This window comes from Leptopilina boulardi, unplaced genomic scaffold, assembly GCF_019393585.1.
Source record: "Leptopilina boulardi isolate dan_hultmark-lab unplaced genomic scaffold, ZJU_Lbou_2.1 LbouV2_152, whole genome shotgun sequence".
NCBI classification, from domain to species: Eukaryota; Metazoa; Arthropoda; class Insecta; order Hymenoptera; family Figitidae; genus Leptopilina; species Leptopilina boulardi.
In genome coordinates, this window is record NW_026137699.1 from 158,532 (window position 1) to 302,710 (window position 144,179).

At 29.6% G+C, this 144,179-nt stretch overlaps 2 protein-coding genes across 2 annotated transcripts; both read left to right on the forward strand.

The window, feature by feature from the left end:
- The first annotated feature begins 28,401 nt into the window (after positions 1-28,401).
- LOC127276772 (sodium-coupled monocarboxylate transporter 1) lies at positions 28,402-110,806 on the forward strand. The gene is made up of 9 exons (XM_051297419.1): positions 28,402-28,787; positions 40,601-40,943; positions 53,488-53,713; positions 56,903-56,970; positions 60,649-60,944; positions 76,330-76,548; positions 78,603-78,786; positions 107,648-107,932; positions 108,003-110,806. Exons 2-9 carry the CDS (start codon positions 40,611-40,613, stop codon positions 108,252-108,254), a joined length of 1,863 nt encoding a protein of 620 aa, XP_051153376.1. The 5' UTR covers positions 28,402-28,787; positions 40,601-40,610; the 3' UTR covers positions 108,255-110,806.
- A 9,615-nt stretch (positions 110,807-120,421) lies between these two features.
- On the forward strand, positions 120,422-124,206 carry LOC127276771 (uncharacterized). The gene has a single exon (XM_051297418.1). The coding sequence runs from the start codon at positions 122,087-122,089 to the stop codon at positions 122,753-122,755; it is 669 nt and encodes a 222-aa protein (XP_051153375.1). The 5' UTR covers positions 120,422-122,086; the 3' UTR covers positions 122,756-124,206.
- Positions 124,207-144,179: the final 19,973 nt, after the last annotated feature.

Below are 144,179 nucleotides of genomic sequence, written 5' to 3' on the forward strand. Positions count from 1 at the left end.
GTCGTCCGCCATATTGGATCCGCCATTTTGAATTTTGAAAAACTAACATCGGATTCAGCGACCCCAAAAACCCGCCGAGTAACAAATTTCAAGCATATTTGAGCATTTTTTAAAATTTCGTCCACTAGGTTATGATTTTGTAAAAAATTTTGAATTTGGACGCCTTTTTTGGTACGCCATCTTGAATTTAAAAAAAAAACCTTTTGCACCTTTTCATGTCTGAACATTTAGGACACGATATTTTAGGGTTTTATGCATCTCCTAAAGCGAATAAAAACATGGCCGTAACTTTTTGAATTTTGATTTTTTCAAAATTTTGAATATGGATTCTGAAAGAGCCATATCAAATACATAATGGCGCACTCACACCTTTTTGGCTGCCTGCCTGCCTGCAGGTTACCATGGCGACGCACGAGTGTGAGTGAGTCAGCAAATTTGAATATTCAAATTTTTAAATTTTCTGTCGCACTCACTCTCATGCGTTGCCATGGTAACCTGCAGGCAGCCAAAAAGGTGTGAGAGCGCCTTAAGACAGACTTCCTCTCAAATTTTTAAAACTCTTAGTCGCAGAGAAATATGTCATTGAAAATTGCTCTAAAAAAGTGTCCTTCCCGTCCTTAAAGGGTTAAGAGAATCTGGACCGACGTTGTCTTTATTATGTATAGGTCAGATTAATTTATCAAAAAATCGCGAAGATCTTTATTTGCAAAAAACGCGATTAGGAGGGATAATTGGAGGAAACTTTAATTATTCAAAGCAAGTAAACTCAGTAAAAAGTAATTTAACTAAATTACAAGATACGTTAACTCGTTTTTGGGAAATCAAAGAAGGATACAAGAATGTAATTTGGTCAAGAGAAGAAGTTAAATGTGAAGAATTCTTTCTCAAAACAGTAAGCCGAGTTCAGTCCTGTCAATATAAGATCGCGTTATTATATAATTAAAAAATTTCTGAACTCGCAAATTCTTATTCAAGAGCCTTAAAACGATTAAAAACGCTTTTCTATAAGTTTGAAAAAGATTCTAATTTTGCGAAGGAATACATAAGAGTAATAAACGAATATATTACTCTCGGGCAAAGGACTGACTTTACTGATACTGCAATTCAAAATGAAGGATTTTATTTACCAAATCACGCTGTGATTAAAAATTCGAGTCTATCCACAAAACTACGCATTGTATTTGATGGATCATCCGAAACGACAACGGGTTTATCATTAAATGACGTTCTAATGACAGGACCAACTATTCAAGACAATCTAATTAGTCATTTCATTAGATTTCGTAAATACAAATATGTTGTAACGGCAGATATAGAAAAAATGTATCAAAGAGTCCTCGTTCGTGAACAAGATCGTAAATTTCAAAAAATTCTATGGAATGTTAACCTTTATCGAATCACACTTAGTAAAAACGAAAAGAAATATTCTTTCGGAGATAGTTAAAATTTTCGATCCTCTCAGTCTTTTAGGTCCATTCATTTTATTAGCAAAACAAATAATGCAAGAGCTTTAAAAATTAAAATTAGATTGGGATGAATCGGTACCCACACATACCATGTGGTCTCGATATTGCGATCAGCTCCCAGCATTAAACCACGTTGCCTTTGATAGAAGAATTTTGATTTCAGATAGCGTTAAAATAAAATTACATGGATTTAGCGACGCCAGTGAAAAGGGTTACGGAGCTTGCGTATACTTAAGATCCGTCGATAAATTTGGGAGAAGTCTTGTTAAACTCGTGTACGCAAAATCGCGAGTAGCTCCTTTAAAAACTGTTTCTTTACCGCGACTTGAATTATGCGGCGCGCAATTACTAACTAAAGTTATCGAGGAGGTTAAAAATGACCTCAAATTAAATTTCGATTTAATTACTTACTGGACTGACTCGACAATTACTCTCAACTGGATTAAAACGTCTCCTCATTCATTAAAAACATTTGTTGCGAATCAGGTTTCTGAAATACAAAATCATTCGACCTTATGTATTTCTCAAAAATGATCTTTGGTTTAACGGTCCAAATTGGCTGCAAAATGAAAAAGAAATTTGTCCACAATTTCAGATTGAGAGAATAAACGATCTTCCTGAATTAAGGAAAAACGTTTGTTTATTATTAAATGAAAAAATGTCTGAATTTTTGCTAACATTTTCTAGTTTTTCAACATTAGTAAGGGTTGTCGCATATTGCTTAAGATTTAAATATCGACAGGATAATGAGCCTTTAAGTGTTGATGAATTAGATCGAGCTGAAAGAAGGATAATTAAAATAGTTCAGGCATTTTCCTTTTCAGAAGAAATTCGATTATTATCTCAATCTAAAGAACTCTCTAGAGGAAGTAAAATTCTATCTCTTAACCCATTTTTGGATGACGATAACATTTTGAGAGTGGGTGGGAGATTGAAAAACGCAGAATCGCCATATACAGTTCAACATCCTATTCTTTTACATAAATCTCATTCAATAACTGATCTTATTGTTAGGCATTATCATCTAAAGGGGCATCATTCAAGTTTACAAACGTCCATTCGTAAACGTAGGTATTGACTATTGCGGACCATTTTTCATAAAAGAAAAAAGTTTAGAAATCGAAATAGAGTAAAATGTTACGTAGCCGTATTTGTTTGCCTCGTAATTAAAGCGGTACATCTGGAAGTAGTCAGTGATTTGACTACTGAATGATTCTTAGCCGCGTTAAAAAAAATTTTTAGCACGTAGAGGAAAACCTCTTAACCTTTTTTCTGATAATGGAACAAATTTCGTTGGTGCGAACAATCAACTGAAAGGGATTTTCGCTTTATTCAATTCTAATGAACATCGATCAAAATATTTCAAGTTTTCAAGCGATTTATGTATACGTTGTCATTTTACGCCACCTGCTTAACCTCATTTTGGAGGACTTTGGGAAGCAAGTGTCAAATCTTTTAAGCATCACATCAAGAGAGTGGTAACAGATTCTTTATTTACATTCGAAGAATTTAACACTTTTACTATTGAAATTGAAGCCATTATGAACTCCAGACCTTTAACTCCTATATCAAATGATCCTAATGACCCCCTACTATTGACTCCTGGTCTCTTCCTGATTGGTGAATCGTTAACAAGTATCTCTTCTCATGATGTTTCATCAACTGCTACCAATCGGCTTTCCAATTGGCAACATCTGGAGAAGATTCGACACCATTTTTGGGTCAGGTGGTCCGAAGAGTACTTAAACCAATTAAATATTCGCTCAACATGGATCAAAAGTGATCACTCTATCCAGGAAGGGACGCTTGCCATTATCAAAGATGATAATTTACCACCGATGCAGAGGAGATTAGGTCGAGTAATAAAATTGCATCCTGGAGACATTAAGTGCATTTAAGACAAATAAATCGTGCGCTGTTCTTATCACTTTAATTCGTAACGGCAACTCTATGAACTCTCCAAAATCGATCAAGCGACATTAAGAATAAAGTGTGACGTGAGAGTGTTCATACAAACTGACAATCCAAATATAGTGGACTATTAAATTTGTACTTTAATCAAGGTTATCGTTCAAGCCTAAATACGGTGGTGAATCAGTAGAGAGTAGTGTCAACTTACTACTGGACCAGAGAGTTATTCTAACATCTTCCGAGAAGGGTGGGATTGAGAATCAACCGATCTATCGAGCACAGCATAAAAAAAGTAACGCTTATTAATCGAAACGCTAATCCTTTCATTTCCCTTCCTAAAAAATGGCGGAAAATCAAATCAGCAAACTAAACAAAAGTTCACGACTTTAAAGGCACAATCTACTAACTTCAAACAATTTCTAGAAGAATACCAAACTACCGAGCCAAATATAATTAAATTGAATGTCCGGTTAGAAAAATTTAAGGCTAATTATCATAATTTTGATGAGATAGCTGATCAATAAGAAATTCTCGATGAAGGAGTTGATCATTCAGCAGATCGCTTTGACATCGAAGAAACATATTTAGACCTTTTGACACTTGCAGAACAGGTAAAAATAGCTGCCACTCCTGTTAACGTTGTTCAATCCGCGGTAGTACCAATATTAACGATTAGTTACGAATGTATTGTCGACAACTCTCAATTTAAATCGACAGTTTCTTATTTGACGATTTCTAAGGTAGGTGTGTATCACCATCGAAGAAAATGTGTGGTCCGGAGCAAAACAAACAGGAATGACTCGTAGCTGATATGACTGAGAGCTCGCTCAGAACGAGACAAACGAAGAAAAAAGTTACAATAACATAGATGATACAGACTGAAATCATGATAAATTAACTGACAATCAAAACGAAAGTTCAAATAATGGATACAATCAAATTTCTCAAAACAAAGCATCATGTTCAACTACAAAACGACAGTTAAAAATTAACGACAGTGGTGATGATACGATTGTTAAAAATAATGAAAACGATGGGAAATTAACCGATAAAATAAATGAATTGGGAAAAATGATTAAAACAACGTTCGAGTTAGATTCTAAGATCTAAGAAAGTATGAAAATATGGCTCAAACAACGTGAGTCTGAGGAACTGGTAAAGAAAAACCCTAAATTGATTCAATCATAACTGTTCCTTTAAATTATAAGAATTCGACTTGTTCTCGGGTCATGACGACTATTAAAATTATAGTAAACGAATAGTTCAAAATAACTATGTGGTGACTATATACCTTATAAATGAACACTAATGAACACTATTAATATTTTCTAATATCTTTCTTTTATATTATTTCATTTCACAAACATACATATACACACAGTTTGTAACACTCTTACTAAAAGTATAAGATTGTATTTTTTAACAACTTACGTATTGTATAAATGTGCTCAGAACCTAATTATTGTTTTTCTAAAGATAATCCTGCTTTAATTTATATGCTCTGAAAACTTAATATCTAATATCTAATTTATAACCTCCTTACAATTTTCGGATCATCCTACCTTCTTTCAAAACTAGATCTTTACCTTAGTACCCTCGGTACACCTACCTATCATAAAATTCGGCGCCAGAGAGATTAAGATACTCTGCCGCCCTAATTTTATGTCTGCAATTGTTTCTTCCTTTTCTACCTAATGTTTCCTATCCTTTTCTATTTTTCTAAGGCCCAATTATATAATCTGCGTACCGCCATTTTTCCGGCAGTCAGTTCTCCTCTTTCGTCCTGAGCACAACACTCCACTCTTTAAAATAAATAAATAAATATATTGTACTCGTAAACTAACGTGTTTTCTCCTTTTCACCCTAGTCACTAAAACTATAATAAAGACGCAATAATTAATCCGGCTTTAGGCGAGGAAGTAAATAACTCAAAAGCAAATTCGAGTAATACACGAGTTTCCCTAATTATATTAAAGAAGCGATTAAAATTGAATTTGTCGGGAAAGAAAGCAAAATAGAGTATGATTACAAACGTAATTTACAGACTAAATTCGAACATTTTTACAAATTTCTTACTTCGGAATTACGAACGTCAGAGTTGTTGTATGTTATTGATTCGACAATTTCCCCTCCGGAGGGCCTAACAGAAAAATTAAAAGAAAAACATAAATTTAGAGTACGCGACATACTTATAAATCGCGTCGACAAAGTTTACCACGCGAGAGTTTTGAATATCAAAGATCCTGTTGAAATGATTAATAAAATAAGAGAATTTAAACGATGCGAAATTAATGTTACGAGTCTTTGCGCGCGAAAACAATTATATTCCATTGAATATGACCCGAAACGCGAATCAGCAATAAAATTTTTAGATCGGTTTTCTGACTTGACACCGCTTTTAAACGATGAGAAAAGAGACGCTTTATTCAACGCGATCATGAACCAGGTTCCGGAAATTCAGTCGGTTAAATTCATAACTAAAAGCCAGACTGGCAATGGTTTGAACTTCGACTCACTTAAAAAGTTTATAATACAGGCTGAAGTTAATCGGCTCCAACCCTGTAAAAACAGAAGTATTAGCAGTGGCGTGATTCAGTATTACAAGTAATGAGGTTGAAATACAGAAAACGAGAATTGACGTATTTGAAGGAATGGGGAATGTGGAATTCGGGCAGTTGAAATACGTGAGATTATTAATTAGTAAATAAAAATTAAAAAACGCGTGATTGATCATTAATAGTTATATGTAGTAAGATAGCAAGTTAGCAGAATGTAAAAATACCTGTGTTTAGTGAAAATAGTGATGTTTAAAGGAATAATTAAAAGTTAAAAGTGAAATATGAATGGAAATACGTGAAGTGACGGGTTCTAATACGTGACATGGAAAAAAGTAAATGATCGTACTTCTTTACCGACATCGGGTATACTATGTAATAATAGGTAATAGACTGCATCACTGTAAATGAGGACACCAATGCAATAACCAGACGGACGCTCGGACCGGCCGAGCTGAAGCCAGTCAACGAATGAAAAAGTCGAAAAAATTAAAATTCAAAATTTTGATTTTTGAAATATACTACGTTGTAGAAAATAAAATGGCGCATCTTTTTTTCCTTTAACTTTTTTTTGTAGAATGAATAGTTTTGACAATAATTGCAAAAAACTAAATATTTTCAAACAACAAATTTTATTGAATTTTTAAACACAAATCGTTCCAGTTCCGCCAAATATTAATGAATTTACTTCAATTTTGGTATACCCACGCATTTAGGTCTAAAGAAGACGATAGCATGATGAAAAAGTTAAAAACCGTAAATTATTTAATTATTTATTAATTTAAATAATAACTTACCTGTACTCTCGTTTTCCTATCTTCGCCGACAAAAAGTTTGTGGGGAACTTTTTCGTTGAAAAAACTTCCAGTGAGACATTTGTTCCTCACATATCGAAGAAGTTTTGTGGAAAAATTCAGATCGATTTATTCAAAACTGACGAAGATACAAAATTTTTAATGAAAAACACGCAACGCCAATCAAAATAACTCCACGATCCAACACTGCCAGACGGCATTGTCGATAAGGTCGATGTTCAGCAATATAAACACAAATCAGCCAAAGCGTTGCGTGTTTTTCATTAAAAATTGTGTATCTTCGTCAGTTTTGAATAAATCGATCTGAATTTTTCCACAAAACTTCTTCGATATGTGAGGAACAAATGTCTCACTGGAAGTTTTTTCAACGAAAAAGTTTCCCACAGACTTTTTGTCGGCGAATATAGGAAAACGAGAGTACAGTTTAGTTAATATTTAAATTAATAAATAATTACATAATTTACGGTTTTTAACTTTTTCATCATGCTATCGTCTTTTCTAGACCTAAATGCGTGGGTATACCAAAGTTGAAGTAAATTCATTAATATTTGTCGGAACTGGAACGATTTGTGTTTAAAAATTCAATAAAATTTGTTGATTGAAAATATTTAGTTTTTTGCAATTATTGTCAAAACTATTCATTCTACAAAAAAAAGTTAAAGGAAAAAAAGATGCGCCATTTTATTTTCTACAACGTAGTAAATTTCAAAAATCAAAATTTTGAATTTTAATTTTTTCAACTTTTTCATTCGTTGACTGGCTTCAGCGCGGCCTGTCCGAGCGTCCGTCTGGTTATTGCATTGGTGTCCTCAAATGATGATAACGTTTCAAGAAATTAAATTTATTAATTTAATGAATTAATTTTATAATTAAAGTGAACATGTTTAAATAATTTTATAGAAGAAGCTATTTAAAATTTATTAAAAGCCAATTAATATTCAACAGGTAGGTAAATTATAGTTCAGGGTGTCAAACGATCTCTGAAATTCTTTGGCATTTAATAATCGCCCTATAAAAACGGCACTGAACGTAAAAATGATAAACATTGGTTGTAAAATAGTTTTTTCTCCAAACGCGTACACTTATTCAAAATCGAAAAAATACCAAAGATCCTTATCATATAAATTTCCTAAATCCGAAAGATTGTGCGATTGTAAAATCGCAAAACGCTATTGTAAAATGAAAAGTACGAAAGTAATATAATGAAATCTGCGACATTGTGCTCTCTGCATGCTTCTGCCACCTAACGGCAGCAGGGCGTAATCATGCGTTTTTTAATTTTTATTTACTAATTAAAAATCTCACCTATTTCAATTGCCCGAATTCCTTATTCCCCATTCCTTCAAATACATCAATTCTCGTTTTCCGTATTTCAACGTCATTACTTGTAATACGGAATCGCGCCACTGCTAATACTTCTTTTTTTACAGGGAAGCTTCAATGAAAGACCACCCTGCCTCAAAACCGTCTTACGTAGCCTCGGATCAATTAGTTAACTTGAATAAAAATTGAATAAACGAAAGATGCTTTGATTGCTACGATTATAGACATATGAAGAACGAGTGTCCACTCAAGGGTCAAAATCTAAAAAATTGTTATTAATGCCAAAAATTCACGACACACAAAGCCTACGAATGTCCTCAACCACTGTCTAGACAAAGAAACCACTCTGCAAGAGGTGGAAGAGGTAAACATTTTTATATCCAAATAAGGCTTCCGTTTCCGGTACTGGTATAGTGTACACGCGGTTTTGACGGGATCTTAAAGTTTTATAAATAAAGTAAAGTTAATAAGTGAAGGGAGGGCTGAGTGAATATAAAAGTGGATAAGTGAAGTGTAAGGTTGTTTTTGGATATATTGATGTTGAGTGAAATAGGAGTGAACAGGGCGAAAAAGGTCAGTGTGAAAGCGTGAGTGTTTGGAGGTTAGGCGAAAGTGGGTGGTATTGTGGGGGTGCTTGTCGAGTGAAAGAGGGAGTGTTAGGGTGAGAAGTGCTGAGGATATTTAAGTAAGGGTGGTTGGGTTAGTGTTAAAAAGGTAAGAAAGGTTAAAGTGAAATTGAATAAGGAAATTGTGTGTATGATATATAGATTACGAGTTGCATGTGATTAGAGTAGTGAGTGGATAAAGTAGGAATGGCTTTTGTGGGGAGATCGCCAAATGAAAGACAGAGTGGGCTTGATGGGCGTGATCGGCCGAGTGACAGTGTGATGACGGGGGGAGTAGTCACGGAGCAAGAGGATAGTGGGCCGCAGTTGACAGGGGAACGTTAGAGAGACGAAGAGAAGGAGGAAAAGAGAGAGAGCAGTCAGGGACGGACGATGACAGCGAGGAGGAGTGCTTTGGAACCCCAAAAGCCGGTAGAAGTCAGTCTTTGACTGACTGCGCGGATTTTAGTGCTCGGAGAAGGGTAGGAAGGCGGACAAATGCAGAGAAAGAGATAGATAGGTTGAAGCAGAAAAAGGAAAAGCGGTTTATGGCTTCATGGCAGGATAAAGTAAGAAGGGCAAAAGAGGAAAAAAAGGGGGAAGAGGGAGAGATGACGTTGGACGGGTTGGCACAGCTCATGATTGGTCTCGGAGAAGAAACGAATAAAAAGTTAAAAAGTATGAGCCAAGAATTAAATGAGTTGAGAGAAGAAGGAAATAGAAAGGAGGGGTCAAGGGACAGAAAGTTGGATGAAATAAGAGGAGAGGTGGGAGAAATAAAGAATAGGTGGGAACAGTGGGAAGAGTCATGGAGAGGAGAAAAAGAAAGGATGATGTTGAGACTCGAAACATTAGAGATCAAACACGGAGAGGTAGAATGATAGGAGAAGGAAAGGGAAGTGAGTTATGTGAGGTTAGAGAGAAGATTAGAAAAATTGGAGAAGAAAGAAAGGGATGAAAGGAATAGTGCTGAGCAGATAGTAGGAACGGAAAAAGAAACGGAAATGGAGAGAAAAGTGGCGGTGTTAACGAGGCAGGTTAAGCAATGAGAAAAGGAGAAGAGAAAATGCGGAATAGTTATTAGAGGGTTAAAGGCAGGGAAGGAAGAGGGTAGGGTAAAGGTCGAGAAACTGCTATCAGACATAGGGGCTAAGGTGAATATTAGAAACGTAAGAGGTATAGAGGGAAGAGATAAGGAGAAGCTAATGACGTGGGTGGTACAGTTGAGCAGTGAAGAAGAGAAAAGAGAGGTAATGAGGTTAAAAAGCAAACTAAAGGGTCAAACAGAAAGGATAGACGAAGACAAAACGTGGGAGGAAAGAAAGAAGGAGTGGGTGTTAAGAAGTAAAGCTTGGCAGGAGAGAAGTAGGGGCAATGTTGTGAATTTAAGGAGAGACTGTGTTTGGATAAATGGAGTGAAATGGTGGATGGAAAGGGATGAGTGGATACAGGCAGGGGTAGGTAGGGATGAGGGGTTTGGAGTAATAAGGCAGGAGGAGATAGACAAAGAAAAAGAAGAGTAGGAGGGAGAAGAAGGAGGGGAAACAAAGAGGAAGAAGGAAAAAGATCAATAAAAATAGGATATTAGAATATTGGAGGGTGGAAAAATAAAGATGAAGGATTTTGGAAGACGCTAGAGAAATGGGAAGTTATTTTTCTAATGGAAACGTGGGTAGAAAGTAAGGATTGGAAAAGAATAAAAGGAAAGTTACCAAGAGGATATAAGTGGAAAATGCAAGGGGCAAAAAGGACGTATGATATTGGAAGAAGCGCGGGGGGAATGATCTCTGGGGTGAAGATAGGGATTAACGAGGGTAGGGGAATTGTAGGTATGAATGAAACAGATGGTTGTATGGTGAGAACTTTGAAAATTGGAAGAGAGAAAGTCGACGTGGTGGGGGTATATAGAAGAAGAGGAGAAGATGAAGGATGGGCGAACGTAGAAGAATGGATGGATATAGGTAGGGATAGAATGGTGCTAATTGGAGGGGATCTGATTGAATGGACGGCGGAATTAGGAGGAGGAGAGTGGAATGAGGAAACGAAAAAGTATGAAAGGGTATCTAAACATAAGGAAGTGGATGCAGATGGAAGAAGATTGATTGAGATGTTAGAGGCGAGAGGATGGATGATATGCAATGGTAATACAAAGGGTGACGAGGGAGGGGAGTTCATGTTTGGTAAAAAGGGGGATACGGTGATCGACTATGTATTGGCTGAAGAAAAGATGAGAGAAAGGATAAGAAGAATGGAAGTAGGGAGAGAGACTGGGCAGATCATTTCCCGGTGATAGTGGAAGTAGAAGGGATAAGCAGAAGGAAAAATGTCAGGGAGTGAAAGGGAAAAGAGGAAAAAATAAAAATGGGAAAGTGGGAAGTGGAAAAACTAATAGAGTTTGAAAGGAGAGTGCAGGATGAATGGACGAGTGGTAGTGAGAGTGAAAGTATAGATGAGAGAATTGGGAGAATGAAGAATAATATAGAAAGGTTAAGGAATGAATTGGGACAAGAAGGTAAAGAAAAAACAAAAATAAAGGGATGGTGGGATGAAGATTGTGAACGGAGTAAAGAATGGATGAGAGAGAATATCAAGGAATGGAGAGAAGGACGGATTAATAGATTGGAATATAAGAGACGGCAGAAGGAACACGAACATCTGATTGGAAAGAAAAAAGAGGAAGAGAAGAAGAGGTTAATAGAGGAAGTAAAGAAAGCGGTGAGAGAAGGAAGCGAGAGGGAGGTAATCAATAGAGAAAGGAAGAGAAGAGAGATAATAAATAGAAATATTAGCATGCAAGAATGGACGAGTTACTTTAAAGGCCTAAGTGGGGGGGGCGTAGAATATAGAGTAGTGGGGAAGCAGAGAAGGGAAATTGAGAATGAAGAAGTGAACGAGATAAGTATGGAAGAAGTGGAAGGTGCAATTAAGAGATTAAAAAGGAATAAGGCGGCGGGGCATGACGGGATCGAGGCGGAAAGTATGATTTATGGATGAGATGTGGGTGATTATCAATAAGGTATGGAGAGGAGAAGGATGGCCAGAAGACTGGAAAACGGGGTTGATTGTTCCTTTGGCAAAGAAAGGAGAAGCAAAGAAGGTAGATGAGCATAGAGGGATTACTTTAATGCCGGTAGGGTATAAGATTTATGCAGAAGTGATAAGGAAAGGGTTGGAAGAGAGAGTGGGAGATATCCCACATAATCAAACTGGATTTAGGAAAGGAATGGGAACAATGGACCACATTTACACCTTGAATTACCTGATAAATAGTAATTTAAGTAGGAAAGCGGGTAAATTGGTAGGATTGTTCGTAGATTTTAAGGCTGCTTTCCCATCTGTAAATAGAGGAATACTGTGGAGAACCTTAAAGGAGAGAGGGATAGAGGACGGGCTCGTGGAGAGAATTAAAGAGCTTTACGTCGATGTGAGAGCCAGGTTGAGAGTAGGAGAACAATTAGGGAATTGTATATGGATGGGTAGAGGTCTAATGCAAGGGTGCCTACTTAGCCCACTCTTATTCAGTTTATTAATGGCGGATATGGAAGAAAAAATGAAAAAGAGAGGAAAAGGAGGGGTAGTGCTGGGAAAAGAGAGATTGTATTCGTTAGCATATGCGGATGATGTGGTTTTATTAGCAGAGAGTGAAAGTGGGATGAGGTTGTTAATGAGAGAGTTTAAGTTGTACGCAAAAGAAAAGGATTTGTAAGTGAATGTGGGGAAAACGAAAATGGTGACATTCAGGAATAGAAAGAGTGGGGATGAGGAAGTGTGTAAATTGAATGGGAGTGTGGTTGAGGAAGTAGATGAGTTTTGTTATTTAGGATTTTGGCTAAAGTATAATGGGGGTCATGAGTTGCATGTGAGTAAGAGAATTGAGAAAGCGGGGAGGATAATGGGGCAAGTGTGGGGAATTGGAAAGAGAAGGTTTAAGAATGAATGGAAAAAGAGAATGTGGTTGTTTGATGCGTTAGTATGGGCAGCGTTCTGTTATGGCCTACAGATATGGGGATGGAAGGAGAGAGGAAGAGTAGAAAGTATGAATGAAAGATTTATGAGATGGACAATGGGAGTAAGCGCAAGTTGTCCTGGGTACATGTTGAGAGAGGAAATAGAGAGAGAGAAAATGGTAGTACGGCAGAGAGGGAGGACATGGGGGTTTGAGGAGAGATTGAAACAACGAAAAGGGAATGAATGGGCTCAATTGTGTAGAGAATGTGTTAGAGAGAGAGAGAGAAGAGGAGAGAGAGAGAGAGAGGGAGAGAGAGAGGAGAGAGAGGAGAGAGAGGAGAGAGAGAGAGGAGAGAGAGGAGAGAGAGAGAGAGGAGAGAGAGAGAGAGAGAGAGAGAGAGAGAGAGAGTCTAAGTATAATAGATGGTATAAAATGGTGAAGAATGTGGGACAGCCGAGATATTTAGAGAAACTGAGGAAAGAAGCGAAATGGCAAAGAATGGTGAGATATAGGATGGGGGAGGGTATGAGAGAATGCAGGTATTGGATGGGGAAAGAGGAGAAGCTGTGCAGAGTGTGCGAGTTTGATGTAGAGGACTGGGAACATGTATTAGAGAGGTGTGTAAAAAAAAAGAGTGGGATGAATGAGAATTGGGGTAAAGAGGCTAAGGTGCGATGGATATTGGATGAGAATGGGCAAGGGGAGGAATGGATGAGAAAGTTGGATGAAAGGAGGGGAGAAAAGATGAGAGGAAGAGGAATGAATGAGAGGTGAGAATGAAAATATAAGGGAAGGGCGTAATAGGGGACGAAGCCAGTATGGGCAAAAAGAACTGGAAACGGAAGCCCGGACACTGGCGGATAGACTTAGTTAAGATAGGATAAGGAAAATTGTATTAATATTTAAGGATTGTTTGTAACTAGGTTGAGAAAATTGTATTTGGTTCCTCGAACTTTGCCGTAGGCAAGGAGAGTAAAATAACATTGAATATCTCAAATAATAGAAACGACAGTCATTATCACTCAAAGAATAAACGAGTTTATAAAGCAAAAGGAAACAGAGGCAAACAAAACTTCCATTCTACCAGACAATTACGAGACGACAGTAAACAACCTTACAAAAAGAATAACGATAATTCCTCACAAAAACTATTTGTTTATAAAAACGATTCTTTTCAACTAAGATCACGACCGAAGCGAACTGGTACTAGCGAGATCGCGAAAAGTAACTTAGCAGAACATCAGCACCCCTCGAAACAAGGTAAGATTAAAGGTTATACAAATAAGACAATCTAGTGTCTACTTTCGAATTCGTAATACGACTTTTCGGTGATACGATTTCTTCGCGTGCTAACAAGCAGACATACGTTGCGCTTTCGACCTGCGAGACAGAATATGTCGCAATGAGCCAGGCCTGCCAGGAAATAATAGCGATAAATAAATCTATCATACGAATTTCCGAGAGAAGTATGCTTCCCGCGATCTTGAGATGTGACAATAAAGCCGCGACGATATGTGTGCAAACGAGTGGTGGAAATCGACTGAGGCATATGACTGATGTTTATCAGGATTATGTCAAAGAATGTTCAAAGTACAACCGTGTGATTATTCAATGGGTTTCGACGAAAGATCAGTGGGCAGATATCATGACGAAGCCTCTTGCTTATGAAACTCATATTTTGTTAAGAAATAAAATCTTGAACTGTGAATAAAATTGTAAATAAATTTTTGACTGTTTTATTTACAAAAGCACTTTTAACGAACTAACAATAAGAAGTATACGATAGTCTATAAAATAACGACAGTGTTTTTCTTTGATTATTTAATTTCTGTATTAATATTCTTTTTATAGTTTTTAGAAACTCTAAGGACACGGAGTAAAAGATGGCCGACCGAGTTGGATGCAGAATTTAATACGCTTTAATAGCGCTACAAAAGAAAAATGTTTAAATTAAAATTAACGATGAAAACATCAGTTAAAGTTGAAAAATTGCGAGAAAAATAACAACTTCTGAACATTTTTGTAATTTTTCTCTTATAAATATTAATTTAAACAAAAATATCGAATATGGGCTAAAAAGCACTGTTTCTCAGCTTCAAAATGACAAAAAGTTTTTGAAATCGGTGCAGAAATAAGAAAGTTACAAAGGTTTTTATGCATAAACATACGTAAAAATGGTTTTCTGGCTCTAAAATGAAAATTTAGGGGTGTTTGGAGAATTTTATATACACCATTCTTCTTAGTTTTTTGTGACCTACAACCTCCGATAGGTTTCATAAGAAGTATATTTAAAAAACCCGTGTTCGATCCCCGGTCCCCCCAAATTTATTTTTAAAATTAATTTCGTTTTTTTGAAGTCTCTAAAAAATTATTTAATCAAGTATGAGTACCTAAATTTAAGAAATTATTTCTTTGTATTTTTGAAAATTAAAATTTCTTAAATTTATTTATTTATTAAACTGATTCAAATTTAAAATAATAATAAAATAATAATTTTAAAACACAGATACCTGGGCGAAAATTTAACGAATATTAAATTTAAATCTCCAATCAAGGTTCGACCTGAACCTTCAACGAGTATTTAATTTAAATCTTGAATCAAGGTTCGAGCTGAACCTTTAACGAATATTTAATTTCAAGCTTCTCTCAAGGTTTGCGCTAAACATTTGCTCAAGTGCAGACATCTAAATATTTATAGAAGCTTTACTTAACCTTCATTCTAAATACTGCGAACATTGAAAATAAATATTTAATAAATATTTATTAAATCTTCAGTGCTACGTGGGCGATTTCAGTGCGAGTGTAACTCGTACTTGTCCGATTTTTATGTTATTTATTGTTTTTTGAATTTTTCTCGAAAAATAGTCAGTTTTGGTAAAAACGTGCAAAACATAAAATTTATGTTTTTTTAAGACCTACAGCTTTTATCTAAAACATTTTTTAAAATTTTGCTTTTTTACGAGTGAATCGCAAAAAACCATGATATTATGGTGTTTTTTTATGGTTTTCACCATGATAATCAAAGCGCCAATTTTCACTATCATTTTCGTAATCAGCGTAGAAAAATACATTAGTATACCAAGTTTGATTCAAATCCTTTAGGGGTTCTATTGCGAAGTATCCGTCTATTTTAAGGTGCCACAAAAATATCATTTAATCGGTTGAAAAGGAATAGCTATAAAAAATATTAGTTACGCTGGTTAAAATATACTTCTTAAATGTCGACAAAAGATCAATATTAGAAAACATTGTGCCACTAATTTAAAAATTAAATTTTTTTTGCCTTAAAGTCCCCATCTCGTGAGATTTGCCCATTTACCGAATTTTAAATTATGATGCTAAGGCTTCCGCATGACGCACAATTAATACTCATTTTTAAAACAATATATCAACGATTTTCAATCTGTTTCGTATTTACAGTATTTTTGTACTTGCAAAATTAAGAGGGGGAAACTCGTGTGAAATAAATTTTGTGTAACACCTGCAGGAAAAATGACACTTTACTTTAATATAAACAAAGCACAAAATGGTTGATTTCTGCATATTATAACAGAAGAGTCTAAAGCGCATGCGCATCTACTTTTCTGCACACTTCCCATTACTTTGCTGCATACTATGCAGAAAAGTACAGTTTGCTTTCTCTATCTTCGATCTCCTCAATGAAAAGATTTCTCTTTATAAAAAACATTAAAATCTATAAAATACTCAGAAAATCTTAAGGATACGTTCACATGTCGTTAATATAGTTACTTTCTAGTAAATTTCTAGTTATAACTATCATTTTTCGAAAGTTACTAGAAAGTTACTAAAGTCTAGTTGTCTGCTCGTTGACATGTACCGGCAATCTACCGGCTTTTATAGAACCGAATTTTATAAATATTAATACTTTACCATTTTGAATTAAATATTAACAGGTGTAATATTAAAAAACAGTGGTTATTTATTGATGTGTAAAAGTGACAATCTGGAATAATCGAGCGCATATTGTGTACGTCAAGTTTTAAAATGTGCCATTAGACAACATAACCTTGGATTTTTGATATTTTAAAATGAGCGATCTCGAAATTAATAACAATGATCCCGAATACTCTACTCCTCCGGAAATTGCAGCTGCCGCAGAAGAAGCGAAATCGAATATTTTACCGAAAAAATCTCGTGAAAAATACGAATTAGCATACAGGAATTTCATGGATTGGAGGTCTGATAAAAAACTACAAAATTTTTCAGAAAACGTTCTTCTCGCTTACATGAAACATTTATCCGAAACAAAAAAGCCATCAACTGTATGGTCTATTTATTCAATGTTGCGAAGCACTTTAAGTGTTAAAAATAATATAAAAATTAATGGATACATAAACCTGATCGCGTTTTTAAAAGGAAATGCGAAGGGTTTTCAACCAAAGAAGTCTAGCGTCTTCACATCGGAAGAAATTAAAAAATTTTTTTTGGAAGCTCCAAATGAGAAATTTTTAGCCATAAAGGTAATTTAAATTAGTATTTACTTTTAATCAATTTACATATTGTTTATAATATATTCAAAATTTGACACCTAACCTAAAACACAATTACACTTAAATATATCACTTTATTAGGACTACACTTTATATACATATAAAAGAAAATTTTCGATTCAGGTTGCGATGATTTTTGGCGTATACGGTGCTTGCCGTTTGGAAGAGCTCACAAACTTAAAAGAAGAAGATATTGAAGAACAAGGTGATTTGTTATTAGTTAAAATTCCAAAGACAAAAACCGAAGTCTCACGGTCCTTCGTTATTGGCAACGAATATTTAAATTTAATTAAAATATACCGATCTCTTCGACCACCCAAAGCATCGACAAATCGATTTTTCCTGTATTATAAAGATGAAAAGTGCACCTCTCAAGCAATAGGCAGAAATTCATTCGCAAAAATGCCTCAAATTATTGCGGAATATTTAAACATTTCAAATGCAGACACCTACACGGGGCACTGCTTTCGTCGCACATCAGCGACGTTACTTGCCAATTCTGGTGAAATATTATTATAAAGAATAAAAATTTGATACATTATTAATCATAATATTTATTTGTGTGTATATATATTGTATACATATATATTTAACAGGTGCTACGATGTCCGATATGAAGCGGCATGGAGCCTGGAAGTCGCCTACTGTAGTTGAAGGCTATATAGCTGATTGTGTCGGACAGAAAACCAAAACTATGCGAAAAATAGCCTCAGAAATTGATTTGCCGAGTACTAGTTCTCATTCAAACTTACAATTTCAGAAATCAGGTAAAAATAAAATAATAACAAAATTAATAATATTTTTAGAAGCACATTAATGTATATATTTCATATATAATAATTCAGGTCTCATGAGGTCAAATTCTACCATCCAAGGGGCTAGAAAATCTCAAACTGTGGAACCACAGAAGAAAATTACCGAAGAAATAGAATTTGACAGTAATTCAACGAGTAATTCCAATTATAGTTTTTCATTTCCCGAATTCAATGAGTTAGAAATGAACAATCCTGTTAATGAAACTACTCGAATAAGTAATTCTTCAAGTAGTATGAACACAAGTATGTCAAAAGAAAATTCTGTAAACAAGGTATTGTCTGGTCAAGACATACATTTTCATTTATCCGGCTGTTCTAATTTCAATATTAACATTCATACGCATAAAACATAATTTAATTTATTTAATCAATTATATAACATAAATTCATTAAATTAATTCATTAATGAATAAAATTCATCATTAAATTAATAAATATATAATGTTGATAAGAATATAAAAATTGTTACTAATATAATAGAGAATACTGTTACTAATTTAATGTTTAAATACTAACTTTATGTTTAATTACGAATATAATAAAAAAAATTTATGAAATAAATTTTTTGCATTTTATAACAATACCTACAAAAATGGCGGTTTTATAGCAGGTGTTACACAAAGCACTGTGAGCACCTCGTGCGGAAACTAGCATTTTCCGAAGAGTTTGATTGCTGCTCTCGCTTCGCTCGAGCAGCAACATTCAAACTCGTCGGAAAACTGCTTCTTTCCGCTCTTGGTGCACAATGTACTATCTTACAATTTTTTTTAGCTTTAAAAATAAGTTTAATATCAGTAGAATATGATCCTACATTACTAAACTATTATTAGATGTATGAATGTCTACAGTATACATATGTTTAGCTCTTCAAATGCTACCAAAATACAGTTAAAGATGAGCACAAGTTCTCTCTATTCTTTCCGTTTCTTGTCAACATAATTTTATGAATATAAACATAATAGACAGTTTTTTTGTTTTTTCAATATTATTTTTATGTTCTAACTCAATCTAATGTTTTAATTGTTTTGATGCACTGTATACTGTGCATTAATGTAAACAAAGCAGGTCCTACTATTTCTTTTTCCTAGTATACAAGTTTCATAAAAATATATTATAAATAATTTAGACAAATGTAAAATATTGTTATTTGAATAAATATAATTTAAAAGACTAAATATATTAATCTGAAACTTACTTTTAAACAAGTCAACGGAAAATAGCAATAAAGTTTCCTCCCCGTGAAGACTGCGTATCAAAATGTAAAAACGCCGCGCGGAGCATATTTTCTTAAACATTGTGTAACTTTTTTATTTTTAATCCGATTTAAACAAAACCTTCCAAAAAACTTCTTCACATATTAATAAACAAATGTCTCACTGGAAGTTTTATCAACTCGAAAGTTCCCCGCATACTTTTTCTCGTCAAAGTTGAGTAAACGTATTTACTGACAGGTCTCTATTTACATTAACAAATAATTTTGCAATAATTTTTTTAAAATGTTTTTACCATTTTATCGTCTTTGGTAGACCTTGATACGTAAGTATGTCAATTTTTATTTATATTTATATTTTCTCATTTTTCGACCGCTTGACTGGCTTGAAATTCTCTCTTCAAGCGCAGATCGAGTTATTGCCGGCGGGAGCTCAATCGAGCTCCATTTTCATTTATGAACGGTCAACAAATTCAGACAATCACGTTCTCACACGAAGCTAATTTACGAACACAAGCATATCCACTTTTTCTATTGGCTGTTACCCCAGAAAGGACTCTAAACGACATTACGTAACAGATAACAGGTATAAAGAGTTAATGACAAGCTTCTTTTTTTTAAATTTAAAAAAAAAAATTTTTTTGTAAATTGTCTATAAAATAAAAATTAATTTTTTCTTCAAAATGGTATTTTAAAGATAAAAATTTAGTTTTTGATTTTGGTTGAGATTTTAGACCAGTAGACTGCAGCGCAAAACCAAAGATCTAACTTCAAAGGCCTGTAACGCCGCAATTTTGTAATATTTTTAATTAAAAAAATTATTATACATAGCTTACCTATATTGTACTCTTTAAGGTATATGCTTTCCTTCAATTCAATAAATTTTACTACTTTTTTTTTAAAAAATCTTGAAAAAACGTGCATTTACATGAGTTTCCCCTCTTAAAAAATTTTTTATTTTAAATTGATTTTTAAATTGTTTGGAACTAAAAATGTAGGGGAGAGTTGCCAGTTGTGATACACCGCCAGTTGTGAGACAGTCGATTTTTTTTAACGCGTAATATTAAAAAGCCGATTGCTTTATATAAAACATTTCTTTTTATATGAGTCAACTTTTGCGTGTACACTGAAGCGGATATATATATTGCTTGTATTAAATGCAAACACCGTCTTGTGAGAATCGACTAAAATCCATTTTTTCAATATAAGCAAATTACTTTTTTTCTAAGTTAATTAATTAGTAAAGGTAAATGTTATGCATTTTCACTTAGTACTTTCCTTATACTTTGTGATGCAATATTGCATTTTTCAAAATCTACGGTTGAAAAGAATTTTTTTTCGTTTTTAAAAATAGCGCCAATTTCTGGTTGTGAGACACAACATGTTACCAGTTGTGAGACGGTGGCGCCATCCATCTGGGTTAGCCTATACTTTTTTTATATAGCTTAAAACGCTCAGTTCAGTTTAGTTCGTTGTGTTCTTTTGACAACACAGTATATATTTAAATATTGTTTTAATTTCTTTTCCCGTATTTTTGGGCATGTCAAATAAAAGAAAGTCAACCGAATTAGAAAAAGTCAATTTTAATGCTCTTATGCATATTTAATATAAATAAATAAAAAAATAATAATATTATTTTGTATACAATGATATATATCATTAATATATTTAACTATTGATAATAAACATAACATTTTAAGCAAAAGTTTTTAAATTTTAACAACTTTTTATAAGTGTCTCACAACTGGACAATTTTTTTTTGACAAAAAATATGTGCTCAAAAAGTTGATCATAAAATTTTTTGAGTTCTTCTAAATATTATACTTCCTCTGAATAAAAGTTGCGTATTTACTTTACTTTTCGAATGGTGTTTTTTTCAATTTCGTTTACCCATTTACAATTTATAAGTCAAAAACAAAACCCGTCTCATAACTGGCAACTCTCCCCTACCATATGAATAACATATATGATGTATTCCACGCCAATGTGAAAGTCCATCTGCAATTGCATCTCCGATTTTTTTGAGATTTTTTTCTTTTAGTACTAATAACTTTATTTATTTGTGAAATATTTCATTTTTTATTAACATTAATTAATTAATTAATTAATATCTCGAAAATAACAAAAAAGGACATCTCAATATTTTTTGTGGTGAAAATACACATTTTTAGCTTTCAAAAAAAATAAATAAAAAAGACCGAACTTAAAAAAAAATTCGAAAAAAGTTTAATTTTCAAAGAAAAATGTCAAAATTTGAATTTTAAAAAAATTTTTTTGTACCATTTGAAAGAGCTGGAAAAAACCTTTCGAAAACATAGGACAAATTTTTTTTCTTCTTTCTGTTTAAAAGTTACAAGTTTTAAAAAATTTACTGTTTAAATTTTTCAAAAAAATTTAACCCGCCTTTTAAGTTGATATTTCGTACTTGACCAGAAATAAGTAAAGAATATTCATATTGCAAATGTCAAAATGTGTTATGATTGAAAATTAGTCAAAAGTTCAATCTTTTGTCGATAATAATTTATTTGACCGCAATTTATGAAGTCAACACTCTTAAAAGTCGACATTTTATTAGAATGCTTTTATATGAAATTGATTTGTCATTTTCGAGAAAGGACATAGAACCATTTAGTAACTTAATGAAACTGTCTAAAAACTTAATGAAAACTTTTAGAATCTTCATAGAACGTTCTAGTAAATTTATAAAAACTTATAGAAATTCCGTAGAATTTTCTAGAAATTTCTTGAAACTTTTGAAAAACTTTGTGGAACATTATATTCACAATACCTTGTATACTATCTTCATGGAATTATCTAGATACTTTATGGAACCTTCTAGAAACCTTTATAAAACTTTTTAGGGTTTTCATGGAAATTTCTAGAAACTTAATGGAACTTTCTAGGAACTTAATGAAATAATCTAGAATCTTTATGGAACTTTCTATTTATGAAACCATATAGAGTCTTTATGAAACTTTCTTAAAACTTAACTGAACTTTCTAGAAACTTTCTAGAATTTTCAAGAAACTTAATGAAACTTTTTAGAGTTTTCATAAAACTTTCTAGAAACTTAATGAAATTTCGTAGAAACTTCATGAAGCCTTCTAGAATTTTTGTGGAATTTTCTAGAAACGTCGTAGAATTTAAAAAAGAAACTTAATGAAATTTTTTAATGTCTTCATGGAACTTCATAGAAACTTAATGAAACCTTCTAGAATTTTTACAGAACTTTCTAGACAATTCATGGAACTTTTCATTCATGAAACCTTTTAGAGTCTTTATGAAACTTTCTAGAACGTTTTATGAAGCCTTTTAGAAATTTCATAAAACCTTTCACAATGTGCATGGATCTTTATAGTAACTTCATGAAAACTTCTAAAATATTCACGGAACATTCTAGAAACTTCATGGAACCTTCTAAAAACCTCTTGGAACTCCCATTCCTGAAACCTTCTAAAGTCTAATTTTAATAAACATTTTAATTTTTTTACTCTTTTTTAGAAACTTCCTAAAAACTTCATGGAACTTTTCAGAAACTTCATAAAACCTTCTAGGAACGTAATGGTACTTTCTTGAAACTTCATAGAACCTTATACCTAGAAAGTTCGTAGAACTTTTGAAGAAACTGAATGAATAACCTTTTAGAATCTTTATGGAACTTTCTATGTATAAACTTCGTAGAACTTTTTGGAAACATAATGGAAAAATCTAGGAAATCTTCATCAAAATTTTTAAAACTTTATGAAAATATCTAGAAAATTCAGGAAAGCATCTAAAAATTTCAAGAAATCTTCTGAAATCTTCATAGATCCTTTTAGAAACTTGATGAAACTTTCTAGAAACCTAAAGAAATATTTAGAAAATATATTTCACCTTTTAGAAACTTTATAGAATTTTCTAAATATTTCATGGAATCTCCTAAGATCTTTGTTTATGAAGTAGAATATTTGCTAAAAAAATATTTACCTAAATATACACATTTTGAAAACCAACAAATCTAAACAACTTTTCTTTATGAACCAAAAAGTAATAAATAAAAAATTAAAATCACAAACAAATTTTTTTAATTAGAATGCTTTTATTATGGCGTAGAAAAGTAGAACTATAAAAATTTTAATAAAAGAATAAATGTCCGATAAAATATTTTAATTTATTGCAAATATTCATTATGGCAGATTAAATCAAATTGAAACATGACAGTTTTAAATAGTTTGTCGAATTGATTAAAGGTCCAAGAAGAAGTAATTCGTAAAAACATTCAAAGTTGTCTAAAATATGACAGAATTTTTATATAACCGAACATTCAATTGACAGAACTTCTATTTGATCGAATTTTCATTTCTCAGAATTTTCATATGCTCGATTTTTTGTTAAATAGAATAGCCATTTAGACTAAATAAAAGTTCTGCAATGCTAAAAATTCATTAAATTAAAATTCTGCTAAATTATAATTCTAAGAAATGAAACTTCCGCTAAAAGTAAATTCTTCCTATTAAAATTCTACCTAATAAAAATTCGATTAAATGAATATTCTGTTTAATGAACATTCAAAAAGATGAAAATTCTGACACATAAAAATTCGATGAATTGTAAGTTCTGTTAAATGAATATTTGGTTAAGTAATAATTCTATACTGTGAAAAAACGATGAAATAGAAATTCTGTGAAATAATAATTCTAAAAAATTAAACTTCGGATAAAAGTAAATTCTTTATATTAAAATTCTGTCTAATAAGAATTCGTCTAAATGGCTATTCTATTTAACAAAAAATCGAGCATATGAAAATTCGATCAAATATAAGTTCTGTCAGTTGAATGTTCGGTTATATAAGAATTCTGTAATATAGAAAATCGGATAAATATAAATTCTGTGAAATAATAATTCGGTCAAATAAAAATTCGGTTAAAAGAAAATTCTATCTAATCTATTTAAAATCTATCTAAATAATTTATTCTAACAAATGGAAATTCAAAAAAATTAATTTTAGAACTTATTCATGTGCACCGTTTAACTGACATTCTATTTATAGTGAACCTTTTATTCGGTTAATATTATCTAATTAGTTGACATTCTATAACCAATCAGGCAAGGTTGCAGAAGATTTGACTTATGTGAATTCTCTTGAAATATTAAAAGTTAACCTTCATTTTCTATAATTAAAATTAATCATTACAATCGGTACATTTAATTTTAAAATAATTATTACAAACAAAATATTTATCCTTCCTTCTAAATAAAAAAAATTATGAGAGAAAAAATATTATTCAACACGTTCTTCATGACAGAAAATTTAATAAACATAATGTTCATTTTTGTACATAAAAAATTAATCAAACTTCAAAATTTTCATTAATTATTTATACTACAAAGTAACATTTTTTTATTCTGAGAAACAATCCTTGAAGATTCTTTGGAAAAATAAGTTTTAAGAAAATTCGACCGTATATATTGCTTTCATTCATTTACTGACTGAAAACGTTGCTTGACAAAGATAACTGACGCACACACCACTTTTATTTCTGTGTGTCGGTAAATCTGTACGCGGACAGATCGTGTCTGTTTTACGCTCTTGCGAGACGAAGATGACAAATAAGAATTCGACCAATGGAATAGACGCCACGGCGACAATCAACCAATGGGATAGGCGTTACTATAGATCGAGAGTTTATCGTTTAGAGATTTCTTATATAGGATAGGAGGATAGGATTAGTATTTTGGCTCTGATTTTAACGTCAAACTCAGCGGCAGCCTGACGTGGAATGATCAATATAATTATACCTTACTATAACGAATATAATATACCTTAAAAATTAGAATCATAGGTTAGAAGGACGTCAATGTAGGTTCAAAGTAAGACTAAAATAAGAACAAAGCACGGCCGTACTGAAAATCCCCACATAGGCTCCTATACAGGAAGCCATATGGTTTCCTATACAAAATCGTATACGTAATTGGAACAGGAATTTGAATAGGAAATTAAGTAGGAATTATCATATGAATGAACATTATATCTTAATATCATGCGCAGTAGTTTTCTTCAACTTTTTCGGCTGCGCAATAAATTTTTTCATCTCTGTAGTCTATCATGAACCTCTACTATTGAAAGATATATATCTTAGAGTTGAAAAAAAAATTTATATTATAGGAATTGAAATAGAAATATACATAGGAATGTACATTCCTGTGTGGATGTAGATTCATATAATTCCGACTTAATTTCCTATTCAAATTCCTGTTCCAATTACGTATACGATTTTGTATAGGAAACCATATGGCTTCCTATATAGGGACCCATGTGGTTTCCCATATGGGAGCCTATGTGGGAATTTTCAGTGGGGGGTGAAGGTAGATAAAAAATAAAAGTAATTAATTTTAATTAGTCAATTTTGGTCAAAGTAGGTTCATTGTATTTCAAAATAATTTATATTCAGTTTCAGGTTGTTTTATAAAATTATTAGTAATATAATATCTCACATCCCCGTGGATTGCTATACCTATAACGCATAAATCACACTCACAATTTTTATCATTATTAGGATTGATTATTTTAAAATTTATATAGTCCGATAAATTTAGAGCATGCATTTTTAATTTTACGAATTTTAACCGGTTCAATATTCTAATACTGTTTACATCTGCGCGTTGATCCCTTAAGGCATTTGCTTACCTCGGATGTAATTTTTTCAATTAGAGTAAGAGAGAGAGAGAGAGAAAGAGACAATTTAAATTGAATTCAAATTTTTGTTCTCTTACTCTAAGTGTGTTGCCTGTGCAGACAGTCTAGGTGTGAAAATGCCTTTAATCTGCCATGGTATAATTACTTCAGTTGACGGTAACTTTTTAAAAATCAATTTTTTCAATAAAACAGCTTATTGTATTTTATATTATTGTCACTATTCTAATTTTAATAATAAAAATAATAATGATTTTATTATTTTATTTTTTACATATAATAACCTCCGTATTCATTCATTCTGTCTGTCCACACTTGAAGTTAGACGTTTTGCTTCCTCATGAGGAAGCTTTGCATTCGTGACGATTTTCAATGTTTAAAAACAAAGTTATATGGACTAATTCTCATCTAGAATTAATATATTTGAAGTTCTGAGCAAATGTCCAGATGTATGTGTGTGTATGTCACAAAATATTGTATACAAATTATCTCAGAAACGTTTTGACGGAGTGTACTGAAATTTTATATATGCTTATTGCAGTCATTAATTCCTAAAATCTGACACTTGGATTTCCAAATATATTCACAAGATTTTTTTTTCAATTTTTTCAAAATTTGAACATTTTTTTCAAAAAATTTTTTTTATTGTAAATTTAATTTTGTTTTGTAAAAAAAACTTATTTCTTGCATTAAAACGAAGCGATTAACCTATATAAAGTTCATATTTGACTGAAATCTATAGATTAAATCATTTTTTTGATGTTTTGAAAAAAACCCTTTTTTTGTATTTTTTGAAATAACTTTTTCTTATATAGAAATTTCAATTAATTCAATTAATTCTTGTCAAAATTGTATTCCTGGCATGAAAACGAATCGATTGATGTATATACAGTTTACATTTTACCAATAATTATAAAATTAATCGCTATTTTAGTTGTAATCCTTGTTTTAATTTTGAATATGTATAAGTATATTATGATGAGGAAGCTAAATGGTCATGAAATGAACACCTAGTTTATTAATTTTCAATCAATTAAATTTTTTGAAAAAAATATATATATAAAATTTTCTTTTGCAATGAAATATTTATAGAAAATGTAAATCTACAAAAAAACATTTAGAAAAACTAATTTTTTTTGTAATTTTAAAGATTATAAAAAATCATCGAACTTTGACTTTATCAAAAATATTTATTTCTAAAAATATAATATTTATATTTAAAAATTTTTACTAAAAAATTGATTTCTCTCGTTATATACATTCCGTAAATAAGAAAATCCATTCGTCGATAATGCCTTTTATTACAACAATCTCTGCCTTTTCGGTATAAAATATAAGTGACAAAACAGTGAATTTTGTAATCATAATAATTGACACATCATAATCAATTTTTCTCGGTATTTCAAGTGGCGGCGGTTATGTTGGCGATACTAGAATTTGGTTTTAATTTGTTTATCTTATCATCATCACTTTTTCGGTGTAAATTCTTTAATGGGGTTTTCATTGTTGTTATCGTTAACAATTGAACAAATAGTTTTACAAGTTTATTTTTAAAAATTAACTTAACTAAATTGTTTTGCTGTATTAGCTAATTATGAGCTGCCTCAGCAAAAAATCATTATTTATATAACATCAAACTGATTTTTCTCTGTGAATAAAAAAAGGATAATGTGAAAATTAGAAATATATTATTAGTTTATTACTCCACGACGTAGAAACTACACGCGCTCATTAGCGCGCTATATTTCAGCTAGTAATGATAATAATAATTATTATATTTAAACCAAAAAAGTAAAAACCGTGAGACATGTAGTTCAGGGAATTTAAATATTTAACGTTTGTTTTAAGGGAAGTTCTTGAAAATTGACATCGTGAAGTTAAAATGCTGGTGAGAACATGTAATGATTCTGGGAAATTTTCAGAAATTTAACATTTTTAACTTACTGCGTAAATTTGCCGCAAATGGTGGTGCTATCTGGCAAGTATTTTAAAATATTTAATCAAACAATTGATTCAAATATATCAAGAACTTCTTTATCATATTTTACATTTCTATACAAAATATCAATTCCATTCATTCAGTCTTCTACGACAAAAGTGGTTAAAAAATTAAAATTTTGAAGATCACGTGTATTATCGTTTTCCGGCAAATATGAAAATCATAAATGTAATTAGTAATTAGATGTGTTAATTTCCAGTAAGACGATTTGTCATTATAATTACAGTAAATTAATTTCTTTAGTCGTAAGTATAAATGTCATTGTAATTAATAAGAATTGCAATGAAAATCATTATAAACATTTTTTAAGCATGCACTTTTATGCATGTTATACGAAACGAATAAATCAAGTTAAGAATCTTTTAATTTTTTAAAAAATCCCAGAAAATAAACATTAGTTATAATATAAAATTATATATGAATAAAAAATTATTTTCCATTTAACCCATATAATTGGTCGCGTCCTCACAACCATATTGGAGTGTTAATGTTGACAGGAGGACGTCTACCAAAGTGTTAGTGGAAGGGGTATACTTCGTATAAAAGCGTACAGAACAATTAAAACGATCAGTCTTAAAATTCTTCTTAATCCATCGAGAATTTTAAGTTCATTTTTGATATTTTCTGATCACATCGGACACTGAAATTTTCAATAGATTATAAAACTTCTTTATCGTGGATTTTATACTAGACAAAAATTGTCTTCAACTTTTTTTTTTTGTTAAAATCGTGACAACTATTTTTCAAAATAATAATCAAGAAACTTTTTTCAAAAAAATTTCATCAGATTACATTTATGCGTTACGTCAGGAAAACCAGCAAAATTATTCAATTACAATTTCGTACGTTTTTATTAACTTTGATCCACGGCGTGGTTTTGGTTAATTTGTTTTGACTTTTTTTTATTAAAAAGTGCATTTGAATCAATAATTATAAAAAGAAGTCTATCTTTGCGGTGAGTTTTAGAGTTATTAAATTATTTTTAATTTTGATGTTAAATATTGGAACATGAACTATAATATAAAGAAAAATATTTTACAAAAATGTAAATTTTTAATAATATTTATCGTGTATAAATTGTATTCGTTCGAAATAAAAATTTAAATTCCTCTTGCCGTTACTTTTAAAAATAAAAGGAGAAATCTGAAAAAATTTATTTTTTCATTATTCAAATGCTATCCATGCACGTATATTGAACAGTTAATTTATTTGAATTTAATAAGTAAATTATACAATTCTAAGATTTTATTTTGTAAACAAATAAATAATAAATTTAACATAAACTGCACATGTGTCTTATTCTTTCCAGTTAAAAACATAACATCTTATCTAAAAAATCTATAATTTTTTCTAATTTAACAAATTTAATAAAAAATCCTAAATAAAAAAGATATATTTAAAGAAAGATTTTAAACACACTTTAATTTGGAAAAATAATTTTAAGTGAATTTTGCGACATTTGCTACATAAATTTCGATATTGAAATTTTCTTTACTTTTTTTAAAATTAAGTACATATTAAAAATAAAAATTATTCACAAAATAATTTTATATATAAGTGATTTAAGAATTAATGGAATATTTCAATTATTATTATAGTATAATATATATATATATATATATATATAATGGAGAATGGTACATATTAAAATGACATTTATTAATTTTTGTCCTACCAAAAATTGACTACTGGCGCGGTACTGGTATCAGTATTGCGCCAGTAGTAAACTCTGTCAATTTCTGATAGTGTCTTTTAAAGTTATTTTATTACTCTTTATTATCTTTTTTATAATACAATATTTATTTCCATTTCCTTTAAATTAACTATTTTTATCTTTGTCATTTCATTATTTACTTTTTATAGTACATTTATTAGTTGATCAATATATTCTAGATTTATTACTTTATAACTTAACTATTTTTATAATTGTACAAACACGCAAAAGAAATAAAAAGTTGCAACATTATAAAGTATACAGTATAGTATAAATAACAATTTCCAAAATAATTATCTAAACATGAAAAACATAATTTATATAATATGTTCGATTTCTTATATATAAATTTGTTCTATTATGGCAAAAAAAATTTTAAAATTTACAGTTTTGAAAAATATTTATATTATATTATAAAAAATTGTTTTAAAATATATACATGTATTATTATTATTATTATTATTATTATTATTATTATTATATACATTACAGTCATTTGTTCTAATTAGTAGATTATAAAAAGAATTCAAATTTTATTTTTAAGGTTATCTTTCGTTATGTAAGTTTACAATAATTATGTAAAAATTGTTTGTAATAATATGGAAATAATTTTATTGTCACGCTTCGTTTTCGCAGATTGATAGAATGATAAGGAGTGATATAATATAACTTGAAAATTTATTATTTTCATTGTTTCAATTATCTTTGTGTACAGTTGTTTACTATTTATTTTTCATCAAATTTTATAAAAGAAAAGTGTAATTCAATGGGATATACGTTTTAATCATTTCAAATTGTCTGCAATGCGATGGCAATCATTTCGAGTTTGAATAATATACTATATAGTGTATGAAGGGTTATTATTGGTCTGACGCAAATCACATTTTGCATTATTTTGTTGTGAATGAAAGAATCAGGGTTGACAGCTGCTTAAACTGTCAGTCAGATATAATACTACAAAAAATTACAATTTATCTACTTGTTTATAATAAATTATCTAAATAATAATAATAAATAATAATAAATAATAATAGACATCTGCATGTCTATGGCTGTGGGCATTAAATGGTTGAAATATGACTGGTAGTTTATTTTAATTAAATACAATTTTCTGTTACACAAATACAATGTGCCTCTGAAGTATTGTTTTAAACAAATTATATTCATAGCAGAAATATAACATTGTTTGAACTTTTAGATAAAAAATTATTTTTAATTTTTTTTATTTTTGCATGACTGTCTTTTGGAAAGAAAACAATCTTTTTAATTATCATTTATTAGTCTTAGTATTCAAACTTATATAATTTAAAAATTTGTATTGAAATTTTAGAGTCAACTAATCTAGTTTCATCCGCTTTAGGCTGGTAATTATTACAATGAAAACTAGTTTTCGATGTTGCAGTCTTAATGTGTGTGTGTATGTAAATTATTATATGAATGCGTATATATATATTAGATAAACACCTGAAAGGAAAAAGACTGTCATTCATTCTCTTTAATTAGTTATTTCATATCAGGAAAGTTAATTTTCTTATAGCTTTTATAATTTTCGATACTTGGAATTCCCTCACACGCACACTAGTGAACGTTTGCATCAATCATTACACATTATTGTTAGTTATTATAGATATAACGCACGATATAAAAAATATGCAATATATATATATAGTATATATATATACAGTAAGAAAAGCTCCATGGTAGTCACAGCCCATGAGTGCGAGTGAGACAAACTTATGCGTAACGCATGCTTTCCTATGACTACCATGGAGCTTTTCTTACTGTATATAGGGGAGAGTGACAAACAGTGGGACACTTTTTTTCAAAGACATATTAATATGTCAATTTTATATATTTTTGGACACTTTTTGGTATTACCATAAAGTTTGAACTCTTTTCTACATAATGCATATATTCTATTTAAATTATATTGTGATTAAATAGAAAAATTTCAGGTTTTTGGAACTTGATACATTTTTCTTGTTTTGAAGGTTTGTGTTAAACAGTGGGACACCTATTATTAAATAATGAATAATTGTTTCAATAATAATATCCCACACAGTACCCAAAATTCCCTGAAACTTGACAGAGCCTCACACGTGAGGTCCCGTGTGGAAAAATCTTGTGGAAGTCTAGCGTCTAGAAATAGTCTTACCAGTCATAGGCAAGCCCGTCTAAACTAGTCGGTCTTGCTATTCGCTAAGAAGCGTTTCAATGGACGTAGTCGAGTTCGTCTTATCTAGACCGTTTTTCAAGACTCAGGCCAGCGACTTTACAGCGCTACTTGACAAACGTATAGGTTATGGTCGTTTGGGGTTGTCAGTGTACTTTTATAGTTGTTGCACTTTTGTGAAATTCTTTTTTTTGTAAAATACTTTTGTAAAACACTTTTGTAAAATACTTTTGTATAATACTTTTGTAAAATACTTTTGTGAAATACTTTTGCGAATTACTTTTGTAATTGTGTACAAATATTTTTACAATTTTTACTAATTACAATTTAATATATTTTATAATTAGTAATTAATATTATTTAAATTATATTTATATATTGCTGTTAATTTCAATAAAAATATTCTTTGTTTTTTTATAGATTTTTGACATTTTTTTTTTTAATCGAAGAAAAAACTTTGTCACGAATTTATTTATTTTTATATTATATATCCATTAACATAACCTCAAACTAAAAAGTCGTTTTTAACAAAACTAAAAATATATTTAAAATTTATTACACCCAAATTCGACATATCCAGTTGTACAATATATATTAATTTAAATAATATTAATTACTAATTATAAAATATATTAAATTGTTATTAGTAAAAATTGTAAAAAATATATTATTTAAAAATATTTGTACACAACTACAAAAGTAATTCGCAAAAGTATTTCACAAAAGTATTTCCCAAAAGTATTTTACAGAAGTGCAACAACTATAAAAGTACACTGACAACCGCAAACGACCATAACCTATACGTTTGTCAAGTAGCGCTGTAAAGTCGCTGGCCTGAGTCTTGAAAAACGGTCTAGATAAGACGAACTCGACTACGTCTATTGAAACATCTTTATTATGGATTATTTCAATATTATTCATTATACACCCAAAAAAAAGTAATCTTATACTTAGAGGAAAATTCCTCTTCTAATATCCTCTAAATATTTCCTCTTAAAACAAGATTATTCAATTGAAATGTAGAATATTTTTATTCTTCATTTTAATGGAAGAATGACAAAAGGATTCCTTTTGTATTTTCCTCTTTAATTAAGATTTTCCGTTTTAAATTTAGAAGATTTAAAAAAAGGAAACGGAAAAAAATAATGTAATCGTTTGATCCCTTTCCCTGGGTATGATAGTTGTGAAGTTGTTTTTTAACCTTTCAGTTTTAATATTTCTGGTAAAATGTCAACAAAAAGGACAAAAAAATGGATTTGCTTTATTAAAAATACAGAAAATATAGTTAAATTCAAATTAAATGAATATTTTTAACGCTCTTTTTAGATTTAAAAAATTTGGATATTTCTTGTGAAATTTTACTACTCAGGTAAATAGAAATACTATAACCCCATTTTTGAATCTTTCGAATTTTTTAAATCTTTTTATTTACTTTTTTAAAAAAGTTTTAAAACGTTAAATAATTTCATATATGAAATTTTTTTCTGTCATATAAAAAATGTTAACTTTTGAACATATCATCATGTTTTAAAATTATTTTTGCGCTGAAAATCTCGTTGATCATTACAACTATGAGTAATGAAAGCTTATTTTTTGTATTTTAATTATCAATATAAAATGTTGATAATTAACCAAAAACATGACATTGTTAATGTTATATTAAAAAACAATTTTTATTATTATATTGAAATGAACTATTATAATTTTACTTAATTTTAATTTAAAAATGTATTTTCTGCAAAGATTTTATTATTTGATTGAAATTATAATTATTTTATTGATGGCTTTGACATTAAAAACAATTTTACGAGGTTTGGATGTCGACATTTAATTTAAGAGGAAAATCCTCTTAAATGAAGAATAATAATTTTGATACCAAAATTAAGAGGAAAATATGCATTTATTTTAGAGGAATCCTCTAGATTGAAAATTACTTTTTTTAGGGTGTAATTATACCTATAATATTGTAATAATTAAAGAATTATTATTTGATACATTATAGAGATGATAAATCATAAATATAACGTAAAAAACAATATTATTATTAATATATATATTATATTATAATATTATTAACAATAAAGGCAATGGATATGGCTTTTATATAAATAGAAATAATTTTATAATTATATTAAAAATATATATATAATTTAAGGATAAAAACATTTTGAATTTAGCATAAAGGCGCGCCAAAAACATCACCGGTATTAACAGATTGTCGCCAAGTAGCCAGCGTGGCCCCGTGGTTAGCGTAGTAGGTTTGCGAGTGTTAGGTCGTGGGTTCGGTGCCCAGTGCGAGCGAGATTTTTCAAATTAGATTAGGTGTTATTTCCACAGGTGTTGTTAATTAATCTTAAGTGATAATATAAAAATAGTAAAAAACTTCGGATTAAATTAATTAAATAATAATAAATTTTTTTTGAAATTACTAATAATAATTAAATGAGGAGATAAGTTGTCTTGACTTATAAGATTCCAATACAACTTATCTCCTTATTATTAGTAAATTAAAATTATATTATTAATGAATACTAATGTTGTTTTAATTTTATCTATAAATATAATAATACGTAATATTAATAGGATTATTATTATTATTACTATTATTATTAAGAATTATTGAACGCGACTATCAAGACCTGGCCAGCTTGTCTAACTCTAGACCGTATCATGGAACTTTCGTTCCATTTCTGATCGGGGGCTCGACAAGACCGTCTGGCCTGGGTCTATAGAGACGTTAGACAGTCTGTACAGCGTCCTACCAGCGCCCCGAAATTTTTCCACACGGGGTTAGGAAACTTCAGTGGCAAGGTTCATACAAGTTTGTGTCGATGTTTAAATGTCCACATGAAAAGAATATTTACACGAAACACGAAGTAGTATAAGGAGACGTAACGCCCATAGTAGATTGTGGTGAAAGTGAGCCCTAAAATCGTGTCCTAGAGTTTACGCATTTTTCTAATAATGCGATGAGGACGCCGCGCGTGGAGAAATAGAGAATTAAAATTTATCACGTGCTCGCATGTGCTGACAAATTGTCTTGAACCGGTGTTTCGCGCTTGCACTTTGTGCTTTGTTAATGTTATCAGTGAAATGTCATGTTTTATAAAAGGATGTGGATCAAAAATAACTACAAAAGAAGAAAAAAATGGAAAAAATGGAAGTTTTTTTTCGGCTCGAACAGTATTTAATTTTTATTATTTATTATTGTTTTATTATTGTTAATATTATATCATTACAGTTTTAATTATTTCCGAAGTGTTTTTTATTTTTTAATGCTTTCCTATTATAGAATGAAAGTTTGTTAACTTGGTCGAGTGCTATTGTTGGCATTGGAAAAAAACCAAAATTGACAAAAAAGGATAAGATATGTGATTTGCACTTTGTGGAATCAGATATTCTGAAAGATTATATCACAAAGTTACCTGATGGTAGTGTACACAAAATAAAACGAGGTAGATATGACCTTGTAAAAGGAGCACTAATATTTAATATTTCACAATATTTATTTTATTATTTATTTATTACACAATATTTTATCAAAACCACTTCGTGATCAAAACACTTTTGCTGTCAACTACAGTTGTTTACGCGATAGCAGACGACATATTTTGATTCCGATTTATCTCAGTAGAGGCGCTACAAGAGCATTATTCGAAAACCTTAGTAACTCTAGGACAGGCATTTGGGGTTGCTTTGAATGCATGGCGTTACGTCTCCTTATACTACTTCGTGACACGAAACTTTGAGGAAATATTACACTGTAAATATTCACGTGTAATGTTCAGTTAATGTTGTGTTAATATTCACCTATACTTATTATATTAGTAAATGAAATTTTTATAACTAGGCGAAAATGTAATTTCAATATTGACACAACATTGACTGAATATTGCACGTGAATATTTATGTGTAATATTTCCTCAAAGTTTCGTGTGAATATTCTTTTAATGTGGACATTTAAACATCGACACAAACTTGTATGAACCTTGCCACTGAAGTTTCCTAACCTCGCCATGTGAGGTTCTGTCAAGTTTCAGGGAATTTTGGGTGCTGTGTGGGATTCTGCTTCATACTTTGTAAATATATATGTTTTGCATTAAATAACGTTAACAAATGTTGCAAAACACTCATAATTTAATAATATTTTAAATTTTTATAATACGATGGCAAGTTTCATATGAAAAATTGCTATTATTTTTTTTTACGTTTACAGTACTGCTGATCGTATGTCATAATTTGGTCATGACCTAAAAACAATTTAGAGGAAAATTTGAATAGTCGTTCTCTTATTAAAGTGTTACTTTTTAAATGTTGCCGAACAATAATTGTAATAATTATTAATTATAAATTTTGAATTTTTTAATGATTTTTAGCATAAAAAAATCACATTTTTAGTCGCTGTGTAAGTATAAATGCGCATGCGTATAGCTGACACAACTTATAATCAGTGTTGCCAAAATCCACGTTTCATAAACTTAAATTTTTGCTTGTCCCAGTGTTTAATGTCCCACTGTTTAAATTGAGCAATCGCAAGAAATTATTTAAATAAAAATTGTTTGTGAAATTTTTAAATATTTTAAATTATTGGATATTATACTTAAAAACATCAGTAAACGAAGTAACAATTACACTTTTTTTAAAAACTGTCCTATCTATATAAAAATCAGCATTGTATTTCAAGAAAAAATTTACTCTGGAACGTCAAAAACAGCAAAAAATTTTTGGAGATAGTGTGTTGTCATAAACATGGTTTACATTTAAATTTTGGTCGAGTTTCTTTAAGTAGTTTTTCAGAAAATTAAAGTGTCCTACTGTTTAAACTGTCCCACAGTTTGTCACTCTCCCCTATATATATATATATATATATGTTTTATGCAAATAGGATAAAAATGTCTTATTCAATTCTTCTAGAAAAAATCCATTAAACACGATTTAGAACGATTAAGTACAAAAATTTTTTAATCGTTTTCAATTTTTCCCAATTGGGTGCATCTTTTTTCAATTGATTCAAATTTTTTTTAATCGTGTGAACTTTTTTACCTTTGAGTTGTTAATACATAATCCCAAAAAAATAAAAAATTTGTCTATGCGATACAATCGATAGAATAGGATTGAACATAACATAAGAAAGTCAATCGTCCTCAATTGTAAGAATACAATTAAGAAACACGATTGGGGACAATATAGAAATCTCTTTACTATTGTTTTTAATCGGTATCAATCGATTTTTTCTAGTTAGCAATTTTAATTAAAATAGAACTTGATACTAGATAATTCAAATTTAAAATAGAAAAATAGCAACACGAGTTCACAAAAATTTAATAGTTTATTTATAAATTAATTTTAAAAATATATAAAGTTTAAAAACCGTTTGAAATAAATGTTGCTTTGAACAAAATAAAAATAACACTGAAATTTTTAATAAGACGTTCCCTTCTATATGCTTTGTGTGAAACATTGATCTTTATTACAGTTTTTTTTATAACAGTCGTTTTATCAACAATAACTAACAATAATGCATAATAATTGAGGCATACGTTTACTTATCTGTCTTTCAATGAAATTGAAACTTCCAATCACCTTCGTTTCGAACAAGGTTACTATAGGTGTCAAGTGCAAGGATCAAATGGTTCATTGATTAACAAGGACATTTTTTTATACGAAAGCTTGTAGTTTGCAATAGGTACTCCAAATTGAAAGAATCGGATCTAATTAATTATAAGTTTCAAAAATCGTTCACATATAAAATTCTGTAATTCCCCACACAACATCGAAACTTAACTAAATATTTATTAAAGGTCTAAGTGCAAACTACCGAATATTTATTTGAAATATGTAGTAAAGGTTGAATAAATATTAAAATGTCCGCCATGATTAAATGTTAAGAGCGAAAGTTGGCTAAACATGTAAATTCGTTAAATCATTAAATGTTGGACGTAAAAGTTGACTGAACATTTAAATATAATATTCGTTAAATGTTCGGTAAAAAAATAACTTAACAACATGATGCGCCTAACAATAATTCGTGGTTAAAGTAATTACCCCTAGGGCTAAACTACACTGTTAAAAATGTTTGTAGTTTTAATATACATAAAGTACTTAAATTTAAGAAACTGGTATATATTAGAGTGTAATTCATATACAAAGTATATTAAATTTTGTCACTGAAAAAAATTCAAATAAAAAAATTGCATTTTACTCAATTTATACATGTTCTTGTGTACAAAATAAGGTTTTTATTAATAAAGCAAAGTAATTTCTTTCATGTAAATACAAGTTTAAATCAATTTACATTGTAAAAATGCATATAATTTGACATTTATAGTACTTAACCTAAATGTCACATATAAGTATTAAAATTCTTGTATTTAGAATGTTTTTTTTGAAAAATTTTCCCCTTATAAAACATTATTTGGACATAAACAACACAATAGTTAAAGAATTACGCACTGTTGTTTCAATTTCAAATAAATTTTCAATATCAAGGAAATAATGACCGTTTGGTGAAATAGGCATCTACAGCCGCCATGTTGTCACTTTAAATTTAATATACATGTATCTTAGATTTCAATACCTGTAGTGCATATTCGCTTCATACGCATGTATATTAAATCTAATACAGATTTTTCTAACAGTGTATGTGCAAGTTACAGCCCGATCCGATCAACTATTTTCACTTAGTACGCTACAGGAATTTTACTCCATATACAGGGTGTCCCATTTTAATCTATCAGGTGAAATAACTTTTAATCAGTTGATTTTACAAAAAAATGTTTTAGACAAAAATTATTGTACTCAGAGGGGGACATCCAGTGGTAAACTTGTATTTGACCTAAATTACCTAAATTAGGTCATTTCAAGGTCAACTAATTTTTTTTAAATGGAACCATGTACTTTTTAAGCCGGATATCGACAGAACAGAAAATTCCACGTCGAAATCGTTGATGCACTTTTTTCGATAGTCATTTAATTTTTATTGTATTAGAGGGAATAACTTTGAACTAATTAATTTTACAAAAACATGTTTTAGTCAAAAGTTGTTGTGCTTAAAGGGGAATATTTACTGATGACCTTAAATTTGTCCTACATGACCTTAATTAGGTCATTTCAATATCAACTCATTTCTTTTTTTAATGGAACCATCTACTTATCATGTTACAAATCGGAAGAGCAGGAAATTCCACGTTGAAATCGTCAAAGTGCTTTTTTCGACAGATCGACCAATTCAGGTCAAATAGGTCAATTTGACCTACAAGGCCTTGGTTAGGTCTAGTCTAGGTCAAATAATTTTTCATGAAGAAAGATCAGTTTTTTTAGTTTTCCTGACCCAACCGACTTACCTTAACGAAAAAGATTTTTTTGTATTTTATTTTTTAATTTTTTTAAAGTTTTTCTATTTAATAAAAATGTTAAATTTTAAAATAAATTAATAAATTAATAAAAGAAAAATCCACAGATGCACTAAAAATGGGATCATGGCTTTACTTTTTTGAGTTCTGTAGTGCGACTCAGCTTTAAAGACTGGTGCAAGCATAATCTGAGGCGTCCTAAAAGCCTCAGAAAGGTTCACAGTGGACCTCAAAGCTGAGTCGCATTACAGAACTCAAAAAAGTAAAGCCATGATTTCATTTTTTAGTGCATCTGTGGATTTTTCTTTTATTAATTTATTAATTTATTTTAAAATTGAACATTTTTATTAAATAGAAAAACTTTCTTTCTTCATGAAATATTATTTGATCTAGACTAGACCTAACCAAGGCCTTGTAGGTGAAATTGATTATGACCTATTTGACCTGAATAGGTCGATCTGTCGAAAAAAGCACTTTGACGATTTCAACGTGGAATTTCCTGCTCTTCCGATTTGTAACATGAAAAGTAGATGGTTCCATTAAAAAAAGAAATGAGTTGATATTGAAATGACCTAATTAAGGTCATGTAGGACAAATCCTACATCCCGATCTTCAGTTTTAAAACAGAGGTTCGATGCCAGGCGGAGATGATATTTTTCAAAGTCCACAAATATTTCAATTGGATAAATATAAATTCAATGTTAAATTGATAATAAATAAATAATGAAATAAATAAAAAAGATAAAAAGGAAAGAAATAAGGTAGAATAAAATTTTTAATTTTACAAAAAAACTGTTTGTTTGATCAACCAAATATTTTTGTTGACCTAACAAAAAAATTTGGTTGAGCTAACCAAACATTTTTGTTATGCCAACAAAAAACACTCAACCAAATTTTTTTGGTTGACTCAAACAAATAGTTTGGTTGCTTAAATACCAACAAAATTTTTTTGTTGGCCCTACCAAATTTTGGTTGCTCTGACTAAACATTTTTCTCAGTGGAATAATAATCAAATTATTATTCTTTACAGTTTATTATTGTACTATTTTATGTAATTTATTTACTTTCCTTGTACGTACAGCGGATTTTAAAAATACAAAATATTTATTATAAACTTTTTAATTATTATTAATTTATTTAAAGTGATTTTAATAAAAACAGATTTTAACTTATTTCTTAGAAATATATTTTTTTACTGTAGTTATTGTACATTTTACAGTTACTATTATCGAAATTTAATTGAATAATAACCTGACATTTAATCCGGATGCGACTCATTTTGAGTAGTTTGAAGTTAGACGCTTACTCATTTTAATACCGCACTCAAAATGAGTTAAAACAAAAATGAATATAGGTTTTCGTATTGTCATTTCGTGTATTGAAAAAAACTTTTTTTTTAGAAGTTTGTTTAACATCTGTATAAAGTAATTATAATTGAGCGATTAAACTCATATATATTTCTGATAATTTAACATTTATTTTGTTAATTTGGTTATATAAAGTATTGAACTTAAATAAATGAATTGCAGAATTTCGAAGATGCGATTGCGACTTTATATTTTGTTCCTGTCTCTTTCTGCTTCGTCGGCTGAGCAACGAGTTAAAAAAATGGAGGAGGAGGAATGTCTCAAGGAACATCCAAGCTTATTGAATTACTTTTCATGGGAAGATTATACAGTACTATTAGCTATGTTAATCATATCCTGTCTAATTGGAACATTTTATGGATTCTTCTCAAAGAAACAAGAAACAAGTGACGATTTTCTTTTAGGAGGTTCCAGTATGGGAACCTTTCCAATGGCAATGTCACTGGCTGCTAGTTTTATCACTGCCATCGAATTGCTCGGCAATCCTGCCGAAATGTATACACACGTAAATAATTTTTTTTATATTGATTACTTAAAAAGAAGCAAACTTAAACCTCTGTACATAATAATTGTATTAGGTCAATTGTAACGTTAATGAATCAATTTTTCCTACATATTGGATCCAATATTTTGAATTTTGAAAAACTAACTTCGGATTTGTATTCAGCGATCCCAAAAACCCCCGAGTAACAAGTTTCAAGCGAATTACAGTCAATCCTCCACAATGACGGATCTGCCTAAAATTTCCCCTTCTCTCATCCTTTACTTTGACGGGTGCCTACGTCATACCCCCCGACCACTTTTCCAGGACTGTCTCTGTACCTATTTTGTTTGGAACACACTGGGGGACTTTTCGTAGTAAAATTTAATAAACCTTCTTTATTAAAACATGCTAATTATTAAATTAATTATTTTTCCGGTGTAAATTATAAATAATATTCATATTAATGTAATTAAGATAATAATTATATTAATTATTACAATAATTAATTAAATAATTTATTATTATTATTATTATTATTGTTATTAAAATATTGATAAAAATTTATAAAATTTCTCGTTTTATTGTTCACTTAATAATAATATTAATTGTTAGTATATAAAAAAATTATTTAAATTATTAAATATTATAAGAATATGAATGAAATAATTGAATTTAACTATTATTAATTTATCAATATTTTTATATTACTTGAAATAATAAGTTATCATTAAAATTATTAAATATAATAAGAATAAGAATTAACCCTAGAAGGAGTATATGATTTTTCTCACCCTCTAAAGGATAACTGGGGTGTCCAGACACCCCCAACTTGAAACTTGTGTAAAAAGGTTTCTATTTGATATAAAACTAATTATATATAGTGATTTTTATTGGTTTTTTAGTAAGGAAAACAATAGTTTTACTGATTTTTTGATAAAATAAAAAAAAGTTTAAAAAAACTTGCAAAAACGAAAAAAAACAAAAAATTGCCAAATTTGTCTTTTTTTAAAAAACTGTTTTAGTTTTTCGAAAATTTGACTATTTTAAAAATATTGATCAGATTTTGAAAGGTGAATAGATACACTTTTAGAAAAAAAATATTGGTTTTTGCATTATTTAAAACAAATATAATTATTTGAACAACTGAAGAGCAAAAAAAATTGAAGAAAATTGAACAACTGAAAAAATCACAAAAATTAATTATAAAATAGATTTTATAAATTAATATTTATTAAAATGGGTGTTATAAATATAAAATTTTACAAATTGAATATGTATATAATATATGTGCACAGAAAAAACTTGGACTCATTTTTGTTGCAACTCATTTTCTTTTGGGTATCGAAATGAATATGGGACAAACTTCATGTTATTCAAAATGATATTGGCTGGAATTTCAGATTTCTAAGTTGGCATCATAAGCAGAGTAATTTTGTATTTCAATTATTGATTCTAATATTTCAACAACACCAGAAAGATTATTTTGACCAGTACGAATATTTAGAAGTTTTTAAATAAAAATTATTTATTATTATTTACGTAGATAATAATTAATTTCATAAGTTTTTAAATTTACCGCTATTATTTAAGTTGGCAGTACCGTTCCTGTTGTCAAAACACATGTTTTCATTTTTCTAACCTAAAAACATATTTCCTTTATTATTTTATTACGCGATTACAAGCAATTTTTAATCAAATATATTAAGTCTAGCGTGTTATTTACTTCTTTGTAATTATTATATTTCATGTTTTTGTGCAAAATTATTCGTTATTTCACAATATTTTTCGATTTTTCTTTTTCTCAAAATGAAACTTGCCTGTTTCATTTTGATACTTTTACCTTAGAACTCAAAATGAAACAACCAGTTTCATTTTTGTTGCGAATCAAATTGAGTATAGAATCTATACTCAATTTGAATTCAGGTTTTTTCTGTGTGAATATATTATTATCAGTAATAATCCTCAATTGAAATTTCATGTGAAGATATAAATAAAAAATGTTTATTTTTTCTAACAATATATGTTTTGTTTAAAAATGAATTTTTTATAAAATACAACTTATTCTCATGTATAACCTATAAATTTTTAGTCTACTAGATGATTTGAACTGATTAAAAAAGATTTTATATAAAATTCAAATTGAATTATCGTTATGGTCCTGTCGCGAAAATATGATTGGTTAAGTCAGGAACATACTTTGAGTGTTGCTTGGGGTGTCTAGACACCCCAGTTACTCCTTCTAGGGTTAAATAAACCCCACAGTACCGAAATTTTCCTAAAGATTTCCTAAAGATTTATTTGAAATGTTAGGAATATTTAATTGAAATGTTTAGTGAAAATTGTGTAAAGATTTAAATGTCCCGATTAAATAAATGTTTAGTGTGAAACTTTGTGAAACATTCCTGAACGTTTATTCAAGTGGGACATTTAAATCTTTACACAATTTTCACTAAAAATTGCAATTAAATATTCCGAACATTTCAAATAAATCTTAAGGAAAGTTTCGGTGCTGTGGGGGAATATATAATCATCTTTGATTATTTTTCATTTCTTAACTCCCAAAGAATACGGCACTGAAATTTGCTTAAATCATGTTACGCCATCCATCATTGCGGAAGAGATTCAAACTAAATCGAACCATTATTTTGAAGGATCCGTCATTGTGAAAAACGTCATTGTGGAGGATTGACTGTAAATCAATTTTTTAATTATTCCGACATATTGGATCTGCCATTTTGAATTTTAAAAAACTGACCTCGGATTTGTATTCAGCGAGTCCGAAAACCTCCAGAGTAACAAGTTTAGAGATAATTTAAACATTTGTTGATACTATTATAATATTTTAATTATAAATTATTAATTTTTCAGACATATATTGTGTCATATTTTGATCGCCATTTTGATTTTTTTAAAAGGCCATGTTTTCAAATGAAAAATTACTTCAAGACGAACATTTTGAGACCTCAAACGTTTCAAGTGACCTAATAAAATTATGTACAGATTACTGATCTGCTTGAAGTGGAACGTCCCATAAACTCTAAGGAAATTTTCCTTGTTAGTATTCCTATAGTACCGAATTATTTGGGGTCACTAAAAAAAATTAGTTATTTCAACTAACTTTCATGGTACTTTCTACCAGTGAAAACTTGGTAAATGCTACCCACAAAAATAAGTACCCAGTAGGCAAAAAACCATGTTCGTTCTAAAAACGTTATAAGAACGTTTCATGTCTGCCAAATAATGTTCTGGAATTTTTTTTTTTGGAAGACATAAAGGTAAAAGAAAAAACAATCTTTCACTTTTTAAAAATTTTAGACAACGTTTCGGTGGTCTGGTTTGCCACCATCATCAGGTCACTTTAATAAAAAAAAATTTTCAAATAAATATAACACAAATTAAAAAACAAAATTATAACATTAAACAAAAAATTAAAAAATAAAATTTTTTTACCTAATTAAAAACAATAAATAAATATCACATCAATAAATAAAATCAAATAAATAAACAAAATACAACAAAAATATAAAATATTTAAATTTAAAAATCACAAACATATTAATAGAAGTGATTAGTCAAACTGACTGACTCGATGACAATTTTCGCATTATATACAGACGATAGGGTCCATGACCAGCAATCGAAATATTATGAATTATAACCATTATTTCAATTTATTGAGCAAAGGAAAATAGGTGTTACTTAGAAATTGTACATCTTCCTTCTTGTTAATAGTAAAATTATTTCATTTTATGTGAATCATCTCAGAAATTAATCGTTTTTTATAAGAAGTTTCATAATCTAAAATTTCTGCATCGTCAAAATTAAAAGAATGATTATATTCAGTTGTATGTTTATTCACTACAGTTTTGAAGTTTTTATTTTTATGTTCACTAATTCTTTTTTTCAAAGTACGTTTCGATTCACGAATATACGTGGCTCGGCAGTTATTACAATTGAATTTATAAACAATATTAGTCCTATCAAACTTTCTTGTCAAGTCCTTAACCAATTTTATTACAGAACTTAAGCGTTTTTCCACAATAGGAATTGATAATAAATTATATTTTTTTTAAATATTAGATAATTGATAATAAATATTATTAAAAGGAATACAGACTTTGGGTAGATGTTGATAAATATTAACGATATTATTAGTTTGTTTTTTATCTATTGTTTTTTGAATTAATGAATGTTTTCGGTTTTTAATATTTTTTTGGATAAATTCTAAAAGATAATCATTGTTCTGCAAAATTTTATAAATTCGTTTAATATTTTCGTTATGAAAGGACTTATGAGACAATAATATAGCCCTATCATATAAATTGTAAACAATGTTCTTCTTTTGTTGTATTGGATGACATGAAAAATAATTTATCAATCTAGTAGACGAAATGGAATTTTGGTACCAATTAGTGATAAGTTGATTATTGTTTTTTATTAATGTCATGTCTAAGAAATTTATTTTTTTATCCACTTTTAGTTCATAAGTGAATTTTAAATTAATATTAGAGGAATTAGAAGTGTTAATAAAAAGTTCAACTTGATCTTTATGGACACATAAAAGAGTGTCGTCAACATATCTAAAATAAAATATAGGAACACAATTAAAATTATTTTTGACTAAATTTAAACAATCAGATTCTATGTCATCCATCACAATATCCGCAAAAAATGGTGATATTGGGGTATTGGGGTACTTTGAAAAAAAGAATTAGTGAACATAAAAATAAAAACTTCAAAACTGTAGTGAATAAACATACAACTGAATATAATCATTCTTTTAATTTTGACGATGCAGAAATTTTAGATTATGAAACTTCTTATAAAAAACGATTAATTTCTGAGATGATTCACATAAAATGAAATAATTTTACTATTAACAAGAAGGAAGATGTACAATTTCTAAGTAACACCTATTTTCCTTTGCTCAATAAATTGAAATAATGGTTATAATTCATAATATTTCGATTGCTGGTCATGGACCCTATCGTCTGTAAGGTAAATGTGGGAGTTATCGACACCTTAAGCTGATTTCGGCACTTCAGAAGTCTTAAAAACGTATAATAACATAATTAAAAATCACATATTATGGTTTGTCAAATAAAATAGATATTCTAAAATGTATATTAACTTTGAAATATCAGTTATAATTTTTTAAATAAATTTGGGAGAAGTTTTAAACAAGAAATGCAGTGATGTTGGGGTTATCGGCAATCCGAAAAGTTGACTGATGTAGTGATCGGCATTTTCATGTAGTAGTTATCGACAATTTTAATATTGAATATATTTTTTGTAATATTAATGCAAAACATCACGAATAATGAAAGAAATTTTGTTTAAACATCCATTCATTAAAAATATAAATTTTATTTTAATTTATTTAATTACATATATCCACAAATTAAAAAACTAGTAAACGATTTAACTAGTAACACAAATTTTGGCATGTGTCTTAAATTTTCTTTCGAACATTTAAACAATGTAACAACGTAAAATATATTTAAATATATAAAACGTAAAATTGATTATAAAAACAAATTGTTTCATTTTTAATATTAAAGACATTATGAATCGTAATATGGAAACGATTAAATGTATTTATCTTTTGGCTAAAATATCACATGATTTCATTCTTCTGCTCCTGGAATCGACCTTTTAGAACTACGGGTCCATCGATGTCCTATTTCCTTTAATTTATTTATTAATTTCTGTTCTTTCTTCTCTTTTTTCATATTTTTTAACTGTGTTCGGATTTCAGCTTTTTCAGCTCGTTTCCTATCTCTTTCTTCTCTTTTTGTTTTTAATGCTGCTATTTTTGCATTAACTTTTTCTTCACGTTGTTTTTTTCGGTTTGCAGCTTCTAATGCGGTTACTTTTTTTTGTTCTTCTTTTTGTAAATAATACTCCCTCCACTTCTCAGATACAGCTACCGCTGGCACTTTGTTTTTTGGTATTCGTTTCTGATTAGCTTGTTTTTTTGTGTTCAGATCACCTGGCCAAAACAAAGCTCGTTTAAAAGGAGACGGTATATTACGACCTTTTGGAGTGTTGCACGCATTTGGATTGTTTTCTTCTACATTATCCACAAGGATATTTAATTCTCTGCAGGAATCGCTTTCATTTGTAACTGTCGATACATTACTTGGCACTGTAATAACTGGAACTAAAACATTAAACTCTTCATTAAATGAAGCTGAGGCGTTTGCTTCCATCACTATTGCATTGTCATCTAGGTTATCGGCCAACACAAAACCATTAAACTCTTCATTAAATGAAGCTGAGGCGTTTGCTTCCATCACTATTGCATTGTCATCTAGGTTATCGGCCAACACAAAACCATTAAACTCTTCATTAAATGAAGCTGAGGCGTTTGCTTCCATCACTATTGCATTGTCATCTAGGTTATCGGCCAACACAAAAGAAGGTGAAGAATCCTCCTGCAAGATAGGTCCACACCTTGAGAAGTCCGGATTATCATCTTGAATTTCGCAGGTTGCTTCTTGTAATGAATTTTCCGAATCCAAATCAGTGTAGACATCAATCTCTCCACATTTCTTTTTCAATTGGAACCACAATGTAAACAGATTTTGATCTTGAATTTCTCCCGTCCAAAAATTTCCGGAAGACTTAAACAAATCAATTTTTTCTGGTGGTATTTGCTGCTCGAGAAACCGTAAATGTAATTCGATACCATCAACGTTTTTTTCTGTACGAACTTCAGAAGGTTGCAATAGTTTTCCATAATTTACAGCGTCAGGGTTGAAGGGGTATAAACCACAAGTTCGGAAGCCACTCTGCAGATATTGTGAAACATTGCAGTTATTTAAAGTCTTTTGTAACAATGGGGCAAAATCTTTACGAGTTAATTTTTGACCAAAATTTTCCATTCGCCAATGTGTTATAATTTTTCTCCATTCTTTTTTCAGTGGCCCAAAAAACGAAACGTCCAGTGGCTGAAGAACGTGAGTTGAATTCGGGTTAAGTGCGATGAGAATGATTTGATGTTCTTGACAGAATTGACTTGTAGCCATCGTTATGTGAGAAGAGTGTCCATCTAAATACAAAATAACAGGCAGCGGAATTTTTTCTTTTAATATCCATGGATGGAATATGTTGGCTATGTACTCGAAGAATGTTTCTCCTGTCATCCAACCGTTGCTTGATGTACCCAATGCCCAGGTTTTAGGAATCGAAGCCGCTATATCCGCAGGAACTCGCTTATACGAAAATATGACCATTGGAGGTACAAGTTGTCCAGATGCATTACCATTTATTAAAGTGGTTATACATTCCTTTTCATCGCTATTAACAAAATTATAAACTGCTTTGTCGCCCTTTTTAACTAAGACATGATTTCCTTTAGGACAAAGAAAAAAAGCAGTTTCATCGCAGTTGAAAATCCTACTGCCATCAGCAAGTAAGGAAGACAAAAGATTTTCCTCGAAATATTCAGTTATTTCTTTAAACCATCCACGAATTTTATTTTCCGTCAATGAAGCTCGATTTTTCGTTAAATTTTGAGAAACTCTCTGAGATATTTCTGGGTGTCGTTTTCGAAAAGCATCATACCATGCTCTGCCAGGTCTACCATTTGTGAAACAAGTAGATTTTTTAAGCTCCTTCACGAGCAGTTGTACGCTATCTAAAAGCTGCTCTTTTGTAACAGGAAATCCACATTTTCCAACATCAAACATCCACTGAACAAGCAATGTTTCCTCTTCTTTCGATAGAACGCATTCAGGTCCCATCTTTCGTTCGACAGGAGACCGTCCATGATATTTGTCCCATAATGTGGTTCGAGGTACATTATAAAGTTTACTGGCAGCGCTTAAGGTCATCCCATTTTCGACATCTTTCAAAGCTGCCAGCATTTGATCTTCTGGATAATTCAGTTTTTTAGACATTCCTATAAATTAAATAATATTATAGTAAAATTAATTATTTCTTATATCTGTTAACAATTATTTTAAATAAATTATAACAAGACTGAATCGCAGAAATATTTTTAAAAAATAATGTGTGATATTAATATTTACCATTATTATTTTAAAATATTTAAAGCATTATATTAATATATTTTTTGTGTAAGCATATAAAAATGAAAATAACACAAGAAAATTCAATTTGGGATATAAATAAATCAATGCCGAATACTACAGATGGATGTTTATTTTGATCAAAGCTGTAGTTATCAAAACCAAATATTTACTTTTAATTTAACATTTAGAAATATTATTTTGACTGACGAACACTGAACAGAGACAATATTAATATATATTTAATAGTTTTCCATACTGTTTTTTATATAATTTTTAATGTAAATATAAAAAAATCGACTAATTTCAGAAACCTGTCAATGTGTCAGTGTTCGACAGTCACGCCGGTTACTTCCACACCAACAGAATCGATGTATGTGTCACCGACAATCTTAATTTTTAAAAAATTCAGTATATTTTTCAAAAAAACTTTTTTACGTAAATGATGCACAAGTATTTATTTACAAGATAAAAATTTACTTACTGCATAATATCCCTTCACTCAGAAACACAGAGATCTTTTTCGCCACGTGCACTCCTAACCTAAAACTTAAGAAGTTGACTCGTTTCACCACGGCAACACGACGGGCCAAAATAACATTTTTTTATTTGAAATTGACTCACCTTTTTCACTAAAAAAAGTTTTGCCAGTTATAACCAGATATATAACAATGACAACTACGCCAATTTCATGGATAATAACTATCACAGATTCTTATTACAAGTAAATCACTGCGACATCTGCCGATAACCGGAGCATTGACGATAACCCCCACATTTACCTTATATAATGCGAAAATTGTCATCGAGTCAGTCAGTTTGACTAATCACTTCTATTAATATGTTTGTGATTTTTAAATTTAAATATTTTATATTTTTGTTGTATTTTGTTTATTTATTTGATTTTATTTATTGATGTGATATTTATTTATTGTTTTTAATTAGGTAAAAAAATTTTATTTTTTAATTTTTTGTTTAATGTTATAATTTTGTTTTTTAATTTGTGTTATATTTATTTGAAAATTTTTTTTTATTAAAGTGACCTGATGATGGTGGCAAACCAGACCACCGAAACGTTGTCTAAAATTTTTAAAAAGTGAAAGATTGTTTTTTCTTTTACCTTTATGTCTTCCAAAAAATCGAAAAACTAATTTATTAAATAATTGTGGAAGAATAAATTAAATATTAATGTTCTGGAACATTATTTGGTGGCCTTAAATATCATAAAAACGTTTTTAGAATGAACATTATTTTTTGCCCACTGGGTTTTTGCTATTCTATTATATAGAACTTTTAATACACGTACAAACACAACTATTGGCCTGATCCATTAATTAAAATTTAAAACGAAAATAGAAATTTTGCTTGTTTTTCGAAAATACTGGTTTTGTGACTTTTCAAAAAACGTGGGGAGTTGTGCTCCACCGTTGAAAATTGAAGAAAATGACATGTTTTTTTAGAATATTCTTTATTTAAATGATAAAATGTGAAAAAGTAAGACAATTTACATAAAATAAAGCAATAGATAAGATAATAAAAGATTAATTTTAGATAACTTAGATAAAATTAAATTATTTTAAAAATAATTGAATTAAACTAGGTAATTAATTTCATTTGCAGTGAATACAGATGTATAAAAGTCTCATTTTACTAAAGAACAATATTAAAATTGCATAAATCATTCTAATTATTCATAAATAATCCGAAATAAAAATAGAGATTGCGTATTAGAATTGAAAACGGTTAAATATGTTAAATATGTATAAAAGCACCTTTATGCTTCAAGGTATTTCAGTATTTATTCTTAATAAATTATTTACATTAGTCAAATAAACATTTAATGACCTATTTTTTTTTAATTGAATATATAAAATTAAGCAACAATTTCACTTTGATGTAAAAAAACAATAAAAAACTCCACAATGTGCCAAAAGAAAATAAGGTTAAGTTTCGTAAAATTACTTTAAACCGTGTATACTGAAAATATTCTTTTACTAAAAATATTTCACGTAATGAAAACACGACTTCTAAATACGACTTGTTTATTTTTAAAAACAATTCTTCGAGTTTTAATGTTTTACTTGATAAATTAAGCACTGAACACAACACGATGTCATTTTTATCTTGACTTTAGTAGTTAATTTTACTATATTTTTTTTAAATGGTTAAATTTACCAGGTATCAGTAGTTAAATAAATAAATTTACTTTTAATCATTTACATTGGTAAATTTAACTTCATGAAATTGTTTCACACTATTTAAAATTTGGTTCCCACACAGCACAGTATATTGCTGTAAGCTTACCTCAAGCTTACATGTAATTTTTGTAAGCTAACCCTGTAAGCTTCAGGTAAGGTCGAGGTAATATAAAAATGTCCGCCATACAGTAAGCTTACACAGTAAGGCCATAGTGAACTTACATGGCAAAGTCACTGTAAGGTTACAGTAAGCTTACACGGCAAGTTTTCAAAGGTATCAATAAATAATTTTTTTAAAATATTTATGCGCTACTGCGCATAAATGGCACATAAATTCTATGGCACTTACGAATGCGCAGTAAATTTTTTTAAGCAAACCCTACCGGGTTTTTTTATATAAATGACAAAATAAATATAATTGTGCAAAACAATTTATTGTTTACTGTAAGTTGATAAATTAATACTTTGTTATTTGTTAGCAATTAATATAAGCTTACCGTGTAAGCTTACTGTAACCTTACAGTGATCTTACCGTGTAAGCTTACAGTGCCCCTACCAAGTAAGCTTACCATGACTTTACCATGTAAGCTTACCATGACTTTACCATGTAAGTTTACCATGGCATTACTGTGTAAGCTTACTGTATGGCGGACATTTTTATATTACCTCGACCTTACCTGAAGCTTACAGGGTTAGCTTACAAAAATTACATGTAAGCTTGAGGTTAGCTTACAGCAATATATTGTGCTGTGTGGGTTAATATAACTCAAAAAAATTTAACTAACGAATCTGTCCCACTGATACTTATTGTCAAAAAAACTATAAAAGTTTACCATAGTTATAGTAACTTATATTGTAGCAATATTAGATTTTATTGTAACTATGGTATACTTTTTTTAGTTTTTTTGACAATAGTTATCAGTGGGACAGATATATATGGGGCATTCTATGGGAAGTTTTCATTGAAAATTTTTTTTTGTCCGAAACATTTTTTTTCGAAATCTATATGAAAAATAAAGAAATACGTATTTTTTTATTTTTTTATTTGATGAAAATGAAGGAAGTTATGATTTTTTGAAATTTAACGTCAACGAAGAAAGTGTGTTTTTGGAACATTTTTTAATCTATTGTACTAAGAAATTATAAATTATGCTATATATGAAATTTGTTCATTTTTTCTCAAATTTTTCAAACATGTTCTCAAAAATAACGTACCTATAACAAAAACAACCAAAAAGTTGAAATTAAAATTATAAATTGAGTTTTCTCAAAAGAGACACTTTCGATTTTTAATTTTTTTTTTGCATTACAATCTCTGATGACTGAAGAATTTTTTCCCCTATCTGCGAAAGTGGTACTTTTAGTTTTTAAATTACTATTTACAATTTTTAAGCTTGACGCAACGATTTTTAGTATGTTTTTATGAAAATTAAAAAAAAACAAATGAATGTTAATGGAAAAAGGTTATATTTGTAGAAAAAATGCTTAAATTCGGTGAGCCGTACTAAACAAATTATAAATAGTAATTTAAAAACTAAAAATACCACTTTCGCAGATAGGGAAAAAAATTCTTCAATCATCAGAGATTGTAATGCAAAAAAAATTAAAAATCGAAAGTGTCTCTTTTGAGAAAACTCACTATATAAGTTTAATTTCAACTTTTTTGTTGTTTCTGTTATAGGTACGTTATTTTTGAGAACATGTTTGAAAAATTTGAGAAAAAAATGAACAAATTTCATATATAGCATAATTTATAATTTCTTAGTACAATAGATTAAAAAATGTTCCAAAAACACACTTTCTTCGTTGACGTTAAATTTCAAAAAATCATAACTTCCTTCATTTTCATCAAATAAAAAAATAAAAAAATACGTATTTCTTTATTTTTCATGTATATTTCGAAAAAAAAATGTTTCGGACAAAAAAAATTTTTCAATGAAAATTTCCCATAGAATGCCCCATATATATATCCCCAAATTCTGTATAACTATAGGAATTGTTATAAGGAAAAGTTTCTCAGTATACTAAAAGCAAAATTGAGACAATATTGGGATTGGCTAAGCTGCAAAACGCCATCTGGTGTTTACCTACTTCTGACAACCATTTTCCTTTTTCCTCTTTCTTTAATTAACACGATAGAAAGAGAAATTAAATCTAAAATGTCAAACAAAGTCCAATTTTTCTTCATAAATATCGTTTCGCGAAAATTTTAGTCTCTGTCTAGAGTTGCACAAGTTAATTCCATTCAAAGTCGTGCTTTTTCATAGGTCAATTAATATTTTAATTGATATATTAAAATTAATTTATAATTGAAAATTAATTTATTTACAGGGCACTCAGTTTTGGATGACCTGCTTCGCATTCATTCTAGTAGTTCCTATAACATCTCAGTTGTATTTACCAGTTTACATGAAACTCAGATTGACTTCCAGTTACGAATACTTAAATTTGCGTTTTAATCGTCACTGCAGACTTTTAGCGAGTATTCTTTATATGTTCCAAATGATTTTGTACACTTCCGTGGCTGTTTACGCTCCAGCGTTAGCTTTAAGTCATGGTAAGTTTATACCTTATAATTTTACAGTATAAGAAAAAGTATATTGTTAGATTTTCATTTCTTTCTATGAAATATTTATCTGAATGTTGGTCAATTCCAGAATTATCACATTCATTTCTATTAAATATATTCTATATATATATATACAAAATCCTCATTTTTTTCGAGCGTTTTCTCGACATCACTAATTATTTTAGTTTCTTGTGTATTAATTAATATATATACTGAGATATTGTATTCTTATAGGGTCAATCCATTATATTTCGACTGAAGTCGTTGCTGACTAATTTTGTGGAGAAATATGTGAAATGTAATAAAAACGATAAAATGATTATTATTAAATAATTATAAAAATATAAATGTTTTTATTAATTTTAATGTATTACAGTTTAGAAAGTAATATTATCAACATTTGTCGATAAAATCAATATAGCGGAGCTTTTTAGAAGGTAGGTGACAGCAGTCTTATATAGGTTTCAATGCGAGAAATCAGTATTTTAGACAAAAAAATTAAATTTAGTGTAAACATTTTGGGTGCACTTCCGAAACCCCCCCCCCTTCCGATTTTAATGAAACTTGGTATACTTACGTAATTTGATGCGCTGATCACGAAAATGATAGTGAAAATTACCGCAAATTTCATTTTTATGGTGAAATTATGGCACAGCAAAGAATGTAGAGGCGGGCGAAGCCCGCCTTCCCTAGTATCGTTGCTCTCTTTCAAAACAGACAGACAGTCAAATTCACATTCTTAATGGTACTGGAAGGTACGGAACCCACCCCGACCCCCCTCCTCCAAGATGTCTTCCCCTAAAAGGTCTTATGGAAGTAGCCCTGCACAGCAAAGAATGCAGAGGCGGGCGAAGCCCGCCTTCCCTAGTATCGTTGCTCTCTTTCAAAACAGATATAGGATAGGACATAAAATATTTATTTTTAGAAGCTCTACAACTTTTGTAAGAACGTTTTTGTTTAATTTTGCGTTTTTTACGAGTTAAACGCAAAAAACCATAATTTTATGGTGTTTTTTTATGGTTTTCACCATAAAAATGAAATTTGCGGTAATTTCCACTATCATTTTCGTGATCAGCGCATCAAATTACGTAAGTATACCAAGTTTCATTAAAATCGGAAGGGGGGGGTTTTCGGAAGTTTATCCAAAATTTTTTTGGTTAAAAAACATATTTTCGAATTTTTGATAAAGTGACATAAAAAAAATTATGTGGATATTTTTGGAAATCCTTATGTCTAATAATTAAATTTTAATAAAATTCTTTTCATTTCGTGATCTTGATAACTTCAAAATCATTCTTGCAAAGTATTATAATTTTTAAAAATTAGTCAGCAACGACTTCAGTCGTAATATAATGGTTTGACCCTATATAGATTTCTAAAAAAGTTATTTTCTTAATTATATAAATTTTAAAATGTATACAATTTTCCCTTTGTTTTAACAAACAAATTTGTATTAAACGATGCGATCAAAATGTTATATGAGTTGTTAACAACAATTTTTGCGAACACAGAAAATTAAAAGGAATTAAAATAAGCTGCAACGCTTCTTATTTTAATCCAATTTTGCTTATTTTAATATCAAAATGGATTAAAATAAGCAAAATTGGATTAAAGTAAGAAGCGTTGCAACTTATTTTAATGCCTTTTAATTTTCTGTGAAATTAACAAATTAATATTGGGGATTTAAAATTGCAATGTGATACTATTGTATCAAATATACAGTTGTTGACATTTGGAGTATTAACATTTTAAAGAAAAAGTTTCTGAGTTTTTCGCTCATTATTTGCATTTTTATTAAAAAACTACTTAACATTAAAAACAAGGCGTCATTATAAAAGTCTTTTTTTTAAATTTGTTCACCCAGTTCGGCCATATTTGTTGTAAAATCCTACTCTCTAAATCTTAATTAGTCATTTTTGACTAATTCACAGTCATTTTTGACTAATTCAAATAGGGCGGATTCGTTTACTGTGAATTAGTCAAAAGTTACTAATTCAATCTGTAACTAATCTACCACTAAATGAATTAGTAGTTTCAGTTTCTAGATAGGTATACATAGGTAGATAAAGTAGGTAATGTAGACGTATTTATTTTGAAAATAGACAAAAATTATTGCTTAAAAAATAGGAAACGATTATATTTTGTTTTTATATAGTTTAAATAACGTGAATCAATAAAAAAATCCATTTCATTTTCGAAATTATTCTGCGATAATTACTGGTGGGAGATGTCACTTAGGATTTGAACCTATTACCTTGCCTTCTACCTTGGGAGCTGCGCCTTGACGCGCTCAACCAAAGGAGGTTATGAAAATTCGTTACAAAATGTCTCTTATAAGCAAATTGATATAAACTCGTTGTCAAATCGCTAATAAATAAGGTAAAATCGATTTGTTTTCTATACAAATTTAACTATTATATAAATTTGTAATTAGAGTCTTATAAATGTGCCAATATTGATTTAAATTTGTTAATTAAATTAATTAACATTAACATAACAACAATAGTTTGGAGTGTTTTTTGACCATCTATACAAACATTTGAAGAACTGAGTTTGAACACATTCAATTTGATCAAAATATCAATATCATCATTATTAATATTATATTACTAAATTAATTATATGTCAATTTTGATAAACATAGCCTACAAAACCTAAGTGTTATGTCTGGACATAAAGAAAAATAAATATTTTTTTCATAATTACTTAATAGAAAATAATTACTTGTGCATTTGTTAAATTGATTTTTCTTTGGTTGGAACAGAAAAATGTTGTATAATAAATTAAAAAATTTTCAATTAAGCTATTTTTGCTTATTTTGATGTATGCACATATCATGATTAACAAATTAGAAGAAAATCTCTACAATTCATTTAGTCATTAAAAGTGACTATTTTTTTAGTAGAAAAAGCACTACTAATTAATTCAGTAATGAAAAGTGACTATTTTTTTAGTAGAAAGTGATGAAACAACTAATTCATTAGTAAAATATGGTGTTACTAATTCAATTAGTAACATTTTGACTAATTCACATTTAGAGAGTAGTGCTATCCTGCCCGCGGTGGTAATTTTCTTTTTCAATTAAATTGTGTTAAATGTTATTAAATAAAACATCATATATATATATATATATACTTAAGATAATTCATAAAACAGATTAATTTTTTTTTGTTTCAGTTACAGCTTTAAATACTTATATTGCTGTTACTCTAGTCTATTTAGTGTGCATTTTTTACGCATCACAGGTGGGTTTAATTTAAATTAATAAACTAATTTTAGTTTTATTCATTTAAAAACTTTCTTAGATTTTCCACTTGAGTCAAAAGTTTTGTTACATACTTCAAAATAATGTTTTACTGAAAAGCTTTAGCTGTTTAGCTGCTAATAAGAATTTATAAATAACACAGCCACAAAAAAAAGTGCCCGGGTTGGGAGATCAAAGTACCCTATTCCCATGTATTTTGGACCGCTGAACACGAATCTGAAGTCCGTTTATCTCCTGCACGTATACGTTTTTTCCTAACTTCAAAAAACTTTTAACATTTTTGGTGGTATACGATTTTTTTTAAATTGATGAATTTATATGGAACTGGGTACTTAGGGGTTTCTGGGGTCGCTAATTAAGAATCTGAAGTCAGTTTTAAAAATTTCAAAATGGCGGATCCAATGTGGAGGACGAATTTTTAAAAAATTGTTGGATTTTTATGAAATTTGAAACCGTTATGTTGAATTATAAAAATCGGACTTCAAATTCTCAATCAGCGACCACAAAATACCCTCGGTATTAAGTTTCATAATAATCCAACAATTTTTTAAAACTTCGTCCTCTATGTTGGATCCGCCATTTTGAATTTTGAAAAACTGACTTCAGTTTCTTAATCAGCGACCCAAAAAACCACCGAATAACAATTTTCAAGCTGATCTGAGTGATTTTTATTTTTTTGTCCAACATATTGGACCCGCCATTTTGAATTTTGAAAAGCTAACTTCAGATTCGTAATGAATTTTCAATTCGCTTGAAACTTGTTACTCGGGGATTTTTGGGATTATGGTTATGGTTTGATTCCAAAATAGATGATAATACACGTAATAATTTAAAATGCCTTCATGGATTACCACCACGTATTTATGGTTTGATTAAAATCCATAAAAAAGATTTCCCACTCAGACCAGTGACTTCATTTATTGGCTCTCCATTATACAACCTTTCAACATTTTTAGCCTCAATTTTATCTAACATAACCTCAAAATCAAAACATATTTTAAAAAATAGCACAACATTAGTAAATCAATTAAAACATTTTAAAATACCAAACACACACACAATTGTATCATTAGATGTTGTTTCTATGTTCTCTAATATAAATCCTGAGACCGTTTTTAAAATAATCGAGAAAAGATGGAGTTTAATAAGAGATTTCACTAAATTAACATTTCCACAATTTGATTCAGCTATTAGGTTATGTATGAACAATGCTTACCTTCAATTTGACTATAAAATATATAAACAAAAATTTGGAACCCCAATGGGCTCACCAATTTCTTCTGCAGTTGCTGACCTTGTAATGATAGATATTAAAGAAAAAATTATAAATAATAAATTGTACGACATATTATTTTATTTCCGATATGTTGATGATACTATTGTTTTCGTGAAAAAAAGCCATGTTAACCAATTATTAGATGATTTCAATGAAAAAGGAGAATCATTACAATTTACTTTAGAAAAATCTGTAAATGAAAAAATACCTTTCTTAGATATCCAACTGATTTTTGAAAATGATTTTTTGGAAACAGATTGGTTTCAAAAGCCTTTTGCCTCTGGTAGAATCTTGAATTTTTATTCTAATCATATTTTAATTCAAAAGAAGAGTATTATATTCTCTCTAGTTGACAAAGCCATTACACTTTCTGAACCACAATTTCATAATAAAAATATAAATTTAGTTTTTGAAATTTTAAAGGATAATAATTATCCATTTGATTTCATCAAAGAAAATGTTGACAATAGACTAAAATTTATTCATCTTAAAAATAATAATGATTCTAATACCAATATTAATACAACAAAAAACAACCTCAATTTTAGTAAAACATTAGTAGTACCATATATTCCTGAAATATCTAAATTAATTCACACTATTTGTAAAAAATTTGATATTACTGTTATATTCACCACAAAAAACAAACTTTGCAATATTATTTATCCTTCCCTCAAAGATAAGATCCCAAATTTTGAGAAAACTGATGTAATATATAAAATACATTGTAAAAATTGCAACAAAGTCTATATAGGACAATCAAAACAACATTTAAAAAATAGAATCTACCAACATAAAATTGCAGAAAAAATAATAAGGAAAACACAGCTCTTTGTAAACATACCACTGAACTTAACCATAAAGCGAATTTTAACTCTAAAGACATTTTTATATTAGACACAGAAAAAAACTATAGAAAAAGAAATATCACTGAAATGTTTCACATTGTAAAAAATAGTAATTCCATGAACTTTAGATCAGACACTGAAAACCTTTCTATTTTATATCATGATATAATCAATTCAAATATAAATTTTAACCTAAAAAATAATAACATAATTGTTTTTACAGATTTTTATTCTAAAAACTTCGTTCTTATTCTAAATATAACTTATTCAAAATTATATGCGGTACGTACTAAAATTATAGATGAGACTTTGTGTTTGATTATAATGACATAAAAAATTGTTTTTGTAATTCTAGTCCTGAAGATCCATGTTCATGGTGAAATGCATAGACAAAAAATTTTGAAAATAAATAATTTAACAAAATTTTTGACATATTGAAAATAACGTAATTCTCTTAATAAAGACCTAAGGCCACAAATTTCAAAACATGAAATAAACACTTATGTATATAATTGGTCTTCAAAAATAATTGAATTGAATTTAAATATATAACTTAAATGAATACATGGTGCATAAAAATCTACTTCTTTTAATACTTCAAAAGCATCTCTATTATTATTGTCTTTATCATGAGATAAAAAACTTTATAAATTCATTACAATGTGTATTCACTATGAGCAGAAGAAAATTTCAGGTTAAGTTCACAATTTACAAACAGAAGAATGCGCACGTATTTTGATTGGTTGTATTCATCAAACATTCCAATTCTATCAAAGCATGAACCAATCAATTTAGAGTCATAAAATTTATGTAAATAACCAGTAATTTACAATAATAGATAACTAAAAACGAAAAAACAAAATAAATATGTATGACACTAGTATTTATTATCCGTGATAACGCCAAAAAATCGCAAAAGCTATTTAAAATCTCCATATAGAGCCAATCGCCAAAAGTGAAAAAGTGTCCGCCACCAAGAGTTTAAAATCGCCAAGTCTGGGAACCCTGTCCGGAGACATATCCCTATGCAACAAATGATAATATTTTCTCGAAACCCGCCTCTCTAAAAATATATTACGTAATTTATGGACGGCTCATACCTTATAATTTATCTTGAGTAATTCATTAAACTACATTCGATACAAAAAAAAGTCAGTTGACTTTAAAGATTTACAACTAAAGGAAAAATAACATATTTCAGAGTTCGTTGCATAAATATTTCATTGAAATATACATTCTGAAAATTTTCAACTTCAATGATGCGCACTGATCGATCTCATTTTCTGTCTGTACATGCACAGCATGTACAGACTTCTGTGCTTTAGCTGTTTTTTTTATTCTTTTCTGGAATTGCTTCCTTCTTTTTCTTTTTTAGCTATCCTTTGTCGTAAAGTTAACGTTATTGAAACGTTTAATGACTTAAACATCAGATTATAATTATTACTTCTTTAACGAATACAAATAAAATTTTTTATAAATCAAATTAATGATGTGCTTTTAACTAATAATTGAAAAAATTATTAAATTTACTTAGGGTGGTATGAAGGCTGTTATAATGACAGATACATTTCAAGCTGCAGTTCTATTGGGTTCCTTACTTTTAATCGCTGGCTATGGTGTATCCTGGGCTGGTGGATTTTCTTCTATGTGGAAAGATAACTTGCAATCCGGAAGGATCGAGCTTTTTAATATGGACCTATCACCTACTACCAGACACAGTTTCTGGAGTGTTGTAGTAGGTGGAACTTTTTATTGGGCTACAATGTTTTGCAGTAATCAAGCCTCCATTCAAAAGTATCTCAGTGTCGAAAGTATCAATCAAGTAAGAAAGTAAGTTTAGTGTAAAGATTTTTTATTACTTACCCTGTAAAAAAAGTATTGGGAGGTACCGATTTACGCATTGGAGTATCAACCTGCCAATGTGGTATTCGCGAAATACCGCATTGGGTGTCACAGTGAATGCGTAAATCCAAGAGTTCCAATGCGGCGAAAAGTTTAAACTTAAAAAAACGAAACAATGTTACAGAAATAATAAATAAGTTTAAGCTGTTAAAAATAAAAGTTAAAACAGTGAATCAATACTAATGGTGAGCGGAATTATTAAGTTTTAATGAAATAAGATGAGGTGAAATGTCAAATACGAGTCCAATGCGGCATATGGTGGTTTCAATACGGCGCAGAGTCGGTACATAGTTTTTTGTAGGTTTTATTACTAATTTAATTGAATAGTTAATATTATAAATAAAACATATTTTTATCACGTATAAACTTTTCAAATATGAGAATTAATTTTTTTATATTGAAATTGAAAAGAAATCAATAACAAATAAATGAAGAGTATAGTAGTGCGAGATCATATATGCCCTGAGTTTCGATCCGATTAATGAAAAAGCAGCCAATGACATAGTCATTACTGAAATCGAAACCCATTTCACAACTCTTTTTGCTTCCTCGTGGAGGAAGCTATGTAGTCCTTTCGTTTATAAAATTTTTAAAAATGGTGAAAACAAATTTTCCTCTATATAGAAACATGTTATATGAGATCCTGATTAATTGTCCGGATGTATGTATGTATGTGTGTGTGTGTGTATGTGTGTGTGGATCGTTTTTGTGAACACGATATCTTTAACAGGTTTTAATGGATTTGGGTAAAATTTTGGTAGGCTTATTTAACACATTAATCTCTCAAAAATGACGAGAGGATTTTTAAAAATACCCAAAAAAAAAAATTTTATCGTCTTTTTTCCAAAAATTTTTTTTTAATTGAAAAAATTTTTAAATCGAAAAGTTTAAGGTAATATATAATATAATCGTCTTCTTTATGTCAAGATGAATCGATTGATATATATATATATATATATAAAGTATAGATTTGATTGAAATTTAAAGAATTAATGAAAGTTAAAAAATCAAAAATTCTCATTTTAGCTAAAAAATGATGTGTTTATTTAAATTCATGTTTATATATGAAATAATTTTATTCCCTGCATTAAAACGAATCGATTCGTATATATAAAGTTTATGTTACACTCAAAATTAATTAAAATTTTCTTTATTTTTCAAAAAATTTAATTAATTTAAAACATTTTTAACTCGAAATTTTTTAAATCAATCAATTGAATTGGACAAATTCATTGCTTCCTTCACGAGGAAGCGAATTTTTTGCTTCAAACAATGAGGAAGCATAATGTTTATGAAATAATCATAAAGAACCCCCTCCTTGTTTTTTAAATTTCACGATTTTATGTTGAGAAAAATTTCACCAAAAAAAAGTTAGCGTAATTTTTTTTTAATAATTTAAGTCTTTTGAGTGTAATGGTGTGGTCTATTTTGCGATTTTTTAAGTGTTTTAAAAGTTAATAAATAGTTAGAATTAAATCCTTCTATATTGTGTTATTGTTGGTAGAAAAAAAGTTTTAAAAGTTATTGTGTTTTTCTCTTAATATATACACTTAGGGCGAGAACACCACCACGATATTATTATTAGCTTTATTCAATTTATAATTATTATTTATAACAGATTTTATTTTATACAACAAATTTGTGACCAGAAAACCCAAACGCAATTTCGATTCAATCAAATTGACAATCGACAATCTCAGAAAACTGCAAAAAATTTTAATTGTTAATAATGAAAGATTTTATTTTCTAAACTAAATTTAGTGTTATAAAATAGTGACAATTTGTATTTATTTGATTTTTTTCTAATGATTTTTAATTAATTTTTTCATTTTAACTTCAAAAAAATATAAGTGGTAATCTAGCCCCACTCTACTTTATATAAAATATGTACCATCAATTTAACATAAATTTCATTAAATTATTGTTATAATTTTTATTTATGAATTAAGTAAATTTATATAGGGTTACACTGAGAAAACAATCTATTTAAGTTTAAAAGAATCCTTTAATCATAAGCGGATTTTCCTTTCAATATTTATTTGAAAGGATTTCCTTTTAGGACAAAAGGAAAGTCTTTTAAAGTGTATCTTTTAATTATTAAAAGAATTTAATTTACTATTTAAAGGAAATATTTTTAAAGAAATAAAAATAAATAGTTTATTAATTTTTTATTTATTAGTATTGTTAATAATTAAAGAATTACTGTCATTTATTAATTTTAAATAAAATGAAATTAAATTATTTATATTTATTATTATTAATAAGTTAATAGTTTTTTACATAAAACTCGGAAAATTTTCATAATTTCTATTATTTTATATTAATTTTTTTATACCTTTTTTTCATAGTTTTGAGAGATCAATTATAAAATTAAATTTGAAAATTTTCAATTTAAAGTAAATAAAATTTATAAAGATAAAAAATGATAAAATAGTAAAAATGTCCTTTTTGATTGGTTTAATTTTTACTGGTGATTATTTTAAAATTCTACATTCATTATTTTTGATTTATAAATTTCATAGAGTTTTTTCATTATTCTGAACAATCAGTCATATAAATCGTATGAATTTTAAAACTTTATAATATTTTGAAATAATCCAATTTATAATTGGTTAAAAATAATATTTAAAAAATTTTAATAATACAGAATAATTTCAGATTTTATTTATTTATTATTATTTTAAACATTTTACATTTTGTTGATTAAAATTAAACATTTGATTAATAACGTAAACAATTAAATTATTATCTGTAAACAATCAACAATAATACATGATGTAAAATTTCCCATCCGACGCAGAAATATGCTTTTCCAACAAATTCAAATTTGATGATGGGAAAACTTGTAGATATTGCCAATTTTGTGTGGCTTCAACTTGATATGCATGTATTAGTTCATTAAAACCAATTGTTGTCCAGGACATTAAAATAAAGTAGAATTTTTCATCATTTTTGAAACTAAAAATATTTACAATTTCAAGAAAATTGGGCTCAAAATCGTCTTGACTTCTATCAACAAGAAATTGCCCTAATTTACATTGTTTATTATTTATTTGAATCCACTTTGTTTCCAAAACAATTTCTGAGCCTTCAGTAGACGAAAAAAGGTGAATAAAAAAGTGATAATTATTGACTGACTGAATTTCCTTTTCCTGACTACGACCTGTACTTATCTTTTTGCATTCTGAATTTATTTCCCTAAAATACTTAGCCAATGTCTCTTGGTGTTTTTCAGCAAGGGAAAATGGAATATTAATACAATTTTTATTATTTTTTGCATACGAAAGAAGTTGTTGATGTTTAGCCTCAAAAGCCATACACCATAAGAGGATTAGAGGTCCTAATAAAAGAATCAGATCCGGATAGTGTAAAATATAATGGTGTTTTGGTTTTAAGAGCTCATTTGGAAACAATTCTTTTCTCAATGAAAAATACTCTGATAAAAGACATTTTAATAAGTTCACAACTTTGATTTGCAGACTTTTAGACATCAAAATGTCTATTATTTGACGCAATTTCAAGAATAGAACCCACACTGGTTCATCTTTTTTAATTAAATCACTAAAAAGAAAAGTGAAATACTTTACAAAAGTTACCATTTGAGACGCGTAGAAAATAATACATTTTTGTTTCAAATGATTTGGAGTAATTATTGGTGGTTTATCTTTTTGATCCATCCCATAATTGAAATTTAGAATTCGCGAGTTGATATCATTTAATAAAGTTTTAGTAATTTCCATTAGCTCTATTATAATTAAAGCCATATCGTAACGAAGAAATCCTAAGTAAGCATCATGCATTAAATCAGCTGAAAAATTTTCTCCTGCATTGAAACTCAGTAACATATTAAATATACACCGTTCGCTTATTCCAGTTTTGGACATATCTCCCTTCTTGAGATCTTCTTCATAATTTAAAGGATTTCGTAATAATTCTGGATTTATTTCTTTACCTTCACGAATAGAATCACTATCGGCTTTGCAAATTATACAAGGAAAGTTTGCTGTGAATCGTTCAGTAAACCCTAGCAGACTGTGTACTCCTAAATTATCTCCTGCTAATATAACCATAGCAAAATATATTATAATAATTTCTCCGTCAATTTCAATAGGAATTCCGTTTTTTCAAGACTTTCTAATTCATCCAAAAGGACTTTAAACATAATTCTATTACCATATTCCACTCTATCCGCAGAATTGGAAATTTGTGCTACGAAAATATTATCTAACTGTGTTGCGATTTCAGGAGGAAATGCAGGAATATTATAATAAACAACGCCTATTTTATTTTTATGAGGTCCCAATGCATTACCAACTGTGAAGTCATCGAAATATATCACAAGTGGCACTACATATTTATCAGCAAATCGTTTTAAAATATTCTTCCATAAATTACCTTGACAAATATGTCTGAGATTTCTAGGATCATCTTGTTTCAATTCATTTATGAAAGTATCGAGTACTTTAAAGTTATTTCCTGTTTCTAAGAACTTTTTCAATACAGGTGTCAATGGAATATATTGTCCTACGGGTGCTGTACCTGATAAGGCATTTTTTTCATTTAACTGAATGCTTTGAGGTGAAGTGTAAGTTTGTGATTCTACGAGACGTTTTTTTCGCAAGTAACGAGAATTTAAATTTGAAAAACATCCAGAAAATGTAGAAAATAACCCTTTAATTTCTTTACATTTAGAATCGTCACAATCAGCCACTGAAAGCACAGCATTTTCCATTGATTCGAGCAAACCACTATTTAGAAACAAATCACATTCTTCAACGACTTTCTGAACAATAGAATGTGGAAGAGACCGCGAACCACTAAAACTTTGCACAAAACTATTTGCTGCTACTTTAATGTTTGAGACAAAATTTTCTTTTGCTGCTTGTATTTTTTCTGTACTATTTTCAGGCAGTGAAACTGACGATTCATCCAGTGAATTTAAATTTACGAAATCATTTTTCTTAATATTGCAATCATCATGATTTTGATAAGAAGTAGAAGCAATATTCTGTTGCTTACTTGGGAAAATTGCTAAAGATTCCTCATTTACTAAACTTAAATTTTGAAAGTCATTTTGCCTAACGTCACAATTATCATGAATTTCATAAATTGAAGTAGAGGCAATAGTTTTTTCTTCATTTGGAATAGTTGATGAAGATTCTGTATTATTTTTGGAACACGAATTCAAATGTTTTGTGAACGATTGCTTTCCAACAAAAATTCTACGACAACTAACATTACCACAAGTGTAAGCACTTGTCTGTGAATAGTGATGTTCATGTTCGTAGTGTATAATTAATTCCAATATAATCAAAAACGAATTACTGCATTCACTGCATTTAAACATGATTATAAGATAAACAATTAGTAAAATGTCCCAATTAATGTCAGTGTCTATTTAATTTAACGTTGATTTGATCGCATAGCCGTGATATCGTTAATTGCACGTGTAATAGCAGGGATTTTCTTGTCGATTTTTGGAAGATGAATATCGTACAGCATTTTTTGTAAGAAAAGCCATATGTGATAACAATCTGGTGGAAATTGGATGTTTAAAACAAAATATAATTGAAAGAGGAAATCAAAAGCGTTGATTGTAGATGAAAATGACCACAACTGGTCATCCAGAGAAACGAAAACGTTCTCAATTGTTAGAAAATCTATAGACACAACAGCTAAACACGACTGACAACGAGATTTGTTTACTTTGTAGCGTTGTTGTCTTTTTTCAATTTCTGAAATTAAAGTGTGTCTAGTTTTGGCACATACGATCAAACCATTCTGCGCCTCTGCAATGGTCGCATTAGTAGTCGCACCATTTGCCTTTACTTTCCCTTTGGAAGCTAACAAAAAAGGCAGCAACTTTATACGCAATAAATCTAAATCATTTTTAGTCGAGGAAATTTCTTTCGGATTAATTGTTCCCTCTGCAACGTCTTCGACTCGAATTGTATCTACTTGAGTTTCGTTTGTTGGTACAGATGTTTCATAAATTTCAAGCAATTTTTTTCCATCAGGTTTAGTGATGTTTTTCTTTTTCAGCGCATACAGATCGGAGAAAAGTTTATTCCAATGTTCTGTTACACGTAATTCTCTGCCGGGATATAATTTTTCAAAATCGAGGAAAATCTGTAACATTGGAAAATTAAATCAGTAATAATTAATAATTCTTGGATAGATTTCCTAAAATTAAAATTCAGTACTTATTTAATTTATTTAAATTGTTTAGAATTATTTCTTTTTATATTTCGTTATCGTTTAAATACATATTATTTTTTTTATTATTTATTTTATATGTATTATTATTTTTAATATTTAATATTAATAATATTATTTAATAATAATAATGTTTTTATTATTAATTTTTATGTATTATTATTATTATTATTAATATTATTTAATTTGGGTATTTATATATTATTTATGTTTATATTATAACAATTTCGTAAATATATTATAGTTTAAAATTAATTGAAAATTTTAATTGAATTAAATACCAATCGAGAAGCTAGATCTGACTTCAAGACAGGCCACTCAATGAAAAGTTCTTCGAGACTTGAAGCTTTTATTCGTTCACGACGATATTCTGTTGTGGTTTCCCAATGTGGTTGAACTTCTTCCCATTTTCTGTGAGTCTGTAACCAATTAATGTGACTAGATGCAGATTCTTCTGGCAGTACATAAATAGGTGCACTCTGAAGTGGCACTTCTGATGTTTTTTTTTCTAAAATTCCAACTGAACGAAGGCGGAACAATACATTTCTCCATTTATCTGCCAGTTTACCTGGTAAATTTTTCAACATTATTAGTTTGAATTTCTTATCTGGAAGTATATATATACTTCAAAATTATAATTTAACAGTACCTTTTGTATTTTTGGAATCATTTACAACTGATAGGAAAAATTTCCACAATAAAATCAGTCATTTTTTAAGAAATTGTTGCAACTTGTTTATTTCGCTTATTTTGCACCTGTTTATTAAAATTGAAACGACTGTTGATCGGTCTTTGTCATCAAGCATCGAGCAATTCTTGTACTTCGCCAATACAGCTTGACCCTCCAGATTTTCCAGCAAAAGAACTTGAATCAACTAAGATAATATTAAAAAACATATACATATATAAGAATTTTTATTTAACTTAAATAAGATAACTTTTACAGATTAATTGATAAAAACGAATTAATGCTATTGTGTTTTTAAAATTATTACTTAATTTTTTATAGTAATTATAATGATAATTCATAAAAATTAATAATTCTTTATTAAATAATTAATTTAATATTAATTAATTACATAATAATAATTATTATTATATATAATTATAATAATTTTTTTTAGAATTTCTTTAAAAAATTACTTCTCTATTTAGAGAATTGTCTGATAAATAAAGTGACGATGAAACTAAAAGTGCTTCCTTTTCTATAACGATTTCATTTGAAATTGCAATTTGATTTTCGTTTAATGGTGTTACTGCATCAGAACTATTAGAAGCATCAAGGCACTTTCTTTTTTTGTTTGAGATATCGTCAGAAACAATATTAATTTTTCTTTTTAAATTAACATTTGATTTTTCCTCTTTTTGACATGACGGACTACCAAGATCATGAGGATCATCAATAGTAATATCGTCGAGCGGGAAAATCTGTAATTTTGAATCATTTTTTTTCTATTTATGTTTTTAAAATATATAATTACTATCGTAAAAATTATACAAATTACTAGTGAATTTTTCAAATTCAATTCACGGAAATTATTTTCCTTTTCACTTTCAATTTCGAAAAATTTTTGGATTAAAATTTTTGAACCCATGGAAATATTAAGGTTATATTTTACAAAATCATCGATGGTCATTAGTTTTAAAACATTGAAAGTAATACCATTTTCTGTAATAAAAACAGTAAAGGAATAAAAAAAATTTATTTTTAAAAATAGTACTTTGATTGTTAAAAATTAAAACAAATTAAAATTAATGAAAGTAATTTATTGTAAATGCATAATTGTAATATAAATTAATACTAATAAAATATTTTTTATTAATTTATTTTTATTTTAAATTATTATTTTTTTATGTTTAAAAGCCGAACAAAAGTTATTTAAAGAAAAAACTTTTTAGGTATGCGGTATATGATCATAATTTACTTAATGAAAAACTGATTATTGAAAGAATAAAATAATAAAAATAATTTACTTACCAATTAATATCTCTAAATCACTATCTTTTACATCCATTTCGTTTAATTTATTTATTTTCGATGTTGTAAATCGACGGTTAAGCTGATGTGTCAGTTCATGTAAAATGACAATCTTTTTGTCATAAAAGGATTTCATTTGAAAAACAAAAGAAATCTTTTATTCGTCAAACTCTTTTTGTTTTGTCAACAAACGACCAACATTTTTAAATTTAAAAGATTCCTTTTATAATAAAATTAATTATTTTAACCATTAAAGGACTTGATTTAAAAGGAAAAAAGTTTAATGTTTAATAGATCATTTTTCTCAGTGTAGTTGGGGTAAATAGAAACTAGGGTTAAATCGAAACAGTAGTTATTTCAGTTAAATAAAAATTTTTTAAAATAAATACGGCCTTAAACATTGAACCTTAGATCACCCCCAACAGGTTCTAAGTATTCTCTCATTTTCCATTTGTCAATTACCAGCAGTATAAACAAAGATATTTCCTATTGCATAAAAAATTGAAAATCAAAGAGGACACCCTTTCACTTATTTGACTCGCATTTGGAAAAATTTAATTAAAAAAGGAGACTGTTTCTATTTACCCCTAAAAACTGAAAATTCGGGGTAAATAGAAACAGAAATTTCAACAATATTTCTTATATCAGAGAGAGAGAGAGAGAGAGAGAGAGAGAGAGAGAGAGAGAGAGAGAGAGAGAGAGAGAGAGAGAGAGAGAGAGAGAGAGAGGAGAGAGAGAGAGAGAGAGAGAGAGAGAGAGAGAGAGAGAGAGAGAGAGAGAGAGAGAGAGAGAGAGAGAGAGAGAGAGAGAGAGAGAGAGAGAGAGAGAGAGAGAGAGAGAGAGAGAGAGAGAGAGAGAGAGAATTGTTTCTATCAAACTACAACACTATTTTTAGCATTATAAAAATGCATTGAAAATATTATTCATCTATATTCTCATCGTACATAGTATTCAACAAGTATAGACTTGATTTGAATGAATGTAAAATTTTATCAGATTTCTTTAGGAATCACACATTCTTTATATAATTGTTTGTAGCTTTTAACATTTGCATACTTGAAATTGATTTTTTCTTAAATTTTGTAAGAAACAGTTGATTATTGCGCTTTAATGATACCCATATTTTTTACTACCCCATAAAATTATTCCACGGAAGTTAAATAATAAATCCATACACAAAAAATCCGAAAGTATTGCGATTTGGAAAAAAAACTTATGTTATTGGTGAAAATTAGCAAATCTATTTCTATTTATCCCATTTGACCCTATTTTGTTTTTAATTCTTATTTCATAATATTTAAAATTAAAAAATAAGTTATTAAATTTTCATTATTATCATCTGTATAGAAAGAAGCCACTGTCGGTAAAAAAGAAAGTACCGCTGTGCTTAACTTTTATTTTTAACAGCTTAAACTTATTTATTATTTTTGTAACGTTGTTTCGTTTTTTTAAGTTTAAAATTTTCGCCACATTGGGACTCTTGGATTTACGCATTAACTGTGACACTCACTGTGGTATTTCGCGAATACCGCATTGGCAGGTTGATACTCCCTATGAGTAAATCGGTATCTCCCAATACTTTTTTTACAGAGAAAGTTTTTTAAAGTTAATTTTACTTGGCTTTATTAGTTACAATTAACGAAATAAATACAGTAAAACCCCGCTCACCGCCGAACCCCACTTGCCACCGGTCACTGAACCCCACATACCGCCAGTCACTCTCTCTTAGCCCATAGTCGTATCAATGAAATCTAGTATGGGCGCGGAAGGATTGCGCTACTACTATACATATTATAAACATTATAATATACAAATAATTTCGTTATTATAACACAGGCACACAAAAAATAAAAAGCTGTTTGGCCGAGACACTACACTAGTCTATTTCCATGTATTTTTTCACGCTGAATCCGAAGTCAGAATTATCAGATTGGCTTTTATTTTTGAGATAAACTCAAAAAACTGCTCAGAAAGAAAAATAAAATCAAAAAGTTAAAAAATTTTTGAATGTTACTGCGATAGTGTAATTCCATGTATTTTTTGTCGCTGAATCCGAATCTAAAGTCATAATTGTTAGATTCGCTCAAATTTTTGAGATAATTGAAAAAAACGCAATTAACAAAAAACTCAAAATACTCAAAATCAGTTTTTTGGAATTATCTTCAAAATTTGAGCCAATCTGTCAATTCTGACTTCGAATTCGGATTCAGCGTGAAAAAATACATGAAAATGTACTATCGTAATGTTTCGGCAAAAAAAAAATTTCTTTGAGCTAAAATCGCCAAAAACTGATAAAAATTCTGAATTAGGGGCACAGATAATTTTTTTGACGAAACACTACGATAGTACATTTTCATGTATTTTTTCACACTGAATCCGAATTCGTAGTCAGAATTGACAGATTGGCTCAAATTTTGAAGATAATTCCAAAACACTGATTTTGAGTTTTTTGTTGCGTTTTTTTTGCAATTATCTCAAAAATTTGAGCGAATCTAACAATTATGACTTTGGATTCGGATTCAGCGACAAGAAATACATGGAATTACACTATCGCAGTGACATTCAAAATTTTTTTAACTTTTTGATTTTATTTTTCTTTCTGAGCAGTTTTTTGAGTTTATCTCAAAAATAAAAGCCAATCTGATAATTCTGACTTCGGATTCAGATTCAGCGTGAAAAAATACATGGAAATAGACTAGTGTAGTGTCTCGGCCAAACCACATTTAACTTTTTGTGTGCCTGTGTAATTTTATTTCAATGGTTCATATTATATTATGTTATATAATATGTATATAAGTAGTATTTACAGTACATAATAATATGCCCCAAATTATGCTATATGCGCCCTGTATAATACGAACCTATGTTTTGGATGAGGGGGCGCTGTTAGTCAACCAGCGGTACCTGGGTTTTTCGGTCCCGAACAATCGGCGGTAAGCGGGGTTTTACTGCAATTCAAATCTTATTAATTTTTTTCTAATTTGTAATTATTATAAAAGTTTAAGTTGAAATTACACTGAGAAAACGATATTCTGGATTTATAGACTAAGAGCTGGCTACGAAAATAGGCAACGATAAGGTGCAAGAAAAGTTTTTGTATAAAAGCCTTCCTTTATGATAGATAAACACATAACCTTGCCGCCAGAAGGCGCTTTAGTCACCAGAAGTAAGGGTGGGAGGTAAAAGATGCAAATTTTTGATAAAAAAAAAATGATGAGGTGCAAGTCTGAAACTTGGTATGGTAGTAGATATTAATAGTAGAAATCACGTAAAATTATTACCAGAAGTCTAAGTCAGCAATTTGACCATGCCAGAAGTCGATAAAGTCGCTAGAAAATTGATAAAATTACACTGATAAGGTGCATTTCTGGCAACATCATTTTTTGGTTTTTAGTGTCTTTAAATAGCTGTATGTCAGTTACCAGAAATAAAAATTGTTACAAAGTTGTTTAAATATGAGACAATATCAGTCATAACTATGGGTAAGCGCAAAAAAAAATTTCGAGTTAATATAAAGATACAGGAGTGGGATTGCAAATAGCGACAGCGCTACGAAGATTTCGCTACGTAGCGATTCAAAGCTACATTCACTTTAAAAAATTTTCTAGCTATCGGGTGACTTAAAAAATGGTATCATTTTGATAGATTTAGGTTGGTACAATTGTTTTTCTGCGTATTTTTTTTCTCATATTTGCTTTATTTTATAATTTAACAATTTTTTTTTAGAATCAAGAATGTATCAAATTCATAAGGATTTCCCACGATAAAGAAATGAAGCAATTAAAAGAAGTATCTAAAAGGCTGACAAATTTTTCAAGTGTAACACTTCAAATCTCAAAAGTTATAAAAAGGCAATTCGAGGCAATGATAATTATTAATATTATTATATTAACACTTTTATTTCCAATTTCTATCCTTACCAAAAATCAAGAAAATAATTCAACTTTATCCAATAATAATAAACTATTTACTTTTCTTTTTTATATTAATAATTAAATATTTATTGCATTTATATTTATTATCTTTTTCATAGGATTAAAAGTTTCTATTAGACATTGTCTAAAATGGGAAAAAAATTGAATTAAAAAAATTTTGAAGATATAACCTCAGAAATAGAATTTTTGTTCTCACGCAAGGGTTCACTAAAAAAATGTATAGGGTATTTTTTGTGAGTTAAAGAGTTTTTAAAAAAATGAAAATTTAAATAAATTTAATTAAAAAATAATTAATTTAATTTAAAAAATTTATAAATTTTTAAATTTAGGCTGATAAAGAATATCCTAATTTTAAATCTCACGCAATTATTATTTTTAATCCTTGCAATAAGAATAATTTTCTTAATTTTTATTTATTAAATTAAATTAAAAAAATTTATTTCCCTTTATAAATTATTTTAACATTAAACTAGATAATTTATTTTTAAAGTTGTTATTTATTAAATTAATAGGTTATTTGCAATATTAAAGTATAATTTATTTCGTCACTAGTTAATTAGTTTATTTGAAACTAACAGTTGGCAAACATGAAGTTAGAGAATTGATTCCACCTTCATGTTGTATTTGTTTGCTACGTAGATAAAATATTTTAGGAAATTGACATGAATTCTATGTCAATGTCCTTATTTAGTGGGGTTATGTTTATAGTTTCTTCTAAATTACCATCTTGCAGTTTAAGCTATGAAGAAATTGTCAACGGTATTTTATTTTGGCCATGATTTGGAACAAATTTCACTAAAAATATGTAAGTTTTTAATTCTAAATAACAAAAAGCGCTACATAGCGACTAGCGCTATTAGTAATCCCATTGCTGAGTTGTTAATTGATTTTTATTAATTATTTATATAAAAAAAAATTTGACCCTAAATTTTTGAAATCAAGAAAAATTTATATCTCTAAACTTTACCATGACAACTTTGTTTTTGAGGTCGCTAAATGCGAATTTGAAGTCTATTTAACCCCATCAGGTTTAAATTTTGGTTTTTTGAGGTTATATCAAAACCCTGACGTGATGGAGTTAGATAGACTTTAAATTCGCATTCAGTGACCTTAAAAACATAAAGTAGTCATGGTAAGATTTAGAGACACAAATTTTTCTTGATTTCAAAAATTTGGGATCAAATTTTCTTGTTTTTTGAAGTTATTTCAAAATCCTGACGTGATGGGGTTAAACGGACTTCAGATTCGGATTTAGCGACCCTGAAAACATTAAATAGTCAGGGTCTGTTCAAAAGCTCAGAACATGAATTTTATTGTGGAAGTGTAGTGGTTTGGAGTTACTGATTACGAATTTGAAGTCAGTTTTTCAAAATCCAAAATGGCGGACGACTTTTCTAAAAATCTGTTCAATTTGCCTGAAACTCGTTACTCGGAGGTTTTTGGACTTACTGATTACGAATTTGAGGTCAGTTTATAAGAATTCAAAACGACTGATTCAATATGACAGACAACTTTTTTAAAAATTGATTTAATTTGCCGGAAACTTGTTTCTCGGGGTTTTTTGGGGTTGTTGATTACGAATATGAAGCCCAATTTTTAATAATTCAAAATGACGGATCATGTATTTTAATGAATATAGTATTAATTTAACTTGTGTTTCAATAATGTTACTTTGCAATCATCAAAATTTGATACAAGGTCAAAAACATATTCGTAATCAGCAACTCTGAAAACCCCCAAGGAACAGCTTTGTAGTCCTTTAGTTTATAAAACTTTTAAAAATAATGAAAACAAATTTTCCTCTATATAGAAACATGTTATAGGAGATCCTGATCAATTGTCCGGATGTATGTATGTGTGGATGTTTTTTGTGAACACGATATCTTTAACATATTTTAATGGATTTGGGTACAATTTGGTAGGCTTATGTACACATTAATCTCTCTTTGTTTATTTAAATTTAAGTTTATATATGAAATAAATTTATTCCTTGCATTAAACTAATCAATTTGTATATATAAAGTATGGATTTGATTTAAATTTAAAGAATTAATGAAAATTAAAAATTCATATTTTAGCACAAAAAATTTTGTTTATTTAAATTCAAGTTAATACAGGAAATAAATGTATTTCTTGCATTAAAACGAATCGATTTGTATATATGAAGTATATGTTACACCCAAAATTAATTAAAATTTTCTTAATTGTTTATTTTTAAAAAAAGTTATTTAATTTAAAACTGTTTTCAACTTGAAATGTTTTAAATCAATCAATTGAATTGGTGAAATTCATTGCTTCCTCCACGAGGAAGCAAATTTTTTGCTTTACACAATGGGGAAGCAAAATATTTATGAAATAATCATAAAGGACCCTTTCCTTGTTTTATTTTATTCCGCCATTTTGCAATTTGGTGTGATAAGGAAAATCTAACAATGGATCCGAATTCAGCATAGAAAATACGTTAAGAAAAGTTCTTGCCTTTTTGGGTCCAAAAGTTGACCCGAATTTGTCATCCTGTGTAATTAATAATGATATTATCATATTTATTCTCATATTTAAACAACTTTTCAACAATTTTTATTTCTGGCAACTGGCATACAGCTATTTAAAGACACTATAAACCAAAAAATGAAGTTGCCAGAAATACACCTTATCACTGCAATTTTATCAATTTACTTGCGATTTTATCGACTTCTGGCAATAATTTTACGTGATTTCTACTATTAATATCTACTACCATACCAAGTTTCAGACTTGCTCCTCATCATTTTTTTTTATCAAAAATTTGCATCTTTTACCTCCCACCCTTACTTCTCGTGACTAAAGCGCCTTCTGGCGGCAAGGTTATGTGTTTATCTATCAAAAAGGAAGGCTTTTATACAAAAACTTTCTTGCACCTTATCGTTACCAATTTTTGTAGCCAGCTCTCCGTATATTAAGAATGACTACTAAAATAGCCTAGAATATTAAAAGTAGTAGTCCCACTTAAAGTAAGTGGGAAATATTTTAAAAATAAATATATTCTTATTGTTAGAATATTCTTGGCTCCTATTTAAGTAGGCATTCTTAAATCTAGAATATCGTTTTTTCGGTTTAATTCGTAATTGATTTGTTTAATTATTTTGTCCATTATTATGTATGATATGTCGTATGATTTAAAACATAAATGAAAATTTGATTATAGAGCTTTGTGGGTTTCTTCCTTGGGACTAATATTAATTTACACAATAAATTTTCTTACTGGAATGGTTTTGTACAGTGTTTACAAAAATTGTGATCCTCTGCAAGCGGGACAAATTACAGGTCAGGATCAATTACTGCCGCTATACGTGATGAATTTCATGGGAAATTTGAAAGGAGTACCTGGATTTTTTGTTGCTGGTATATTTGCTGCGTCACTCGGGTAAGTATTCATAATTAATAAGTAATATTTTTTTTACAATTCAATTTTTAAAATTATATAGTGGAATAAGCATGGACTTTTATGTAAAAAATTTCAAAAATGTTTGCCCTGAAAATACTTGAAATTTTTTTTAATTTTTAAAAAATTTCATTGAGAGTGGAATACCACTGTGGAATTTTTACCAACGATTTTCCGGGGCGGTTAAAAGTTGCCCACAATTAAACTGCGTACAAGAAAACTGCACACACTAAACTGCATACTTAACTTTACAACCGGGAACTCAGGCTTATCTTCTTATGCAATTGCCTTTATTTTTCAAAAAACTTTTTGCTCATATTCGACTATTTAATCTTCACGTATCTAGAATTGTTTTTGATAAGAGAAAATACTCCTTTCCCCCCCAATGCAATTTGCACCTCTTGTAGTCTTGAATGCGAGGATCTTTATCATATTTTGTTATTTTGTTCTGCCTGTAAACATCTGCTCACTTCCTTCAGTAATGAATCTCATGATATTGTTTCGACTGTAGAAACTTGAATGAATATCTTTTCATCTTGCGACCGTTCAACTCTTAAACGTTTAGTGATTGTTTTGCGTAATATTTTTACCATGCGTTTAAACGCACTGTACATACATACTGCTAGCGCTTAATTTTAATTTTACACTTTTAATTTACTTTGTAAATTTTTTTGCGTAATTCCTCTTGTAAACACAACTTGTAATTAAACAAGAGTAATAAATAAAAAAAACTGCATACAAAGCAAATTGCACACGAATTAAATAATTAATTTTTTTAATAAAATATTAATAACTTAATTCGTGTGCAGTTTGTTTTGTATGCAGTTTAACGGTATTCACTTTAACCGTATACAGTTTTTTATTTCAATTTTTCAAATTTATTCCCATTAATAAATTTGTAAGTATTTTTGCTGTATGCAGTTTAATAGTAAATAATTTTTTAATTTAAAAAATTTTAATTTAATTCATGTGCAGTTTTGCCGTATGCAGTTTAACGGTGTGCGTTTTAATTGTATTTAGTTTATAATTTTAATTAAAAAATTTTTTTTAAAGTAACTTGTATGCACTTTTATTGTATGCAGTTCAGTGTGTGCAGTTTTCTTGTACGCAGTTTATTTGTGGGCAACTTCAACCGCTCCGATTTTCCTAATTGACTATTTTAACATATTTTTCAGGAGAGATTTTTTAATGTAAACACATTGGAAAAAAATGAAAATTAATATGGCTTTCGAAAGCAGATAGATTGTAAACATTTCAAGTAAATAATGCAAAAAAAGTAAAATAAATTTTTTAAAAGTGTATTTAAGTAATGAATATAATGTTATAAATATTAATTTAATAATTTTTATATAATTAAAATTGGATAACATTAAATATTTTGCCTACAAATAAAAAAATTTTGAGGATGGAATATTATTTTTCAAACTAATTTAAATTATGTTTTGTTTAAATTAAAATTAATGAATTCTTTCGTAATTATAAATTGTCGAAGACCATCCAAATCCAAAAATCCTGCACTAAATCACATATTCTACCCGCCAACGAAGCTTGATCAATGAAAATTGTTATTATGTAACTAAATTTTTGAGACCTCTAGGTTCTTGTGAATAAAGCTAAGAGCATTTTTATTTTTTAACAATTAATATTGAGTCTTATGAGAATTGAGTACTTTTTCATACATATTTACTGACCACAAAGTAATTAACATTACGAAATTAATAAAACTCTTTTTTAATACATTCTGATAGCTTAAAAATTGAATGTAAACAAGTCATAGAAACCATTTGCAACTCGACTAACGTAATGCGGTGTTACCAGACGTTTCAAAGTACCGAGCAACTCAAATCATAAAATAATGGTTTCTGTTTTGATGTTCAGTCAATCCCTATAACCTCCTTAAGGGCAAAGTGTTTTGAAAAATATTTAAATATTTTTTTACTATGTGTTGAGAAAAACCAATTTTTGATTTTGTTTTTACTCACCAGTATGAACTTTTTTATTATTTTATAATAAAATAGTTTTCTATTTTGTTACAGAACGGTAGCTAGTGCTCTAAATTCACTATCGGCCATTACTTTTGAAGATATTTTTCAAGGATTATTTAATTTCACATTACCTGCGAGTAAAGGGGCACTTTATGCTAGATGGATTAGCATATTCTTTGGAGCTTTAAGCTTTGCTTTAGTTTTTGTTGTTGAACGACTCGGCGGCGTACTTGAGGTAATGCAAAATTAATATTGAATTTTTATTAACATGACATTGTTTAATTTTATCTCGCTTTATTTTCTGTTACTCGTGTGGAATAATGATAAGTAAGCACACTGTAGTACCACGTGACATATGGAAATCATATTATGTTCCAATCCAAACAAAAATCCTCAAATGCATGATATGTTTTCCCTAATTATTTCATCGGAAATAAAAAAAATGTCGAAGTAAAAAAAGCATAATAAAAGTTTCATACATTTCTGCCAGCGGAAGACTATATGTATTGAATTGTTGAAATAACTTTTTGTTAGTTAAAATTATTAATTATTGTTTAAACTTGTTGGAAAATTTATTTGTTCATAATTCATTTTATCAGATATTTTATATTATCTGTAAAGATTATGAGATTATCGATAAATAGAAATTAAATAATTGAAAAATTAGTTCTTTAACATTTTTTCAAATGTAGACAATATAAACAAGTTGTAAATTCAGATGTTCATTACATGAACATTTTGCTTTCTCTTTACGATCAGCAAAAAAATTTGCTTCCTCGTGGACAAAGCAAAATTTTATTGCCAAAACGTGATTTTGATTTTTTAACTTTTATTAATTCTTTAAATTTACCTCAAATGTATACTTTATATATATTGATCGATTCGTCTTGACGTAAGTAATACAATTATTTCATATATAAACTTCAATTTAAAAAAACACAAAATTTTATAGCCAAAATGTGAATTTTTGATTTTCTAACTTTCATTAATTCTTTAAATTTACCTCAAATGTATACTTTATATATATCAATCGATTCGTCTTGACGTAAGGAATACGATTTTATTATATATAACCTTAAATTTTTCTATTTAAAAATTTTCTCGATTAAAAAATAATTTTTGGAAAAAAGACGATAAAATTTTTTTTTGGGTTTTTTTCAAAATCCTTTGGTCAGATTTGAGATATTAATATGATAAATGAGCCTACTAAATTTTATCTAAATCCATTAAAACCTGTTAAAGTAATCCTCTAAATAAAAAAAGGATCCACACACACACCCACACATACATACATCCGGACAATTGATCAGGATCTCATATAACATGTTTCTATAAAGAAAAAAATTTGTTTCCGCCACTTTGAAAAGTTTTATAAACGAAAGGACTACAAAGCTTCCTCCACGAGGAAGCAAAATTATTATTATTATCTGATGTTTTAGATTTTCTTTAACATTTAGGATTTGAGAGACATTTTTATGCTAAATAAGTACATGTTGAATTATTTTTTAAAATATTTTTAGAGATATTTGCATTAAAAATAACTTTTGTTTTTTTGGTCCTACAAAAAAAGGTCTGAATGTTTTTTACTCTAAAAGTGTTGAAATTTATAAAAAAAATTATTAAATTTTATTTAATTTATTTAAAAAATAAAATTTAATTTTACGATTGAAAAATGTTCTCATTGTTTCTCAACCCTGAAAAAGTTATGAATGAAGTTGATAATGTAATGAAGACTTCCTGAAATTTTGAGCTGGCGTTATTTTTTGTTTTCGAGATAAAAATCTTTTAATATTGAAATATATGGACTCGACGCGCAAAATTATCATTGTAACTCCAATACCTAGGCCCTTCGAGAACCCGTACCGCATGTCGTCGGGGCGGTTAAAGTTCCCACAACTGAACTGCATACAATAAAAGTGCATACGAGTTATTTAAAAAAAATTTTTTTAAAGTAAAATTATAAACTAAATACAATTAAAATGCGCACCGTTAAACTGTATACGGAAAAACTGTATAAGAATTAAATTAATATTTTTTGAATTAAAAAATTATTTACGACTGAACTGCACACCGTTACACGGCATACAGCAAAAATACTTACAAATTAATAATGTAGATAAATTTGTAAAATTGAATTAAGGGGACTTTCTGGTTTAGAATTTCAAAAAAATCAATTTTTTTTTTTGTTTAAAAATGTTCCATAGTATCATAGAATTACTGTCCCAAAACGTTTTTTAAAAAATATGTACAAAAACAAAAGTTATAACAATATTTATGACGGTATGTATTTCAACAACAATCTACAGTTATCTTATTTACATATTTGGTGTTCCTCTTTTATTGATATTAGCTTGAAACATGTTACTCGAGGGTTTTTGGGGTCGCTGATTACGAATTTGATGTCAGTTTTTGAAAATACAAAATGGCAGATCCAATATGGCGGACGAAAAAATAAAAATTCAACCGGATTTGATTAAAACTTGTTACTCGGGGGTTTTTGGGGTCGCTGATTACGAATTTGATGTCAGTTTTCAAAAATACAAAATGGCGGATCCAATATGGCGGACGAAAAAATAAAAATTCAACCGGATTTGCTTAAAACTTGTTACTCGGGGGTTTTTGGGGTCGCTGATTACGAATTTGATGTCAGTTTTTGAAAATACAAAATGGCGGATCTAATCTGGCAGACAAAGATTAAGAAATTAATTAAATTTAGTTGAAAATGGTTACTTGTGGCCTTTTGAGATTGCTAGTTATGAATATAGGCACAAAACATTAACGTTCTAGGAACGTTTTAATTAATTAAAAAAGTTAATTTTTTATTTTGTAGTCCGCCATATTGGATCGGCCATTTTGAATTTTTAAAAACTGACATCAAATTCATAATCAGCGACCCCAAAAACCCCCGAGTAACAAGTTTTGAGCAAATTCGGTTCAATTTTTATTTTTTTGTCCGCCATATTAGATCCGCCATTTTGTATTTTCAAAAACTGACATTAAATTCGTAATCAGCGACCCCAAAATCCCGAGTAACAAGTTTTAAGCAAATTCGGTTGATTTTTTATTTTTTCGTCCGCCATATTGGATCCGCCATTTTGAATTTTCCAAAACGTACATCAAATTCGTAATCAGCGACCCTAAAAACAGCGGGATACGAAGTTCTGTTGTAATAAAAAGTTGTTTGATATTCATGACTCAATGAACTATGTTATGAAAACTTTGAACGCGTTTTTCTCGAAAACTCATTTTTCAAACTGGTACAGAGCTTTTCTCGAAATCTACTTAACCGATTTTGAAATCCCAAAAATTTTTCGATTCTTTATTTAAAAAACTGGGGCCTAAACCTCTAAAAACTCATATTTCTACCCCCTGTGTTTTTATATGGAGGTAAATTGACCCAAAAACACGGCGTTTTTGCGAGTTTTTGAGAAAAATGTACATAAAAAATAAAAAAACCTTTAAAAAAAATCGTTTTTGAGGTTTAGGCCCCAGAATAAATCCTTATGAAGAGATTCCCGTTTGGAACTTGAATTTATGTATTACAGGTTGCCCGGAAACTAACGTACCAAAAAAAGGTATCTTTTGGAAGACGTCACCTACAGCTATGAAATTGAACTAAATACACTCAAACATATTTTTTAAATTTTCTCTACGCAATGTGCTACAATGTCCAAAAATAGTTTTTACAATTTCTTTAATACTGTTCTTACAATAAAAGTTTTAAAACCTTCCTTTTTTGTCAATTCTAAACCAGAAAGTCCCCTTAAAAACAGCATACTGTTAAACTGCATATAAAAAAACTGCACACAAATTAAAATAATAATATTTTATTTAAAAAATTATTTCCGATTAAACTGCATTTAGAAAAGATCCCACAAATTTGATTAGATTTCGCTATGTATACAGTTGATTTGTGTGCAGTTTAACTTTGTGCAATTTAAGTCATTTGTTTTTAATTCATTTTTAAATTAATTTACATACATTTTTTTGTATGCAGTTTAACGATATGCAATTTAATCGTATAATTGTTTAATAAAAATAAAAAAAGAACTTGATACAGTTCAGATTTCAGTTTGTTGAAAGCTTCCTGGCATTTATGTGTCTATATAAAATGATAAGAATCTTTAGTCTAGAGTTGGATTTCACTCCATCTTAAGTTATGCAATGTCCGAGATATTCTAACTCAGTCTGCAAATACTCTCATTTGTTAAGCTGTAGTTTTAATCCAGTTTGTCGGAGACGTTCGATAAGTGTAACTTGGTTATGGTTGTGTTCTTCTAGGGTTGAACCGAATACGAAAATGATGTTGAGATATACGAAACAAATCTTTTCAATTAATCCTATAAGAGCTTGATTCGGAAAGTCGTTGAAGCGTTTCGGATTCCGAATGGCATCCTCTCGAATTAGAAATGTCCTTCTGGTGTAGAGAGAGCAGTGAGTTCTTTTGAAGATTTTCCATTGATATTTAATGGAAACCCGCTTTTAGATAAAATACCGAGAAAAATTTTGCTTTCGCAAAAGATGATCTATGATATTATCTATTACCGGAATTATAAGGGGATGTCCAAGAATTTTTTTAAAAACCATGTCAGCTATATATCCAAAATAAGTGATTTTGCGGTAGTCATGGTATCTAATGACTGCTTCATCAAAAATAAAAAAACCAAATATTTTCTAGTAGTAGATGAGTATAGCTCGTGATCGAACGAAGGGTTTTTAAAAAAATTGAAATTTGAATTTTTGGCAGAGTTTTTTTGTCAAAAATTACGATTTTGGGAATCATTTAGACCCAGTAAAATTAGTTGTATTCAACAGGAAAAAAATCCTTCGTTCAGTATCTAGCCGTTTTTCCACTATGTAGAAAAAGTGTGCCAAATTTCAGAAAAATCGGTTCATTAGTTTTTGAGAAATCGTGACTACCGACTACAAAAATTGAGTTTTGAGAAAACAGCGATCAAAGTTGAATGACATAAACGTCGGATTTTCTTTTTTATTTTATCGAATTCGTTTGAAAATCTTTATTCTTATTCTTTGGGGTCGCTAATTACAAAATTTGGTGTCAGTTTTCCAAAATTAAAAATAACTCAAACAAAAAGGCGGACTCAGTAATTAAAAATCAATTGCATGAGGCGCCGGTCGAAACAAAAAATATTCTTGACATGTATTATAAAAAATTTGTCAAGTGCTAGTAACAAATATGAGGTATTTTACGTGTAATGTTCTAAGTTGAAAAATTGATTTCACGACAAAAGCGAAACTTAGGGAAATTGTTGTCCTACCTGTTGTAACCTTGATTTTCTATAATTATACATAAATTTGCTATTTTCACAAAATCGGTCCGTTTTTTTTAAATAAATTATTGCAAACGAAAGCTGAGGTTTTTTCCGATCTGTATATAAATTTTCAAAATGCCGATTTTTTTTGTTTTCGAGATATTAAATATCAAAGATTTTATGTCGGCGCGCGGGGCGAGGCGGTCGACTTATACCGTGCCGCGGTAGCTGTTTACACTGGCGCGCACCGACATAAAATCTTTGATATTTAATATCTCTAAAAAAAAATCGGCATTCTGAAAATTTATATACAGATCGGAAAAAACCTCAGCTTTCGTTTGCAATAATTTATTTAAAAAAAACGGACCGATTTTGTGAAAATAGCAAATTTATGTTTAATTATGGAAATTCAAGGTCAAAATTCAAAATTTAAAAAAACGAAATTCACTATTGAAAAGAGCATGAAAAAACTTTCAAAAAACATACCTGCCAAAATTTTTTTTATTGCATTTATTGACAGCAAAAATTCAAATAGTAAGCGGTGTCAGGGAAAACTGATAAAATTGACCCCCCTCTATCTCCCCCAAAATTTCAAAAAAGTCAAAATATATATATATCATATATATTTAAAAAAAATTTTTTAATTATTTTCTGTCAATTTGCTTGTAAATATATAAAAAAAATTATTAAAGTTAAGATAAAAATAAATTTTGATCTTTTTTCAGGAATTTTGAGTTTTTGTAGCATAACAATATTTGAGTCAATTTCAAAAGGGTTAGCTATATTTATGGTAAAATCTACACGTGGAATTAAATATGTGTACTAAGTTTCAACTTCTTAGCTCCAAAACTGTAAAAGTTAAGACGGAGGGACACGCTTTTTTCAGAAATTTCGAGTTTTTCGAATATAACTATATGCAACCGAATTTTAATAGGGTTCGCTATAATTTTCTTTTAATTTACTCGCGAAAATACATATGTATACCAAGTTTGAGCCGAGTGAGCTCAATCGGTTGAAATGGCTAGGTTTTAGAGGGTGGGATATGATTTTGTGAACGGACATGAGTGGAACCATAAGGGTTCCGTTTCGGTTCACTCCGTGAACGAAAAAGAATTAAAAATGCAATTTTTTTTATTTGACCCTTAATGATATTATCTTCCTTTAAAACAATTCAATGGGACGTTAATTTTCAACAGGGTAGAGGGTTCCCAGTATGCGAGAAAATGTCGTAATAAAATCGAATGATTTTTTGTATTGCTTCGCGAGTAATAGGTTTATTATGTGACTTAAGGCGCTTGTATACCTCACCGATCCCGAGTATACTTGCGTCGTGTACCATTGGAGTAAAAGTGACGGAAATTTCTTTTCTCTCTTTTACCTCAATGGTACAGGACAGAAGTATACTCGGGATCAATGAGGTATACAAGCGTCTTTATTCTTGTGTTTTCTATCAGGAGCTTCATTCTAACTGAAATTTTTTTGTCTGTTTTACGATGTATTGCATATTCACGAGGTTAGTTTTTAAAGATGTGAAAATAGTTTTTATTGGAGGGCCTTTACTGCACGCAGCACACAGGTTGCAAAAGTTAATCTGGAACAAATTAAAACATTTTTCCTTAATTAACTATAACAATCTTTGAATTCATTCATTCCGTCCAAATTTTCCGTCCGGACCCCTGCTGGATTTTCGGTGACAGAGAAAAGAACAAGTTATGGAGAGAGAAAGATATATCTTTATTTTGCAAATGAGGGTTCGCTTGACCTGCAATCTTTTAAAGAGGATTAATTAATAACTCTGAGGACCCAGGTAATAATTTCTTTCTCCCTTTATCACGTGAAAAAACTATAAAGAAAGTCTAAAACTGAATAGGTAACGCATACCTTTCTTTCTTACACCAAGGAATATAACATAAGTACTTCTTCGTTTTACATTGCGTTTCTCTATCTAGACAATTCAAAATTGCATAAGAACATCATCGTCTAAAATCTTAATCTTCTTCCTTTTTGTTTTAAAAATAAAAAAAAAATTCATATATCTGTATATATGTATATAGGGGAGAGTGACAAACAGTGGGACACTTTTTTTCAAAGACATATAATTATGTCAATTTTATATATTTTTGGACAGTTTTTGGTATTACCATAAAGTTTGAACTCTTTTCTACATAATGCATATATTCTATTTAAATTATATTGTGATTAAATAGAAAAATTTCAAGTTTTTAGAACTTGATACTTTTTTCTTGTTTTGAAGGTTTGTGTTAAACAGTGGAACACTTATTATTAAATAATGAATAATTGTTTCAATAATAATATTCTGCTGTATACTTTGTAAATATATATGTTTTGCATTAAATAACGTTAACAAATGTTGCAAAACACTCATAATTTAATAATATTTTACATTTTTATAATACGATGTCAAGTTTCTTATGAAAAATTGCTATTATTTTTTTTTACGTTTACAGTACTGCTGATCATACGTCATAATTTGGTCATAACCTAAAAACAATTTGGAAGAAAATTTGAATAGTCGTTCTCTTATCAAGTGTTATTTTTCAAATGTTGCCGAACAATAATTGTAATAATTATAAATTTTGAATTTTTTAATGTTTTTTAGCATAAAAAAATCACATTTTTAGTCGCTGTGTAAGTATAAATGCGCATGCGTATAGCTGACACAACTTATAATTAGTGTTGCCAAAATCCACGTTTCATAAACTTAAATTTTTGCCTGTCCCAGTGTTTAATATCGCATTGTTTAAATTGAGCAATCGCAAGAAATTATTTAAATAAAAATTGTTTGTAAAATTTTAAAATATTTTAAATTATTGGATATTATACTTAAAAACATGAGTAAACGAAGTAACAATTTCACTTTTTTTTAAAACTGTCCTATCTATATAAAAATCAGCATTGTATTTCATGAAAAAATTTACTCCGTAACGTCATAAACAGTTTTTTTCAATTTTCTTTGTAAATAATGAATCAGTGTGGCTAAAATATTTGGAGATAGTGTGTTGTCATAAACATGGTTTACATTTACATTTTGGCGAGTATTTTGGTCGAGTTTCTTTAGGTAGTTTTTCAGAAAATCAAAGTGTCCTACTGTTTAAACTGTCCCACTGTTTATCACTCTCCCCTACCTGTATTAGAGCCCCAGAAAATTTTAATAAAAAAATTTAAAAATTATTGTATTGTATTGTTTGTGGTAATTGTTCTGAGGGTCTAATACTGGTATATACATATTTTTTTTATTTTGAAAACAGAAAAAAAGAAGAGAAAGATTTTTAGGCGAAGATATTAACTATAATAATCTTGGTATTCATTCATTCATTCCGTCCGGGCCCCTGCTGGGTTTTCGGTGACAGAGAAAGGAACAAGTTATGGAGAGAGAAAGATATATCTTTATTTTGCAAATGAGGGTTCGCTTGACCTGCAATCTTTTAAAGAGGATTAATTAATAACTCTGAGGACACAGGTAATAATTTCTTTCTCCCTTTATCACGTGAAAAAACTTTAAAGTAAGTCTAAAACTGAATAGGTAACGCATACCTTTCTTTCTTACACTAAGGAATATAACATAAGTACTTCTTCGTTTAACATTGCGTTTCTCTATCTAGACAATTCAAAATGGCATAAGAACACTTTTTTTCAATTTTATATATTTTTGTCCACTTTTTGGTATTACCATAAAGTTTGAACTCTTTCCCACATAATTATATATTCTATTTAAATTATATTGTGATTAAATAGAAAAATTTCAAGTTTTTGGAACTTGATACATTTTTCTTGTATTCAAGGTTTGTGTTAAACAGTGGGACACCTATTTATTAAATAATGAATATTTGTTTCAATAATAATATTTTGCTTCATACTTTATAAATATATATGTTTGGCATTAAATAACGTTAACAAATGTTGCAAAACACTTATATTTTAATAATATTTTACATTTTTATAATACGATGTCAAGTTTCATATAAAAAATTGTTATTATTTTTTTTACGTTTACAGTACTGCTGATCATACGTCATAATTTGGTCATAACATAAAAACAATTTGGAGGAAAATTTGAATAGTCGTTCTCTGATCAAGTGTTATTTTTCAAATGTTGCCGAACAATAATTGTAATAATTATAAATTTTGAATTTTTTAATGTTTTTTAGCATAAAAAAATCACATTTTTAGTCGTTTACATTTAAATTTTGGTCGAGTTTCTTTAAGTAGTTTTTCAGAAAATTAAAGTGACCTACTGTTTAAACTGTCCCACTGTTTATCACTGTCCCCTACCTGTATTAGAGCCCCAGAAAATTTTAATAAAAAAATTTAAAAATTATTACCTGGCCCCTCAGAATTAATCTTCATTAACAAAGGCTCTATTGTCCAAGGATTGGTATTGTTTGTGGTAATTGTTCTGAGAGTCTAATACTGGTATATACATATTTTTTTTATTTTTAAAACAGAAAGAAAGTAGAGTAAGATTTTTAGGCGAAGATATTTTTATGTTATTTTGAATCCTCTAGATAGAGAAATGCAATATTAAATGAAAATTATATGTTATATTCCTTGATGTGAGAAAGAAAGATATACATTACCTCTTCAGTTTTTGACTTTTATCTTTATATTTCCTTGTGATAATACACGGAAAAAATTTCGAGACGTCGGACGTGCCGATGTCAATGTAAACCTACTGTACATTTCATTATGTACTCAGAGTTAATCTTCCTTAACAAAGGTTCTATTGGCCAAGGGTTGGTACATCTTTATTTTTCTATATAATAAATGTGAAAAAATAAATTATTACCTGGGTCCTCAGAGTTAATCCCCATTAACAAAGGTTCTATTGTCCAATGGTTGGTTTTTTTGTGGTATTTGTTCCTGGGTTTTAATACAGGTATAAATACGTACACTACCGTCCGAAATTGTGCGAACTCTGCTTTTTCAACAACTATAAAACTGTTCAAATCTTCAAAAATATTAAAACTGAAATTTTTCCTCTTTATTTTATTAAAGTTAATAAAATTCTGAAAGAAATGACACCTTGACAAAGAGAATATGTTAATTTTTCAATTAGATATCTCAGAAAAACCCAATTTTTAATGTTTTTACTATTTTTTTATATCTCTGGCAAAAATTAATATTTTTAAACGTTCTTAGGCTCATTGAAATCGTATTTTGTTATTCAATTCAAATTATATAAAACAATTCATGAACACATTCTTCTCTAGTGTATGCAAACCGTGAAAGTTGGCTCATAAAATGTCAAAAAATTTAAATTTAATTCTACAATAAAATATAATGTTTAAAAATCAAGTAAATATATCATTCTAAACTTCTCTGATTTATGTAAGTAAATTTAAAATTTATACATTTTACTGATTATTTTTTGTCATATAAATATTAATCACAATTTTTCGACATTTTATGAGCCAACTTTCACGGTTTGCATACGCTAGGGAAGAATGTGTACATGAATTGTGTTATATAATTTGAATTGCATAACAAAATACGATTTCAATGAGCCTAAGAACGTTTAAAAATATTAATTTTTGCCAGAGAAATAAAAAAAATAGTAAAAACATTGAAAATTGGGTTTTTCTTAGATATCTAATTGAAAAATTAACATATTCTCTTTGTCAAGGTATCATTTCTTTCAGAATTTTATTAACTTTAATAAAATAAAGAGGAAAAATTTTTAGTTTTAATATTTTTGAAGATTTGAACAGTTTTATAGTTGTTGAAAAAGCAGAGTTCGCACAATTTCGGACGGTAGTGTATATATGTTATTTGTAATGAACTACTGACTACTCATATAAGAGTGTCCTTTTTGCACTTATTGGCTGATCAGTAGTTACTGATTCATAGTTACACATAGTTCTCTCATTCTTTTGGATATTTGGTAGTTTTATTGGATTAAAGTAAAAATTGGTTACATTGGATTAAAGGAAAAATTGGTTATATTTAGTAAAAGGTAAAATTAATTGTATTGAATTAAAGGAAAGATTGCTTATTTTTAATAAAAGGTAAAATCGGTTGTATTGAATTAAAGACAAAATTGGTTATATTTAATAAAAAGATAAATTGGTTATATTAGAGAGAGTGAGCAAAACGGTTAAAGATATTTAGATTTTCATCAATCAAAAATAAAATTAAACGAAGTATACTATGGCCAACATAAAAGAGTATGTTATTTTAAGTGATAAAGATTTAAAAATTATTGAAAATAGAAATAAATTATTATTAAATTACATGCATATGCACAAATTTGAAGAATTATTAAGAAAAGATTCCAATTCATTTTTCAATGTGCAAAGTACTTTGTATGTACAAATGCTTGATTTTATTGTCCCAATTAGAGAAGGTGATAAACATATTCAAATACTTTTTAGCGGTAATAACAATTATGGTTACTGAATTTATGTTTATTACGATAGAGTGAGGCTTTATATTTTTGATAGCCTTAATGAGGGGTGTTTAAATGTGCATCAAATAAAATGTTTAATTAGATTGTTCCCTTTTAAACCAACAGTAGTTTTTAAAGCTGTTAATCAACAACTTTTTGGTAGTGTTTAGTGTGGAGTATATGCAATAGCATTTGCAACATCTGTATTATTTAACGTAATGCCAAACCGTGTAAATTATGAAACTCATAATAACAAAATGAGAAACCATCTTAAGTCAATGTTTGAAAATAATCGCTTAAATCATCTTCTGGCAGTAAGAACGTCTCACAATAGGAATTCGATAATAGAGAATAATTAGAACCGTCTTTTCATAAATTGAACTTAGGAACATAAAAATTATATTTTAAACTCTTGTTCTGTTTTTAATACTTTGCACAGTAATAATATTAACAGAGTTCTATTAACACAAGAGTTAAAAATTAAACATTCTTTAAATGACACTAGTGAAAAGAAAATAATTCGTACAACTTATAATACTGTGAACAAAATTTTACCACATAAATATTTAACAATGAAAACTTTTCTGAGTAAAGAAAATGATAAAAAGATAAATCGAGCAATTAAAGAGAAGGGAAGAAAAAGGAAGGCAAGGCGCGAAGTTACATATGAGCAGTAAATAATAAGACAGGAGAATGAGAGATTGAGAAAACGTAATCGTAATAAAACAGAAATAAAAAAGAAAGAGCGCAAAAAAAATTTGACATGCAAAAAAAAGAAATTATTTATAAAAACTGAAGATGGAAAGAAAATACGCAAGGATAAAAATTTGGCATGTAGGAAAAGAAAAATATCAATGGAAACTCAAGATGAGAAGAAAGTGCGTCAAGAAAATAATTTGTCATGTAAGAAGAAAAAATTTTCTACGGAAACGGAAGATGAAAAGAAAGTGCGTCAAGAAAAGAATTTGGCATGTAAAAACAATAATTTGAATAAAAAAACTGCAGGAGTTGCAATAATGTCTTTTAAAGATTTCAATGAAAGTAAAGTTCCACAGAATTATTCAGGTTTAATAAATGTAGAATGTAAGTTTTGTAATGCGTTACATTTTTTGTGTGAAAGACCGTCACATAGATAAATCACCGAGGAATGTTCCCGTAATGTCACAAAAATATTCCCGGTTGATATCAGCTTGACATTCAAGCAATATTTCGTGTTACTTGGGTAGTAGATCCTATATAAAGAAATTTTTTTTTACATTTCTAATATTAAATTTTTTTGAAAAAAAAATGAATAAAAAATATAGTTAGTACACACTAGCAACGTAGTCGGCCGCTTGCGGACGACAAAGTTGCTAGTTTACATTAGAATAGCTACAGAAATACGTTATGCTGCGCGCAGATTTGAAAAGTCATGTTTCGAGAAAAACGCGCTTAAAGTTTTGACATGTGTTTAATACATGAAAAAATAATTTTAAGTACAAAAAATTTTCTATTATTAGTCTCCTATTCCAGGACCATACAGTTGACCTTCTAATGACATCTATTAGTGAATTAGAAAAGTTCGAAGTTATTTTCGTTAGCCCCTCGTGCAGGACGCGGGGACTTTCACGCGTATCCCCTTATTGCACGTGAACCCTCAATTACACAGCCCTGCCTCAATTCGGGAAAATGAATGAGACTAGGTGTTTCCGAAGGAAAATTTGCTGCGTTTTTGGCGCTCTTTGAAAAATATTGGGACACAATCCTGACGTGATAAAAACTTCGCTATTATCAGAAATTAAAGCTTAATTCTAGCCCTTTCAAATGAGCCCACAGCCGACTCATATGCTTCAATCCTTAGAGGAAGGGGTGACTATTTGTACAGAGGTGCGACAAGGTTAAAATACTAAATACCCTAAAAACAACCCTTAAATAAAGTTTTTTTATAAATCGAAACATCTACAGAAAAAAATTCAAAATGTTATATTAATCATTTTCATACACTGAGTTACAATAAAACATTCTCAAACTTAACCCTGCTCGAAAATAACTTTTTACCCTCTCCAAAAAACAACACTTAAATTCAACATTTCTCCATTAAATACATTAGTTACTAAATAAAAACTTGAAAGCTTATTCTCAAGCACTCAGCAACTATAAAATATTCTTAAATTATTTTCTGCCCGAAAAAACTTAACCCACCCCCAAATACAACCCTTGAATTCAAAAATCTTCTATAGAATTTATTCACAAATGAATAAAATTAAATCATTCTAAACTAATAGAAAAACTGAACTTAAAGATTCTATTCAGCGGTGCTTCAAAGGTTTTGTTTGTAAACAAGGATATATTATTAAAATTTATCGATTGATGAACAGCTACCGAACTTGTACAAGCCGCCGTGGCGGCCCCGGCATCAGAATAGGGCCTCCGTAAGTTACCGTGTTTCGTAAGAGGTGACTAAAGGGCACCCCCTACTGGAACGAGAGCGGAGTACCAGCTAGGGCGTTGGCAGTGCAGAGATGTTCATGCATGTCCAATATTTGTTCGTCCACCCTCAATGCGTTGGTTGGTCAAGACATGTATGTGGTGCATGTCGTCGTATTTAAAACGGTAACCGACCGCCAGTATGGCCTTCGGTTTCCCGGATACTGGAAAATGGTACTCATATCTGAGTAGAATGGTACCACGGGACTTTAACCCAGGAGGCCTTCGGGTCTCCGCCAGGCATTGGGCATGGTTACAGCCTACATCGGTTGAGGTTAGCACGTTGGGCACACGTCTTTCGCATTCGGTGTGTGAGTTGCATGAACTCAACTCGGGTGGAAACCTGTAGAGGTTTTCAGGGATTGGAAAGGTCCCGGCTCTTACCAAGAGTGGCAATCGTGACTTAAGTCGATCACACTGTCAATTGGAAGATGACTGGAAGTAAATCTACGTAACCGGTGCTTGCCAGACATTAACTCTTGGCCCCATGTCCCATGGGGGACCGTGTTTGTATACCTGTATAGGGTGATCTTACAAGTAAAACATTTAGGCGATGAACATGTACAAGATCTTGTACAGGAATTAGTAACAAAATTTTAAATTATAATTAGGAATTAATTATTTAATTTGATTAAATTATTTATGATTATTTAATCACTAATTTATTGACTCTTATTGCAATAATTATACTGTCCGACAAAAATAATTTTTTTTCTGATACTGATCACTTTCGATAGATTTTTTCACTCTGATTCCAAATCTGCCAAGAAAAATGCTCTAGCACGTCTAGTTTTTGAGAAAATTAGTGTTAAAAAGTCAAAAACCATGTTTTTGACTATCTTTGATTATGGATTAAAAAAACAAGACGTGCTAGAATCTCATTCTTGGTTTCAAATGAAAGATACAATCTTAAAGAACAATTCCACCAAATGAAAATTTAAAGGCTTTACGATAAAATGATTAAAAAACATTTTTTCATTTGCCCTCAATTTTGTCATTTGTCATTATTTATTTGCACCGTGTATAACCCTAACATTACGAACATGTGATAAACAAATGAATGTATTATTTAATTTCAAAAAAAATTTATACGGTTTTCAGGTTACTTTTTAATTTAATAATCATTGTTTGTTAATTATTCTTTTAAAACTAGATTAAATGTATTAAATAAATAATTAAAAATTTTATTGTAACTTTATTATCACTAAACGCATGTAGTTAAATGTAAAATTTTTTCTTTTTTATTAATTTTTTTTATTTAGAATTTAAATTTTATATTTCATCTTATTTATTAAAAATTTTTTTTAAAAAAATAATTTTTTTATATTTTTATGTTAAATACTTAATGAAGATAGATTCTATAAGCAATAAGTAAATAGAAATGTTAAAGACGGATGTTAATTAACAAAAGAAAAATAAAATAGATAACTTGACAAGAAATAATAAATATTTTAGAAAAATACTAATTTTTATTACTTAACAATTCCGCTTATTTGGAAAGTGTAAATGCTCTTCGCTAAATAATTTTAGAATAAGGTAGTGGACTACCTCTCAGTAAATTATCAATTCAATAAACCCGGATAGACGGTATTTCAGAGAAAATGTTTAAAGAAATATGAGACAAAGTAATTTAATATGAAAAATAAATAAATAGAGTCAAATTAAATTAACACTCAATTTAATACAAATTATTCTCAAAGTATTTGTTTTATACATGCAAAGAAAGGTTTATTACAAAATTCAATAATTAAGCTACTTGACTTACGTCAAGTCTCACAAATATCAACAAGATAGATTCGAAACACAAGAAACTGTTTTATTAAACACAATTATTTAAAGAGACTCACCAAAATTATAATCGTTACAGAAAAGTATCGTATTACTCGTTGTTTGTTACTTGATATTTAGGTATGCGGAAGTCTTCTCTTCTTTATTTAGTTATAATGAATTTCTCAATTTATTTTTTATATATTTTCAAGACACTTGTATTTATTATTATTTAACACAGATCAACCCTTACTTGGGGATTAATTAATAACTTCAACCACTTTTTGTGGGACTTCAATAATATAATCATCCGCCTTTTGCGGAAATCAACACAACATCCGCCTTTGCGGGAAATGATACTGAACACTTGAACGAATACTGATCATTCCATCCCTACTGGCCGAAAGACCGACTATTTAAACTCTCTTAAACAATGAGTTTGGTGACAATGATCACTCCCGATTCATGTAGAAGGAGAGTTGATTTTGCAACTGACTTCTCCTTATTTTCATGCAATTTCAAAAACGTTGCATTTTAACTGGGGCAGTGATACATTCAATCACCTACTCTACTTATAATTTTCATTAATATTACTTAATCTTCCAAAGGGATTAAGTAACTGTCATATATTAAAGACCCACATTTAAATGATACAATAAGAATTTAGATCATGTTATTATTTTGTAACTTATTTCAATTTAACAATTCATTATAACTAAAATATATGAAAAGGCCTTTGGCATAATTATTAAATGATTTCGAAATAATAATTAAAAATATTCACAATGAGAATAATAATGTGTTTTGTGTTTTATAATATAATAATTTGAAAGATAATTATGAATAAATAATGATTAAAAAAATTATAAAGTGACGGAAAATCCGTCTCTAACAAATATCCCCCTTCTTTCTGGCTGACGTCCCTTGGCAGCCTGTGTAGGTGTGATGTCATCGAAATATAATTTTTTTTACAAAATTCCTCTCGTAGATATACATTTTAAAATGTTTACAATTTTTTCTGGTTCATGAAAGTGGTGTAGTTTGTTTAGTAGCTGAAATAAATGTTAGAACGAAAACTGATTTTTCCTTTTTTATATATATATATATATATTTTTTTTTTTTTTAATAGTAAAATAGTCGTTTCCTCTTTTTTTTGTTTTAGGAAGATTTTTATGAAAAAGATAAATTAGTTTTCACATGTAAGAGAGTTAAAAAAAAATATTCGTTGTAGTTTTTTTTTGATAAAAAAAATGAGACAAAAAAAAATGATATATATTTGTTTCAGACAAATAAAATAATACCAGATGAGCACAATTATTTAACTTGATTGTTTCTTATAAAGTCTGTACTAAAAAAAATAAATGCAATTAAATCATGTCTTGTAAGCAAAGATAATTTAGTTAATTATTTTGCCTTTTTATGATAATTTTCTTGATCTAAAAAGAATTACCAAAAAAAAGTAAGACCAAATTAAAATACATGGATATATAATAAAACAATAAGAAATAAATAGAGATATGAAAACACTTCGCTTACGTAACAATTTTAAAGAATAAAATAATAAAGAAAGAAAAATGTGTTATATATGTATCTCTTTATATATCCAATTTATTTATGTGCATATAATAAAAAAAATGTTTACAAAAAAAATAGTTATATTTTCACGATTTATAAATTACAATTATTGACCAACTTAAAGTGGAAAAAGAAAACTTTTAATACACAGTCTATGAATATATTTAATATAAAATAATAATAAAAAAATTATGTTGGAGACTAAATATTTAAAAAAAATATTCTCCAACCCCTGACCCTCTTCTTTTTCTTGCTGTCGTCCCTTGACATTTAAAACCCAAATAACACAAATTACCCTAATTAAAAGCATGATTGTCGCATAAATACTTTTTTTGAAAGTATAAATGATCTTTGTGAGAAGCATATAGTTTCTGTTGCTGATCACAAAAAAAATTATTTCAATTTTACGTAATTTCCCTTTTTTTATAATTTAAAATTATTTCCAATATGTATAGTTACCTATATTTATAATCTCAATTAGTGTACATAAACCAAGCTAGTTATTTTTACTCATATATTTTGTTAATTCTAAATATTCAGTTTAAATAGTTTTAGAGTTAGAACAATATGATGTTTTAATTTAATTCATAAATTATACCCATTTTTATAATAAAAAAAAATCTAAAATTAAAATTCTTACTTATTATGTGATTTAACGATTTGTAACCCAATTGATTACATCTATATCTTAATTATTCCCAGTTACCTATTACTATTTTTGTAACTTTTATGTTTATGAAATTTAAACCCTGTAATATATCATATTATGTATATATGACGTTTATACCATATTAAATAATAATTACTCCCATTATTTTTAAATATATATTATACATGTTACATTTCTCCCATATTTTCTGTTTTAATTTTTGTTTCTACTTTAGTACCTGACTTGGATATATTTAATCCTTTATGCACAGATTTTAACTAGTCACTTTTGTTTATTCCTGTTCGCAGTTGATCTTCTATTAATTATGTGTAAAATGTAAATTCGATCTAAAGGAAGGTAAAAGAAACATAAATCAAGTCTATGTCATGTTAAGTTGCTACGTTTCGATAGCTTGGTTTGCTATCTTCTTCAGGCTAATTTATTTGAAAAAAACACCAAAATTAATAAATACACAGCACAAATTAATCAAAATTAACATAAACCAAAAAACAATAATACCTGAATATTTATAAAGTCATATTACATAACAACTAGTCGAAATTAAAATTTGGTATAACAATCAGTTCAGAAATTAAAATTAAATAAATTAATATAAACAGAAAAACGGAGCACGCGACAATTTTCGTCATTACGACGAGAACATCGTGTCAAAACTAAAATATAATTCTGTTTTTGAAAGAACACCACACGTGCTGAAATATAAGGTGAATGAACTCCAGAGTAAACAGAAAAAGGAAAACATCAGATCGTATGTTATTAAAAATTATATTAATAATTCTTGCTTACCTAATAATATTATAAAAGAATTTTTTGAGTTATCTCAAAAAAAGTTTTTGTCTATTCGCAATAAACAAAAGCTTAAATTTGTTAATAAATTTAATTTAATTATTTCAAGATCTTCAAATAATTATTATCAAAGGTCAGACAAAAACAATGGGGTTATAAACCTTACAAATAAAGAATTACCGAATGATGTTGTAGATATAGTATCATTGGGACCGAATCATAGCACTAACAATGATCTTAATAAACATAATGTTATTGATATTATTAAAAACGTTGAAACTTCTGTTCACAATTTGGACATACACAATGACGTAAAAAACGAAATAAGAGATAAAATCACTCATCATCTTTTTACTAATTTAAATAAAACTCAGCACATTTCTAAAGAAGATAATAATTTTGCAAACAAAATAAAGCAAACTAAACAATTCTCAAAACAAAATCCGGATGTCATGTTCACAATTTCTGATAAGGGAAACTCAACAGTTTGCCTTTATAAATCTTGTTATTATGAAAAAATGAATGACCTTCTCTCTGACACGTCAACGTACACTGTTTTTACAAAAAACCCATTGTCCGATCTTAGAGATAATACCTCAAAAATTCTTAAAAACTTGAATGACAACGACTTTCTTCAATACAAATATCATAATAATCAATTAAAGTTGACCGACACAGTTCTACCCAAATTGTATGGTCTCCCTAAAATTCACAAAAAGGATGTTCCTTGTCGTCCGATAGTATCTCTTATAAACAGTCCAACACACTTTTTGGCAAAACTTTTGTATAACGAAATTAAAAATAATATTAAAGTTCCAAAATCTCACATTAATAATAGTTTTGACCTTATTAAAAAATTCGATAAGTTATTCATTCCGAATGACTATGTACTTATGTCTCTCGATGTGAAGTCATTGTTTACTAAAGTTCCTCTTGGTCTTGTTATTGAAGGTTTTGAACGGAGAGCTTCAACTCTTATAAATTGTAAACTACCTTTCTCCGAAATCATAAAATGTACGAAGTTTCTTTTTAACAACACGTATTTCATTTTTGATAATAAATATTACAAACAAATTGATGGCACTCCAATGGGTTCTCCCATTTCACCACTATTCGCTGACATTGTTATGGATGATCTGGAAAGTGAATCTCTTAATATTTTAGAAAAACAACATAATTGTGTCCCACTATTTTACTACAGATATGTTGATGACACAATAGTTTGCATCCACAAGGACCACGTTGACTTGGTCAATTTTGTTTTCAATTCCTATAATAATAATTTACAGTTTACTCACGAACTCCAAGTTGATAATCAAATAAATTTTCTAGATGTTACTTTAAAGTTAAATAACAATAAAATAACCAATAATTGGTATCAAAAGTCAACCTCCTCTGGTAGACTTATTAATTACTTTTCAAATCATCCACTAAAGCAGAAAATAAATATTTTATATAACCTTGTAGACAGGGCCATTCTTCTTTCTCACCATTCGTTTCACAGAGATAACTTGGAGAAGGTTACACAAATTTTAAACAACAATGATTATCCTTCATTATTTTTCGATAAATACATTAAAATTCGTCTTAAAAAAATTAAATTTCATAATGATAGTTCAAAAAGTACAAATACACTTTCTCAATTATATAAAAAAATTCCAAAGATTTGTTTACCATTTAATAATTCCAATTTCTCTAAGTTATCGAAAATTTTGAAACCATACAACATTCTTTCTATCCCAATTGTTAATAAAAACCTTAAATCAATTGTAAAATTGGGAAAAGATACAACTAAAAAATGGCAAAAAACAAATGTAGTTTATAAATTTAACTGTAAGAGTTGCCCTGCAAATTATATTGGTCAGACGAAGCGTTCACTAAAAACACGTATAAATGAACATAAAAATACTAAAAATGAAACTTCTGTGGTACGTGCACATCAATTAAGATTTAATCACGATTTTGATTGGAATAACACCACCATATTAGATCGTGAACCACATTATAAAAAACGATCGATTTCTGAAATGATACATATACTAAGCAACGAATTTACAATTAATAAGAAGGAAGATATTTGTTTTCTCAATAAGACTTATTTTCCATTGATTAAAAAAACTTAATTCATAACATACGATCTGATGTTTTCCTTTTTCTGTTTACTCTGGAGTTCATTCACCTTATATTTCAGCACGTGTGGTGTTCTTTCAAAAACAGAATTATATTTTAGTTTTGACTCGATGTTCTCATCGTAATGACGAAAATTGTCGCGTGCTCCGTTTTTCTGTTTATATTAATTTATTTAATTTTAATTTCTGAACTGATTGTTATACCAAATTTTAATTTCGACTAGTTGTTATGTAATATGACTTTATAAATATTCAGGTATTATTGTTTTTTGGTTTATGTTAATTTTGATTAATTTGTGCTGTGTATTTATTAATTTTGGTGTTTTTTTCAAATAAATTAGCCTGAAGAAGATAGCAAACCAAGCTATCGAAACGTAGCAACTTAACATGACATAGACTTGATTTATGTTTCTTTTACCTTCCTTTGGATCGAATTTACCTTTTACACATATATACACTTGGAAGGGAATTATATTTCTTCTATTAATTTTATTTATTCTTTTCTGTCTTCTACCCCAGGGTACCTCACTAAATAAAATTTCCATCCATCTAGAGTTATTTTTTGTTTTATCAGTGTCTTTTATTTTTTTCTTTGCATTTTCCTTTGTTTTCTTCTCGTTTATTATCAATTTTTTTCCTGTTTCTTCATTATTTGAAAACAATTGATTTTTCTGAAGGTATGAATCTTCTTCAGTGATCGACAAATGGCGATTATTTTCAATAGAATCATTATTTTTATAAATTACCTTAGACTCTTTTTGTTTCACTTCTTCTTCTTCTTTTGACATGTTCATAGTATGTATTTGTAACATTTTTGTTTTTAGTTTACTATGCATCAGTCTATTTATTGTAGTAATAGTTACCTTTCGAGATTGTCTTATTATTTCTTCTAATCTCTTTTCTACCTTAGTCCTCAATTTTGGAGAAATAGGTTTGGTTTCCTCTGTTGTTTCCTTTGGTTTAACGATGACTTTAGGTTTGATTCTGGGTTCACTATTTATAGGAGGTAGTTTTTCTCTCACTACTTGCTTTCCTAAGCACCTTTCAATTCTTCTGTATTCAGGGTCCATAAAAGCATCAGATACTACTGATTGCCATTCTAATTTTTGTTTCTTGTAGAGGAACCAGCTATTTGATTTTTCTTTGAATAAAAATGGTCTTCCTAAAAGTCCTTCTGCTGAAATAGGAAATGTGGAATCTACTATGTGGAAGAGAGATTTGATTCTAAGAATTTCTAATTCAACTGTCCCTAATGTATATAAATCCTCCCAACAAACTCCTTTAATACACATTACGCCTTTTGCATTTACTGGCGCATCAGGTCGCAATACTGTAGCTTTTATGATATTTATTTTAGCCTCATTATCTTCAAAAAATAGAGTTTTATCACCTACAAGATAATTTACTTCCAACTCTACCGTGGGTTGCCCTCTTCCAATTTCATTAAGTTCAATGGTATTACATGCTGGAAAATGACTTCTATTGTCATCTACATTTCTAGGTTCAGAAGATGGTTTATTATCCACCATTGATATGTTATTTGAATATTCTTGATTATCATAATTTTCTTTATTTTCCCATCTAATAAAATCTGCATTATGTGCTTCATATGATTTCTGGAAAGTATCGTGGTTAACTACCCTTCGTTGATCAAATTCGAAATTCCTAGCATTAGGCTTAATGTAATTAGTATGTGTTTCCTGATCTATGCATGGGATAGGTTGTACTGGCTTAGACGCCGTTATTAAAAAATTGTAAAAGACATTTAAATAAGTTCTTCCTATTATACCATCTGTTTTTACTTCAAGATTAGGTTTTACTACATGAAAAGTATATTGTTTATCAAATATTGTAATTTCTACTGTGCCTAGTGTGTAAAATCTAGTTTTTGACACTCCTGTCATGTACGATGCTTCAGAGGTTCTAACTGGCGCATCAGGGCTTAACGCGTCAGATTTTATAATGTTAATATCCGCCCCTGCACCTACAAGAAAACTTGCCTTTCCTCCTACTAAATAATTCCCAGGTAATTTTACTGCAGGTGATTCCGTGACTGTTTCACGTATTTTCAAAGTGATGGGGTTTCCTGAAACCACACCGTAGTTGGACGCATTTGATTGTCCGAGCCCATCGTCGCGTCTTCTCGACGAACAAGTTCCCAGTTTAAAGGAATGTTACTATTATTTCTTTCTACCGATGCTGCTCTACTATTAGAGTAATTATTTCTTTCTTTATTTGCATAATCTGTGGGGTATCTGTTTTCCCAATTTTCTCTGGGCCCGTTTGTATTGTAACAATTTTCTTGTATGTATCTACTTGGACTTTGATACCTATTTTCCCAGTTGTTTCTATCTGCGTTAGGGTTGTAAAGTCTAGGGTCGTTATAATCGTTGCTACGCCCTGTATTATCATCCTGAGTTTCCCCATAATTATTTTTACCATAATTTATATTATAATTTCTATCCTCTCTTTGTTCGTACCTTGGTTGATAATTTTCCCAATCCTGATATCGTCCCCTACTAGACCGATTTCCGCTATTATATCTATTTTTATCTTTTCTTTGATCGTAATTCCTGTTACCTCTAAAATCGATTTGCTCTTCCCATCGAGTTTTCATGACTCTTTGACTATTATCGTTATAATTAGTAATATATGACGAATAACCCCCTGTAATCGGTTGCATTTTTCTGTCTTGTGCCGCTTTTGCGTATTTGTATGCTTCTTCTAAATTTCTAGGCGCACGTGCATCTACTGCGTTCGCAATTTCATCTGGCAACGCTCTAACAAACGTTTTTAATGCTGTATGTTTCACAACATTGGTTGTTATTGCCTCTGTGTTAGCATCGAATGTAGCGCGTAGGGCTGAACTTGCCCCGCTAAGTAATCTCAATAATCTATCATAAAGATCAGGTAAATTTTCATTTCTGTACATTTTCAAATTCATAATTTCTGCATAATACACTTCAAAAGCTTGTCCTGGTGCAAATCTTTCTTTTAAAAGCTCTATTATATCGGTCAATCTAGCGAATTGCTTGTTGTCTGTACAGTCTCTCGCTGGACCTGTTAATTTTCCTAAAACCGAAGTAATTAACGTTCCTTCATATTCGGGGGGAAATTTCGAAGCAGCTACCACTACATCTTGAATAAAATCCTTGACCGACATGTTCTTTCCATCATAAACCTTTATTTCCATTAGGGCATTTTGTATGGTTAAGCTATCAGCAATAGAGCGAGCCGTCGCGATACCTGCATTTTCTTCATCATTTGCGACAAATGGTCGCTGCAGAGGTAAAATTGATTGGAAACCTAAATCTGTCCTGTCCCTATATAATTCGGCTACATTTGTTGCATTGAAATTTTCGCGTCTGTTTTCCGCGAAAGGATTGTCAACATGTCCTTGATTTTCATTACCGGATTGACGCCGTTTACCGTTTCCTTCCCGATCCGTCATGATTATCTCTCAAAAAAAATCTCAACATAAAAAAAATCAATTCTTTTTATTAATTATATCTGGCAAAAATCACAGATATTTATTTTAAAACTTTTAAAATCTGTTTATTTTCATAACACTCGTGAAATAAAATAATCGTAAATTCCCAATTTATTATTTCGAAATAAATGTCTTTTAAATACTCATATAACCTGTAATAAGACCCGGTTTCTTATTGCATGTTTTCTCTACTCTTCAATCGCAAAGAAATCTCACTCAAACGATTAAAAAAAAAAAACTTTGTTTAAATTATTAGATTCTTTTTATTTAAATCAATTGTAAAATAAAAAGAAAATATATTCTCGATAAATTTTTTTTTTAATTCTTTTATTAACACATTATGACTTTTATTTTATTTATCTTATTAATTTAATTTCTTTCAACTGTATACTTTGTCAACTCAGCACTCTTACTGTGACTTGGTGCTCGCAATGTTTTGAAATACGATTAACGCACTAATCCCGTAACCTATCTATAGCAAGGTCGTTTATTTCTTTTAATTAATCAAACTTTTAATTACCTGTCATGCTCAAATTTTGCAATGATTGTGCTAGTGAGCTGTAATTGTTTTCTGAACGCGTATCTTTAACTTTTTCTTTTCCGACGAATAATTGTTTTTTTACCGCATCAAATCTTTCTGGACTAATATTTCTTCTAGCTAAAATGTGTGCACGAAGTTTACGTTGTCTTTCTAATTTATTTTCTTCGCATTTAGAATAATTATACATTTGAAATTTTATATTCAAACAATAAAAATCTAATTCCTGTTTTGTATACTTTTCGTGATTTTAATCCTCTCACTTGCCCAAGTGGCTACACACTTCCGGCAAGGTTAAGTCAAGGAATTTTTACCGAATTTTTAGAGAAACCAGAGCTTGCCGAATGCAAGGGTAGTTACTGTGTCTCAGTTCGACGTTAGCGAACCAAAATAAAAATAACAAAAAAATTCTACTCGCGCACTTGACAAAAACCCAAACAAAAATTTTGTCTGAAAAATAGTACATTAAAACATGGAAACAATAAACAAATTATTCAACATCAATTCAATTTCATCATTTTTTTATCACAATTTACTTCAAATAATTACTGTGTATTTGTGAGTGCGTATTCATTCATGTGTATTTTCAGAAAGAAAATTTATTTTTCACTCTTTACTAAAGTCTCAACTTTTTTTTTAAAAACATTTTTTCAAAAATATGAGCGACAAATCCCACCGCTGCCACCATTTTGTTAAAGACGGATGTTAATTAACAAAAGAAAAATAAAATAGATAACTTGACGAGAAATAATAAATATTTTAGAAAAATACTAATTTTTATTACTTAACAATTCCGCTTATTTGGAAAGCGTAAATGCTCTTCGCTAAATAATTTTAGAATAAGGTAGTGGACTACCTCTCAGTAAATTATCAATTCAATAAACCCGGATAGACGGTATTTCAGAGAAAATGTTAAAAGAAATATGAGACAAAGTAATTTAATGTGAAAAATAAATAAATAGAGTCAAATTAAATTAACACTCAATTTATTACAAATTATTCTCAAAGTATTTGTTTTATACATGCAAAGAAAGGTTTATTACAAAATTCAATAATTAAGCTACTTGACTTACGTCAAGTCTCACAAATATCAACAAGATAGATTCGAAACACAAGAAACTGTTTTATTAAACACAATTATTTAAAGAGACTCACCAGAATTATAATCGTTACAGAAAAGTATCGTATTACTCGTTGTTTGTCACTTGATATTTAGGTATGCGGAAGTCTTCTCTTCTTTATTTAGTTATAATGAATTTCTCAATTTATTTTTTATATATTTTCAAGACACTTGTATTTATTATTATTTAACACAGATCAACCCTTACTTGGGGATTAATTAATAACTTCAACCACTTTTTGTGGGACTTCAATAATATAATCATCCGCCTTTTGCGGGAATCAACACAACATCCGCCTTTGCGGGAAATGATACTGAACACTTGAACGAATACTGATCATTCCATCCCTACTGTCCGAAAGACCGACTATTTAAACTCTCTTAAACAATGAGTTTGGTGACAATGATCACTCCCGATTCATGTAGAAGGAGAGTTGATTTTGCAACTGACTTCTCCTTATTTTCATGCAATTTCAAAAACGTTGCATTTTAACTGGGGCAGTGATACATTCAATCACCTACTCTACTTATAATTTTCATTAATATTACTTAATCTTCCAAAGGGATTAAGTAACTGTCATATATTGAAGACCCACATTTAAATGATACAATAAGAATTTAGATCATGTTATTATTTTGTAACTTATTTCAATTTAACAATTCATTATAACTAAAATATATGAAAAGGCCTTTGGCATAATTATTAAATGATTTCTAAATAATAATTAAAAATATTCACAATGAGAATAATAATGTGTTTTGTGTTTTATAATATAATAATTTGAAAGATAATTATGAATAAATAATGATTAAAAAAATTATAAAGTGACGGAAAATCCGTCTCTAACAAGAAACACTCTAGAACCAGGTTTATATAATAATGAAAATTTAAACAAAGTTAACATATTTTTATCTAAACTTCGTCGATGTTTTTTTAATCACATTAAGATTTACAATTTTTTTTGCAAAGTAACTGTTGAAGAATAATTCCAAAAGAATAATTCCAAGACTAAAACTGAATAATTAAAATAAACAAATAATTAAAAGAGAAACGTTATAAATTTATAATAATAAAATATATCAACAACAAGAAATTAATAAAATTAATAAAATCAACGAATCAATTATCTTGCATATTTATTTGCGCTTGTAAACGGCATCTGGTAGATCACGTACTAATGAACATCAATAGTCGGCTAACATTTTAACTGGACTCTTTCCTTTGTATCTAGTTTTTAAATTTGTTTTAAAATTTAATTTGTTTTTTATTATTTTATTTATTATTTTGTTTTTATTTATTTTGATTATTTAATTTAATTTAAATTTTTTTACCTAGTTTAATTTAATTTACCTAGTTTCCATAGTGCTCACATCTTGATAAAATCTTTCCCTTTGTTCATTATCCTCTTTGTTATTTCCCAAAAATCCGGTAACGACAGCCACAAAAGCATTCCATGCTCACAATTCCTTTGAAGACAAATGGCCAGCAAATTCTTGATCTTTCAAAATAGTCCTTATTTGGGGTCCATTGAATACTCCTTCTTTTATTTTTGCCTCACTCAATTTCGGAAATAACTTTTTCAAATGTAATAAAGCAGGTCCGTCCTTGCCCATGCGTTTTGCAAAATTTTTAATAAGACCTAATTTCAAATGTAGAGGAGGAGGAATAAAATTTTCCGGATCAACCAAAGGCATATTCTTGACGTTATTTTTCCCAATAACCACATTTTGACGGCGGGGCCAGTCTTTTCTAACGTAGTGCGATTTTCTGTCCCTACTGTCCCACAAACACAAAAAGCACATGTACTTCGTGTATCTAGACTGAAGACCCAATATAATCGCTACGACTTTTAAATCAGAACACACTTCCCATTCGTGTTTTGAATAATTAATCAAATCGATCACAAGAGCCAAATTGTCGTAAGTTTCCTTCATTGTTGCAGAGCATCCAATAGGAACAGATTTTTTTCGTTGCCATTATGCAGGAGTACTGCTTTTAATCCAGATTTCGATGAATCTATGAAGAGCTTCCAGTGTTTCGGATTGTAAACAATTTTTAATTCTTTCATGAGTTCTATGTAGTTACAGAAGCAAAAATCTTCATCAGGCAAATGCGTAAAATATGAACATAATTTCTCATCACGCTGTTTAAATGATGAAGTTTTTGCATCTTCTGCCAATAAATTCCACTCTTTCAATCTTAAACTTAAAAGTTGAGACTTTTCTTTGGTTAAATTAAGATAACGGCAAAGATCATTCAACCTTTCTTGATTTATCAACTGTAGAACCAATGATTCAACATCAAAAAAGTCGTCATCATCATCATCATCATTGTCTTCAATTTCAGTCTCAACTTTATTTTGAATCAAATTTCTATCTAAAAATTCTCTCAAATTTTTAGGAATGGAATGACCGCATTTAGTTTCAGGACGTTTGGCTGATTCGATATCTGTATATTTAATGCAGTTTTTGTTTCTCCGATTAAAACCAACAACATTTGTCAGACAGAAATAACAATCGGTTTCATGATCTTTTTGTTTCTTTCAAATCATAGGATTCTCAAACGAAAACGATCGAGTACCTTGCATCCAGTCTCTTAAAGTTTTTGCACAAGTAACACACACCTTTGAAGGCACATATTTGTAAAAATCTGGATTTTTTACTTCAATATTGAAACAAGTTTTGTAAGCCTGTTTTAAAACCTGTGTAAAAATTTTTTCTTGGCCTTTTATGATGAAATTACCACAAATATAACAAAAAGAGTCACGAGAAATTGAACAATGGCGTGACATTTTAAATAGATTTTTAATTGAACAACACTATAACATACTTGTATATAATTAAAAAATCTTATTAAAGAATGTTATATTCAATAGGTTGCTCTATCGTTTAATGGGATGGTTGGTGGTGTAACACTGGGGCTGTTCTCTTTGGGGATGTTTATTCCTTGGGCTAATGCTAAAGGAGCTATGGTTGGAGCAATTACAAGTATAGCATTAATTGGATGGATCGGATTGGGTGCACAAGTTGCAACAATCAAAGGACATGTTTATTTAGAAGGAAAACCTATATCAACTGATGAATGCCCTTGTCTTAATGAAACAACTTCGGAATTGTTAACATCTGAGAATTCTGTGTCAGAAGTTTGGACCTTATACAAAGTAAGCTTGTATTATCGTAAACAGTTTTAATTGAAATTACATATGTATATAACTTAAATATTTTTTCCAGATAAGTTATCTATGGTATAGTGCAATTGGTTGTCTCGTGACAGTTTTTGTTGGAATCCTTGTAAGTTATGCAACTGGTTTTCAAGATCCGGCTGATTTAAATTATGATCTACTCAGTCCTCCAGTAAAGCACCTTTTAGGACCTCCTACTAAGCCCAGAAAACTCAGCAAAGTTCAGGGAATTACAAATATTGGTCTAGAAATAAATGACGAGAAAATACAGATAGAGAATGAGAAAGGAACGAGGATGTGATAAAATTTAAATTAGTTTCCATAATATATGTAAATAAATTTCATAATATACACTCGAATCTCCACATAACGAGAAATTCGGGAATCTAAAAATTCCCTATTACGACAGCAAAAAGAGAATCCCCACAATCCCTACTTTCTGCTCCTTCATAGTAACTTTAAATATGAATGCAATGATTTTACGAAGAACAATATTACTTTCAGTATACAATAAATTTATCAATATATTTATGAAAGGTAAGATTAAGTTCAAAATTCTTGTAGTTTGTAAAAATCGAACTAAAATTTGTCATACATATACCAACATAGCACGACTTCTTGCTGTGAGGTTACTGTAAAGATATCTGTAGGGTTTGTAAGGTTACCGTGTGAGCCTGCAGTAAATTTGAGGTCATCTTAAAACTTCCGCCATTATAGTAAGCTTACACAGTACAGCTAAGGTAGGCTTACACTGTAAAGTCGTGGTAAGTTTACATGGTAAGGTTGTGGTAAGCTTACACGGTAAAGTTTGCTGTAAGGTTATTGTAAACAGAGTAATAAGAAAATATATTAAAAATAATTATATTATAATATATATTATATTATAAATTTTTTTTTATAAAAATTTATATATTTGGTAAAGTACTTTATGAACACCAATAGGGTTTGTTAAATTAAATTTACTGCGCAGCCGTATGTGCCATAGAAAACTACTGCGCATAAATATTAATAAAATTTATTAATAACATTCTATGTTTACAGTAACCTTACGGGAAGCTTACAACAATCTTAGTGTGTAAGTTTACCTCAATCTTACCATGTAAACCCACCATGACCTTACTGCGTAAGCTTACCGTAGGTTTACTGTGTAAGCTTACTGTAATGGTGGAAATTTTAAGATGACCTCAAGTTTACTGTAGGCTTTCACGGTAACCTCACAAACCCTGCAGATATCCTTACAGTAACCTCACAGTAAGAAGTTGTGCTATGTGGGTACATATAAACTGTCACAATTGTAAACATAACCCATTTTGCATACATGTCGTGTCTCCGTATCGTGCAGTTTTCTGAAATTTCCCTCTCTCCATATGCATATATATGAGGCATGTCATATGAGAATATGGGTTCATGTCTCGGATTTTTCTCAAATTTTGGTAAATTGTAGTGATAGTGGTGCTGAATAAGTGTATAAATTTTGAATTTGAAATTTTTAATATTTTTGGCAATATTTACAATAACAAATTTGAGCAATATTTTTTTTATTTACTTATAACTTTTTTCCTGCTAAAAATAGAGAAAAATGTTGTAAATGTTTTTTTACGCAAAAGACCTTAAACTTTCAGAAAAAAATTATTTTTTTTATTTTATTTGTTCGTAAAAAATTTCATTTTTTATTAACTTTTGTTAGTTAATTAATGAATATCTCGAAAACAAAAAATAATGCCATCTCAAAAATTTAACCATCGATTTATTATGACTTAAACAATATTCATGATTTTTTTCGCGCTTCTAAATGAGGGAGAACATGTTTAAAAGTTATAAACAAATTTTATTTTCTAAACAAATTGTTTTAAAATTAATATTTAAAAAAAATTATTTCTGAAAGTTTAAGATCTTCTGTGTAAAAAACATTTACAACATTTTTCTCTATTGTTAGTAGGAAAAAAGTTATAAGTAAATTAAAAAAATATTGCTCAAATTTGTTATTGCAAATATCTTGAAAAATATTAAAAATTCAAAATTTGTACACTTATTTAGCACCACTATTACTACAATTTACCGAATTTTGAGAATAATCCGAGACATGACTCCGTATTCTTATATGAAATGCCTCATATATATATATATATATATATATATATATATATATATATATATATATATATATATATATATATATATATATATATATATATATATATGCATATGAAACAATCTATAATTTCTTTTAATTGGATAATTTGAAACATTAAATTACTTATTAAACTATTAAGAAACATATCAAAATGTGAATCTTTCTTACGTATCTATAAAAGAAAATTTTGTAGTTTCGTCAACACATTGGATTTGTAAACAGCGGGGATGCAGAAGAGGATAATTTGCTTGTTGAACATAGAGTATGAGCGCTCGTTGTATAGAAAGTCGTAATAGGGAGATTTGAGTGTATATATATATATATAAGAAGTAATAATCTCATGCCTCAACATATGCACGATTAATTATCAGTATTTCTACTTACTAAAAAAGTTAATCAAATTATTTGTCAATTGGAGTCACACTTTTTATATAAATCCTTATTAACAAAGAAGCGTAAATACGTCCACAAATATGATCGTTATAACAACTCTTAATATGGTCGCACATTTTATACCTAAAGTACACCCGCATTTATGGTCAGATAATGGAACAACATTAAGTAGAGTATATATATATATAATATAGGAACCCTATGTAGGGTCGTAAGTATAATTGTTTCTGCAGTCATATTTAAGGGTTGACACGGGTCAAAAGGGCCAAAAATGTATGTCTTTTTATAATTTTTTTTTCATATAATAAATAAATTATTTTTTTGAACACTTAGTTACCTTCCCTGTAAAAAGAGTATTGTGAGGTACCGATTTATGTATTGGGAGTATCAACCTGCAAATGCGGTATTCGCGAAATACCGCATTGTGTGTCACGGTGATTGCGTAAATCCAAGAGTCCCAATGCGGCCAAAATTTTAAGCATTAAAAAAACGAAACGACGTTACATGAATAATAAATAAATGTAAGCTTTGAAAAATAAAAGTTAAAAGAGTGAAACAATACTAATGGTGAGCGGAAATATAAGGTTTCACTAAAATATGGAGAGGTGAAATGTCAAATACGAGTCCAATGCGGCAAATGGTGGTTTCAATGAGGCTCACAGTCGGTACGTGGAGCTCACAGGACAGCGGCGCAGTCTTTTTTACCGACAGCGGGATCTTTTCAGGCAGATGATAATTTTGAAAATAATGAAAATTTAAATTTAATAACTTTTTTTGTTATTTAATTATGAAATAAGAATTTTTTTATAAAGGTGATAACAAATAGTAAGTTTTTAGTAAAGGATAAATATCCATATAAAAAAATGATTAAAAAGAAAATATAAAAAATTTAAAATAAAACTATTGTTACGGTCAATTTAATAAAAGACTCACTGTACCTTTTATATCACTTGTGTGAGTGACAATTTATTATCAAAATTATATTATACATACAAAGGTAGGAATAAGACTGAATTGCTAAAACGGTTTGCAGCTCATGTCAAATATGAAGCAATACAAGTGGGGATATATATATTTGCTGACTATAACATCCCTCTCGTTAGACAGCATTTAGTCCCTAATTCTAAGTTTTACATTCTTATCTAAATAAGGTTTAATATCTACTTCTGCCATTCTATGTGGTTGTCTTTCGTAGGTTACAAGGACGGGTTCATTAGTGATTTGATTTTTAATACAGAATAAACATTACTTTTTAGGTAAACATTTTCGTATTATTTTAAACAATCCACATTTATATATTACATAAATTCCTATAATAGTTAAACTACTATAACTTGCAATGTGTAATACATCTACAGCCTTTTCTTTCCAATTATTGATTCGAGTACGTGATTTTATTTGCTCCAATAAATCTAATGTATTATCTAATCCTAATTTAGCATTTGCTAATGTTTGTTGATCTAATTTTTGAGGTAGCGGAATTAATCTATCTCTAAGATTTTCTATTTCATTTTTGTCAAAAGGTAATTCGTAACTTACATTAATGTTAACAATTTTGTTTAGCGTTTGTATACTTGGAAGATACAATTCTGTGTTTTCTAAAAATACTTTACATCTTGAACCTTGTATTAAACTAGCATGGTGAATTGTAATAGTTTCAAGTCCGTCGTCACAATTAATGTCAATAGTTATTTGTCGGAGTGGGAGTAATATGTATCCATTGGTAACAGAAATATATGTTTCTTGATGTAATAAATATGGGGATAGTATAGAATTTGCTAAAGAGTCTCTCCTTAACAAAGTAGCATCACATCCGTTAGATTTGCCTAGTAAATAATTTGGTTGTTTTCTTTTACAGATTTTATATTCTACTATGTTTTTACAATCGGTTTGGTAGTCAATTTTCAATGGAGTATATGATCCTTTGTATTTTATAAAATATTCATGTTCTGGTGTATATCCTAAATAGGTGTCCTTTATTTTCTCTGGGATTGGTATTAGTCGAATAATATTTCCTTCTTCCTTTTCAATTACTGGTATTCTCAAAATGTAAGTCAATAACCCTTTTATTATTGCTACTCCAACTTCACTCAAGTCAATAATATATTGATAAGTTTCTTCAGTATTTTCAAAATGATATCTCGTTCTATGGACTTGTTCGAATTCTTCTATAGTATTCTTTAGTATTCTTGGTGTCAACAGTTGAGGATGAACTATTCCATGTTTTCCGTCGTTAATAGCGTCTACTGCTATATTAATGTCTTCGTTTGGTTCGTCAATCAGTAGTGTTACTATTACTAGTTTTGAATTTATAACATTTTCTATAATAGTTTCGTTTATTGTCGTTCTTAAATTCATAGTTAATTCTAGTTCTCGATTAGTTTGTGTTTGAAGTAGTTCGTGATCTAATGAAGATGAATCTAGAATCAGTTTTATAATTTTCGTATGATTAGTCAATATATTTGCTAATTGATTTTGATCATCACGAACTTCATCGAATTGATTTTTAATAGCTACTAAGTCCGCATCATTCATAATTCCAAATAAAGGTTTTGCTATATCTCCCACAAAATTAGCTAGACCTCTTTTTAATCGACGTCCTCCTAACTATTTATTTAATAAATCATGCTTACTTTTTAACCTGTCAAATCGTCCCCTTATTAAATGAATTTCGTTCTCAGAGCTACAATAAATGGAACATGCTGCTTCACTTATTTTAATTGTTTTTTCAATCATATCAAATCTATTGTCTACATTGGTAACGTTTATTCCGATTATTAATCGCCATTCTTCGTGATACTGATGGACAGGTCCTATGTCTTCGATATACAGATTTCCTTTCAGTTCTGTTATATTGATATTTCCGTATGTTAGACTAATCTTCAAAATTATCAGTAGAATTATACTGATCATCATTTTCGTAATCTGAAAAATCGTAAAATGCCATTAACTGATAGGCCAACTTGGAGATAGTTTATTAGTTGGTTGAAAGAGACGCGCGTAAACGCGCTTGGTATCTATTATTTTTTATAAAAAATTAAAAATTTATTTTTATTTGACGGACAGTTATTCGAATTTTGATCTCACAAAAATAATAATATTATTTTTGTAATCGTTACTGTATTACTATTTCAACATTATGGTGTTATAATAATATAATACCTATTATTGCACAGTCAATATAACCTTTAAATTTTGTACTCAAATAAAGATTATATACTATGATCATCGAATTGTCAGCAATACATTTAATTGACCCATCGCAGAATCCATGCAGGGTGAATTCCTACTTTGTTTACCACAAGGTTCATGAACTTAAAATCGCTTTACAATATTAAAAAGTTCTGGATTCTTTATTTCGTCTGTGATTTTAGCACATATTATTTTATTTAAAGTTTCTGAATCGCAAATTTGTGTACGTAAACATATAGTTAACCGCACATGTGGCAATCCACGCTTTTTTCTTCTCTATGAAAGACGATACATATAAAATTGTAAATGAATAAAATTACAAGTACCTTGAGTATGCTTACCCTACTGAAAATCCCTGTAAAAGATCTTGTACAATTTCCTGTACAGGATCAGCAACTGAACTTGTACAAGTTCTGACCAGTTCCTGTACAGGAAAATGCATACGAATTTGGAACAAGTTCATGTGTGAGATCTTGTAGAAGATCTGGTGCAAGATCTTGTACACGAAAGATACTTGTACAAGAAAATGTACATGATCTTGTACAATTTCATGTATAAGTACTTGTACATGAACACGTCCATGTTCTTGCACATGTTAATTTTTTTTTCTTTACTAAAAATTAAAAACTTCAAAGGCTGCGCAATAGTTTACTTTAACCTTTATAGCTGCGCAATAGTTTTTAGCATGCATGAGTTACGAATATCAGTGGTTAAAATTATCAAAATCTCAAATTTTATTTTAAAAAATTTTTTACAACTATACATGTGCAAGAACATGAACGTGTTCATGTACAAGTACGTATACATGAAATTGTACAAGATCATGTACATTTTCTTGTACAAGATCATGTACATTTTCTTGTACAAGTATTATTCTTGTACAAGATCTCACACATGAACTTGTTCCAAATTCGTATGCATTTTCCTGTACACGAACTGGTCAAAACTTGTATAAGTTCAGTTGCTGATCCTGTACAGGAAATTGTACAAGATCTTATACAGGGATTTTCAGTAGGGTAAGGTTAACACATTGTAGGATATGTCATGGTATCAAAATTTTTCTTAACAATAAGACTAGATATTATTTTCTTATTGGGCAGTTCCATAGGTAGGGCAAATAGTGGATCACCGATTTTTTTTGTACTTTGTATTTTTGTAGTACTTAGGGTGCTAAACAAGTGTCCGAAATAGTATTGCAAAATTTTTTTTATTTTGCAAGATATTTGCATACATACTCTACTAATGGAGGGGAATACCTTAACTTTAGGGGGGTTGGATGCGACGCGCCATTGTCTACGAATTTCTTCCTTCAGGTATGAAAATTTTTACCTGCTGGACATCTGTCATTCTTAGCTTTGCTTTAGAGCGATTCAGAAGTGTTTAACCTTGTGATTTTCCACTGGTTTTGTGAGTTTATAATTTTTGAAACATGCCAACTAAAAAGATTTGCTGCAATCCTTTTAAAATTCCTCAACATTCATGGGTGAAGAAAAACATCTCGAAGTGCGATGCAGCATGTAAGGAGCGTTTTCCGGATATTGGAGAGTATATTTGTATGTCTTGCAAATTGTTAATCTCAAAGAAGAACGATCCCCCGAAAAGGGGGTATGTAAGTAGTGAAATTGATTATAATGATAATAATTCTATTTTGTCTTTAAATGAGAGTCCTTCTATTTCACCTATAAGTGATTTTGATCCAGAATATATTCAGGATGACTTTGGGCGAGAAATTATGAATTTAGTGAAACAAAAGTTTAAAACTGCATCAACTTTAAGAGAAAAAATTGTTTGGTTAACCGTTACTCCACTTACTTGGAACGTTGTAAAATTACAGAAAGAATTTGGAATTTCATATAAATTTGCTTTGCATGCCAAAAACGTACAAGGTGAATTTGGTTTTGGATCATATCCGCCTAAAAAAGAATGTAATATTTTTTCGAATGTCGAATCAGAGAAAATAGTGAATTTTTATCTATCCGATGAGATAAGTCGTATCATGCCAGGTCAAAAAGATGTAGTTTCTGTTCCTCAAGAGAATGGTAAAAAAGTTAAGTTACAAAAACATTTAATTTTGTGTAATGTTAAGGAAGCATATGTAGCGTTTAAAAAAGATTATCCAGAAATAAATGTAGGATTCAGTAAATTTGCTTCTTTACGTCCTAAACAGTGTGTGCTTGCAGATAGTAATGGAACACACAATGTATGTGTATGTAAAATTTATCAAAATTTTAAATTATTATTAAATGGTTTAAAAAGTATTTTTCATGAAATTTGAGTAACTAATTATACAGATATTTTAAATAGTGTTATTTGTGTTCAAACCTCAATAGATTGTTACCTTCAAAATTGCAAATTTTGCCCTGGTATTGAAAAAATTGTATCTCAAATAGTAGAAGCTCTCTCAGAAAATAACCTTAAATCTATAACTTTTCAACAATGGCTAAATACTGATCGTTCTTCTTTAGAAACAGTCACGCAAGAAGTACCAGATTTCACTAACAATTTCAGCCAGCAAATAAATGTTCTCCAAAAACATAACTTTATAGCTAAAAGTCAAAGTAAATTTTTAAAAGATTTGAAATTGAACTTAAAAAATCCGGCAGCCCCCTGCGGGGGCGGCCACATTCTCATCACGCGCTTCGCGCGTAGGGCCTCGCTTGGCTTGCTAGTTTGAGCGCGCCCCGGGGCGCGCGAAGGTCGTTCGTCCCGCTTCGCGGTCCGATATTGATACGCGCTTTGTTTGTTTATTACAATTCAAAACCTAGTAGCATTAATTACTTTTTAACTACACTGTGTAATTCAAAAATTTTTCAATTACATTTAAAAAGTGTATTAATTATACTACCTGAAAGTAGCTGAATAACTCAAGAATTCATTTGGTAGAATGAGATTTTGTAGTTGTTTCAGACTTTGTAGTTGATTTAATTAATTTTGAAGTAAAATGTCAAGAAGAAAGAAATTATTTTTATTAATTTTATTAAAAAGAGTAAAATTAATTACATACAGAGTTAAAATATGTACAAAAGCAAAGTAGTTATTTTAAAAGGGGAGCTTCATATAATCGACTTGTTTTGAAAAATTTATTAGAAACAACTCATAGGGTAACGGCACCAGTGAAAGAACATTTAAGGAAATGCATACTTTTATCATTTATTATTTTTGAATGCAGTTATTGAAAATTTTTTTACCAATTTTTTTTCGATAGCTAATTAAGTGTAGAATGCGAAGGTCATATTTAATTTTCATAAATATAAGATGTTAATTAAAATTTTAATTAATAAGTAAAACATACCTATTTCACCAGTGAAAGAACAAATTGTCTAATGAAAGAATTTTCTGCATCCAGTGAAAGAACAATGTGAAATATATATTTAAAATATATTTAAAAAATATATTAAAACAAAGATAAAGTAATAAAATGTTTGTAATATACTATAATAAAGGTAAATTAATGATAATTATGAATATCATAGATACTAAGGACGTAAATTAAATAAGGAACATAAAAATATATAATTTATAATACCAAATTGTTTATTACACTAATTAGAATGCAAAACATGAAATTTGTTCTTTCACTGGTGTCAGTTCCTTCACTGGTGCCGTTACCCTAGTCTTTATTAAAATGCGTTAAATTGAATGGCGGCACTGCAGTTGTTCAAACTTAGTTCCTTAATTTTGCGCCGTGCATTGGCCAGGTCTTTGTAATTAACGAAAATCGACAAACCAAATTATTTACTAAAATAAGATATTCCGCTTTGAACTAATTTCAATTGAGTAAAAGAAAAAATTAATTGAAAATTTAAAAACATTAAAAAAAAGAACTTTAAAGTAAATGCATTTTTAAATCAACAAATTTATTATATGAGGTTTTGCCCTCATGTTTTTATTCATAAAAATTTTTTTGTACAATTTATATAAGTGAAATCTTTGGTTTTTTATAAATTAAATTTCATTTTCTTAAAGTACTTTGACTTTAAGGATAACATTCTCATCACGACACTCGCGTTTCACGCTCGAAAATTAGAAACATACAATAGGAAAAGTAGGCATGCATTAACCCATTAATAAAATTTTTACAGGTAATTTGAGGCTATATCAAATAGTGTACTAATAGAACCGAAAATTTTTAAATAAACAATTTACAAGCATTAAAAAAAAGATTTTTTTAGAATTTTGTTCAGTTTTTTTAATTTTTTCAAATCTTAACCCTTCAGAATACCTTTAAATGCTAAAAATATCGGGTCAAAAATGTTTCAATACGTCATTTTGAATTTTTAAAAACTGACTTCAGAATCGTAATGAGCGACCTAAAAAACCAAGGAGTAGAAAGATTTATTTAAATTTGTTAAAAGATTGTTGAAAAATGAATTTTCTCTTAAAAAATAGCAATGTTTATACTTAGTTAATTTATAATTCTTTATAATTTTGCCTGCTACACTTATTATTTTTGTTTCACTTCACAATGCTTTCCTTATAGTGGAAAAAATGTTTTATGAATACTGCTTCAAAAACTTTAAATCTATAGAGAGGAAAGTTGCTAAAAGAAAAGGTGGCAAAATAGGTTAAAACTGTGCCGCAAAAAATTAATGAGTAAAATAACACATCGAAAAAAATTTTAAATTTTTGTTACCTTAAACGTAATAGAACATAACTTTTTTAACTTTTTTGTTTTAATCTGTATCGAAAAGGGTTAAAGAAAAAAAGTTTACTTTTGGGAGTATTTTAAGAGAAAATTAAAAAAAAAAATTTTTCAAGAAGAATTGAATTTTTTAAAAATTTAAAATTTGAATAATTTTTGAATTTTTAGGCGGATTAGTCTGTCCAACGAACTCAGGCTTTATTTTTACATGTTGAAAGCGTGTACCAAATATCAAAGCGATTCGTTAAGATATGTTCAAGTTATCGTGGGGACAAAATGAGTCCACAGACAGACTACAGACGACAAACAGACAGACAGGATTTCAAAACATACTTTTTTGGCATCGAGAGGTCTCAAAACGTACAGATTCACTAAAATTTGAAAAAAGTTAAAATCGACCAAAATGAATACTTTCTAACTTATGATGAGAATTTAAAAAATCTACAAATAAATGAATTTAAACCGATTCAAAAGTAATTAATAATCGAAAAAATACGAAATTGTGGTGTAAATAGCGCAATATAAACTATTTTAAAATAGAGGAATTTTTGAAAACAATTGCAATGTTTGGAAATGGAAAACAACAGTTGGAGTTATGAGAAAAAAAAAATTTGAATAATATAATAAATATTTAATAAGATTTAATTGTTTACATTCAAAAAAGGTAAATTATAATAGATTCCTGGAATAAAGAATGAAATATTGGTTTTTAATTAAATATTTCTGAAAAATATTTCTTGCTTTTTGCTGAGCATCAATACATTAGATTTAATTACAATAATAATAAAAAATGCTATAGCAAGTTGCAAATATCAAAGAAGTTCGACGCAAATATTTAAGAAAATTGGTAAGAAATGAAGATTCATCGAGAGGTTATATTTTCTGTATTTATACCTCCATTCAATATATCCACCCAGATTTAAATCATTTAGTAAATCTTCGACTCTCTTTTCCATTTTGGTCTTTCGATTTATAACACAACACTATTATGACATACGAAAATTGACAGTTTCGAAAAACAAAAGCGCAAATGTCAAACAGGAAAAAAATGTAATCGATATCATGTATTTACTTTTCTTTTTTCAAATATACTAAATTTAAACAGGAAAATCCTAATTGAAGAGGAAAATGCAAAAGTACTCCTTTTGTTATTGTTCCATTACAACAAAGAATAAAAATATTCTACAGTCAAATGGAATATTCGTATTTTAAGAGGAAATATTCAGAGGATTTTAGAAGAGGAATTTTCCTCTAAATTTAAGATTACTTTTTTTTGGGTGTAGAGAATGCAGATAATTTTCAAAGTTTAATATTTTATGAATGAATTTTTTCGTCTAAAATTCATTGAATATAATTACTATATGTGATAATTCTTTAAAAAGTTAATTTCTTCATGCGTTGCCATAATATTTTTGTAATCCAATTTCCTGAATTCTCCATTTTTCCATGTAAATAATAACTTTTTCCCTGACATACAGATTTCTTGTTAGAAGAAAAAAAAGCATTTAAGACTCTACAAACATTTTAAACACTATAATCTAAATACTCTAATCTGAATTTAATTCTGAAAATTACATTAGAATAATATAGAAAAATAACACAGGCCTGCGAAATTTGAACTTTTTTCAGTTACAAGAACCTGTGGTACTAATTCTCGTAGGTTTTTGCGCGCTAAACACGAATCTGATGTCCAAAATGGCCCATCACGTCAGGATTTGAGTAATTCAAGGTCAAATGTCCCGAAAATGGCTATTTTGGACACTTTTGGGAATTTTTTCTGGGAGAAAAAAATTTTTTCTTTAATTTTCGAAAGCGCTATCATATAGTGCGTACTCTCAGCTTCAAAACCTATTTTTGAAAATTAATTTACGATTATTTTTAAAGAAGTTATGAACATTTAAATGTATGAACTTCAGTCATTTTTTAAGACCATTAACCCTTAAACGCCCGACTTTTTTTGTAGAAATGCGATTTTCGTCATGCTCTGTATTCAAGGGTTTTTGAGGTCGCTGATGACGAATCCGAAGTCGGTTTTTAAAAATTCAAAATGGCGGATCCAATATGGCAGACAACTTTTTTAAAAAACCATTTAATTCGTCTGAAAATCGTTACTCAGGGGTTTTTGGGGTCGCTGATTACAAATCCGAAGTCGGTTTTTAAAAATTCAAAATGGCGGATCCAATTTCTTCAGTGGTGGAGGAATGAGAGCTTTGAAGCAGAATATGAGCCAATGAAGGTAGTAAGTCGTTTGCGCAGTAGACCAAATTATGTTTCTGCGCATACTTACATGTTTGTGCTAGCTTGATGCTCATACACTGCGGCAAACCACTGGAATCCATCATTGTCCTCCGTATTTGCATCACCCCCACCACTGGAGTTATTCCTCGTAATTCGAATCTTCTTGATCAAAACGCTTCATTGAGCTTTGGGCAGTACTGGCTTTGGGAACAAAGCGCTTTGGAATGCAATCTTATCTACTTGTTCCAGTAGCTATTTCGATAATTTTGTAATAAACTTATATGTAAATATGTAATGTCAAACAGTTCTTTTCAGAACTAATTTTTGCTACAGTTTATACTGCTTCATTAGCAATATATTTTTAAAATAACAGTTAAAAGTATTCTTTTTAATCAGATACTAAAAATTACTTTTTCTATTTGTTCTTTTTAGTACTATTTATTTAGCCAGTTCTTTTCAGAACCAAATATATTAAAACGCGTATGGTAAGTATATAAGTTTTCTTTTGTTCAGAGGCAAAAATGTCAAGTCGAGTTTGTGTCAATGACCCTGACAAATTTTGTTACATTTGTGGCAGATATGCTATTCAAAAACAAAGACGAGTAAAAACTAATTACCAGAGTTATTTCGGCTTACAGATGATTAATCTAGATAAAAGATGGGTACCTCATTCAGTTTGCACAAGTTGTGTGAGTATCTTGTCCTCATGGTCCAAAAATTCGAAAGATTCTAAAAGAATGCCTTTTCAGATTCCAACGATTTGGCGAGAACCGCAGTCGCATGCTGACTGTTATTTTTGCTTATGCAAACTTGAAGGTTTTAATGTTAAGACTAAAGATAATATAAAATATCCTGATGTGTCTTCAGTCACAAAACCTCTCACTTACGAAGACGAAAATATTCTTCCACATGTACCGCCATCCCATCATAGAGTTGTCGATGATTTATGTGATTTGGAAGATAGTACTGATGAAACTCATGAAAAATATGACAAATCTTACTTACCTGACGAAGAAATAAAGTCGGGTCAATTTACACAAACCGAGTTAAATGATCTCGTTCGAGATTTAAATCTTTCTAAAGAAAGTGCAGAACTTCTTGGATCGAGACTTAAAGAAAAAAACATGCTTGATAAAGATACTACTTACTATTGGTATAGAAGTAGAGAGAAAGAATTTTGTGAATACTTTTTACAGAACGAATCATTAGTATTTTGCAACAATGTTCCGGGATTAATGAAACGTCTAGGAAATGAGGAATATAATGACAATGATTGGAGACTTTTCATTGATTCTTCCAAAAGAAGTTTAAAGGCGGTTTCATTACATAACGGATCTAAATATGCTTCAGTTCCTATTGCTCATTCTGTACATTTGAAAGAGACGTATGATATTCTAGTCAATTTACTTACAAATATTAAGTATAATGAGCATAATTGGGTCATTTGTGGGGATTTGAAAATAATATCCATGATATTAGGTCAACAGTCCGGATACACGAAATATCCATGTTTTTTGTGCCAGTGGGACAGTAGATGTCGAGCAGAGCACTGGACAAAAAAATATGGCCAGTTAGGTCAGAACTGTTACCTGGCTCACTAAATGTCATCCGTCTTCCTCTGGTATCCCGTGATAAGACTTTGTTACCTCCTTTGCACATCAAATTAGGGTTGATTAAACAATTGGTCAAAGGCTTAAATAAAGAAGGTAAATGTTTTAAGTATTTGTTTGAAAAATTCCCCTCACTAAGTGATGCGAAGATAAAAGAAGGCATTTTTGTAGGACCAGATATAAGGAAACTCACGAAGGACACCAAATTTAAGAGTGTCATGAATGAAGTAGAAAGAAATACATGGAAAGGATTCAAAGATGTCTGTAACGGATTCTTAGGAAATGTCAAACAACCCAACTATAAAGAATTAGTACAAAATATGTTAGACAGTTACAAGGAACTAGGGTGCAATATGAGCATAAAAGTACATCTTCTTAACAGTCATTTAGACTATTTTCCTGAAAATTTAGGAAGCGTTAGTGATGAACAAGGGGAGAGGTTTCATCAAGACCTTAAAGAGATTGAAAAAAGATACCAAGGAAGATGGGACATTCATATGCTAGCAGATTACTGCTGGTGTCTTAAGCGAGATAATTACAATGCGATCCATAAAAGAAAAAGTAATAAACGAAGATTTATTCAATCTGAATAAATGCATCGTTTCTGCATTTATTGGTCATTCTTTTTTCCTGATTTACTGATTTGGTATTCATTTTGCATTACCTTTATTGATTAGGTAGTCAACATGCCCTGACTTTATTGGTTGGGTCTCGTTCCGAACTTACCTTCATTGGTTGGGTACACTTCTCACCTTGCCTTCATTGGTTGGGTCTCGTTCCAACCTTACCTTTATTGGTTGGGTAGTCTTTTCACCTTGCCTTCATTGGTTGGGTCTCGATCCGACCTAACCTTCATTGGTTGGGTACTCTTCTCACCGTGCCTTCATTGGTTGGGTCTCGTTCCAACCTTACCTTCATTGGTTGGGTACTCTTCTCACCTTGCCTTCATTGGTTGGGAACTCTTCTTACCTGGCCTTCATTGGTTGGGTCCGATGATAGTTTTTCAAGATTCGAAATGGCAGATCCAACATTATGGACAAAAACCAAAATACAGACACAGCCATAAAAATGACTACTAGGAGATTTTTCAATTTAGAAAACTATCATCGGATTTTTACTTAGCGACCCCAAAAACTTCCAAGAGGTCATTTTTATAAATTTACCTCAGTTTTTTAAAGAAGTTGTCCGCCATATTGGATCCGCCATTTTGAATTTTTAAAAACCGACTTCGGATTCGTAATCAGCGACCACAAAAACCCCCGAGTAACAATTTTCAGACAAATGAAATGGGTTTTTAAAAAAGTTGTCCGCCATATTGGATCCGCCATTTTGAATTTTTAAAAACCGACTTCGGATTTGTAATCAGCGACCCCAAAAACCCCCGAGTAACGATTTTCAGACGAATTAAATGGTTTTTTAAAAAAGTTGTCTGCCATATTGGATCCGCCATTTTGAATTTTTAAAAACCGACTTCGGATTCGTCATCAGCGACCTCAAAAACCCTTGAATACAGAGCATGACGAAAATCGCATTTCTACAAAAAAAGTCGGGCGTTTAAGGGTTAATGGTCTTAAAAAATGACTGAAGGTCATACATTTAAATGTTCATAACTTCTTTAAAAATAATCGTAAATTAATTTTCAAAAATAGGTTTTGAAGCTGAGAGTATGCACTATATGATAGCGCTTTCGAAAATTAAAGAAAAAATTTTTTTCTCCCAGAAAAAATTCCCAAAAGTGTCCAAAATAGCCATTTTCGGGACATTTGACCTTGAATTACTCAAAATCCTGACGTGATGGGCCATTTTGGACATCAGATTCGTGTTTAGCGCGCAAAAACCTACGAGAATTAGTACCACAGGTTCTTGTAACTAAATCTCGCAGGCCTGTGTAATCTGTTAATGAGAATAATGTAATCTTAAGTTAAATTATTTTTAAAAATCGTATTTAATTAAAAATATAATAAATATGTCAACGCACGTTTTCAATTATTTTTCAAATATTTTTAAATTTAATTATTCCATTTTATGATTACACTCTTCTCATGTGATAAAATGTAAAAATATTGTAAGGTTATGTTCATGAAAATACCTTTTTAATATATTGTGAAATCAAAATGATGAAAAACTTTTATTATAATGTCAATAAAAAACATAAAAAAAATTTGTATTGACAGTTCATCTTATTAATTGTATATTTTTTTATTACTATATTTATATATTACAAATATTAAATTCATTGCATGTGTGTATTATTCAGTGAAAAAAATTTTGATATTTATAAAAGAAAAATTTAATTTAATTTATATTTTTCTTCTCTTTAAAAAACGATGAGACGGCGGAAACATCAACAGCAACAACAACAAATAATTTATTAAACTTTACAGCGTGTTTACAGCTTCAAAGGTACATAACCTCAACTATTTCGTGAGCACGAGATCACGCACAATTTTTTTTTTTCATTTTCAACTCGGCGACAGTTGGCAACATTATGCGTGCGCAACCAACTCCAAGCGACTTCGACTTGGACTTGGAGTTGCCAAACGGAGCTATTGTAGAAGCTCCTGTAGACTCTACTTGAAACTAGCATTGTGACGTCATCACGTTAACGTTATATTAATATTAGAAGTAGGTAACAACGCTGTCTATCGTGGTGCGAATGTACCTTTATTGAGGATTAACACTTTTGGTAAAAAATTGTTTTTTACTTTGATTTTAAGAAATGCCAAACCCTCATAAGCTGCCCAATATCAATAACATTAATTTGCGAACAACAAATCAGGATTCTGTAATTCGGAAAATGCAAAATAAAAAATATTTTACCCAAGGTGTAACTGTTCCATAAGTAACATAATCGCAGCTCAAACATACAGATATCACATCACGGACTACTAACGCCAACGTAAACAGTTGCTACCATTAGAACTTTGTTGCAAGGACTTATATAAAAAAAAAAAAAAAAAATCGAAATATTATGAGTAAGTTACTGTTATTTGTGTTAATTAAAGGTGGTTTAAAGAGAAATAATACATATTTGAACACATTTTTTCAAAATTAAGTGATTTTGCTCTGCATTTTACCCATTTTTCATCCGTTTTTGTCATTTTTTGTCTTTTTTTAAAAAAGTGGTATAACTTTTTTGTTTTAATCGCTATTAAAAATTGTCAAAGGAAGAAAGTGTTTATTTTTAGTCGTAATTTTCGAAAAAAAATTGAAAAATTTTTTTTTTTGAAAAATGCGAATTTTTGAAATTTTTAAAAACTCAAAATTTGAATAATTTTGTTGATTTTTGACGAAATCATCTGGCCAACGAACTCAGGCGAGATTTTGGTACACTTAAAGTGTATACCAAATTTAAAGTCGATTCATTAAAATTTGTTCGAGTTATCGTCGGACAAAATTTGTCTACAGACATACATACATACATACATACTGTGACGCGGCATTTTATGCTCGTCACAATATTCCTGAATTCTGATAAGAAAACTATTAAAAATATTCCAGGGTGGGAATCACCATCATTTCTAAAAAACAAATAAAAATCAGTATGTTGTCAAAAGTAATAAAATAACAAGAGAATTGTAAAAATATTAAATATTAAATTAAGCAATAGTTGAATAAAATTAAATATACCTGCTGACTCGCCAGATCGATTTAACGGAAACAGTAAATTGTTGTCCACATTATCATTTTATTATTTTTCTATTTCATGAAAAAATGGACATTAATCGGAGTAATTCTCCGGATTCAACAAAATGAGTCAGCTTTTCCATATTATTAATTATGTTCGATGTACCACAAGGGAAGTGCTTCCTGGTGTATATATTTGGAAGAGATTCCCGAATAAGAAGAGCACCAGGAAGACGAAAATTCATTTGTATACTCAGCTGTCACAACAATGGGAGCGGCCATTTTGGATAGAGAGCGCTACGATGCGCCGTGGCACGGTAGCGTTCTACTTTACCCTCCGGATTCATGAAAAATATCGACTCGTGATAAATTGATTATCGATAAAGAAAGTTCTAATTAATTACTTTCACCGGGACTCACCTCTAAAAAGAAAGCGCACAAAGAGACGCCGACTAGCGTGACAGGTCAGCCATTTTTTTTTAGTCATTCTCATTCTGGAAGTGTAGTAGGCGACAAGCCGCTTTTCTTTTTAATAAAATAAAATTGTATAAATTAGTATAAATAATGTCAGGACGAGGTTCGTGGCGAGGTCGACGTCATATAGACGGTGAGTCCCGAACGAAATAATTTTGTCAGCCAGATCGGCACATTATAAAATCAATAAATAAAATTAAAATTATAATACAACCTTCAGTTGTACACAAAAGTTTTCGCGTACTAACGTTATACATGCGAATATTATTCGGCCTTCTGCCGAATACTTGAATTACTTAAATAATGAATTAAAGAAATTATTATGAAACAAATTAAGTGAAGTGTTTTACTTGTGTCTTTATCCTTTCCCCCCCACTCTCCGCGGGTTATTGGTATCCTACAATGACGTGTTGAGCCAGCAGACGGATATTATATTATATTCAAATAAATATAGAATGGTTTAGTTATTTTCCCTAAAAATAACTTGGCGTTTTTAAAAATAATAATAAATTAAAAATAAAGTAACGTGAGAAAATATAATTTAAAATTAATAGTTTTGGTGAATTTAGAGTAAAAATAATATAAAAATAATCAATCAAGCAAAAATCACGTTATAAATGGCACCCAACTATAGGGCCCGATAAAGACACATTACTTCACTTAATTTCGAACAAACAACAAACATTATAAATTGTGAAAAATTATTTCAATTATAACTGTTCCATAATTTTGTGAGAATTTGTAAAATAAATATATTTGAGTTTTATAAACTCAAATATCTTAGAAAAAATTTGGAGATTTCAGCTTATAGTGAAGAATCAAAGTAAACATAGAAAATAATAATCAAGGTCACAATTCTGTGACTGATAGTACAAATTCTCACAACAAGGATAAATATACACTGATCGAGAATCAAATTCTTAAAAATATTACGGGTAAAAATAAAATTAATCAATTATTAAAATAATTAATTTTATTTAAATAAATTACGAAGGATTTGGCTGAGTCATCGCCGCCTTCTAGTGAAATGAATTGATTGAATTGTGCAATCGGTTCTCGATTGCTACAATATATTTTTTTTATTATTGCTTAATAAATAATAAATAATATATTTAAAATAAAAATTATGAAAAAGATTTTCTAAAATGAATTAAAAATTTAATCTATGTATTCCTGTCTTTATTCCTTCTGCAGACAGTAAAATTATATCCATTTTTTTTTGTTTTGACTATAAATGACAGAACAATATTTTTTTTATATTTTGTTTAATACAATACGGTTACTGTGTAGTCGAGGATTGGTTGCACAAAATATTATTTTTTTTTGTTGTTGACTGAGACTGCTCTTTCACCGAATTTTTCCGACTCCATAATAAACCCCATAGTATAAACAAAAATTCTTTTGTTAAAATGGCGGACCATATAATTGATGAGCCAACAATTTTTGATAATTGGTCTATAGACCAATTAAAAATTTATATAAACTCAGTTAACGTCAATTCAGAAGGGAGTTTAAAAACCTTACGTGGACGTGCCTTACGTTTTATGCAATTTTCCGCTGGGGATAAAACGATTCGGTGGTCATTTTCGGATGAATTACAAATTTGCCCAGTAGATTCGGAAATAGAATCCCTTCCAGATTCGTGTTATAATACATTAGAAAAAATGCGAGGATTAGTAGTACTACTACAGTGGTACCGCTTAAACAAATCGCGATGGTCCTCATGGGACGATTTTAAATCAGCTTGTCGATTACGTTTCGGTGATATCAACTATCAGTGGCGTCTCGAAGAACAGGTTACTAACCGTGTTCAAGGTCAATGTGAAAACACAGCTGATTTCATCACTTGTATGGAAGGGCTGTATAGTAAATTTAACCGCCACGTGTCATTACCGGATATGTTAGATCGCGTCTATATGAATATGAAACCTGTTTTTAAAAGGTGTATCAAACGTCGAGAATTTAGTGATTTGAACGAATTGTCTCAGTTAGCGAGCGATGTAGAAAGAATGTTAGATTCTCTCAAAATCGAGAAGGTTTCTCAAAAACCAGAGAATTCTTTCTTTCCTGAATTTGCTTATTCGGGCAAAATAATTAAAAACTCTGAGGTTGATAATAATAATAGCTCATCAGAGCCATCCATCAACCAATTAGATCAGTGTTTTAAATTAATGACGAGCGAGTTGATTAAAGCCCTTTCGTCTAATAATGAATCAAAGTCTAGTTCGAATAATAGTAATAATAAACAAAATAGTTCTGGTTCGAATAAAACTAAAGTAAATAAAAGTAATAAGTCGGAGAGTGATTCGGGCAGCTCACACAAAAATAATAATTCGGAGAAAGATAAACAAAAATTTCGTAAGCCGAAAGAACAAATACGGGGGATAGTCCTCCAATACGTCAGAAAAATTATCGCATGTCACCTAAAGTATGCGAAGAATTCATTAAATTAGTTAAGGAACTGATTCGTTTAGGGGTATTAGAACCCTCAAACAGTGACTGGTGTAATGCAGTAGTAATGGCTCGTAAGCCGGACGGTACTTACCGTCTTTGTATTGATTTTAGAAGGGTCAATGATGTGACAGTAAAAGATTCATACGCATTGCCCTTTATGGCAGAAATTCTGGATAAACTTAATTCAGCTAGATATATTTCTAAATTAGACTTAAAACTCGGTTATCATCAAATACCACTAAGTCCACAAAGTAAAGCTAAAACAGCCTTCTTCGTACCTGGTTTAGGTCTGATGCAGTATTCTCGCATGCCATTCGGGTTATGCGGGGCACCATCCACCTTTCAGCGGTTAATAGATCGAATTATTACACCGGATATGAAGCCGTTTGTTTTCGCTTACTTAGACGATCTGATAATCACTACTGAGACATTTGAGGAACACCTCATATGGGTTGAAAGAGTGATCGATCGTCTGACTAAGGCAGGTCTCACGTTAAACCCAGATAAATGTAACTGCTGCGTACCAGAGGCTAAATATTTAGGTTTTATAGTAAACCAGAAGGGGTTATTAGTTGATGATGATAAGGTTCGTCCTATATTGGACTTTCCAAGACCGAGAAACTTACGCCAGCTTCGCCGGTTCATTGGTGTTACTTCATGGTATCGCAGGTTTATAAAAGATGATGCTCAGATCTCCGAACCATTAACTCGTCTAACTAAGAAGAAACACCCCTTTAAATGGACTGACGAACAAGAAAACGCGTTCAATATACTGAAAAAGGTGTTCGCATCACCCCCTATAATGGGATATCCAGATTTCAGCCTCCCGTTCTGCATACAAACAGATGCGAGTAACTGCGGCATCGGAGTTGTAGTGACTCAAGTTCAAGATGGCCAAGAGCGAGTAATTGCTTACACGAGCCGCATTCTCTCAGAGGCGGAACGTAATTATTCCACAACTGAGAAGGAATGCTTGGCGGTCATTTGGGCTATTAAAAAGTTCCGATTCTACTTGGAAGGTTATCACTTTACGGTGATAACCGAACATAGTAGTTTAAGGTGGTTAAAGAACCTTAGAAATCCGACCGGCAGATTAGCTCGATGGTCGTTGGAATTACTTGAGTATGACTTCGAAATTATTCATAGAAAAGGGTCAATGCATGATATACCGGATGCGTTATCGCGCAAGTTTGAAGATTCGGATGAAAATAAAATAGCTGCAATTGAACCCGTAATAGATCATTGGTATAATAGGCGTATCGAAGCCGTTAAAAATGAACCCCAAAAATATCAGGGTTGGAAAGTAGTAAATGACCAACTATACCGTTATCGTAGCAATCCGTTAATTGAGAACCTTATAGATGACCTAAATGCCTGGAAGTTGGTAGTCTCTAAAGAAAATCAACCACTTATAATCCAGGAGGCCCACGAAAGCACTCAGGCCGGTCATTTAGGCGGTCAAAAGACGTATGACCGACTTTCTATTCGGTATTTTTGGCCGGGTATGCTCAAGGATATTGAATCATTCGTACAGAAATGTATAGTTTGCCAAATGAATAAACCGGAACAGTCCAAACCACGGGGTATAATGGGACAACGAATTGTTCAGGAACCTTGGAGTGTAGTGGCTACGGACATTATGGGTCCGTTTCCCAAGAGTTCCCGAGGATTCGAATATTTAATTGTTTACCAGGACTTGTTCAGAAAGAGGATAGAGGTGGCACCTCTTCGCGTAGCTAACGCCACCACTGTCATAAATTCATTTCGCGAGCTAGTGATCAATCGCTGGGGTACACCTCAAGTGCTGCATTCGGATAGCGGTACCGAATACCGGAATAAAGCAATTAAAAGCTTGACCACGGCATACTCGATCCATCATTCATTTACCCCATTATATCACCCGCAAGCTAACCCTGTGAAGAGGACTAATAGAGTCCTCAAAACAATGATCCGTTCCTTCATAAGTGATAACCATCGCGATTGGGACAGTTTTGTGGGCGACTTTCGGTTTGCGTATAATACGGCACTGCATAGTACCAATCGGATAACACCGGCATTTTTAAATCTTGGTAGAGAACCGGTCCCATTGAGATCATGGCGTCGTATTGAGGAAATGAATAATGAATTACCGCCTGCTGATGTATCCGAATGGATTATTCGTATGACCAGATTATCAGATTTGCGAGAGAAAATATGTCAGAATCAAGATCAAGCGTTCGTTCGGCAAGCCAAGTATTATAATCGTTGGCGTCGTGACCTTCATTTTGAAGTAGGCGATTTGGTCAAGAAACCATTACATGTTTTATCTAGGAGACAAGATAGGTTCGCTAGTAAATTGGCCCCAGCATTTCACGGCCCCTTTATGATTTGTAAGGTGATTTCACCGAATGTCTACGAGCTTTCGTCGACGGAAGGCCGTTTAGCTGGAAGATACCACGCTTCACATCTTCAACCATAATTTTCACTAGAGGAAGATATGGAGTCGTTAAACTCCGAATCTGGAAACGATTTACACCGGGAGTTATTAGAAATAAATTGGTCAGACCCGGAACCTGAGTTGGAGAGCGAAAGCGAGTTCGGAGCAATACCAATAGAAAACCTTGAACCCTCTCAGCGAAAGAAACTCCGTAATCGTTCGTATTCGTGTTGATTCGTATACTTCGCGTCTGGTTAAGGAGTAGTCTCGGAATTCAATTCACAAAGAAGTTATAAGATAAGGTGTAAATATCATACTGTATTAATTCGGAAAATTTTTTATTGTAATCACATTATTATAAATAGGTGAGGTTAGACCCGAATGGTTCATGGTCAGCTTCCAGAGAAGGAATCTGTAAAATAAAGATGTTATTAATCTGTAGAAAAATTCTTAGTTCATCTCAATTTTGACCTTGAATTGTGCTAGGTAAACCGGTCCATGGTTTAAAATTCGGAAAGGATTCTGTAAATAATTTCAAAAACAATCTGTATTGATCTTTAACTAAAAGACTGTTATTTATCTTAATTTATTCATTAATTATCTTAAAACCTTAGGAATTGAGATAAATGAGTCAGAATTGACCTGATTTAGTTTAATGATTTACTTTCCGTCAGCATCTGGAAAGATGCTTTCTGGACCCAACAGATCCAGTGGTCCATGACCTTTAAAAATTATTAATTCATATTAATGAGAAAAATCCAAGTAGCTTTACATTTACATTTGATCCTTTCTGGAAGCTGGGTAGAACTGATCAGGACCATGAATATTGAGTAATTGAGAGTTAACTGGTCCCTAAATCGAAAATTCTCCTTAACAGCCAGACGATTACTCAGAACTCGAGAGGAGGAGAAGGCCAGCGAAGTTGATTTGTGGGTGGTGGCCAGGTCGTTAATGACTCGAGGGAGACTTCCTTCGGAGGCGTCATCGTTCGGTGAGGAGGATTTAGATCACATGATCCAAGTCATTACTAATACCCCGACTGTGCGATTGACAGAAGAAGAGGAGCAATACCTCCCAAGACCGGAAAGTTCTCCGGGCGATAATCGCCCTTCCCAGGCGGAGCCAAGAGCTCCTCCAACCTCAGAAGGATGTACCATTCCTCGTAGCCGAGAATGGTGCATGGAACAGGTGAGGCAACAGATTGCCTCAAAAGCCAAAACCCCTACTTATTGGGGCAAAACTAACTAAAAAAAATAAACCCGCAAATATTACCTTATAATGGAAGAAACTTACGTAATTTGTGAAAATGTTGAATTACAATTCTTTAAATAAAAATTCGTTTTTTTAAATTTTACTAAAATTAATTAAAAATTAATTATTTTTGAAAATTCAATTATTTTGAAAAACATTGAATTAAAATATTTTTTAAAATCTAATTTTTTTAAATACCTACTTTAAATAAAAAAAATTTAAATACATACAAAAAAATCAGTATGTTGTCAAAAGTAATAAAATAACAAGAGAATTGTAAAAATATTAAATTAAGCAATAGTTGAATAAAATTAAATATACCTGCTGACTCGCCAGATCGATTCATACATACATACATACATACATACATACATACATACATACATACATACATACATACATACATACATACATACATACATACATACATACATACATACATACATACATACATACATACATACATACATACATACATACATACGTACATACATACATACATACATACATACATACATACATACATACATACATACAATATAGGTGTATATATATATATACACCTATATTTAAATATATAAGAAAATATAACACTCTACATTACCTTATGTGAGTTTCACATAAGATAATTGATTATAGTTTCGACCAAGATCTAATGAAACGAGAAACAACAGTCGGTTAATTGCCTACTTATATTACTCATGATAAGAGATCAACTGTCGCTATAAGATGACTAATTGTCTGTTGGTAAATTATCATTGAGTTGTATATCTGTAATGGATAATATATTTAAACAAAAGAGACAAAATAAATGTTAAAATTATAAATAATCAATTAAAAGATTAATTAGATCTATGTAAAGAGAAGAATTAACATTAAACTATTCTTAAAGTGCATTAAGTATTAATAAGTAGTTAATAAATAAAATAATTAGTTGTAATACCTTTTAACGTATAATCAATAAAAGTAGAACAATTATTGATAAAACAATTATTAGAAAACGATAAAGCTAATAAATCATTGTTGATAATTATTAAAATCTTATTAATAAATAATGTACATGAATAGTGTAATAAAAGGCACGTGCTCCTTACAAAATTACGCCGACACATGCTTCTTACAAATTTACGCCGACACATGCTTCTTACAAATTTACGCCGACACATGCTTCTTACAAATTTTCACAAACAAATTATAGTATATAAACCCCTGTTTTCTTAGCAACAGTCGTCAAATACTCCGGTGAGCTTCTGCCCGAACGGTATCGTTGAGTCGGCCCTTCGATCGTTTAGTTGAGTTGTTAGAATCAGTGTTATACAAAGGATAAATTGTTTTCTGTAAGGAGATAATTTGCACTACCCTTCATTTCAATTAATACTTTCGTCGTATAACAGTTCATTTAATTATTCTCTTTCTAATTTAAATTTATAAAATTAGTGCAAGTTCTTTCTAAACACTAAGAAAACAAGTTTTCTTTTGTATCAAGGTACAGTGTCAGAAAGAACACTTAGAGTTTGTAAAATAACTGTTCAAATAGTTGTTTTTAGTGCTAAAAGTGTCTAAAAACGAACTGAAAATCTTATATCATTGTACAACCTGTGAAGCGGCTACGTACAACTGGTTGCATCCTGTCATTGTAAACTTCATTAACGCAAATCTTTCAAAATTGTAAGTAAAATCAATTGTTTATAAATTTTAATTGTTAATAAATACTACATAAAAAGGAATATGCATATAATTATTTAACGAGAACCCGTAGTTCTTTCAAAGTCAAACGAATCCACACTTAAAAATAAATGTCAAGTCTTACCAACTTGACTAATCAGCAAACATCCTCCCTTTTATTATTCATTTAATAAAACCACCCTCGCCTTTAGCTCGGGACATAACAGCTGATTTGGTGGCAGCGGTGGGATTGTCACTTTTGTTAAATAATTTTACAAAGTATTCCTAACTCACTGACACCCTTTTGAAATTAATTTCTTACTGTTATCAATTAATAATCTAATTAACATCTTAATCCAAAAGAAATTTTATCTCTTTCTCTAATCGGCAATTGCAGATCGAATTGTACTCGGTTATTGTGCAAGTTGTTAACATTAACACTTAGAATTGTTGTTTCTCCTCGCAGTCCGGAGTTCTACGAGACACTCTTTCTTTCCATTCACGTGGTGCAAGTTAATTAATTAACAACACTTAGAATAAAAAATTATTGGATCGACGCGATTATTTTATGAAAAATAATAGTTTAAAAATTCACTTTAAATAATAATTATCATTCACAATACATTACAACATTTTATTTTGATTGATTTTATACCGCTTACATGTTATCTTTCAATTACAAAAATAACATAGTAACAATTTATTCTGATTATTTGCAAAATAGATCAGGTGACTTTCTTTTCGATCCTACTATAGATTTCAATTTAATAGAAGGCAGTATATTAGTTCCTTTTATTCAATCCAAGAATTATAATTCCGAAAGTATCATTATTCCTATTTTATGCGAAGAATTCAAATTCAACATTATAAAAACCGGATTAAGTTCATCAATTTCAGGAATAGTTGGTAGTAAACTAATAAAAAGTTTAGTATTTTATATTTCTGACATTAATGTTAACATAGATTGGTATATAAGTCAAATCGAACGATATAAATTTGAAGAATTAAGAAAATTTTAATTGGAAACAAGTTTTAAATAAATCACATAAAAGTAATTTAAACATTAAAATTCAAAAACTTGCAAGTTCTAAGAGAAATATAGTTTAAATTCCGCGCGAGTTTCCTTTTTACTCGCATGCAATTACTTAAACTACTGTATCTTGACTTTACATAGCGAGGCCACAGTGGCACGATCTAAGCAACGTCAGACATTTAGTCTACGAAAAACACATATATTATGAAAACACATAGATCATTTCATTTTATTAATTAAAAACTATTCTATTGTTTAACTAGTAGATTATTAATACAAAATTAATCAAACTAAATAATCTTCCTATTATTCTACTTTCCATTGCACAATTATCTAAAGTAATTGTTCATCTCAATAAATCATTTAATCTAAAACAATCTGTTTAAATAAAAGTCTCTGTTTAAATTAATAAAAAACAATACTGTTCTCTCATAACAAAAAAAATTCTAAATCATTAGTAAATAGAATAATTAATTAAGGTTGTTGCAAAGGTCTTATTAGACAATGTATTTTGTCTATATAGGTGTTTCAATTGCAACATTAATTGTTCTTATTGCGTTTTTGTGGTTATGCTAAATTTTAATTGAATAAAATAATTTGAAATTTGCGCGAGTTTCCTTTTTACTTGCTTGCAATTACCACGAACTACTGTATCTTGATTTAACGTAGAGAGCCCACAGTAGTTCGCGCCGAGTCAAGTCAGACACTCACGGCGGGGAAACAATTACATTAAAGTAACTAGAAGGCTTAAGCCTTTAAGCAATTGTCACAGCAGAACCCCTCATGAGTTCATATTTTTATTTCATAGAAAGATATAACGAATTATATCCTCTTATCTTATTAAAATCAAAATTCTTTAAAGAATTTGAAGCAAAATTCATCATTGATCCTTCATTACCTATAAATTTAATTAAACAAAAAGAATTAATTCCATATTTTGGTGTAGATTATTCCATAATTCATTCATTTCGAGAAGGTACAATTAAAACTTCAGGACAAACTGATATTTGCATTAATCACTCCGTTCTTGAATTTCACACCATTAAATATACCGGATTCACAGATATAACTGGTGTTTTAGGTTTGCCGTTTAATTTCGACATTATTAACGAATTCTAAGTAATTTTATGAAAATTGGTAATCAAATAAGCAAAATGTCTGAAGATAACGACACAACCGACCCCATGATTACTACTATGGCAGAGTGTTTTGCCTTACAACAGGGAACTATGCATATTCCTTTTTATGATGGTAAAAACATGTCTGTGCGTGATTTTATTGAAGATATAACTATTGGAGACACTACTATTCCTATTAGTTGTGAAAAACAATATATCAAACTTATATTATCAAAATTAAAAGGTGCTGCTCGAGATAGCACTTATGGCAAAAATTTTGAAAACCTTGACCAACTCATTCAACATTTAAAACAAAGATATGCCCCGAAAAAATCTTATACATGGTATCTCCAAGAGATATCCACTATTCGTATGGCTCGAAGTGAAAATGTAAGCGAATTTTATGATAGACTAAGTCTTTTAGTAACGGGAGCAAAAGCTGCTCTAATAGAAAAGTATGGTAGGGACAAAGCAGTAAATATGCTAGAACCTTTAACTGATTGCGCTCTAGAAGCATTTATTGGAGGTCTTCCAGACGCTATTTCTAGTTTAATAGAAGCACGTAATACAAAAACTATTGATGCTGCTTTTGAGGCTGCATTACAATATGAGATTAGACATCAACATCAAGGCAATCAATATAATAATACATATCATGTTTCACGGTATCAGCAGCCGAGCGAAAATAGAGCTCAAAATGTTAATTACGAGTTTAGGAATAGAAGTCCTAGTCCACGAGTACGATTTAACCCCGTTGAAGAACCAACAAATTCGCGCTCTCAATCACCCACTCCTATTGGCATTTTGAAACAACCTAACCTAGCTCAACAACCAATGCCTAGCTTTTATCAACCCTATCCTTATTACCCAACTCATTTTAATCAACCACCTTTCATTCCTTACAATCCTTATCAATTTTATCCACCTCCTCAAAAGACGAATGGGCCTAGTAATAACCAATATGGAGGGTCTAGAACGCCCCCACGCGCTCATTCTCCAGCCCCAACTAACGAGAAAAATTTAAACTCCAACGAAGCTCGACGGACAGACGCGACGACGAGTCAAGAAAAACAAGAGCGTCAAGCAACAGTAATGATATTACGCAAACAAGAACAATCATGCAAGCTAGATTCAACAAAGAATCCCCAGTAATAATCTTAAAATCTCCTGATTTCTTGAAATCAAAGGCTTCCTTGTTAGTAGACACTGGTGCTGACGTAAATTTAATAAAATTAGACGTTTTACAACCCGAATTAAATGTAATGATGGACGAAGCTATACAAATTACTGGAATCGCTCCTATAAAAATACCTACACTCGGAACAGTCCAAGTAAAAGTAAATGAAAAACCTGTAACTTTTCAAGTTGTCCCTTCTGATTTTCCTTTACATTCCGATGGTATATTAGGCCGAGAGTATCTGAGGCAAGAAAAGGCTGAAATTTCTTTTTGGCATAATTCCATTGTGACTCATACAAACCCAATTGACCCCATGTTTTTCCAAGATGTAGAATCAATCAAATTTAGAGAAAACTTAGTAGAAAATAAGGAAAATAAAAGAAGAGGATTAACCATCAAAGCCAGGGGAAGACAAGTAATACCTATAGAAGTGTCAAATGACGAAGTAAAAGAAGGTTACTTACCATTAATTAAAACAGATGACGGAATAATAATAGGAGAAGGGATAGTATCTAATAATAATGGACTTTGCCATATTTTTGCAATAAACACTACTTTAGAAGACGTAGAAATAGAAATTCCACCTCAAGAACTCATTCCTTTTGAATATTATCCACTACCAGGAGAAGAAACAGACGAAGAATCTTCAGATGAAGACTACGAACAACCAATAGATAGAATTTCAGCTATAATTAATAACTTAAGATTAGATCATCTAAATGCTGAAGAACAAGAACACGTTAAAGACATAGTAAGAGAGTTTCCTGAAAGTTTTCACTTAACAGGCGAACCTTTAAATCCAACTAACAAAGTAAAACACAAAATTATAACTATAGATGAAATCCCAATTCATACTAGACCATATAGATTCTCTCCAGCTCAAAAAGAAGAAATAGACAAGGTTATAGACCGAATGACATCAGAAGGAGCAATAAAGCCTTCTTCTTCACCTTATAACTCCCCACTACTCATCATACCTAAGAAAATAGATGGAACTGGAAAAAAGAAATGGAGAATAGTTATTGATTTTAGAGCCCTTAATGAAAAGACCGTAGGTGACTTTTATCCACTACCTCATATCACAAGCGTGATCGATTCATTAGGCCAAGCACAGTATTTCTCGGTTTTTGATTTAGCAAGTGGATTTCATCAAATAGAATTAGATCCAGACGATAGACAGAAAACTGCCTTTTCAACAGTACACGGACATTACGAATACGTACGAATGCCTATGGGATTAAAAAACTCTCCAGCGACATTTCAAAGATTAATGGACCAAGTATTACTTGGACTACAAGGTGTAGAATTATTTGTTTATTTAGATGACATAGTAATCCACGCCGAAAATTTACAAGAACACGGTACAAAGGTAAAAAGATTATTACAAAGATTAAAAGAAGCTAATTTAACATTACAACCGGAAAAATGCGAATTCCTGTGTAGAGAAGTAGCATATTTAGGACACATAATTAGTAGTGATGGTGTCAAACCCAATCCAAAAAAGATAGAAGCAGTAGAACACTTTCCAACACCAAAAACACCCAGAAACGTAAAACAATTTCTTGGTCTTGCGGGCTACTACAGAAGATTTATAAAAGACTTTTCAGCAAAAGCAAAACCACTTTCAAATTTATTGAAAAAGAACGTAAAGTTCGAATGGGGACCAGAACAAGACGAAAGTTTTAAAGAATTAAGATCAAATTTATGCAAGAGCCCTATATTACAATATCCTGATTATGATAAAATATTTACGATAACAACAGACGCTTCAGATTTTGCAATAGGCGCCGTTCTTAGTCAAGATAAAGATGGGATAGATCTACCTATAGCATATCTTTCCCGAGTGTTAAACACGCCTGAACAAAATTATTCCACAACTGAGAAAGAATGTTTAGCTGTTTTATATGCAGTTAATCATTTTAGACCCTACATTTACGGTAAAAAGTTCATATTAGTTAGTGACCACGAGCCATTAAAGTGGATTAATTCAATAAAAGACCCTGGACAACGATTAGTTAGATGGAGATTGAGATTAAGAGATTATGAGTATGAATTTAATTATAAACCCGGAAAATTAAATCATAACGCAGACGCTTTATCTCGAAATCCTATTGAATCCATACCAGAGGAATCAAATGCAAGAAAACAAGCAAGAATTTTAATACAAACAAGACAATCAAAAAATTCTCAAATACCTACAGCTCCATCCACAAGTTCAGGAGTTGCTAGCACTTCAACACAAAAGAAGAGAAATCTTCGACAACCAACAAAAATTAAAAGTATAATTAAACCCACCAAGAAATTAGCTACAGATACAAAAATATTAGAGAAAAGCACAATAGGACAACGTGTCTCTCAACGAAATAAAACACAACCACGATCTACAAAAACCAAGGTTATAGACAACACTTCATCAAGTTCCGATTCAGATGAAAATGAGAAACCGCCTATTTGTAAAAAGAGCACTAGCGTTTTACCTAGTCTTATTATACCTACACCTCTCTATGACCCATATGCTCCAAAAAGCGCACCACCCATTGCACCTTTTGAACATCATGAATTAATTGTAGAACCAATAACAGCGAATAAAGAAATAGTAAAAATAGTAAGTCCACCTATAAGTGGAAGTGAAGACAGTTCTTCAGAAGAAGACCATCAAACTCCAATATCAAGGAAGGAAATAGGAAAAGAATTAGAAAAGTCAATTGCTCTATTTGATGAATCAATAGCTAGACATGAAGATTGGTTAATGGAAAAAGAATTACCACCAAGAGATTGGCGTAATGCTTCTGTTGGAGATGATGATCCTGAAATTCACGAAGCAGCAAATGAATATATATCTGGGAATCATTCAGAATTTGCAGAAAAACTAAACGAAATTTTGAAAAATGCTCATAAAGACATACAAGAATTAACTGATATGATCCAAAGTATTGAAAATGAAAATGAAACCGAAAAGAAACAAACTACAGAAAATGTCAACAAGGGTAAAAATGTAACTTTCGTAGATCAACCAAAGAGATCGATAACACCTTTAAGCTTCGATCGACCTCTCGCAATATCAACACCCTTCACACATCCAACAATACCAGAAGAAACGTCTTCATCAGAAGAAGAAAATACAGATGATCAATCGACAATTAATGAGTCTGTAAAGGAACAAACAACAAAGTCGAAAATAAAAACATCTATTGATAGTATTCCTCCAGATATCTCAAATACTATGGCCAACAAATTAGAAAGTTCAACATCAAATATACTTAGTTGCAGAGAGAACTTAACCTACTATCGAAGCAACTACGTTCATTTTCTGTCTGCCGACTGTGAATTTATCACACCAATCGGAAGATTGCTCATTGATATCGGAGCTATCGATCCACAAGAAATAAAATTAAAAAAACCACAAAAAGGACAAATATTAATCACCCCTCGAGGACAGTATAACATTTATACCTTAATAATAAAACACAATCACTTTGATCCATTATTAAAAGATGATGTTTCCAATGCCCTACAAAATTTAAAATTCATTTTACAACAAGAAAATTCAAAAGAATTGAGAATTTCCAGAAGAAATGATCTAACAGATGAATTAATGAGAGGAGGATTAATACAAATATTAAATACAATTTTCCAAAATAGTAACATAAAGGTTACTGTATGTTATGGTCAGGTTACTATTCCAAAAGAAGAAATTCGCGAAGATATAATCAAGGAATACCATAATAGCAAAATAGGAGGACATAAAGGAGTCACAAAAACTTATCGAAGAATACGTGAAAAATTCTTTTGGCCTGGTATCAAAGACCAAGTAACAGAATTTGTTAGAAAATGTCCAACTTGCCAAGAACAAAAACTAGTACGCGTAAGAACAAGAGAACCAATGTTAATTACGGATACACCACTAGACGTTTTTGACAAAGTCTCATTAGACACAGTAGGAAAACTTCCTACAACGCCTGACGGTAATTGTCACATACTTACCATGCAGGATCATTTATCAAAATATTGTATGGCAGTAGCAATCCCTGATGTTTCAACTACAACAATAGCACACGCAGTAGCTGCAGAATTATTCTCTAAATACGGAGCCCCTAAAACAATTCTAACGGATAAAGGAGGAGGATTCATAAGTAAACTAATGAGAAAATTATCAAAAATCTTTGGAGTACAACAAGTAACAACTTCAGGATATAGACCTCAAACAAACGGCAGCTTAGAAAGAAGCCACATAGTCCTTATAGATTTTCTAAAACAATATTCCAAAAATTATGACGATTGGGACAAACTACTACCATTTTGCATGTTCGCCTATAACACATCCGTTCATGAGGCAACAAACTTCACTCCTTTCGAATTAGTATTTGGAAAAACAGCCAGAACCCCTAGCTCCTTTCCCCCAGAAGAAAAACTAGAAACGTACGGTTCATATTTAGTAGAATTAATATCTAGATTAACGGAAATAAAAAACATGGCTGCGAAAAATCTCATTCAATCTAAATTAAATTCAAAAGAAAATTACGATAGGAAACTTAAACCCTTTTTAGGAAAAATAGGAGATAAAGCTTATGTCCTAAGGGAAGTCAAGAAAAGTAAATTCGAGCCATATTATCACGGACCTTACGAAATTGTGGATATCTTAGACAAACATACCGCAATTTTAATCACCAATGAGGGTCAAAGATTTCAAAAACACATAGACAAACTAAAGCTTGCTTACGAATAAGAATAATAACACAATTTTATGTTTTTAGATGGCAGAAATGGTATTAACATCACCTCCCCTACAAGGAGAATTAATCTTAATTGATATATTCCCAAAGGGAAACATCGATGAAATAGAATTTCCTAAAGGAATTCTCGAAGAACTGGCCTCTGAATACAACCTTAATAAACCTAAATATTCAATTAAACATGTAACAGGTCCCCCTAATAACAGACGATATGATGTAGAATGTGTAGTTACTGATCTAATTAATAACAATGTTTTCACAGCAAGTACTAGAAACATGAGAAAAATAAAAGATGGTGAACACACCACTGCGCGTAAAATATTAAAACTTCTAAACAGAACTTATTATTTCTCTGAAGAAGAAAAAGAACCAAATTCCAAAGGAAAAACTTATGTCATGTGTCAAGAAGACACTTCAATTTTAAAAATCAAATTATTCAAATGGACTAACTGCTGTGAACTATGCTATCAAAGAGGTCATGTTAAAACACAATGTAACGGTCCCTTCAGGAATAAAAAATTATTCCCAAACTCTCATACAAAATTAATAAATAATGATGAATTCTGGGAAATCCCTGGAAAACCAATTACTCTAAAACAAGAAAACTGGGAGATTCCAGAATCCGCGAAAACGGAACAAAAAAAAGATTCCTGGGATTTCCCAGAAGCTTTCTTTGATTAATTAATGTTAAAATTACAACAAAGAATGGCAACTAGTAAAAAAAAAAAAAAAAAAAAAAAAAAAAAAAATTTTTTCAAATGTACATATATATGCATATATACCTAATTATAATTAAATAAAAAATCATGAAAATATTAATTATCATTAGCATAATCTCTAAATATTATATTATTATAAATAAATTATTTAATACCATATAACACTAAAATAAACTATTAGATATATACATGTATATATATATATGCAAATAACAATAAATATCATAATTAGTTATATAACAATGTAATCACCATATTAAATTTCAAAACAATAAAAATTATATAATCAAAAAAAAAAAAGAGAGAAAGAAAAAGAAAGACGAAAGAAAATGAAGGAAGGGGATTTGGAGGTCGCCTTCTTCTTTCCTCTTTATTAAAAAAAAAAAAAAAAAAAAAAAAAAAAAAAAAAAAAAAAAATTTAAAAAAAAAAAAAAAAAAAAATTTTACAAGTTGTTAATAATAAAATAACACTAATAATAAAAGCATATAATTAATAATCAATTATTAATACAATTAATTAATTAAATTATCGACTTCACTACTAGTACTTAATTCAATATATCTATCGATATATCGATCGATATATCGTTCGAATTCTTTCATCAAATAAGCTAGTAAATAATTAAGTTCTCTATTTAATAACAATTAGATAATTTAATTAACAACAGAATAAATAAATTATTAATAAAAAGATAATTAATAAGGACAAAATTCATAAAAAGAACCAAAAGTGAATAAATCTTTAGATATATCGAAAGATATTTATATCGATAAATTAGCACAGCGAATTATATAAAAATCCGAATCAAACAATACTACTAACAATAAACAATAATTAATTACAATTAACTATAATATTTGAAAGTCCCTAGAAAGATAAAAATTTTAAAATTCCCTATATGACACAATTTCAAAAACAAGATATTAATAAAAAAAAAATTTTACTCCACAGATGAATATTCCAATCCTGGGTTCCATCTCTGAGGCAATGGATTACATTTCCGTTGCTTTTAAACTACTATTATTATTATTAGCAATAATAGTTATTAAAAACCTATATATTTGCTACAAAGTAATTTCGATGAGGAGACGCAGATCAAATAACCCGTCCCATATTTAAAAACCATTGAGGACAATGGAAGTTTTAAGGAGGGAGGACTGGCCACAAAAATTTCAAAATTTCAAAAAAAAAAAAAAAAAAAAAAAAAAAAAAATATCATGTTTTACTCTTAAAGAAAGCCTCAATTACAACATAGACGCTACAGCAAAGGTTTTTGACGTCATCCGTATATCGACCGCAACCATCGATCCTCTCGCGCTCGAAACCATGTATCGCGTACTCTTTATCTC

What these genes read in the sequence shown, in the direction of transcription:
- LOC127276772 (XM_051297419.1), top strand. Translation starts at nt 40,611, where the DNA reads ATGCGATTGCGACTTTATATTTTGTTCCTGTCTCTTTCTGCTTCGTCG. An exon ending in GCATTTTTTACGCATCACAG is followed by an intron (nt 56,971 to 60,648) that starts GTGGGTTTAATT and finishes AAATTTACTTAG; the next exon opens with GGTGGTATGAAGGCTGTTAT. An exon ending in AAGTTTGGACCTTATACAAA is followed by an intron (nt 107,933 to 108,002) that starts GTAAGCTTGTAT and finishes TATTTTTTCCAG; the next exon opens with ATAAGTTATCTATGGTATAG.
- LOC127276771 (XM_051297418.1), top strand. Translation starts at nt 122,087, where the DNA reads ATGTCGAGCAGAGCACTGGACAAAAAAATATGGCCAGTTAGGTCAGAA.